General features: G+C 31.0%; 19 protein-coding genes across 23 annotated transcripts; 5 read left to right on the forward strand and 14 right to left on the reverse strand.

Annotated features, from left to right (window-relative positions):
- Positions 1 to 7,808: 7,808 nt before the first annotated feature.
- On the reverse strand, positions 7,809 to 15,851 carry LOC130675754 (protein artichoke-like). Its single transcript, XM_057481596.1, has 4 exons — positions 14,205 to 15,851; positions 12,040 to 12,889; positions 11,767 to 11,946; positions 7,809 to 9,484 (listed from the first exon to the last, which is right to left on the reverse strand). The coding sequence occupies exons 1-4, from the start codon at positions 15,679 to 15,681 to the stop codon at positions 7,933 to 7,935; spliced, it is 4,059 nt and encodes a 1,352-aa protein (XP_057337579.1). The 5' UTR covers positions 15,682 to 15,851; the 3' UTR covers positions 7,809 to 7,932.
- LOC130675814 (leucine-rich repeat-containing protein 15-like) lies at positions 11,321 to 13,208 on the reverse strand. The gene has a single exon (XM_057481680.1). It carries the CDS (start codon positions 13,122 to 13,124, stop codon positions 11,763 to 11,765), a length of 1,362 nt encoding a protein of 453 aa, XP_057337663.1. The 5' UTR covers positions 13,125 to 13,208; the 3' UTR covers positions 11,321 to 11,762.
- Positions 15,852 to 16,369: 518 nt separating the features above from the next.
- Positions 16,370 to 17,771, reverse strand: LOC130675755 (leucine-rich repeats and immunoglobulin-like domains protein 3). The gene has a single exon (XM_057481597.1). The coding sequence runs from the start codon at positions 17,708 to 17,710 to the stop codon at positions 16,370 to 16,372; it is 1,341 nt and encodes a 446-aa protein (XP_057337580.1). The 5' UTR covers positions 17,711 to 17,771.
- An 874-nt stretch (positions 17,772 to 18,645) lies between these two features.
- Positions 18,646 to 23,327, reverse strand: LOC130675756 (protein artichoke-like). Its single transcript, XM_057481598.1, has 3 exons — positions 23,177 to 23,327; positions 21,587 to 23,088; positions 18,646 to 20,310 (listed from the first exon to the last, which is right to left on the reverse strand). Exons 2-3 carry the CDS (start codon positions 23,072 to 23,074, stop codon positions 18,784 to 18,786), a joined length of 3,015 nt encoding a protein of 1,004 aa, XP_057337581.1. The 5' UTR covers positions 23,075 to 23,088; positions 23,177 to 23,327; the 3' UTR covers positions 18,646 to 18,783.
- A 412-nt stretch (positions 23,328 to 23,739) lies between these two features.
- On the reverse strand, positions 23,740 to 29,429 carry LOC130675818 (cAMP-dependent protein kinase catalytic subunit 3). The gene is made up of 5 exons (XM_057481686.1): positions 27,955 to 29,429; positions 25,522 to 25,684; positions 25,121 to 25,384; positions 24,364 to 24,694; positions 23,740 to 24,274 (listed from the first exon to the last, which is right to left on the reverse strand). The coding sequence occupies exons 1-5, from the start codon at positions 28,043 to 28,045 to the stop codon at positions 24,128 to 24,130; spliced, it is 996 nt and encodes a 331-aa protein (XP_057337669.1). The 5' UTR covers positions 28,046 to 29,429; the 3' UTR covers positions 23,740 to 24,127.
- Positions 29,430 to 46,001: 16,572 nt separating this feature from the next.
- Positions 46,002 to 50,760, forward strand: LOC130675819 (reticulocalbin-2). Of its 2 annotated transcripts, none has more exons than XM_057481688.1 (5): positions 46,002 to 46,133; positions 47,488 to 47,881; positions 47,944 to 48,091; positions 48,170 to 48,625; positions 50,003 to 50,760. In XM_057481688.1, exons 2-5 carry the CDS (start codon positions 47,674 to 47,676, stop codon positions 50,172 to 50,174), a joined length of 984 nt encoding a protein of 327 aa, XP_057337671.1. In that variant the 5' UTR covers positions 46,002 to 46,133; positions 47,488 to 47,673; the 3' UTR covers positions 50,175 to 50,760. The 2 variants fall into 2 exon arrangements, with proteins under 2 accessions (XP_057337671.1, XP_057337670.1); XM_057481687.1 differs by lacking the exon at positions 46,002 to 46,133 and adding an exon at positions 46,141 to 46,363.
- A 2,710-nt stretch (positions 50,761 to 53,470) lies between these two features.
- LOC130675816 (acyl-CoA Delta-9 desaturase-like) lies at positions 53,471 to 55,978 on the reverse strand. Its single transcript, XM_057481683.1, has 5 exons — positions 55,548 to 55,978; positions 55,307 to 55,437; positions 55,019 to 55,224; positions 54,741 to 54,926; positions 53,471 to 54,661 (listed from the first exon to the last, which is right to left on the reverse strand). The coding sequence occupies exons 1-5, from the start codon at positions 55,771 to 55,773 to the stop codon at positions 54,406 to 54,408; spliced, it is 1,005 nt and encodes a 334-aa protein (XP_057337666.1). The 5' UTR covers positions 55,774 to 55,978; the 3' UTR covers positions 53,471 to 54,405.
- A 4,875-nt stretch (positions 55,979 to 60,853) lies between these two features.
- On the reverse strand, positions 60,854 to 62,811 carry LOC130675817 (acyl-CoA Delta-9 desaturase-like). The gene is made up of 5 exons (XM_057481684.1): positions 62,271 to 62,811; positions 62,041 to 62,171; positions 61,751 to 61,956; positions 61,335 to 61,520; positions 60,854 to 61,257 (listed from the first exon to the last, which is right to left on the reverse strand). The coding sequence occupies exons 1-5, from the start codon at positions 62,500 to 62,502 to the stop codon at positions 61,008 to 61,010; spliced, it is 1,005 nt and encodes a 334-aa protein (XP_057337667.1). The 5' UTR covers positions 62,503 to 62,811; the 3' UTR covers positions 60,854 to 61,007.
- A 1,526-nt stretch (positions 62,812 to 64,337) lies between these two features.
- Positions 64,338 to 66,867, reverse strand: LOC130675820 (acyl-CoA Delta(11) desaturase-like). Its single transcript, XM_057481689.1, has 3 exons — positions 66,664 to 66,867; positions 65,832 to 66,017; positions 64,338 to 65,758 (listed from the first exon to the last, which is right to left on the reverse strand). The coding sequence occupies exons 1-3, from the start codon at positions 66,705 to 66,707 to the stop codon at positions 65,491 to 65,493; spliced, it is 498 nt and encodes a 165-aa protein (XP_057337672.1). The 5' UTR covers positions 66,708 to 66,867; the 3' UTR covers positions 64,338 to 65,490.
- Positions 66,868 to 66,954: 87 nt separating this feature from the next.
- Positions 66,955 to 71,251, reverse strand: LOC130675815 (acyl-CoA Delta-9 desaturase-like). Of its 2 annotated transcripts, none has more exons than XM_057481682.1 (6): positions 70,849 to 71,251; positions 70,640 to 70,770; positions 70,350 to 70,555; positions 68,782 to 68,967; positions 67,164 to 68,708; positions 66,955 to 67,059 (listed from the first exon to the last, which is right to left on the reverse strand). In XM_057481682.1, the coding sequence occupies exons 1-5, from the start codon at positions 71,081 to 71,083 to the stop codon at positions 68,453 to 68,455; spliced, it is 1,014 nt and encodes a 337-aa protein (XP_057337665.1). In that variant the 5' UTR covers positions 71,084 to 71,251; the 3' UTR covers positions 66,955 to 67,059; positions 67,164 to 68,452. The 2 variants fall into 2 exon arrangements, with proteins under 2 accessions (XP_057337665.1, XP_057337664.1); XM_057481681.1 differs by having other exon boundaries at positions 66,955 to 67,085.
- Positions 71,252 to 71,816: 565 nt separating this feature from the next.
- Positions 71,817 to 74,033, reverse strand: LOC130676156 (acyl-CoA Delta-9 desaturase-like). The gene is made up of 5 exons (XM_057482184.1): positions 73,752 to 74,033; positions 73,357 to 73,487; positions 73,083 to 73,288; positions 72,803 to 72,988; positions 71,817 to 72,726 (listed from the first exon to the last, which is right to left on the reverse strand). The coding sequence occupies exons 1-5, from the start codon at positions 73,921 to 73,923 to the stop codon at positions 72,459 to 72,461; spliced, it is 963 nt and encodes a 320-aa protein (XP_057338167.1). The 5' UTR covers positions 73,924 to 74,033; the 3' UTR covers positions 71,817 to 72,458.
- Positions 74,034 to 77,604: 3,571 nt separating this feature from the next.
- LOC130676080 (acyl-CoA Delta-9 desaturase-like) lies at positions 77,605 to 79,202 on the reverse strand. Its single transcript, XM_057482070.1, has 5 exons — positions 78,788 to 79,202; positions 78,585 to 78,715; positions 78,287 to 78,492; positions 78,027 to 78,212; positions 77,605 to 77,954 (listed from the first exon to the last, which is right to left on the reverse strand). The coding sequence occupies exons 1-5, from the start codon at positions 79,008 to 79,010 to the stop codon at positions 77,705 to 77,707; spliced, it is 996 nt and encodes a 331-aa protein (XP_057338053.1). The 5' UTR covers positions 79,011 to 79,202; the 3' UTR covers positions 77,605 to 77,704.
- A 2,922-nt stretch (positions 79,203 to 82,124) lies between these two features.
- LOC130675758 (glutamate receptor 1-like) lies at positions 82,125 to 87,832 on the forward strand. The gene is made up of 9 exons (XM_057481600.1): positions 82,125 to 82,301; positions 82,390 to 82,574; positions 82,640 to 82,871; positions 83,533 to 83,702; positions 84,062 to 84,229; positions 85,885 to 86,108; positions 86,177 to 86,379; positions 86,455 to 86,720; positions 87,334 to 87,832. The coding sequence occupies exons 1-9, from the start codon at positions 82,125 to 82,127 to the stop codon at positions 87,782 to 87,784; spliced, it is 2,076 nt and encodes a 691-aa protein (XP_057337583.1). The 3' UTR covers positions 87,785 to 87,832.
- On the reverse strand, positions 87,807 to 90,085 carry LOC130676081 (uncharacterized). Its single transcript, XM_057482071.1, has 4 exons — positions 89,039 to 90,085; positions 88,760 to 88,869; positions 88,573 to 88,671; positions 87,807 to 88,119 (listed from the first exon to the last, which is right to left on the reverse strand). Exons 1-4 carry the CDS (start codon positions 89,369 to 89,371, stop codon positions 87,870 to 87,872), a joined length of 792 nt encoding a protein of 263 aa, XP_057338054.1. The 5' UTR covers positions 89,372 to 90,085; the 3' UTR covers positions 87,807 to 87,869.
- An 800-nt stretch (positions 90,086 to 90,885) lies between these two features.
- LOC130676624 (cAMP-dependent protein kinase type I regulatory subunit) lies at positions 90,886 to 95,847 on the forward strand. 2 transcript variants are annotated; one of them, XM_057482970.1, is made up of 5 exons: positions 90,886 to 91,970; positions 93,735 to 94,044; positions 94,142 to 94,408; positions 95,175 to 95,378; positions 95,468 to 95,847. In XM_057482970.1, exons 1-5 carry the CDS (start codon positions 91,806 to 91,808, stop codon positions 95,638 to 95,640), a joined length of 1,119 nt encoding a protein of 372 aa, XP_057338953.1. In that variant the 5' UTR covers positions 90,886 to 91,805; the 3' UTR covers positions 95,641 to 95,847. The 2 variants fall into 2 exon arrangements, with proteins under 2 accessions (XP_057338953.1, XP_057338954.1); XM_057482971.1 differs by lacking the exon at positions 90,886 to 91,970 and adding an exon at positions 92,809 to 93,468.
- LOC130676623 (phosphorylated adapter RNA export protein) lies at positions 95,467 to 100,476 on the reverse strand. Its single transcript, XM_057482969.1, has 4 exons — positions 100,269 to 100,476; positions 99,557 to 100,163; positions 98,667 to 98,945; positions 95,467 to 97,736 (listed from the first exon to the last, which is right to left on the reverse strand). The coding sequence occupies exons 1-4, from the start codon at positions 100,317 to 100,319 to the stop codon at positions 97,471 to 97,473; spliced, it is 1,203 nt and encodes a 400-aa protein (XP_057338952.1). The 5' UTR covers positions 100,320 to 100,476; the 3' UTR covers positions 95,467 to 97,470.
- A 1,636-nt stretch (positions 100,477 to 102,112) lies between these two features.
- On the forward strand, positions 102,113 to 109,293 carry LOC130676622 (egl nine homolog 1). Its single transcript, XM_057482968.1, has 4 exons — positions 102,113 to 102,851; positions 102,975 to 103,672; positions 107,679 to 107,798; positions 108,509 to 109,293. Exons 1-4 carry the CDS (start codon positions 102,368 to 102,370, stop codon positions 108,743 to 108,745), a joined length of 1,539 nt encoding a protein of 512 aa, XP_057338951.1. The 5' UTR covers positions 102,113 to 102,367; the 3' UTR covers positions 108,746 to 109,293.
- A 697-nt stretch (positions 109,294 to 109,990) lies between these two features.
- LOC130676625 (DNA polymerase epsilon subunit 2) lies at positions 109,991 to 114,123 on the reverse strand. The gene is made up of 5 exons (XM_057482972.1): positions 113,968 to 114,123; positions 113,368 to 113,459; positions 112,739 to 113,290; positions 111,166 to 111,847; positions 109,991 to 110,760 (listed from the first exon to the last, which is right to left on the reverse strand). The coding sequence occupies exons 2-5, from the start codon at positions 113,433 to 113,435 to the stop codon at positions 110,488 to 110,490; spliced, it is 1,575 nt and encodes a 524-aa protein (XP_057338955.1). The 5' UTR covers positions 113,436 to 113,459; positions 113,968 to 114,123; the 3' UTR covers positions 109,991 to 110,487.
- A 2,523-nt stretch (positions 114,124 to 116,646) lies between these two features.
- Positions 116,647 to 120,863, forward strand: LOC130675590 (leukocyte receptor cluster member 8 homolog). 2 transcript variants are annotated; one of them, XM_057481362.1, is made up of 6 exons: positions 116,647 to 117,105; positions 117,187 to 117,572; positions 117,660 to 118,885; positions 118,978 to 119,311; positions 120,093 to 120,300; positions 120,679 to 120,863. In XM_057481362.1, the coding sequence occupies exons 1-6, from the start codon at positions 116,954 to 116,956 to the stop codon at positions 120,839 to 120,841; spliced, it is 2,469 nt and encodes an 822-aa protein (XP_057337345.1). In that variant the 5' UTR covers positions 116,647 to 116,953; the 3' UTR covers positions 120,842 to 120,863. The 2 variants fall into 2 exon arrangements, with proteins under 2 accessions (XP_057337345.1, XP_057337344.1); XM_057481361.1 differs by having other exon boundaries at positions 116,648 to 117,105; positions 117,184 to 117,572.
- Positions 120,864 to 124,365: the final 3,502 nt, after the last annotated feature.

Genomic DNA, 124,365 nt, shown 5'->3' on the forward strand with positions numbered 1-124,365 from the left:
TAATTTAGTAAAAAAATATATCATGCAGAAAGTCACTCACCACACCGAGAAACATCCAGAGCAGCAGACAATTCTTTCAATGTCTATAACAACAAAAAAAAAATTAATTAAAATTAATAATTTTTTAAAATAAAATAAGTATTTTAAATGACAGATAAAATTTACCTCGGCGGACGTATTTCTGCGCTTCCAGCATCCGGAACCAGCACAAGAGATTCATGATGATCGAAATCAATAAATTAATTTTACTCCAATTAATCTCTCACTGAAGTTTATTTTCTTTTCAAAGTATTTTGCACCAACTGAAAATTTCATGAAAAATAATTAATAAGCGACAAATAATTACTATATGCTTAAAACATTAAAGAAGAATAATTAAATGATTAATTTTTACCAAGACAAAATTGTCAACTTCTCAACCGCCTTCTGGCTTGCAGTGTCCTTTTAACGGTGACTTTCATAAGCTATGGCGTTGACGTCTAGTTTCAGAATTTGAATAATTTTCTCAGCGGCCATTTTTATTTCCGACAATCGAAGCTCAGTTACAAAAAATCTCTGTTTAGATTTTTAAAAAAAAATTTCTAAATAATTTCAGTACCAAAGACCTGAAAAATAATTATAATTTTACGGTTAATTTAACAAAATAATTATTTTTGAAAAATGACCGTGAAGTTAGCCGACACCCGCCATTTTAAAAATGAAAAAGCTTAAAACTTTAGAAAAAAAAAAAATTTTCAAATTTAAAAAAAATGCTCGTGTAGATTTTTCAATTTTCTAGACGAGTATTTTTATAAAAAGATCAAAAAATAAATACTCGAGGTACAATTTGAAATTAAATTTTAAGATTACTTATTTTGTATTCAAAAAGTTTTACAAACCTCATTACTTTTTGATTTTTATATATAATTTTTCGAAATCTAGACGAGTATTTTTTTTATTTTTCACTTTTCCAATTTTTTAATCTGGAAATTAACCGTTTTCGAATAAAATGTCTTGTAATTTAAAAGAAAACAAAAATTTTGAAATTTCGAACAAATACTCGTGTAGAGTTTTCAATTTTCTAAACGAATATTTTTTTTAAACGATCAAAAATACTCGAATTGTTATTTTAAATAAAAATAAATAAATAAAAATATCAATTATAATTTTTTTTTATATTATATTTTTCAAATTATTAAAATGATTATAACTCGGACTTTAGCGACTTGACTCGTAGGACTTTTTTCGAAGGGAATAAAATTTCCTATAAAATTTCTATCAACATTTTTGATATACTTTCATTGGTTTATTTTCTGCAAGCCAATAAAGGTCAATTTCATAGGAAAAATGAGTTCCGCAACGGACACAAGTGAAACAGCTGGAATTACAGCTAAGTAACTATGGGCACTTTTGAAGAACACCAAATGCCCTACAATTTGCGACCAAAACCGCCTTGATATCATGAAACGCAACTGAGTATTAGAAAGTTAAAAAAAAAGTAATTTAATTTACGTGTATTTTAAATGGGAAATCTTTGAAATCTAATGGCAAGTACTTAGCATTGGAATTAAGAGCTCATATTTGGTAAGAAATTTTTTTTTCGATGAAGATTGCTCAATCTAGGACTCTAATATTTTTTTTCCTCCGGTATTATCTGTTACTTTCGATTAAAAGAGTCTCAGAAATCGCCAGTTAAATTCTCTGGAAATCCCAGAGGCATCCCATAGAAATCCCATAGAAAATATAGACCTAGCACTCGGAGTTTTAAAAAAAATAGAATTATCGCAAGTTAAATTCTCTGGAAATCCCAGAGACATCCCATAGAAATCCCATAGAAAATATAGACATAGCACTCGGAGTTTTAAAAAAAATAGAATTATCGCAAGTTAAAATCTCTGGAAATCCCAGAGACATCCCATAGAAATCCCATAGAAAATATAGACCTAGCACTCAGAGTTTTAAAAGGAATAGAATTATCGCAAGTTAAATTCTCTGGTAATCCCAGAGACATCCCATAGAAATCCCATAGAAAATATAGACCTAGCACTCAGAGTTTTAAAAGGAATAGAATTATCGCAAGGTAAAATCTCTGGAAATCCCAGAGACATCCCATAGAAATCCCATAGAAAATATAGACCTAGCACTCGGAGTTTTAAAAAAAATAGAATTATCGCAAGTTAAAATCTCTGGAAATCCCAGAGACATCCCATAGAAATCCTATAGAAAATATAGACCTAGCACTCGGAGTTTTAAAAAAAATAGAATTATCGCAAGTTAAAATCTTTGGAAATCCCAGAGACATCCCATAGAAATCCCATAGAAAATATAGACCTAGCACTCAGAGTTTTAAAAGGAATAGAATTATCGCAAGTTAAATTCTCTGGAAATCCCAGAGACATCCCATAGAAATCCCATAGAAAATATAGACCTAGCACTCAGAGTTTTAAAAGGAATAGAATTATCGCAAGTTAAATTCTCTGGTAATCCCAGAGACATCCCATAGGAATCCCATAGAAAATATAGACCTAGCACTCGGAGTTTTAAAAAAAATAGAATTATCGCAAGTTAAAATCTCTGGAAATCCCAGAGACATCCCATAGAAATCCCATAGAAAATATAGACCTAGCACTCGGAGTTTTAAAAAAAATAGAATTATCGCAAGTTAAAATCTCTGGAAATCCCAGAGACATCCCATAGAAATCCCATAGAAAATATAGACCTAGCACTCGGAGTGTTAAAAAAAATAGAATTATCGCAAGTTAAAATCTCTGGAAATCCCAGAGACATCCCATAGAAATCCCATAGAAAATATAGACCTAGCACTCAGAGTTTTAAAAGGAATAGAATTATCGCAAGGTAAAATCTCTGGAAATCCCAGAGACATCCCATAGAAATCCCATAGAAAATATAGACCTAGCACTCGGAGTTTAAAAAAAAATAGAATTATCGCAAGTTAAATTCTCTGGAAATCCCAGAGAAATCCCATAGAAAATATAGACCTAGCACTCAGAGTTTTAAAAGGAATAGAATTATCGCAAGTTAAATTCTCTGGAAATCCCAGAGACATCCCATAGAAATCCTATAGAAAATATAGACCTAGCACTCGGAGTTTTAAAAAAAATAAAATTATCGCAAGTTAAATTCTCTGGAAATCCCAGAGACATCCCATAGAAATCCCATAGAAAATATAGACCTAGCACTCGGAGTTTTAAAAGGAATAGAATTATCGCAAGTTAAATTCTCTGGAAATCCCAGAGACATCCCATAGAAATCCTATAGAAAATATAGACCTAGCACTCGGAGTTTTAAAAAAAATAGAATTATCGCAAGTTAAATTCTCTGGAAATCCCAGAGACATCCTATAGAAATCCCATAGAAAATATAGACCTAGCACTCAGAGTTTTAAAAGGAATAGAATTATCGCAAGTTAAATTCTCTGGAAATCCCAGAGACATCCCATAGAAATCCCATAGAAAATATAGACCTAGCACTCAGAGTTTTAAAAGGAATAGAATTATCGCAAGTTAAATTCTCTGGAAATCCCAGAGACATCCCATAGAAATCCTATAGAAAATATAGACCTAGCACTCGGAGTTTTAAAAAAAATAAAATTATCGCAAGTTAAATTCTCTGGAAATCCCAGAGACATCCCATAGAAATCCCATAGAAAATATAGACCTAGCACTCGGAGTTTAAAAAAAAATAGAATTATCGCAAGTTAAATTCTCTGGAAATCCCAGAGAAATCCCATAGAAAATATAGACCTAGCACTCAGAGTTTTAAAAGGAATAGAATTATCGCAAGTTAAATTCTCTGGAAATCCCAGAGACATCCCATAGAAATCCTATAGAAAATATAGACCTAGCACTCGGAGTTTTAAAAAAAATAAAATTATCGCAAGTTAAATTCTCTGGAAATCCCAGAGACATCCCATAGAAATCCCATAGAAAATATAGACCTAGCACTCGGAGTTTAAAAAAAAATAGAATTATCGCAAGTTAAATTCTCTGGAAATCCCAGAGACATCCCATAGAAATCCCATAGAAAATATAGACCTAGCACTCAGAGTTTTAAAAGGAATAGAATTATCGCAAGTTAAATTCTTTGGAAATCCCAGAGACATCCCATAGAAATCCTATAGAAAATATAGACCTAGCACTCGGAGTTTTAAAAAAAATAGAATTATCGCAAGTTAAATTCTCTGGAAATCCCAGAGACATCCTATAGAAATCCCATAGAAAATATAGACCTAGCACTCAGAGTTTTAAAAGGAATAGAATTATCGCAAGTTAAATTCTCTGGAAATCCCAGAGACATCCCATAGAAATCCCATAGAAAATATAGACCTAGCACTCAGAGTTTTAAAAGGAATAGAATTATCGCAAGTTAAATTCTCTGGAAATCCCAGAGACATCCCATAAAAATCCTATAGAAAATATAGACCTAGCACTCGGAGTTTTAAAAAAAATAGAATTATCGCAAGTTAAATTCTCTGGAAATCCCAGAGACATCCCATAGAAATCCCATAGAAAATATAGACCTAGCACTCAGAGTTTTAAAAGGAATAGAATTATCGCAAGTTAAATTCTCTGGAAATCCCAGAGACATCCCATAGAAATCCTATAGAAAATATAGACCTAGCACTCGGAGTTTAGAAAAAAATAGAATTATCGCAAGTTAAATTCTCTGGAAATCCCAGAGACATCCCATAGAAATCCCATAGAAAATATAGACCTAGCACTCGGAGTTTTAAAAAAAATAGAATTATCGCAAGTTAAATTCTCTGGAAATCCCAGAGACATCCCATAGAAATCCTATAGAAAATATAGACCTAGCACTCGGAGTTTTAAAAAAAATAGAATTATCGCAAGTTAAATTCTCTGGAAATCCCAGAGACATCCCATAGAAATCCTATAGAAAATATAGACCTAGCACTCGGAGTTTTAAAAAAAATAGAATTATCGCAAGTTAAATTCTCTGGAAATCCCAGAGACATCCCATAGAAATCCTATAGAAAATATAGACCTAGCACTCGGAGTTTAGAAAAAAATAGAATTATCGCAAGTTAAATTCTCTGGAAATCCCAGAGACATCCCATAGAAATCCCATAGAAAATATAGACCTAGCACTCGGAGTTTAAAAAAAAATAGAATTATCGCAAGTTAAATTCTCTGGAAATCCCAGAGACATCCCATAGAAATCCCATAGAAAATATAGACCTAGCACTCAGAGTTTTAAAAGGAATAGAATTATCGCAAGTTAAATTCTCTGGAAATCCCAGAGACATCCCATAGAAATCCTATAGAAAATATAGACCTAGCACTCGGAGTTTTAAAAAAAATAAAATTATCGCAAGTTAAATTCTCTGGAAATCCTAGAGACATCCCATAGAAATCCCATAGAAAATATAGACCTAGCACTCGGAGTTTTAAAAAAAATAGAATCATCGCAAGTTAAATTCTCAGGAGATCCCATAGAAATCCCATAGAAAATATAGACCCAGAGATTAGAGATTCAGCTTGAGCACTTAGAAAAAAAAAACTTTTGCGGAAATGAATCACCCTAATATATATATATATACATAAAATATTATTTGAAATTTCAAAATTTGTAAACAGCGTCAAAGCTTTTTAATTCTGTCGTAAGTAAACTCTCGTAGTCATAAATACGGGTGCCTCCGACTATAAATTTTAAAAACAAATTAGCTTTTGATTAATTATAAATTTATTTATTTTTATTTAAAATAACAATTCGAGTATTTATGATCGTTTGAAAAAAATACTCGTTTAGAAAATTGAAAACTCTACACGTGTATTTTTTCGAAATTTCAAAATTTTTGTTTTTTTTTAAATTACAAGACATTTTATTCGAAAACGGTTAATTTTCAGATTAAAAAATTGGAAAAGTGAAAAATAAAAAAAATACTCGTCTAGATTTCGAAAAATTATATATAAAAATCAAAAAGTAATGAGGTTTGTAAAACTTTTTGAATACAAAATAAGTAATCTTAAAATTTAATTTCAAATTGTACCTCGAGTATTTATTTTTTGATCTTTTTATAAAAATACTCGTCTAGAAAATTGAAAAATCTACACGAGCATTTTTTTTAAATTTGAAAATTTTTTTTTTTCTAAAGTCATAAACTTTTTCATTTTAAAAATGGCGGGTGTCGGCTAACTTCACGGTCATTTTTAAAAATCCAAGATCGATATTCAGTAAATTAAATTTTTTAATTTAAACAAGAAAAAAATATTAAGTAAACAAGTTTATGATAAATAATAAAAATTATTGCTCAGATGACTATTGGAAACATTAATGATAATTAATTACTTTATTATTAATTAAGAAAATTAATTCATCGTTTTTAAAAAAAGTTAAAAAATTATTAAACGTCGGCCAACTTCAGTATCATTCATTTTTTAATTTAATATTTTATCAAAGACTAAATAAATATTTACTAGAAATTATTATCTCAGATTTATCTTTACGTTTGTAGGAAGTTATTAAAATATAATTGAGTTATAGATACCGCAAATAAATTAAATTAAATGAATAAATTAATGGAGCTTACGTGAGAGATGTTTGCTGAGCAGGGCCATGACAGTTTTAGAACACGACGGTGGCTTCTGGAACTACGACGCTGACATTCAAAATTTTAAAGTTTAAAATTATTGGCGCATTATCAAACTTAAGGCGCTGCGGTGGCGACGGTTGGAACGGACATGCGCAGAAGCCTTAAGCTCAGTCAATGTCCGGGATGATCGCTGTCATTGTTCGCGACTGAATCTCAGTGAAAAAATTAGTTTATCTATTATAATATTCAATTCTTATATCTTTAATTAGTTTATATAAATTATTCAGTGACCAAAACTTATTCTGAGACAATAAATGAAGTGTGTCAGTGAATGTGAGTTTTTAAATTAACTAAATTCAGTGTTGGCTTTTTTTCTTATCAGTGTGTGCCGGGTTCGTTGTTGAAATTTAAATGCAAGAATAACCGTAATTAAATGTCTAAAAATAATTAAAATTATTATTTTTAAGTGAAAGTTTGAGTTTTGTGATCAATCAGTTGCATAATTTTTTTATATTCATTGAATTTTTTAGTTAAATTTTATCAATTTGTGAAAGTGCTCGTCGCTGACAGGAGAGCAGTAAAATGGCGGCAAAGTGAGTAGTTTTTGAATTTTTTTAAAAAGTTGACAGACAATCTCTTGCTGCGCTCTGCTTTTTTTTCCAATCCATTTATTTTTATTCCGATAATCGTGAAATATTATGATGAGTGTAAATGTAGCAGATATAAGACAATTTTTAAATTACATATAAAAAAATTAAACAATTGAATAATAAAATAAAAAAAATGCACATACTGACTTTAGAATTTTCTTAGTCCATTTTTTAATTTTTTTGTTAAAAAAATTTTATTTTACTATTTAAAAATTTTAGAAATTGTCAGATGTCCGCCAACTTTACTGTCATAATATATTATGACCTTCATGAACGTATATTTGAAGGCGCTAATATATTTTGCGGGAAAATTTAAATTTTAAAGAATATTTATTTGTATTTATCAAAAGAAAATCATTTTACAAGTCATATTAATTTTTACGTACCGTTCATTATTTTTATTATCTTACCTTGTCAAGTTGTTGAATGTATCAGCAGTAAATATATAAAATCAATATTATGATTATTACTATTAATAAAATTAAAATAGAAGTAAACAAATTTTACCAAAAAGCAAATACAAAAAAAAATATTAATATTAATTTCACATGGACGCGATCAGAAATTGTAAAAAAATATTTTCATATATTTTATACAAAGGATAAAGGTGATATATATTTATTTTTTAATATTACAGTATTACATAAATTATTACAGTAAAAAAAAATTGAAATTAATATGACAGTAAATTTGAAAAAAAATTAGTGTTGATAATATCGACAGTATCTATTACAAGTAGTGACATAATAAGATAAATAGGTATGAATATACGAGCAAGAGTGACAATGACATTGAAAAATATGAAGAAGATCCTGTCGAAAACATATCTGAATGTCCACTGCTCATTTCGCCAATATCCACAGTCGTGTTTGCAGAGAAGCTCATCAATGTTTTCGTATTTATCAATTTAAATGGATTTCCGCCGATGTACAAAAATTCAAGATTCTTAATGCCAGTTAACGACAAACTTGCAATACTTGTAAACGAATTATTGTTCAAGTATAAATATTGTAAACTTAATTTCGATGAAAGCCAATCATCTGGCAAAACTTCAAGCCTATTTCCGGAAAGGTCTAACTCAGTAAGCGCAACTAAATTACTAAATGACTCAGCCTCAATTTCATTCAGTAAATTATTGCTAAGATTCAATTTCTTCAGATTCGAAAGACCACAAAAATTCGATTTTCCGATGGTTTTAATTTTATTGTGTGTTAAAGTGAGAGATTCTAAATTCTTGAGGCCACAAATATCAGGAACAGTCATCAGTTTGTTGTGATCAAGGTAGAGAGTCTTCAAATTTATCAAATAATTAAAAGTATGTTTTATAATTTTAATTATTTTATTATGAGACAAATTTAAGTCACGTAAATTTACCAAATCTATGAATGAATCCGATTCAATTTCTTCAAGTCCAGTATTTGATACTGATAGTATGCGCAAATTGACCGCACTTTTTAAAGTCATTCCTTCACAGTGTCCGTAACTACCACACATATTTTTAATTATATTTCCATCAATCGTTAAAAGTCTCAAATTATTTAAAGACCCGCTTTCAAATTTTGATATTTTGTTATTATTTAAATACAAATGAGTCAAAGAAAACGGAAGCGATTTTATAAAATCCACTGATGTAAGTCTGTTATCATCAAGATAAAGATGACTAATGCTGGGCATTACATCTCCCAATGACTTGATTTCATTTAAATAAATCGAGTCAATATTATTTTTGCGTAAATAAAGTTCCTTCAATGTTTTTAATTTGAAAGAATTTGTTAGTTCAATTATATTATCACTGTTTGAACTTTTTTCCCTGTAAGTATTAGCTTTAGAGCACTCATCATCAGAATAATAAAAATAATCATAATGATCTTGATTTCTTATTCCTTTGTCTAAAACCAGAGTCTCTATTTTTACCTGATTACCAAAATTTAATTGATCGAATTTAATTAAATTCCCGGTCAGATTCAAATAAATTAAATTTGGTAAACTATCAAAAGCACTTTTTTCAATATCCCAAATGTTATTGTCTGTCAAATAAATGTGTGTTAAAATAGAACTGTTCAAAAATGATTTTTTCAAACGCACAATTCCAGTCTTTGATAAATCTAAGACAGATTCTTCTCTATCTGCCTTCTTAACTTCCGGAGTTGTATTTTCACAACTCGAGATGTAAACTGTCTGTGGTTCACACGGGTTATATGGTCGTAGATACAGACCACATTGCACCAAATCAGCACATAGAGATATTAGGATCAGTACATTACTCACAAACATTTTGAATTATATATTATTATATAATTGACAGAAATCAGTTTTAAATATTTTTAGCGGCTGTCTCTCTACGACTGCCTCAGCAAACTGAATAGAAATAAGCATGGTGTGTTTTAAATGTTGATATGTATACAACTATACCATATACTATATAAGTATTTTCTGTACAATCACATCATTATAAAATACTCAGAATAAAGCAATTTGATAATATCCCCTCCCCCCCCCCCCGATATCCAGCATGGTTTGAAGTGTTTTAGTAAGCATAAACTTAATGTGAATCATGTTACATTTTAAAATAAAAATATCACATCTCATAGTATTGTAAATCGTATATTGCGTTACTAATTCCAAACGGATTTATATTTTTGTACGCCCTTTTGGCTTTAGAGAGTTTCCTAAAGGCGAAAGGGCATATCGCATTACAGATGCCATAAGGGCGTATAAAAAAGTTTATTTTTCGGGAATTGACGTAATTATGTTCTAAAAGTATAATACTAAAAAAAAAAATTTTTTTTCGAAATTTCATTCTTTTTCATGCTTAAAAAAAAATTTTTTTTTTTTAAATTAAAATTTTTTTTCAACTAACAAAAAAATTTTTCTCAAGTTCGAACGTTTTTCATCATTCTTATACTTTAAATTCACAATCACGTTGGTTCCGAAGACTAAATTTTTTCGTCTCTATTATACTTATAGAACATAATTAGGGGAGGGTGGGGCAGAGCGGCCCCCCTAAGCCAATTATTATTTTTTGTGGCTTTCAACCATAAGAACACTTTACTTTTGTCCTATTTCGAACAAATTTATGGACATTTTGCCAAAATTCTGAAAAAAATTTTTTTTTTTTTTTGGGGCAGAGCGGCCCTTCTTCAAAAAGTGATAAAAAAATTTTTTTTTGCGTTTTTTTTTTTTTTTAAATTGTTTTCATCATTAAGAATGTATTTCTTTCACTTGACAACTATTTTTGGTTTTATATTACTCGAAAAAAATTTTTTAAAGCGTAAAAAATCGTTCACTCTCGATTACCTTAATTACTAATTGTTATTTAATAAAAAAAAAAATCAATTCTATAATTTTACTTTATTTCAAAAATTTATCAACTAAAAAAAAAAATTAAATTTTTATAAATTTTTAGTGACCAAATTTGTCTCTTACATAGAGAAACGGCCGAAAAATATGAAAAAATAATTTTTTCGGAAGTTTCGGCTGGTCCATTTTGCCCCAGGTGTTATGCGTAGGGCTAGAAATGTGGAATTATAATAATTTTTTTTTAATTTGACGATAAAAATATGAAAAAATCACTTTTTCAAAATTTTGGGCTTGTCCATTTTGCCCCAAATGTCATGCGTAGGGGTAAAAATGCGCAAACATATCGGATTTATAGTAATTAGTCGAAAAAAAAAAAAATTTTTTTTTGGTCAAAATTTCAGGGGGGCCGCTCTGCCCCACCCTCCCCTACATCAATTTCCGAAAAAACAAAAAATTTTTATACGCCCTTATGGCATCTGTAACGCGATATAAATATATAAGTCCTTTTGTAATTAGTAACGGGATATAATTTATTATAATTAATAAGTAAGACAACTTTAATTTTCAAATCTTATAAAGTCTCTATAAAAAAAAAAAATTATCAAATTTTTTTTAACTTACCTTTACAAAGCTAGAGTTAAATTAGTGATTGCAGTAAATTAAAAAATGTATTTAAGATAATAAAAATTCAGAAATTAAGTTACAGATTTGATTATCATTAAACTTAATTTAATAAATAATGGACGAGACTTATCATTAAAAGTGACATTTTAATACTTTATATTTTTATCCAACTATACTACAATTATAATATTATAAAAAAAATACAATTATGTAACACATACTTTTCAAACCACACAAAAAATTATGATTAGTTATGAATTTAATTATTATTATATAAATTTTAAAACTTCAAAAACTTCTGAGAATAAAGAAGAAAAAAAATTTGTTTAAAAGTACTGATATTGTTTGTTGACGATTAAAGATATAGATTAATTATTTATTTAATATTCGATACATTTCGACTTATTCATATAAAAATTACAACAATTAATAAAAAAAAAGAATCATAAAATTATAACATATCAATTGTAGCGGGAATGGGGGGGGGGGGATAAAATGGGTCCCCTTACAAATCTAGGGCTTATATTCTCAGTGTTTCTCACTTGTTCAACTTCTTTCTAGTCCCTTACCATGTTTTTGGTCTCAATATTCTACTTCTATTGAAATTTCATTTACATTACATTACATTTTTAATCTTACCCATAATAATTCTGACAACGATACTGGTAGATAAAACAGTCTAAACTTCTGCTCTCAATGTCGACTGTTGTATTTTCTGGTAAAAATTTTAATGACTTGATATTTATCAATGTCAATGGATTCCCGCCGATGTTTAAGTATGTAAGATTTTTCGCTTCTGTCAACGATAAGTCTGCCAAACTGGTAAATAAATTATTATCCAAATATAAATATTGCAAATTTAAATTGTATGAAATCCAATCATCAGGCAAAGTAAAAAATTTATTTCCAGACAAATCTAATTCTTCTAATAATATTAAATCATCCAATGATCCAGAAACAAATTTACTCAAAGCATTATTGCTAAGATTTAATTTTTTAAGATTTGATAGACCGCTAAAAGTTGAACAGTCCATGGATCCTATTTTGTTATTTGCTATTGAAAAATGTTCCAAACTAACTATGACACTAATATCAGGAATGGTTTCAATTTGATTGTTGTTCAGTAGAAGTGTCTTCAAGTTCACCAAATAACGAAGTACTACTGGCATTTCACGTAAAATATTAAAAGATAAGTCCAAATGGCGTAAATTTGTTAAATCTCTGAATGAATTTGAATCTATTCCTTGTAGTTCTGAGTTTGAAATCGACAAAAATTCTAAATTTACCGCACTTGCCAACGAAATTCCGTTGCAATTTATGTAAATAGTACATAAATTTTTAATGTTATTCTTATTAATCGTTAAGACTCTTAAGTTGTTGAAATATTCTATTTCCAATTTTGATATCCGATTATTATCAAGATGTAAATGAGTTAAAGTCATGGGGAGATATTTTAAAGAACTTAATGATGTAAGAATGTTATCATTTAGATACAAATGAGCGATGTTTGGCATAATGTCACCCAACCGTACGCTGTCAAAAATTATGTTTTCTATATCGTTCTGGCGTAAATATAATTTCTTCAATTTTAGTAATTTTATAGAATCTGTTAGTGTTATTGTAACATAAGAATTCGAATAGACATTATCTAAAACTAATGTTTCAATAGCAGACTGATTGGTACAATTTATTAGTCCAAATGGAAAGTCACCACTTGATAAACTGTTTCGCGATAAATTTACGTAAACCAAATTCGGTAAGCCTTTAAATGCGCAATTTTCGATTTTGTTTATTGCATTATTCATTAAGTTGATGTGCGTAATAGCGGAACTGTTTATAAAATAATTTTTCAACCGCGTTATTCCTGAATATGAAAGATCTAAAGTATTTCCATTTTCACTTTCATTACTACACTCTTTTTCATTTGACAAATGTTCGATTTTACAGTGCATAGAAGTGCACCATAATACAGTTAAAAACAACACGATACGTAACATTTTTGAGTTTAAAAAATAATATTTATTAATGCTTGTAGGCAACTGATCCCTTACAGACCCTTTAGCGAACTGAGTAAATTCAGACTATCTTATACGTTTTGTAAATAAGTAGTGATATCACCAACGCAAAGATATTTCTTATCAGAGAATGGATTTATTATGCTGATTGATAAATGAAAAAAAAATATTGTAAAGTCTGTTGATAGCTTCACAGTAGGCCTTAAAAATAAATAACAAAAAATTCAGAGTTAATTATCAACGTGGCTGTGTGTGGAAGTTGAAGATAGACCTCTATCAAGTTCTCCGAATCATAAATTATATATTTATAAAATTTTTATGAGTCAAGTTAATAAAATGAAGTTGAAATGAAGATAGAAAGGTCAACAACTCAGTTCAAAGTATACAGATGTTTAAAAAATAACTAAACTACACCCCAATGTAGTCAAATACAAAATTTTTATAAAGCAATTTTTAATACTTCAATTAAATTTTAAAGAAAAATTATTTACTGATTCCACGGCAACGCATTGACGATCTGAAAGTAAATATTGTGATAAGATCTGATTATTCCCCATAAGTATATTGGGAAAAAATATTCTCAGATAAATATTAAAACCAGTGAGACTCTGATGTTCCAAATTAAATATATCGCAAACTATAAAATGTTATTCTGAGAAACAAAAAAAAAATATTTATCCTTTACACATATGTTTTAAATAATAGATTTTTTTAAAGTAGTTATTAAGAATATAAAATTGTACTTACGGTTTCTTATTTTGAATTTACCTTTTCAAAGCTGCGTATCTGTTGAAATCTTCGATTGCATTTAGCGTTAATTTGAAATAAAAAAAAAATATATGACAATAAAAAATTAATTTATGAGGATTTTTTTTAGTTACTGAGGATATTATATGAACAAGGTATATTTTTATTTATATTTTGATACTTCAATACATAAAAAGAATACATATGATATTATTGATACTGAAAATTTTGATAACTATCCATAGAGGTATAAATGTTATAATTAGTTAATCATAATCAATAGTCATCGAGACGAGGATACTCAGGTTCAATATATGAAAGGATAACAGTGACGCTTACAAGTTTCACAATTATGATGTAAAGATGATTCCGTAGTTGAGATAGCCGGTTGTACGTTGTTTATGAATCCAATATCTACTGTTGTATTTGCAGGAAAAGTCATAAGTGTTTTTATGCTTATCAATTTAAATGGATTTCCACCGATGTTTAAGAACTCAAGATTTTCATTTTCAGTTAACGATAAACTCGAAATACTTGTAAACAAATTATTATTCAAATATAAACTTCGCAAATTTAATTTTGATGATATCCAATCATCGGGCAAAACTACGAGTTTATTTCCCGAAAGATCCAAATCTTCTAGCGCAGTAAAACTATCTAATGCTTTGGAACTAATTTCGTCAAGAATATTCTTACTAAGATTCAATTTTTTTAATTTTGACAAACCACAAAAACTTGATGTGTCCATTATTTTTATTTTATTATTAACCAGAGACAAAAATTCTAAGTTTTTAAGCCCACAGACATCAGGAATCGTCACCAGTCTATTGTAATCTAGATCCAGAGTCGTCAAACTTGTCAAATTATCGAATGTATGTTTAGCAATTTTAACAATTTTATTATGAGAAATATTCAAATAGCGCAAATTTCCTAAATTTTCAAATGAATCTGATTCAATTTCTTCGAGTTCAACATTTGATACTGATAGCGTTTGCAAATTAACTGCACTGTTTAATTTCATTCCTTCGCATTGTCCGTAACTGCCACACAAATTTTTGATTCGATTTCCATTGATCGTTAAAAACTCTAAACTATTCATCGAAGCACTTTCAAATTTCGATATCTTGTTGTTGTCTAAATACAAATGAGTCATAGTCGCTGGTAAAATTTTAATGAAATCCACTGATGACATATGATTATCATCCAAATAAAGATGAGTAATATTTGGCATTATTTCTTTCAATAATCCAACATTTTTTAAGTTGATTGAATTAATATTATTTTGGCGCAAGTACAGTTTCTTCAATTTTTCCAGTTTTAACGAACTTGTAAATTGAACTATATTATCACGGCCTGAACTTGCATGTCTATAAATATTAACTCTAGAACACTCGTCGCTGAAAACAGAAGGATAAGCATCAGGATTTTGATTTCTGATTGCTCGGTCCAAAACTAGTGTTTCAATTTTCGACTGCTCACCAAAATTCAATTCTTCAAATTTAATCAAATTTCCACTCAAGTCCAAGTAATTCAAATTCGGTAAACTATCAAAAGCTCCATTGTCTATTTTCCAAATATTATTATCCGCCAAAAAGATTTCAGTTAAAACAGAACTTTTCAAAAATGGATTTTTCAAATGGAGTATCCCAGTATTTGAAAGATCTAAAACAGTTTCTTCTTTGACATTCTGATCTTCCGAACTTCCATTATCAAAATTCTGAGTCAATGCGAAATCACAGTGCACCAAAATAAAACAAAAAATTATCGGAAAAAGTCCATTACACAAAAACATTTTTGAGTATATATTTCTATAAAGTATAAAATTAAAAGCAATAAGTTTTGAATATTTTTATACGACTGACTCTTTTCAAGTGTATCAACACACTGAATAAATATGATGAGTTTTAAATGCTACTATACGTTCACTCATATTATGAGCTGAAGAGATCGTTTTCATACAATAACATTACTATCCACCGAAGAAATTTGATAACAAATAATGTCTCCTTCTGTACAACATGGAGAGGCTTTAGTAAGCATAAACTGTTCTCGGTTTAAGTTACTATCTAAAATAAACACGTCGTGACATGATTGTAAGCAAATATTAAAATATGTAGCTCTGCTTCAAGAAGTAAATTTGATAAAATTTGAAAATGATTAATTTTTTAATTAAGATAATAATTTAAATTGATAACCAAGACATGCATTTGATTATCAATACATTCATTACTAATTTAAATTACTTATCTACAGTAATTTCTATACACGAATTAAATTTGAATAAAAGAAATCATCAAAAATATACATGCATTTTTTTTGTTGTTGGATGAAAGATATTAATAAAATGGGTATTTATTTATATTCAAATTTCAAATATATGATTACATAATTGGTATTGAATAATATTATTATTAAAGCCTCGAAAAAAATTTTAAACCAATACTAAGTAACAATATATCGTATTATCAATAATATATCAACTATCCCTTAAAGACAACGCATTGCTCGTAGCCTCTTTCTTCAATATCTACTATCGTATTTTCTAAAAGATCCATCAAAATTTTGATATTTATCACTCTCAGTGGATTTTTCCTGACATTAAGAGATCTCAAAATTTTGGACTTTTTCAAAGACATATTTGCAAGAGTTGTAAAAGAGTTATTGTTCAAGTGCAAGTACTGCAAATTTGATTTGAGTGGAAACCAGTTGTCTGGCAAAATCGCAAGCTTATTTCCCGAAAGGTCTAGTTCTTCTAACTCAACAAAACTGCTAAATGCTTCAGAATTTATTTCGTCCACAATATTGTTGCTGAGATTCATGAATTTAGTTTTCGACAAACAAGAAATTGATTTGTCAATTATTTTTATTTTGTTATGTGAAATTGAAAATGATTCCAAATTTTTTGAACCGCAAATGTCAGGTAACCGAACTAATTCATTGTGATCCAATTTTAGTATCATTAATTTTGTCAAATTGTCAAATGTATGTTTAAGAATTTCATCAATTTTATTAAAAGACATATCCAGTACTAATAAATTTCCTAAATCTTCAAATGAATCTGATTCTATTTTTTTAAGTCCGACTTTTGAAATTGACAAAATTTCTAAATTTACAGCACTTTTTAATGTCATTCCATCACAATATCCATAGCTGCCACACAAATTTTTTATTTCGTTTTCATTCAATGACAAAATTTTTAAATTATTTAAAGATGCACTTTCAAATTGAGATATACGATTATTATGTAAAAATAAATCCGTCACAGTTGACGGTAAAAATTTAATAAAACTCACTGATGAAATACGATTCCGTCCCAAAATAAGATGAGTCAAATTTGGCATTATTTCCTTTAACGAAGCCATACTTTCTTCATTTATGGATTCAATATTATTGTTACGAAGATACATCTTTTTTAATTTCGGAAGTTTCATATTATTTTTAAGTTCGATCGTATTAGCCTTATCTGCACTTACTACTCTGAAATTATTTACTCCACTGCACTGATAATTCGATTTCCGAGGATTAGAAATTTTATAAGCTGGATTTCTTATCGCATTATCCAGAACCAGTGTTTCAATTTCCGACTGATCACCAAAATTTAATTGATCAAACGAAATCAAATTCCCGGTCAAATTTAAATAAACCAAATTCGGCAGGCTATCGAATGCACCTTCGTCAATTTCCCAAATATCATTGTCAGTTAAGTACACATGCGTTATAACAGAACTGTTCACAAAAGATTTTTTTAGACGCGTTAGTCCACTATTTGAAAGATCTAGGACCGATTGATGTTCTCTGTCACAAATACAGTCATGATTCATAAAAATCGGTTCGCTGATATTTAAATTGATGCAATGAACTGAAATGCACCAAAAAATAGTCAAAAATAAAACGCAATGCACAAACATTTTTTAATTACTAGAGAAATAATTAGTAAGTAAAATCTGTTATTTTTGACTGACTCTTTTCGAATGTCTTAGACAACTGGTTTATAATGAATCTTCAATCTTGAAGTAAAGGCTCTTTCTTAAAGAAATTTGAACGGAAGTAACACTTCAAAATTGTGTGAAAATTTTTTTAGCTTTTTTTAATGCCTGACCGATAATTAGAATTCATAATTTTTATTTATAATAGTATAACAAGCTAACAAATTAATAATTAGTACCAGAGTCATGAAATTTCTTAATTATTATTTCTGTAGGCGATCCGATAAAAAGATGTGGCAGAAACGCGCTTTTTTACATTTGACATACATTGGTATATTATCAGTCGGGTAGTTTCAAAGAATTTCTCATTAATTAATATAGATAATTATCACTATACAAAGTATACTTCGCTTAACTTACAATACATTCTAATATGCAAAATATATATTTATAAATTTAATTATTACTTTGATTAAAAACTACCAGTAGATTTATTTATTTATAATTTTTATATCGAAATTATCTTTCATAAATGGATAAAATGAATAGAATAAAAATATCATGACCATATAATTTTTTTTCGAGAATTCAAATTGATAAAAATATAATGATAATGTAATTTTATACGTACCGTTTATTTTTTTTTCTTTTTATTATCTTACTGTCTACTAGCTATCGAAAATATCAGCAGTACATGCACTCGATTATAATAATTATTTATAATTAATTATCTACAGTTATTTTTATACGAATTAAATTTAAAAAAAAAAAATCATCTGAAAAGTAACAAAAATTATGAAAAAATATTTACTTTTTTTTTGGATGAAGAATACATGAAGAGGATATTTATTTATTATTGAATTTCAAATACATGATTAAGTAATTGATATTGAAAATTAGAATTATAGTCAAAAACATTTTCTTCGGATATTTAAGAATAATACAAAATTTTTTTGGTATTATTCTTACTATTTATCATAGGGGTCGCAATTGTTACAAAAGAAGCCACAAGTTCGACAATGTGAAATAGATCCCCAGAGTGGTGGATCTTTACATTGCTTACATTGCTGACATATCTCGCATTGCTCACAACCTATTTTTTCGATGTCCACTGTCGTATTTTCTGGTAAAGCCTTCAATATTTTGATATTTATCACTTTCAATGGATTTTTCCCGATGTTGAGAGATCTCAAATTTTTGGCTTCGATTAGCGACATGCTTGCAAGACTTGCAAACAAATTATTGTTTAAGTGCAAGTACTGCAGATTTGATTTCAGTGGAATCCAATTGTCTGGTAAAATCACGAGCTTATTTCCCGAAAGGTCCAGTTCTTCTAACTCAATAAAACTGCTAAATGCTTCAGAATTTATTTCATCCAAAATATTGCTGCTGAGATTGAGTTCTTTAACTTTTGATAAACAAGAAATTGATTTGTCGATTATTTTTATTTTGTTATGTGAAATTGAAAATGATTCCAAATTTTTTAAACCGCAAATGTCAGGTAACCGAACTAATTCATTGTGATCCAATTTTAGTATCATTAGTTTTGTCAAATTGTCAAATGTATGTTTAACAATTTCATCAATTTTATTAATAGACATATCCAGTATTAATAAATTTCCTAAATCTTCAAATGAATCTGATTCTATTTTTTTAAGTCCGACTTTTGAAATTGACAAAATTTCTAAATTAACAGCACTTTTTAATGTCATTCCATCACAATTTCCATAGCTGCCACACAAATTTTTTATTTCGTTTTCATTTAATGACAAAATTTTTAAATTATTTAAAGACACACTTTCAAATTTAGATATGCGATTATTATGTAAATATAAATCCGTCACAGTTGACGGTAAAAATTTAATGAAACTCACTGATGAAATACGATTTTCTTCCAAATTAAGATGAGTAATACTCGGCATTAATTCTTTTAACGATGCAATATTTTCTTCATTTATGGATTCAATGTTATTATTACGAAGATACAATTTTTTTAATTGCGGAAGCTTCATATTATTTTTAAGTTCGATCGTGTTGACCTTTTCTGAACTTGCATCTCTGAAATTATTTACTCCACTGCACTGATGATTTGAACTCCGATCAGTAGAATTTTTATAAACCGGATTTCTTATCGCATTATCCAGAACCAATGTCTCAACTTTTGACTGATCACCAAAATTTAATTGATCAAACGAAATCAAATTTCCGGTCAAATTTAAATAAACCAAATTCGGCAGACTATCGAATGCACCTTCGTCAATTTCCCAAATATCATTGTCAGTCAAGTACACATGCGTTATAACAGAACTGTTCACAAAAGATTTCTTCAAACGCATCAATCCAGTATTTGAAAGATCTAAGACAGATTGATTTTCGCTGTCACAAATACAGTCATGATTTATAAAAATCGGTTCACTGATATTTAAATTGATGCAATGAACTGAAATGCACCAAGAAATGGTTAAAAATAAAACGCAATGTCCAAACATTTTTAATTACTAGATAAATTATTGACAGAAAAAATTTTTTATTCTTGACTGACTCTTCCAAAGTGTCTCAGCCAACTGAATTATGGTGAATTTCGGACGTTGCTATGCGTATGATCATAAACCAACGCAATTTTTTTCATACAATGATATCACTGTCCTCTGAAGAATTTTGATAACAACGTTCAACTCTCAACATGATAGAAACAGAGCACAGCTCTCGATATTTAATTTTTAATTACTCTGCTCCAAGAATTAAATTCGATAAGATTAAAAAAAAAATTATTTATTTTAAAACATACAAACTTTTGCTGTTTTACAATAAACTGATTTAAATCTAGCCATGGAAAAAAATAATTGATGATTATAATTACACAAAATATTTGAAAAAAAAAAAAAAAAAAAAAAGATAAAAAAATTTTATCATCATTTTTATTGAAAATCAAATAAAGATATGAATCATTTGCAATTTTTTTATTAAATCATAACATTTATGATGGAAGTGATTGATAAAAATTAATAATGGAAATTTAAAAATATTAATCGTCGAAATTATTAAAAATTTTTTGTGTCAATATTGACCAAACGTGCTAGAACATTTCGGTTGCACAAAATCAATTATTACGCTCTCTAACACAGCCGCCAGCGCAGTATTCAAACCTGTCAGTTTCATAGGATTAACTCCGATGATCAAATAGTTAAGACTCCTCTCGTTCAGTCATCAATCAAAAAAATTTCCAAAAAATTTATTAATCAGGTACAAGTATCATAAATTTATTTTCGAAATCAACTTCTTGAGTAAAGACGCAAGAATGTTTGCAAAAAAACTCAATATTCGAGAAGATAAGAAGTTACGTAAAAATATTCTCTATTTATAGACAAAGTAAACTTATTTCAAAAACTTTAGTTGATGAAAATAATTAATGGATCCAAGATTTGATTCATGTAACAGTAAAAGAATAAATAATTTTTTATTTTGTGGCTGGAAAACTGTCATTAAAAAAAACAATAATCATCGTAAGTAAGTAAGATTTAATATGAGCAGTTTAACAAGTTAAACTTGTACACTAACATGCTGGCAACTACACTCGCATTAAATAGATCTGTTCATGTCTAGTTTCCATCAGCACACAATTCGCCACCAATTTGTCTAACTCAACCCCATCACCCGCTTCAGCCTCTAGCCCCAACCCCTAACCCGAACCCGAACTCAACCCGCTTCCTACACTAAACTAATCTCCAGCGAGTGTAGCTCGTTAGTTACTCGAGAACTAAACTAGCTCTACCAAGTCCACTCATCACCAGAAGTTACCCGAGGTATAACGTACTCTCTATATGTTTGATCGCATCGCACATAGCACGGTTCTCTATGCACTGATGAGCCGTATTCCAAATAAACACTGACATTGTGAGCAAGTCGCCAGTAAGCGGGTGTATCAACTCGGGTCAGTGGATTGCCTTGGAGATAAAGATGAGTCAGACTTAGCGCGCAGTCTAGAGCGAGATCCTCGATCCTAGTGAACCGGTTTCCCCGGACGTCAAGGTGTCTTAGACGTGTGTTAGCATCGACCCAGCCGTAAGGAAGGTAAGTGAGCTCGTTGTTTGACAGATCAAGCTCCTCCAGCGACGGAAGGTTAACAAATGCATCCACGGCAACACTTCTGATGTGATTTTGACCCATTGACAGCCACTTGAGATGATAAAGATTGCAAAAGATTCCCGAGGGAATACGATCTATTAGATTGTGATCCAATGACAAGCTCGTTATCATCCTGAGGTTTCTAAAATCTGGCAAACTCACAAGTCGATTGTAGCTCAAAGACAAATCTCTTAGGTCTTGTAAAACATCAAAAGTCCCCTGGGCAATAGAATCAATTTTATTGTGGGCTAAATTTAAACTCTTGAGAAAACGAGTGTCATCGAAGCTGTCGCATTCAATATAGCCAATTTCATTTCGCGAGAGCGATAAAAACTGGAGTCGATTGGTATGGCGGAGACTCAGGTGAGAAGAACCGTCGGGACACTGCAAATGGCAAATAGACTGGATTCGATTGCCATCGAGGAAGAGCGAAGAAAGATTTATCAATCCTCGAGTATCTATTCGACGGATCCAATTACGTTCCAGGTGTAGATGGGTCAAGGTGAGTGGAAGCTCGAGGTAATCAAATGTCCTGCCTTTCAATCGATTGTCTGACAGATAGAGATGAGTCAATGATGGAAAATATCTCTGCAGCGGTGCTTTTATATCAGTGAGAAAGTTTTTACGTAGATAAAGATGTTCCACTCGCGGAAAACAGTCTGATAACGAGAGCACTAGATCTATTTGTTCACCCTGCGAGTTGTTTTCGTCGATGATCAGCGTCACCAGATTATTGTGCCCGCCAAAGTGCAAAACGTCGCAGAATTCAATGCGGTTTCGCGACAAATCCAGATACTGCAGATTCGGCATCCCGTCAAATGAACCAACGGCAATGCGGCCAATCAAACTGTCCGGAATGCTTAAGCAAGACACCCGGGAGCTGTCAATGAACCCGGGGTAGAGAGTCGCGGGCGCACATCCCGGCAAGTACAACGACAAATCGCGGTTCGTCAAATCCTGACATTTTCCAGTAGGCAGCAAAATATTTTCCGACACTGACGAAGGAATCGTTATCGAACGATCGACGTATCTCATCGGAAACGATATCCTCTGCCCTGTGTAAGCAATACTGGATTCGCTCAATAAATAGAGAATTAAAAAACTCAGCATCGTATTTTTTAACGACCCAGCCATTATTTCCGTCTTATCTAAAAAATAATAAAAAAGTTATTTAACGATCGCAGCAGTTAGACCGGCTTAAGAAATGGATATTAAATAAATATAAAGTAGACTTACTCGTAAAGCTTCCGGGTGTTAAATATGTGATGGGGATAAAATTAGCGGGCTTTTATAGATTCGTAATCGACCTCGTTCTTTGTTTCTTTCGACCCGGCTTTAAACGAAAACTTTTAAAATTAATAAAACTCATCATCGCCTAGATTATCGTTATTCAATGAACTTGCAATGCGAGTCAAGTGCATAGTTGCCGGAAGGTTAAATCGGTTTATCATGCGGCCTTCGGAGGCGTGAACGCTTGATAAAGATTATTAAATAATAATGATTAAGACGCTCCCTGAAAACAAATTTAATTTCCCAATCGACTTTTATTAAAAGACATGACATCTGGTCAATAATCGATTTAGAAAATTTTCTTCTCTTTAAATTATTTTTACTTCGTGTAAACTTGCGGGCAGCCGCCGCCATCTCTCGTCGAATGTGAGGACGTCTTTCCATTCTTCGCTTCTGATAACTCCATTGCGTTAAAAAAAATTTCTTTAATTAAAAAACTTTTCAAATTAAATTTTCTTAATGACTCCATTTCAGAGGAGTCGTAAAAATAGTGAGCGAACGGGTGAGTGAGTGAGTTAGTGAGTATAAAAAAATTTCTTACTGAATTACCTACAGCCGTTTTTAGTTCGAAGCTTCCGTGGATCGATAGCGTACAGAGAATTTGAATAATTATGAAATAAAAAGCGCAATTAATATTTTTTTAATTATTTAAACGGCACGATTTATTTTATTTACAAAGGCTTAACGACACCTGGAGCACCAGGATTGCTTAACAATAAATATAATCTCTCAACACCACGCAACATATCTATTTACAAAAAAATAAAAAATAAAGTAAACTCGTAATAAAAATCACTCGTCGAAGCAATTATATTAATATATTAATGATAACTTGCACCATCAAGAGTTAACTCATGGTTAAAAGAGTATTTATAATCTATGAACGTAAGTCGTTGGTCAAAAGTCTTGAAAAAGAGCCAACTGATCGGGTGGCAAGGGCGGCTGGGAGCGCCAGTCAGTTTCTGGGTAATCGTCGAAGCAGCTGGCGTCCTCAGGAGCTTTTACTCTCGGTCTTATTGGCGGCGTGAGGGCTCTCTGGGGTACCTGGGGACGGAGAAAATAAATGATACAGTGGTCAAGACAAACAGTGCCCTTGAGCCCAATCGAAACAAAAAAAATAAGAGGGTCCTTACGAGCTGCCAGTCGATGAGCTTGAACCACCGATGCCTCTTGACGTCTTCGGCACCCTGGCGCATGTTCCCGAGTCTTTTGGTCCTGTCGGCAACCAACAGCTTCTTGATCAGGTCCTTGGCAATCGGGTCCACGTGCTTTGGCCACTCGATTCTGCCTCCGAGAATTTTTTCGTAAATCCCGAATGGATTGTCGTCGAAGAACGGCGGGTAGCCCGCTAACATTTCGTAGATAAGCACTCCCAGCGCCCACCAGTCTACCGCTTTATTGTGTCCTTTGCTCTGAATTATTTCGGGCGCTAGATACTCTGGGGTTCCACACAACGTCCATGTTCTAAAAAAAAAAAAAATAAAAATAAGCCGATTAGTATAACACGATTGACAGAATAAAACTCGGGTTTTTTTTTTCTAAATATATTTTTAAATTTCTAAATATATTTTTTTTTCCAGGAACTTGTTTAACGACTCACTGTCTCATATCGTCACTTAACTTCCCTACAGCAGTACCGTTTTAACAAACACGTCCCAAAAATAAAATGCAATAAAGGCCAAGTTGTAAAGCTTGTTTATTCAAGCACATCTGGTTCGATCAACTTGCAACGAGCACAAAAAGCCTCTCAGATGCTGCCAAAATTTCTTTTAAATTTTACCTCACTTTACAATTTGACATTTTTACGCCAATAAATTTCCGCTATCAATGATTTGCTTGTTTTGTCTACGCGAATCAGAAAAAATTACTTTTCACAAGTACATGGCATACCTGTCAGTGAGTTTCTTTGAAAACCCAAAGTCCGTAATTTTTAGATGACCCTGGCTGTCCAACAGAAGATTTTCTGGCTTGAGGTCACGGTAGACGATGTGCTTCAAGTGCAAATAGTCCAACGCAGAGACTATTTCTGCAGCGTAGAAGCAACTGGTGGGTCCGGAAAACCTTCCAGCTGCCCGTAGGTACGAAAAGAGCTCGCCACCTGCCACGAACTCCAGGAGCATGTAAACGCGAGCTTCGTCTCTGCCGCTCCACAGCCTGGGCAATAAATATAATTAATTAGTGCCTCAAATAATAAATGTCTCGTGATGAATAAATTAGTGACCAGTCCAGTAATGAATAAATTACCGTCGACGATGATGTGAGTTGATTACACATTAATAAGCATCACTTACATGTTTACGATGAAGGGATGTTTGACCTCCTTTAGGACAGATATCTCATTCCGCACATGTTCCACCTGTTTAAGCCGTATTACGTCAACCATAGAGAGGACTTTAAGTGCCAGTGGTATTCCTTGATGTCTGCATAAAACGACTCGACCAAAGGTACCAGTTCCTGTAAGCAAATCGGAGCATCTTGGTCTGAATAATGTCATATAAATCATCTAAGGCAATAAATATTTATTTAAAACAATTATGTCCTCCATCTCGTCCAGTTTACTAAAGACCTATAGAGCTAGACAAGTCACCCACTCATTTATATCATGATCATGATCATCATCAACATCAACATCATCTGATATAAATATTATGAGCGAAATTGGCAAGTTAATAGTCTCGCTTATGACAGCTAACATCCACAGTCTGCTTGTTAACGACCAGAGACAGGTGTAATTGTGAAAAAGAGCTTCCGGTAAGTTGCAATTCGCAACAAGTTCGCTGGTTACCCTTTCTCTATACTCGCTGTTAGATTACCGCGACTAATTTATCGCCTATTTAGCTAAGCTTCTCCGCAAATGAAAAAAAAAATAAATAAACAAAAGAATTAAAATTTGTTTTAAAACGGTACATCACGAGCCCAGCTGTTTAATATGACAGAAAGATGGCAGATTAAATTTAATAGTATAAACATTTTTACAGTGTTTGTATATTTTTATAATTTTCCGCAACCGCAGCGTCTTACTACGCAACATTATACTTTAATGACTTTTACTATAACAGATATTGCTGTCATTATTGTTGTTAGTATGCTCAGCAAATCCCTTAATTATCTTTAAGCTCAATTATTACCTTACTCGTATTACAGTATTGCGAATAAACAGTGGAAATGGAAGATGGGTTTACTGCAAATCCGAAACTTGTTTGACGGTCTGCAGGGCAACATGCGTCATTTAAACTTACGGTCCTCAAGGGAGAGAAATAAAGAGAAAGTATCTTACTGACAGGTTAAAAATAAATATAAAAAAAAAAACGTTTCCCTTGTTAACATAAAGGCGGCCTGTTATAACGCATTGCTACACAGAAAAAAAATTCTCAGCTAAAAGAGAATATTCTACCCAAAAATTTTTTTGAAAGCCTCAATTTTCTCAGATAAAGTAGAAATTTCCTCTGACCAAAACGAGTTTTCTTGGCTCAAGAAAATTCTGAGTTAGTTTTCGAAAACGTTTGTCATCAAAAATATTTTCTTGACTCAAGATAACTTTTTTTTCTACTGCTCCAAGAAATATTTTTGAATTGAGAGTTGAAAACAAAAATTTTCTTACGGTAAGAAAAAATTTACTACGCCAATATTTTTTTTTCTACACTAAAAAAATAAAATAATATTGTCCAAACAAGAATTTCTGGGTTCAAAAAATTCGTACAAAATATTTATTTTATTATTATTAATTATCAATTTCTTGAGAAAAGAGCATCGAATTTATTGTTGTTATTATATGAATTTGATATTATATTATGAGTAAACAAAAAAATAACTTTACTTGAATTAAATAAAAATTATTTCCATCAATTCGACGAATTCTTGAGACAAAATTACATATTCTCGAAAATTATCACGAATATATGTTCTTGTATCGAGTAAATATTCTTAACAGGGGTTCGTACTTTTCTCTCTCTTACACTCAAGTCCACGAACGGTACTATCTTTGTTACACTTGTGCAGTAAATGGAAACTTTGGCCGAGTTTTTCTCTTAAACAAACGAATATTGTCAAACAATTTAAGCGCACCGCTAGATTAGACAGTAATGCATCAATGTGCGGTCTGTATTTTGTATTTAGAGATTTTGTTTCCGAAAAAAACTCAGCCGAAAATATCTGATAATCCCTGTTAATAAAAGTATTTTTTTTCTCATTGTAATCCTAAGAAAATTTTTGTTTTCATTTTAAAATGAAAAATATTTCTTGCGCCAAGAAATCCTTTTTTTCTGCGTACATAATTTTTCATATTTACATTTTCCGTCTGTTTGTTTGGCTGAATATTTATAAACACGATGTTAGTCTATAGTTTATTGGTACTAATAATAATAATTTTATAAAATTACTGGGAAGTCTTAAGAAATCGGGTGACAATTTTCTTAGCAATAGTTATAGACATAGAGCAAGACATAAACCAACTAAGAGGTGTTGAGTTAAATATACTTTGGCCTCTCACTCTCCAGCGGTGGCCCACTTGCTCGTTCCTCTCGTTGTTTGCGTGGATGTCTACTCAACTTTCTTCCTCGTCACGACTAGACGCGCGAGTAACTCGATCGCGTATTCTCGAATTACCCATATTTTATTTTCTTTATTTTTTAACAATATTTTAAAAACAAAAAATAAATTATAAATCACAATCCACAAACCGATACTCGATACATATTTATAAATATCTACCGTCAATAACTCACCTATAGTTTTTATTATTTCCATGTCATCGATATCGTATCTCCCAGAGTCCTCCTGCGATCCTTCTTCGTCTGAAGTTCCTTCACCCGACATATTTACAAGTCCAAATTTCGGAGCCGCGAAAAAAAAGTTTTATTCACCTGCCGTTTTTTTGCACTTTTATGTATAATGTATTTAAATAAAATAACAAACAAACTGGGCTAGGCACGTGGATAAGTTGAACGCACCAAAAGATATCAGAGTATATTATTAGAACACACCGTTTACTTGTATTACTGAATATTGAGCATACCGCGTAATATTTAGTGGATACAAGAGAGTAGAGAGTAGAGGCGTAAAACAATTCGCGGATGCGTACAAAGTCAAATTCAAACGACACGTGGTCAAGTAAATTTTAGGATCCTATGTAAGCATCACTAAACATTAGCATACATTGAAATTTCTTTATTAATTAGACACCAGCAGAGAGCAATCACAGGTACAGAACCCAGGTACGAAGTTACAGGTACAGATAGAGATTAGAGCAAAGAATAAAGAGCGACAACTGATTGCACGCACTAACAACTCTCTTCACCCTCAATTCCGACTGCGACTCTGACTCGAAATGACCGACTTCCGTGTAGTCTGAGCAAGTGTGTATTGGTATAGTAGACTTAGTGTCCCTACTCGTCATCCGAGTTGTTACGATCTAGCGACAGTAAACGACTGACCAGCTCCATCGACACAACCAAAGTTTATAGATGTAATGTGTATGTTCATACAATCCACCTCCGCAATCTACTGTTTATGTACATATATATATGTATATATGTGTGTATATGTGCAATAATAATAAGCGAGTGGCTGCTTCACTGGCTTCCGTTCGGGCAATTTAACGTGTCACTTATCAGCTCGTTTTTATCATTACTCTTAACAAAAAAAAACGTTGTAACAAATAAAATCGATCGTCTGCCGAGACGTGGAATAATTTAAGCTCGTGGCTCTAACGGAGAAAGTTTTTTCCGTGCCCTCAATTTGCATTAATAGCTCCTTCTACCACTTGTCCCTTTCGCTTGCAACTTTTGTATACGTGAGTTTAAATGCCAAACTTAATAACTAAACGGAGCCTTAGAATTACGTGGGCTATTTATTATTTATAAATTACTTTATCAGATATCAAGGTAAAAAAAAAAGTTAAAAAAATTTTCGATATTTTATTTCGATCGCGTCTCTGAAGCCGAGCATCGTAGAACTGTTACTGGCGACTGTCTAAACCATGATCTGTTGTCCCTCTTGGTCCCCACTCTCTTTTAGATCTTTCTTTCTCTCTCTCTCTTTTTTCTCCATCCCAACCAGCACAGCTGCTCTCAAACTTTTCATCTCACTTGGCATTATTTTTCCCTTTCTCTCACCGATGTACCAACAGCTTGCTCCTGCTCCGATCCACGATTTTCATCTCTATGTATTCTACCGTTTAAAATGCTACGATAAATAACAAACAGACACGTGGGAAAAACCGATGTGCTGAGTAGAGGGTTTGCTTTCTCGTATAAAATCAGTACCAATACCAGCACCAGACTCTCCCAACATACAAACACCAACACCAGTGACGCAACCAAAACTCAAGACAAAAAATACAAGTGTCCAGTGACGTACTTGGTTCTCGAAAAGTAACTCGGAGTTTTCGGCTTATTTTTGAATTGGCCCATGTCCAGACCCAAAGTGATCGCCACCGACGCCACTGGGCGCGATATTATCTCACAGGAATCGCTATGCCCGACTTACGTCTCTTTTATTCCTGAGACTTTAAATTTATTGTTCGGCTTCTTGCTCTGATAGAAATCAACTCCACTCTTCTACTCTTATTTATTATATCTCTTATCCACATACTGTAACCAGGAGAGAACTCTCAGTAAACTAACGCGTCTCTGATCTTTAATTTACTTATTTCCTTATTTTATTTAGCATTCAAATATACGCCTGGAATATCGATGATTAAGTGAAAATCTTGCCAGATCGTTATAAATGACGCCCGCCCCCGCATTATTGTACACTAGCTTATTATTATTATTATAATTATAAAGATCATTATTATGTTTATTATTGTTGTTGTTATTAAAAGGAACAGTTGCCAATAATAGCTGCCAATTCACCGTCGCCTACGTAATCTGGAAAAATTCCAAGTGAAAAAAAGCAGCCGATTCATTGACAAAATAAAAATCACAAACATTATCATCAATGTCCCACTTTTTTTAATCTGCTCTGGTCAGCTCTGCTTTTTTTTCACCGGTGATTCATTTTTATATTTACTATTGACTCTGGAACACGCGAGGACTTTGAATTTGAATGATCGATTAGCGATCCACCTGTTGGTAAATTCATAAAGCTTCCATTTATAGATCAATATCTAGATCCGCTCGATCGATAAATCTTGAAAAATTTATTTTTTTTAATAAATAAAAATACAAATAAAAATAAAGTGTATTGAGTCTTGTATTATATAATTATATGAGTGGATAAATTGTGGAATTTTTAGTGTTTCTTTGAAGGAATAAATAAAAATCTCAAGTATGCTGATTGAAATGCAGGAAATAATGAGGTGGTTGCGTGAGATTGTCATAAAAAATAAAAAAAAATAAATAGTCGCTAAAAAATTGGTAAAGAATTTAAACCGTGAATCCGCGCAAGAGTTTAATAACGTACTTTTAAAACAATTACTCACAGCAGTATCATTTGTTAGGCAAAATATGTGTTTGTGTGTCTTGAGTTTCAGTATAGAGGCCGAGGAAAAATGAAATAAAATTATAAAATAATTTGATGAGTGTGCAAAAGAGGGAGAGAAGTTAAATAACAACGTACGTTTTGCGGTGTGTGCACTGCAAGTACTGTCACATCTTAACCGCCCACAACTCGCGTTCTTAGTCTTGGATTTTTTTAAAAAACCCGACTCAGACCAACAGACTACCCGCAAGACAATAAAGTATTAATTTAAAAGGCTTAAACAGAGAGCATGCGGACAGTAATAACAAGTAATGGCTAGTAAATAATATTTAGTCGTGCAATTGGCAATAGGTAACGGCGGTTGCTGGCGATTGACGACAGGATCACGGGAAATATATCAGACTTGATTAATATTATTATTTAATATGCATGAAAAAATATTATCAATCGACTTGTCGCCGTTATATATTACATACATTAGATATTACATTAGTAATCAATTATTTTATCTGGCTATCTCGCGCGAGGTCAAGCCGCGAGTGATTGCGAGTTTTATAAGTTAACTCTATAACCGATGGCCTTCTCTTGTAGTACGCGGACGTCAGGCAATAATGGAGTAACGACACGATACAGCGACAGACCAATGGTATATATATATACATATATATCACAACGTTCGCATTTTATTCGCTCACGGTCTTTGCTCAGTTATAATAATTTTAATTGTCCACCGTTCGTGGAAGTCTATTGCGATTGTGTTGCACAATAACCTTCATTCAAGTCCATGCCGATATTTTCTCTTTCTTTTGTTAGCTTCCCAAGGGGCAGAGACAACTCGAGCAGTTCTAAAAAACATTTAACATTAAAACCGTGGATTATTTTAACGATTATTTATTTAAATATACAATGCATACTTATTTATATCGAACAATTACCAGGCATTAGACAACTCCTGCATGTGTGCATACTGACGGTATTTATTTTATGGCAAGTACTGGCTCTTACTCAGCAAAGTAATTACTCTTGTGGACTATGTTCGCAGGTACATGAACAATTTAAACTTGTATTCCCTTTAGACTCGCTGGTTTCCGGGTAGACCTTAACTCTGTTCCATTCTTTCGGGTTCTCTGAACATAACCGAGCCCGGTTAACACCCGCACAACTGTATGCGGGTCCCAAGTCCACACCGCGCAACAATAAAATCTATAAATAAAACACTTAGTCGTCAGTAATGATAAGAGCTGCTATGTTTGTGATTTCGATAAAGAATAAAGTGGGATAGAATAGAAGTAAAGAATAAAAAAAAGTAATAACTTTTGTTTTTAGTCAGCCGTAAAAAATAAAATAACATAAACCAAGGAGCGCATAACTACCTTGTAACGGGGCTGTAGCCCTTCTTAAAGTCTTGAGGTCTTTCTTACAACACATTCTTACACGGTGTCTGGATGTGTAGATGTAGATGTAAATGCATACACAATATATATATGTATGTACAAAGCAACACAAGTATTGTCGGAAGAAGTTAAGAAATTCCAGTTCCCAGGCGTCGTGGTCGTCGTCGTGATTCCGTCCCAGGCGTTGGTTTCATCCACCGCTCGCCATACCACCGGTACAGCAACCGAGTCAACTCCTATCCCACGGGTTGCCGTTCCAACTGGCCGAGCGTTTCCGCCGATCGCGTTTTTTAAGCCATCTGCCACACGGCAAATATATTCAAGTTACAAGTGTCTACAACATCGCTCATACCTACACATTAATATATAAATGTATGTATATGTGTGTGTATGGATGTTATATGTATGTATGTATGTATGTATATTTATATCTATGGGGGCGCCGCGTTCGTGCGTATCGGCAAAAGGGCCCCCAAGGGCCCCTATACAGCCACTTCCGCCCTGCTCTCTTGTCTTTCTCTTTGATTTCCGATTGTTGCAATACGTGACCACGACCAGTCTATCGCCCTCTCTCTTGTTTTACTTACGTTTTTTTTTGTTCCTCCAGGCGGTGAAATCAAAACTTTTTGAGCTAAAGAGAAATCTGTCTTTTTGCTCTATACCCGTTAAAAAACCGTGAATTTATTTCAATCACTGCGGCGTCCAAAGCGTCAAGTGATTAATTATCCTGACATTGACTTAAATAAAGTATTAAATAAATGAATACTAATAAAAATAAAATAATAATTAAGTAATGACGGCAAACGGGGGAATTTTAAAGTCGCAGGTGACTATCAAGTCGGTATGACGATTCACATCAGGAGCATGGGAGCGCGGCTCCGAAACCGGAAGCCCGGCTTTATGCATCGCTGCCCGCGAACAATAAGACCGTCAAGTTCACGGCACCAGCTCTTGTACTATTTCTATCTCCCTCTTACTGAAACACATCAATCCATAATATATTCCGCTGCCTCATGATTTTCTTTAACAACAAAATAACTCACTACCAAAGTACTATTACAAGTATATTTAATTTATACCGACTAATTTTTACTAACGTAGTTTACTGCCAGCATATTTTTTGTCTCGACTGTCTCGTAACAGCAATTACTTCACTGAATATTTAAAACTGCGTTAAAAATAAAATATTAAAATAATAAAAAAAAAAAAAAAACGTTTGCATTTTGATAAAAATTATTTTTTTAAAACTCTCAGGATCTCGAATATTATGCAAGAGTTTATTTTTACTTGCTAAGTTATTTATTTATTTATATAATTATGCATTAATATCTGCTTGGACAAAAATACCAGCAACAGGTGCATGGCAACAGGTAACACTTCTACGTGTATGATAGATATTAATAATAATTATTTTAAAATACTTCTGTGAATTAGCTGATTGTCTTCAATCGATCTGTTCTTTTTGTTCATAATAATAATAATAATTATTATTATTATTTATAACGCTTGTTGAACAACGGTGATATATTAAATGAGGAACAAGATTACAAGACAGCGGCAGTCTTACACCTGCAGTTTGTCCTCCTGGTAAGCCGACAGATGCTATATAAAACCACGACGAATTCATCAAAAGACTGTCATTTCGCAACATCAATTTGCCTCGACGCAAAATGCCTTGTGCGCACATAAAAGTTTACTTTCAATTTATTATTTCAAACAAAACATCTCAAAAAATTGATTTCATTCTTTTTCATATAAATATTTCACCGCGTAATAATCTCTACAATGTGAAATAAAAAACTTTAATAATAATGATGATATTTATATAATTTATCATAAAGTATGATTTGTTCCCGGCGTTGCTTTGTAGCCCTCTTTCTCACGTAATCGCGTGTGCGAGTTAAAAATTACCGGTGGCTTCTTATTCAGAATCAGAATCAGAATAACGTATATATATATGTACATATACATATACAAGTTAGATGGTTAACTATGCGCGAGAATAAGAACTAAACAAGAACGGTGGGTTTAGTAGTTGGTAGAGTATAAGAACGTTGAACTTTGATGTGATGTGATGTTGAGTTGGAAGACGCTCGAGCTGAGCTGAGTTTGATTTGGCGCAAATAAATGCGTCATGATTCATGAAACGCCAAAGTTCCTTTCTCTCTATTATATATATATAAATATATATACAGGTATACAAGAGTTGTACGGAGACTAACACAAGTACAATAGCAAGCCATTCGTGACGGTGTAACCTCTTGAACTTGTGTTGATTCCGTGCCTCCTTGTTGTAGAAAATCTGAGGCATTTGAATGCATTACAGTCCTCGGGTAGGAGCCCGAAAATTTTCCATCGGCTTTGTGCTGCCGGTTAGCAGCTCCAACTAAGCCGCTATAACTTAATGAATAATTCGCTGCAATAGAATTGAACGTGTAAAAAAATAATATACACCTTTGATTACATTACCTTTTATTTTATACCTGGAGCCAGTGTTAAGTCTCACGAATAGAAGGCTTTGAGCAGTTGGTAGTTAGTTTTTAGTAGCTGTAGCTAGCAGCTAGTTGCTAGTAACTAGTACTCGGTAGTTGCTGTAGTGAAATGAAAAGTTATCGATAACGCTGCAGCATTTTTATGTGCAATTAATGTCACGGAAATCGTGACCAGGTACTGATTACAAGTGTGGTTATTGTCGAATGGCCAGACGCTGTGTATGACACGGGAGCTCCACGGGTTCGTTGTTAAAATACCCCGTGAATTCTTCCAGTGCCATTGACAGTGTCTAAGGCTAATAATTATACATCGTACACACTCGGGTTTGATGACGACGAATTACACGTTACCTTGAAATAAATAATTAACAAAAAAGAAAAAAAAAGTTTAAAAGAAGGAGAAGAAGCGGAGAAAGGAGTACATTAAAAATTTAAAAAGTTCTCACAGTGATTGAGTAGATTTGTGTGGCCGGTTGATGGCGGAAATGGTCCTGGATAACATTTCTCACTTGTCCTTTGGGCTGGAGCCCGTTCCGTGACTTGAACATTCCCAGCAATCGATCAGAGCTCTACAAAAGTTGGGTCGTCCGAGCGAACCAACTGCTTAAATCTGTTTCTTGTTTGGAGAATTTAATGTACGCACTTTTAAGATATTTTTCAAAGGAGTCTAAATAAACGTATAAAGACTTTTAAGTACCAACATTGCAATAGAGAAAGAGTAATTGAAAAAAATACGTAGTTTTTAACTGCTAAAACAGGTTTTTGACGACCTCGCGACTTCTCTTCCTTCTTTTCTTATTCTTTCCGTTTTCATCATCCACCTCTTCAGCTCCGTTTTATTCTTCTTCTTATTCTACTTCTTCTCCTTCTTCTTTCTCCTTCTTATTATTCTTTATCTCCTTCTTGAGCACTTTTTACATCACAGTGCGCCCTTGAACCGTGGACACGGTTGTGGGAATACGTTATTCCGCTTCCGTTTTCACGGTACTCCGATACATTACGATGCTCTTGAACGCAAGTGTTATAATATTATAATACCATCGAAGAATTTATAACCCAGCCTGGTGTAACACAGAGTAATGAAGGAGTTGAAGGAGAGAGTGGTGATTTAACTTGGTGATGCAAGGACTACAATAAGGCCTCCACTGTTACCAGTGAGCTTGGAGCTGTTCACCGGAGCGACAGAGACGGAAAAATAAACCAGAGATATATATATAAATATAATAGATGTTCCTTCGGCACCTTGAGGAATGCCTTTGAGAGTTTCAGAGGCATTATGAAAGGCCCTTGACGAATATCTCAGTTGTTAAGAGAAATAAATAAAAAAAAATAAAATATACTAACTGAGGTGTTTCTCATCCAGTGATCTCGAAACTCCAGCACGTACCTTGCTTGCAAACATCATCTCTCACTGTGTTTGCTGGGTTCGTGTGTCGCCTTCCAAGCACTCCATCATCCGAGTACTACGTATTTTAGTGTCCCGTCCAATCCTTTCCCTCTATTCCCGCTTATCTTGTTAGCTCCTCGTAGCCCTCTCGTTCCTCCGGAACTCTGCGTCGGATTTAATCGGGCCTGGTTACGTCACGAGTACGATGACCCAATGAGGCCGCGGAGAGACCGAAACGTGCTGCCCATGCGAATTATTAAAGTAATAATAAACAAAACTCTCAAGTAACGCGTAATCTCACAGTTAAAATTAAAAAAATCTAAAGATAAGATATATAATACATTTATTTATATATCGGAGTATAAATATTAAATATATAATGAAATGTAGTTGAACGACTCGAGCAACTCACTAGACTCCTTATCCACGAGAGAGAAAGACCACGACTGATGGAGTACAAGGATTATGTACAGCAGGCAGCCTTTTCTCAAACGAGGGACTCGACAACGTCTGAGTATCAAGAGCCGAACAACCGGTTGCTCGAAGTGACGTGAGCGAACTAAAGCCGTGGGCTGGCAGGTAATGCCAGGTAAACTACGTTCGCAACCTGCGTGCCGGCCGGCTGAAGCAGAAGGGGAGGAAGAGGTACCCACCGGGCCGTGGCGTAGTGTAGCGAGAGATACTATGCCGCGGTTAGCTTAGCTGGCGAGTTGAGGAGTAGAGAGCAAGACCCAACCAACGCTTGGGTGTAGTAGTAGTAGTGCCATGCTGGTCTAAGCCAACCGCCCATCCGTGGATGTCAGCGAGACAGAGACAGAGCCACCAGCTGGTATTCTAGGAGTGATTGAGACAGAGGAATTTCTATCCTCGGGAGGAAGGGATGGTGATGCAGGTATAGAGTTGTAGAGTCATAGAGGACAGGGGATAGGGATAGGGACCTACTCCAAAGCTGTGCTATTGAGGATTCAGGATTCAGGATTGAGGATTGAGGATCGGGGAAGGAGAAGGGGAGGGGAGAGACAGAGACCTACGTTAGAGATGTTGAGTTTGTGTGCTATGTTGTGAGTCACCTCAGCGAATAACCATCGAATAGAGCAACGGCATGGCAAATGCCAACTTGCTGGCGTATACTATGTACTAGCCGGCCACATGGTGATTCGTGAGCATGGTTCTCTTTGTAACAAGAAATACAGTTAACTTTTAGAGATAAACGTTTTCTACAAGCTATATTACTGCTTTATACTCTACTCTGGCACTCTTAATCTCGGCGGCTGTATGGCTAGATAGAAAATTAAATTACTGCCGAAATATATCAAAAGACACATTGAAATATTCTCTTTACTATACTCCTTTTTTTACTTATTCTTAAACGATGACAGAGGACTAAGATTAATCGTTTATTACATTTTTATTTTACTCAAGAATACTAATGTGTGGATGTATAAGTTTATGAGTTTGTAGTTTGTAGTTTGTAGAGAGGGAGAAAAGAAGGGGGGAGAAGATGACGTGAACACCCGTTGCATTATAAGATCGTGTGGCTGTATGTGTGTACAGAGCCAGGTATCTTGTTGAGATGTGGGTATTTGTGTCTGTATAATGGCCAACGGAGCGTGACTTTTCACGTGGAATCGGTGGACGGTGCTGGTGGGAATACACGGCAGAAAGAAAAGTTGTTTTTCAGAGAAAGAAAATACGTGATTGTCGATCAAAGCCCGAGTCACTACAACTATTACTACCACTATTATTACTATTACTATGTCTACAACTACAACTACTGAAAAATAACCAAGCAGATCATCTTGTAAGATGATGTTATAATATCCTTGAACCTCTAAAACCCGGAGGACATCATTATCGAGTTCGTGAAAGGTCTCTTTCCGGTAATCTCAGCCTTTCTATTTGACTAAAAAAAAAAAAACGTTATTGTTTTTTTCAGATCGTAAATCAACCGCGACGATCGACAAAACAAAACCGTGTAGACAAAAAAGTATTAGAAAAAAAAAAAAATTAATAAATAAATAAAAAAAACAGAACAGAGCAGATGGAGAGACGAGACAATAAAGAGAAGAGATGCGGAAAAAGGCGATTTGGAGTAGTATTAAATTTTTTATGGTGAATATAGAGAGTCTAAGACAAAATAGTTAACTGCTGGCAGTCGGCGACGTTGATGACTCGGTGACTCGGTGAAAACTTTTCTAATCGCGTCATGGAACACTCAAAATCAATTAGCCATGCTGGAAGATTTGATGCTACCGTGATTTCGTAATCAATTTTGTGTGTACCGTTTTATGGCGTTATTTTTAAGGCTCGGGACCGGCTGCCGTGTGTTGTACAATACCCTGATGCATTTCATAACAAAAAATGGGTGTTTAAGAAGTCGGAAAGCCAGGCGAGTAGAGGAGCAAGAAAAAAAATAATAAACAACAAAGTAATAATAGTAAAGAGTAAAAATAAAATAAATAATAAAAAAGACATCAGTTGTATAGTTGTAAAGTACGATCGTCATTGCCGGTTCCCATCCATTACGTGTATACCACAATATTACTTGTACAAACTAGCATTTTTCCAGTTTCGCTACGCTGTACAACTCGGCGTTCATTCACCTCCCGCTTTGTGTGAGCCTGTGGGCCATATCAACGAATGAAAGAACGAACGAACGAACGGAATAAACGCGGTCTTTTCTAAGACTAAAAACTGAGCTGCCCGTTTAGCTTTAACCGTGTTCCAGAAACTCGCTAGAGTACACCCACCGCGACAAATAAACAACGCGTTCCTGTATATTGTTACGAAAGACAGCCCGCAATTGTTAAACTTTTGATGACACATAATACCATCGAAAGAAATGTGATGTTGCACGTCGTTGATTCTACTTCTATTCTAGAGGTCAGTGGACTTGCCGAAGGAGTTAGTGGAGCGCTCGACTCAGCCTACCGGCAACACCAAGAATCAGTCTATACACTCTAATAGCCAAGATGATGACTGCAGCATTACTTCCGTTAAATTTTCAAAATTATTAACAATAAGTATAAAAAGAAAAAAATATAACATAAAAGAAATTAGTCGGACGCCGGTGGTCTCCTTTCTTAAATTTAATATTTCTACAAGTCACTCAACTTTCCGGCTTATTCTCCGAGCCGCTACTGGTCCCACGCCGCCACAGTCCCTCGCGACCAATTTTCCTTTTCCTCAACTGAATAGAAACCTTTTCCGAATTACAATTAAATGTTAAAGTCAGCAGATCGAGCCCTTGGTGCGAGTGACCGGTGTGTTCACAGCCCACAGAGTATGCAGGTGCATTAACCGGGCATCTAGGCTCAGCACCGTAACGTCTTTACGTTTGTAGAGAGAAGAGATAGCTGTGTAGTTATGCAGCAGATACCTTAGGTGGCTTGGGTTGAGTTCTCAAGACCAAGACCAAGACCAAGACCAAGACCAAGAAGGTTTTCTTCCTCTCCTTACTTTGATGTATACCAGATGGCTTCTGTTGCCATGACTCCCCAATAATTCGCAGTCACGACTCCCGACTCAATGTCCTCATAAAACTCCTCCTTGAATTACACAAATAAAACATTTTATTTATCAGCACCATCATCAACATTTTTGTTAATATAAATATAATATGATCCTACATATATATTAATATATATCCAGATAAATTATTCGGCTTGATGATTTAGATATTGAGGTGTAAGCCGGTACTCTAGGTCTATTAAGAAATATTGGAGAAAAGCCAATTTAATATTACGCTAGACATCAAAAGCTTTGAAATAGACACTCTAGTTTCTCTTTGTGCAGATTAAGTGTGGAGACTTAACTTGGTTCGACGACAATCCGCGGGCTGGTACATCGATAATGCACTGAAAAAGTAACCGCGTATTTATTTGACTCTCGCTTGCGCTTACGTTTTATTTATTATTATTTAAAATGACCGTCTCAGTCCCCACGTAGTTGTAATGACGTTTTTTTACCGTGCAACTGGTTTCCGTTATCATCCATTTGGCGCACCAGGACGCGCGGACGTGGATCCACGCGTATATTCACTCCCAGGTCATCGGGTCAGTCTTATAAGATCTCAAGACTTTTTTTAACTTATACTTATATATGCATGAATACTAAACATATGAATGTATTTAATGTTATTACTGATCTCCAGCTCGATAATTACAAAATTATTTTTCTCAGTTTTCAAAGTCGCTAAACTTAATCGACGCTTTTAAAATATATTTTTAGCTCTGGAAATTCCGTTTCGTCACCGGGCGATGATTGACATGGCCACTGATAATTTAGTGAATTTTTTCACCGGATATTTTTATAAAGTTCCTAAAATACAGAATAAAAACACAATTAACCTTCGACATGAAAAAAAAAAAAAAAGAAACAAGTTCGAGAAATAATTTGAGGCATATCGCATGTCCATCTCTAAAAATCCGGACGACTCGAGACCTCGGACTCGTTACTTAACTTAAACTTGAATTTTTTTAAACAAAAATCTCTCTCCCTGGTAATTCTAGAGAAAAATTAATGAGAATGAGGAACAATTTAATGGACAGTAAATAAAATAAAAAGACAAATTGTAAAAGTAAAACACTTGTCTCTGAGTCTAGGTGTTACCTTGATTAAAGTAACGCGCCGATACGCAAGACAGACGTTAGTGGCGAGTAAAGTAACAGGTGCTGAACGAGCTCACCAGTTCGCAGGTGCCGAGGAAAACCCGTCGAATGATAGAGCCGAGTATTGCAGGTGCTTGTGCATAAGAGTCCTTACGAGGGCACGAGTCTTCTTCCCATTCAGGGGTAAATTAAAGACATATGCACACAACTCCAAGTTGCCCGGCATAAAGTGAAAATGCCAGCACACTAGCTGGTATTACATCGGAAAAGACACGTAGACATACTCGCCCGGAGACACGGCTGGCCGCTTAACGCTTCGCTCTGCCGCTTCGAAAAAATAAATTATAATTATCATTGTTATAGTTATTATTTTAAATATAAATTAGGGTGTACTTACCCCAGTTTACTTCAATCATCATCACATGCCACCACCAATATATTAAATACCTTCAATATTTATAATTATTGGAGCTAAAAATAAATAATTGATAATTAGCGTAGTTGTTTAATCTCTAGCATCCCTTTCGCCGAGGCTCGTTAATAAGTAAACGTGATAAAAAATAAAATTAAAATAAGAAGGGCAAGAGCAGTCTTGCAGAGTGCCGCTGGCGCATTGCACTATGACTAATAACCGAGCTACCGAGACGTACTCATTGTTGTGAATACCTCTTTCTTGGAATTCATTTTTATTTAGCATTGTAACTTTACCTGCCAAACTCATTTAATATCTCACTCCTAGGCACCTCTTGCCTTTCTCGAGATACAAACAAATTTTTTCATCACAATGTATAACAGACATTACACATATTACCCTAGAATGGATGTTAATAGTGGGTATGAATTTAAGTGTATTACGCGGAGTCCAGTGTCACGGTTAAAAAAGATAACTTGTATCGCTCGGCTTCACACTTTTAATTTAACGTTGAAATAATTAAATTAGTTGAACCATAAATTTTAGATTGCTTCCATTATGTGTACATATGATTTTTTTTTTTTTTTTTTTTATAATAAGAGCATGTATATATATGGATGTATAAAGCTGGATGATGATGATGATGCTGGTCGCACGCATCTGTACTCACTAATTAATTAAAAAAAAATTCGCTGCCTCTAATTATTTTCGTACGTGGCATGTGAGTTTTATGGGGAATTACAAGTGGATTTATTAAGAGTTAAAAATATAATTAAATAGTATGTTATTTACACTGAGAAAAAATTAATTTTTGACCATATCTGCACCGAAAGTTTGAATTCCTGTCCTATTTAGAGGGAAGAAAGTCGTCCTATGAGAAAACAAATTATAAAAAAATTAGCGCATGGGCCATTTTTCCCACAAATAGAGGCAGAAATTTAATCTTTCAGGTACAGATATGGTGAAAATTCGTATACACACCACAGAAGAAGGTAAGATGTCTCAATTCGCGTGTTTGCCACTCACGCCTTCGACTTGAAATTCCTACTTTCCTCCCATGGTGTGTAATGTACTATTTAGAAATATTGTATTTTTTCCCGACGAGAAATTATGCTACACGGAGAAAAATTTATGGTAACCGTGCCTAGTACGTTTATGGAAAATAATCCCATACCGTTATGGTAATGATTACTTGGAATTATGGGATATAGGTCCATACTTTCTGGGAAAAGTTCCCATAAGTTTGGGAACAATTTCCATCATTATGGTAACAGTTCCCATATCGCATGTGAGAGAATTATGGTAATGATTACCATTATACCATGGTAAACGTTACTATAATATTATGATAATGGTTACCATATATTATGGTAATCGTTACCACAATATTATAGTAATAATAACTATAATATATATGGGTGCCGTTTTTATAATCGACATTTCAAAAGAACCAGTTACCATGCATTATGGGAACCATTCCCATAATAAATTGTAATTTTTACCATACATTTCTCTCCGTGTATAGAAAATTTTCAAACTAATATATATTTGGTGCAAAAATTCTAAGATTTTATTAAAAATAATTTTCTTAATCGAAAAAACGTAAGTGTACTTCACAATATACTGATATTTTTTTTCAAAAAAGTCTAAGTGAATTCGATTTTCTTCTATCAAGAAAACGATTCTTCAAGTCAGGTATACAATAATTTTAATTGATTTACTATACGCAGATAATTTTTGAGTAAAAATTACCCATAAAGTTTGATACTATACGGACATCTAGTCAATAACTAAATTTTTACTGTATTGTTAGTAGAAATTTCGCTTCATTTACATACTATCGAGTAGTAGGGGAGGGTGGGGCAGAGCGCCCCCCCTGAAATTTTGACCAAAAAAATAATTTTTTTTTTTTCGACTAATTACTATAAATCCGATATGTTTGCGCATTTTTACCCCTACGCATGACATTTGGGGCAAAATGGACAAGCCCAAAATTTTGAAAAAGTGATTTTTTCATATTTTTATCGTCAAATTAAAAAAAAATTATCATAATTCCTCATTTCTAGCCCTACGCATAACACCTGGAGCAAAATGGACCAGCCGAAACTTCCGAAAAAATTATTTTTTCATATTTTTCGGCCGTTTCTCTATGTAAGAGGCAAATTTGGTCACTAAAAATTTATAAAAATTAAATTTTTTTTTTTAGTTGATAAATTTTTGAAATAAAGTAAAATTATAGAATTGATTTTTTTTTTTATTAAATAACCATTAGTAATTAAGGTAATCGAGAGTGAACGATTTTTTACGCTTTAAAAAATTTTTTTCGAGTAATATAAAACCAAAAATAGTTGTCAAGAGAAAGAAATACATTCTTAATGATGAAAACAATTTAAAAAAAAAAACGAAAAAAAAAATTTTTTTTATCACTTTTTGAAGGGGGGCCGCTCTGCCCCACAAAAAAAAAAAAAAATTTTCAGAATTTTGGCAAAATGTCCATAAATTTGTTCGAAATAGGACTAAAGTAAAGTGATCTTATGGTTGAAAGCCACAAAAAATAATAATTGGCTTAGGGGGGCCGCTCTGCCCCACCCTCCCCTATATTCCATAATGTGCATAGGAAAAAATTTAGATACTTACCACATGTCCTCACAGTGTCAAACTTTTTGAGTAATTTTTACTAAAAATTTCTCCGCGTATAGTTGAAAAAATATTGTTTGCACAAAAGTTATTTTTTTTCTAAATGCAGGACGAGAAGCCAATGAGTTGCGATAAAAAATGTTTGTTTTAAAATTATTGTAGCTGACACAAAATCTCACTCATTGTTTGGTCGGGATTTTTGATGAGGTATTATCTCGCTGGAGGAGGTCGCTTCTCGCTTGAAGAGTGCGACAAACACGGAAGACAGGAACATCCTGTGTCGTTTATATATCTCTATATGTATATTTATATTTATATTTATATGTGTACATATGTATTTACACATATATGGAGGAACGAAACCCCTCAATTCACGCACCGCTGATTTTACACCGTACGGTGATTTCAGAAGCTTCCTTTCTTTCCACGGCGTTGGCTCGTTTAAAAATCTCCTCGCGATATGTGCTCGAGATAAATCGAGCAATTGCCGTTGAAAGTTTAAAATAATAAAATGTAATATTGTAACATATATATTTGTTAAGTCTAGTGGATTTATAAGAGAGATCTTTATAAATTATTTAGTATTGTTGCAATTTACGCTGATAAAAGTAATTATATTTTTCTGTAATCAAAATTAATCAATCTTTAAAAATTTTTACAATTGAATCTCATGAGATTAGATTACATACATACATTTTTTTTAATTATCGCTGTACATAAATTTACTTTTGTATGACAAGACAACTACTATAATTCAAAAGATTAATTACTGAGTTATTAAATTAACAGATTTAATTAAAAAAATGAACGATAAATTTTTATTAGTTACAGTACATTCAATTTGTCATCAATATATTGGAGAAAAAAAATAAAAATATGTAGCAGTGGCGCTCTGATCTGTGAAATTTTTTCTAGTTTGTCTATAATTTTTTAACAATCAATTATTTTAGTATCGATAAAAAAATTTAAAAAAATATTCAAAGTTTTCATGAGTTTGAAAAATGATAAAAAAATATAAATCCGTGGCACTCAGAACTCGGCAGCGTTTTTCAGTTTTCCAACTCACATAACTCACCGGAAATTCAGATTTCACAATATTTCAGATTTTATTAATCAATTTATCAATTCAACTTTCAAAGCGACAAAAAATTTATTTCACACCGAAATAAAAACGGTGACCAAAAAACAATTTAATTTCATCTAAAAAATACTTTTAATCCATGAAATTATAATTAATAATTATCATGCTCATTTAAAAAACTGATATTAATTAAAAAAATTTCTCTCCTTTGTTATTAATTATAAAAAAAAATTAATTAATTATAAGTAAAATGTATAATTGTAATTAAATACATATATGGGTCATTTCATGCCAAATCACCTGATTTTTAAAATCGTATTTTTTGATCCGGTAAAATTTTTTGTTTTTGTACATTTAATAAGACACCTAATCCTAAATTTTGAGCCCTAAATTTTCAAAAACCTTGGAGATATGAATTTTTGAAAATCGCGGAAAAATAACGATTAAGTAATTTTCAGAAACTCATAACTCCTGATTAAATTATCGTAATTTCATTTCGGCAGTGGCTATTTTCTTCACGTTTAAATGTAGTTTTCGAAAAAAAAAAATTTTTTTCTTTTTCATCGTTTTTTCCTACATTTTAACTCAAATTTTAAAGTGATATTTTTAATTTTCTTGAAGAAAATATATGTTGTACTAAACCGTAAAACAAAATTTTTAACCCTTTGTCAAAGTGAGATTTAAATATCTACGATTTTTTAAGCAACTTTTTCATGATCCTGAAGTTAGCAGACAATTAAGAATTTTGGAATTTTTTTTTGTACAGATCAATTACAAAAAAAAAAAAAAAAAAAAAATGCACATGCAAAAAATTAAAAAAACTACAAGTCCAATTTTTTCAAATATTTTTTTTTCTATAATTTATCGTTTTTAAGAGGATCAAAAAATTATTAGACGTCGGCTAACTTCAGTATCATAACTTTTTCGCATTTTATAAATAAAAAATTCGAGTTTTTGGAAGATTTTTTTATTTTTCACCAAAATTTCAATGTAAATATAAACAAATAATATTTTTCTACTGTGCCAATTATTTAAATTGAAAATCTTTATTGACATGTTGCGACAAAAATTTATTCATTTTTTATTTTATACTTTCCGTCATTATTTTTAGTTTTACGGACTAGTATTCTATTGAAAAAATTCAACCGGATCAAAAAATATGATTTTTAAAATCAGGTGATTTGGCATAGAATGACCCATATATATGTAAGTTAATTTAAAAAATTTTTGTGAAAGCAAATAATATAAAATATGATTTGAATTTGGTTTAAAAAAATACCAAGACGACGACCCAAGTTAGAAAGAGTCCAAATTTATCTCAAATACTCTTAGACATGAAGCATTAAATCTATTCTTGCATCCCGTTGCCTTGAGAATTCGTGGGCATACATGCTCTCTAAGGATAAACGTCTCGTTAAAGTTTACGCTTAAAAGTACTCGCAACTATCAGAACCAGACACAGAAGCATGTAAGTACTAGGGAATAACTCTAAGCCAGTGACTCCCGCAACCCGATAAAGCTCATGGGCATTTTCTATTCCTCGTTCTCGATCACGCAATCTTCTTCATTACAAGTCTGCTCCAACTTGGCTCTTTTATTTTTAATTATCCATTAATTATAATTTTTCATTATTGTTATTATTATTAATCACTACCATTAGTGCGGTTTTTTTAATGCCACACTGGCTACCAGCTCCAGGTTTGTTCATATTGTTCATATTTAATAATACGTAGAAATTATTTCCGCCACTTCCTTCACAGAAATTAATTTCGCGCTAAAATATTATAAAAATTTGTAATTATTATCACTAACTAACGTTATCATGACTAAAAATACCAGACGTCAGAGAATATTTTAGTTTATTTAAATAAATTACACATTATTTTAAAATATGCGCGGCAAAAATAAACTTGATAAATTACTGTTTGAAATTTTAAATATTTTAATATTTTAAACAGCAGTTACAATTCTTCGTCATCACACTGAGGAAAAATTTTGTTTTTAATTGAATAATTAAATTTTTTTATGAGTGTGAGTGTAGCGGACATGAGAAGATTTATAAATTTTGAATAAATAAATAAATAAATTAAAATAATGAAATTTAGAAAAATGCGCGTACTGATTTTTTAATTATCTAAATACGCATTTTTTTATTTCTATTCCACTTACATTTTATTTATTTATTTAAAACTTTTAAAAATTCATAATCGTCAGGATGATATTGAAGTTAGCCGACGTTTAATAATTTTTTAAACAATAAATTATAAAAAAAAAATATTTAAAAAAATTGCACTTAGAGTTTTTTAAATTTTCTGCATGCGCATATTTTTAGTTTTTGTTTTTTTTTTTAATTTTAATTATTGAAAAAACAATCCAAAAATTACTAATTGTCTACTAACTTTAGGATCATATCATCAGGTACATTCATACTCATAATTTTTTTTATAATTATGGAGAATTTATAAATTTTTGTCTCAATTAATCGACATGTTACTAAAATTTTTTTTTAAATTCGAATTCAACATCCGTTGATTTGAATTTTTCAAAGAAATAACTAAAAATAATTTCTTTTTTTTCATGATTCTGAAGTTAGCCGACGTCTAATAATTTTTTGATTTTTTTTCAAAGCAATAAATTAAAAAAAAAAAAATATTTGAAAAAATTGTACCTATAGTTTTTTGAATTTCCTACATGTGCATATTTTTAGTTTTTTTTTTCGTAACTGATTAGAAAAAAAATCCAAAAATTCTTGATTGTCTGTCAATGTCAAGATCATTTTTTTTAAACTTCATAATAAAATAAAAAAAAATAATAACTTACAGAAATTGCGCGCGTCATATAGAGGGTTGATAAAAATTACCAGCACCCAGCACCCTCTTACGATTGTGGGTCCATTCCACGAACTGTCAACTAGTCGGAGACATTTGGAGGTTAGCAAACCCAACTGACAACTGACAGCTGAATAAATAAAATAAGTTACAAATAAAAATAATAAGTGGAAGTAAAAAATGAAAATGGTGCTGAGGGTATTTACACTACTCACAATTGTATGTATTATTCAATTATTATCGAGATGCGAGGCTGCTTCAGCGCACATCAGAAGTCATCAGCACAAAGGCAACGAGAGGCTGGAGGATGGAGCATTCAGTCCTAGAGACAGCGATCATTACGTTGATGGAGAGCATCACAATGAGTTTGATCATGAAGCTATTCTAGGTAATTTCAATTATTTTGCACAATTAAAACTCAAGCTAATGATGAATTAATTTAATTGCTAGGTAGTGTCAAGGAAGCTGAAGAGTTTGATAAATTACCAGTAGCCGAATCGAAAAAACGTCTGAGAATTTTATTAGAAAAAATGGATTTGAATGGAGATGAGTTTATTGAGAGACATGAACTGAAAGCCTGGATTTTAAGATCATTTAGGTAATTAGTTTAATTATTTTGTCTAAAATTCATGTACTCAGTTACTCATAATTTAGTTAAATTGATGTCATTAATTAGTTTGTTGACTGAAGAGGAATCTAAAGATAGACTAGAAGATGCAGATTCAAATGAAGATGGAAGAATAAGCTGGGAAGAAATTCTTCATGACACTTACGGGTCTGATCCAGAAGATTTGGCCATTGATGAGAAGCTAGTGAGCGATGACAAAGCAACCTTCGACATGGCTGATGAAAACAAAGATGGATTTTTAAGCGCTAAAGAATTTAAAGCCTATACGCATCCTGAAGAGACTCCAAGAATGTTTCCATTCCTGTTGGACCAGGCTCTCGATGAAAAAGACTTAGATAAAGACGGTTTTATCAGTTTTCAAGAGTTCATTGGAGTTAAAGCTAAGAATGAGAACAAAGAGTGGCTGCTGGTGGAGAAAGACAAGTTTGATCACGAGCATGATAAAAATGGGGATGGTAAATTGGACTCTAGTGAAATATTGGCGTGGCTGGTACCCAGTAATGAGTAAGTGATAATAATTAATAATTAATTTGACAGATAGAGGGTTCCATACCCAATAAACTTTGGGAATTTAAACTTTTACACTTTGAAATTTGATTAATTTGGTCTTTCTTACATCAAAAATCTTGTTATCGCATATTGTAAAGCGTAAAGTGTTATGCTAAATTAATAACGACCATCATATCAGAAAGATAAATCCAAATATTTATATTCGGTATAACTCAATGTATATAATCACTAATTATCACCGGATATTTCAGTTCAAAATTACTCTTTTGGCCTCACTTTTGAGCTTTCCCATGGACATTCTACTCATAACATCTCTACTCAAAGGAAGTAGCTACAACTCTACTCACAGCTTTTTTTACTCAGGTTTAACTCTACTCAGTTACATCTTTACTTAGCGTAAACTAGACTCAGCGACAACTTTACTCAGCTACACGGAAAAAAAAAAATAGTAGTGGGTACTCTCTGGGATAGTACTGAGTACTTTCTGTAAAAAAAAAATTTTAGACAGTACTGTATGCTATCTAGACTGTATCCACTACTATCTAGACTATATCCACTACTGTCTGGGATAGTATTCAGTACTATCCAGAGAGGAGTGGATATAGTCTAGATAGCATACAGTGCTGCCTGAAATTTTTTTTTACAGAAATTACTCAGTACTATCCCAGAGAGTAGCCACTACTATTTTTTTTTTTTCCGTGTACAACTACTCACAAAGAATTGCTATTTTATCGATAGGCTAAAATACGTGAGTAGAGTTGTTGCTGAGTAAAGATATAATTGAGTAGAGTTAAACCTGAGTAAAAAAAACTGTGAGTAGAGTTGAAGCTACTTCTCTTGAGTAGAGATGTTGTGAGTAACTCTCCCGGACACCCCAAAGAGATCAACCTCTGCAGCAAATTTGTTAATAATTTTGGATATTCTGAATATCGGGACACATGTGGAGTATCGCGATCTTACCTTATTTTGTTAAATAAATTACAACACATAATTATTAAAACTAACTCATCAATTTGTTGTTATAAGTAGAAGTATGTATCAGTATTTCTACTGTCGTAACATATATTACGATTATTATAACTATTTTAAACCAATTACCGCTAGTATAGATGAATAATAATATTTATATTTAACTCGACACTAAGCAAATATTATCTTGGCAATCAAAAATATAAATAAAAGTGTAAATTTATTAAAGTTTAAATTTACCAAAGTTCGTATTGCCAAAGTTCAAATTTAAAAAGTACGAATTGTCGATTTAAATTTAAAAACCACAAATAGTAAAGTTTAAATTATAAAATTTAAATTTCCAAAGCTCATTAGGTCGGTCACCGGATATAATTATTAATTACTAAACATTATAATTTTCAGGGAATTGGCAACCGATGAAGTTGATCATTTGTTCGCAGCATCAGACGATGACCACGACAACAGACTGTCTTTTGATGAAGTACTCGAGCACCATGACGCATTTGTTGGCAGTGAAGTGACTGACTACGGCGATTATCTCCATGACATTGAACGTTTCGCTGACGAGCTCTGAAACTTTATTGTTAATTGGTTTAAACATAAACTATTTAGGCGTAAAATTAGTCAGAAACGTAAATGTCTGAAAGCATTTATAATATTTTTTGATGGGTGTCTTTTATCATTGATATACAACTTGATCATTTTCTTGTATATTTGCCAGTAATTACATTATTTGTAATTTATTGTGCCATAAAACGTTGTGTGTCTAAGGAGTGTGTGTATTTGTTATTATGTAGAGAAGAATGTTAATTTATGTGAAGCAACGCACTGATCATTGTTGTCTTCCACTAATTACTCTTCGCCTACCAGCTACCATATGAACTATTAATTATTACTTTTATTAACTTTTACATCACTAATATTTTATTTATAATTACCTCAATTAATCTTAATTAGTTACATTTTTTAATATTAATTATTAATAGTGTAATTCTATTGAGATTTAATTGCAACTGTTTTTTATTAATCTAATAAAAAATAATTGAGTTGTGTTCGTTCCTATTGCTAGAATAAAATTTGTATTTATTAAGCAATTACTAACTGTATAATTAATAAAAAAATAATTTATTTACAAAACACATAATTAGATGGTTTAAAATATATACAAGTCATTAGTTATCATAAATATAGAGAAGATTTTTAAATCATACTTGAATCAGCGGGTAAAGAATTTTATTTTATCCGAAAATACTCAATTTGATGGAAAAGAAAAATTTCAATATGTTATTAGGCGGAGATCCAAATTACCCTGACAGGGCTAAAGTTACTCGAGGTGTTCCTGCCCAAATAGCACGGGCGCAACTTTGAGAGGGTCGGCCACTACCAACCTGTGACGTCACAGTTTAATTAAATTAAGCATTGTAATTATGATTTCAATTTATTAGCATTAAATTTGAATATTTCGCTAAATATATCATTGCTCTCGATAGAAAAAAAGCGGAGCAATTTAATGACAGCGATAAATATTAAAAATAAAATTTATTTATTGAGTTATACACAAAATTAGTTTTGTATTTTTAATTGATGATAATTAATTAAATATTAATTTTATGACTGGAGCAATTGTGGATTCTGAAAGAGCATTTAGAGAGCAATTTTTTGGTATATCATTCATTAAAAACATCAAATTTCCGCGCCAACTTAGTAGTGGTGGATTCAATTCGTTTTCCGTAAGTGACAAGGAGGATTCAATTACTTTTCCATAGATGGCGATGCGGATTCGAATCGTTGTCCATAAGTGACCAAGAGGATAAAATTTTTTTCCAGAAATGACGAGGAGGATTCAATTCGTTTTCCATAGATGGCGATGCGGATTTTGTCTTTTCGGTTCCATGACGACTCGTGAAGTGGCGCTTATCCGAATTCCGAAAGCAACGGTATTCGTAGAGACAACTTCAAGATGTCGTAAAGATAGCGGCTTAAAGCTGGATCCGAATTTTTGAATTTTGCTCCTCTTTTAATTTAATAATTATTTGCTATTACAGAAATTTTTATAGTTTCTGAAAGAATGTAGAAGTCAAACTTTTTTTGAAGATTTTCATCATTCGAATGATGTAATTATTCAAAATTTAATTAGAAAAGTAAGATTCGAAAATTCGGTTAGTACTTTCTACCCTTGAAAGGCCAAGACAAATTTTTTTTTGTCTCCAAGTTAAATTTTTTTATGTAAATAAGACGTACAGGTGTTAGTTCTAGGAGCCACAGAAAAATTGTGTTAATTTTTATATTCTAAAAAGACATTTAACATTAATTAACAAGTCATTTAGAAAACTTATTTGATGATTATTTGTAATTTACTTTTTGTCGTCACTTGTGTCAATTCTTTTAAGCAGATACTTTTTTGGTTGTCAAATTTCTGATTATTTTATCAACATTTTGGTGCCTTATTGATATGTCAAAAAACAGTCCAAAAACTGAAGGTCTCCCCTAATCTCACGGGAATACGTAATGATTAATGATAATCATAATAGTTTTCACTGATTGCTCTAGAAGCAATTACTAAATTTTCTTCTGTCCTTATGTTTTTAGCCACCGAATAAATAGATAATGAGTTTAATTATTTAAAATATAGTTGATATGAAATAAAAAATATTCATAACCAACTGATCGTAATTATGATACCCGATATATATGAGAGCGAAGCTATTAACTGTACACATGCTATTAGATATAAAAGCATGTCTTGAGTTATCACTTTGAATATCACTGTCATTTTCACGACTTGATTAAAAGATAAACAAGTATTTTAGTATAATGAGACAGAGTAATATTTTATAGTATATTACACATCAAGGAAAAAAAATAGGTAATTGTCTACCTTAGCCAAAGGTTTGAATTTAGTATGCTTAGGCCCAAATTTTATGGACTCGGGCGAGGGGTGGTCGTAAAAGTAGGTGCTCGTGTAGCGAGTGAGAGCTCGAAATGTGCTGTGGGCTTACATATAGATGATTATTTTCTTCAACTGAATTTTATTTCATATTTTCAGACCATCAAAATTTATTTCTTAAAGATTACAATAAAATTTGTTCGAATATTGTCTATATTGCATTTTTAAACACAAATTATTACATACAACACAGTTTGAATAAATTTAGTATGCAAGCAATTGCTTGTTTTATTTAATAATATTTATTACTCAACAATGCAAAATTGCATTGTGTAATTTCAGTTTGCGTTAATAATGTTTTGAAATGATAAATAATATGGTATAGTTTATTAATTTATATGTTTATCAATTAATTTAGAAACATATTTTTTAAGTATGTTTAATTACACTTGATTGCAAATTTCCATGACTATTAGTCATTAACTATATTTAATAATTGTGTTGTTCAGTGGGGTCTGGACTTTTTTCTCTGTCACACTCAAGTCGACGAACGCTACTATCCTTATTGCACTTACGCACTAAATGGAAACTTAGTCCACGTTTTTTTCAAAAGCAAATGAATACTTTTGAAATTTGAAATAAAATCGTAGATTGCTAGATTATCAAGTAATGCATCGAGCCTCGTTTTTAATTTTGCGTTTCGAGACATTGCTTAAGAGAAAAACGGACAGAAATTATTATAGGCCCTCCTTGTGAAATTTATTTTTCAGAACTTTTATTTGTAGATATACTTAAAAATATTTTTTACGGGCATAAATTACATTAATCAGGTATTCCTCTGATGGGCACACAGTTGAATAGTAATCAATTGGACATCATAAAATATTTTTTTAGTAGGCAATAGAACAGTCTGCAAAAACTTTTGTATGCAATGAGAATATATATTTTTTATTTTTGTAGGCAATAGAACTGTAGGCAATAAAAATTGGCAGGCAACTGAGCAGTAAGAAACTGAGCAGTATGCATTTATTATGTACGAAAAAATATTGTAGGCATTTGATGCCTTCCCAAATCGTTAAAGGCATTAGTCATTAACAAGAAGTGACTTTAATTCGTTCGATTTATACATACAAATTGTAATAATCAACAAGTTCAGCGACGATCATTCTAGAAAATCATAGAACACGGAAGTGGAGTGATACCTGTCATGTCAAACTGCTGATTGTTGTATTATATTCATTCAAATATATTCAATCATTTACTCGATTTTAAATCTTGCGTGATTCATTCGCCACTTGTGAAATCCGTAACTTTATTATGTATTATGTATATCGCATATAATAGACGCACTTTTTTGATTTGAATTTACGTTTGTAAACTGATAATATTTATGAGAATTAAGTGACATCACTTATAACTAAAATAAAATAAATATTTTAAAAGTTTAAATTATTAATCGACTGATGACAATAAATAAATTACTACGAATCATTTCATTAATACACTTATTTATTATCATAGTTTAACGAAACAATTTTATAAGTATTTATACACGTATAATTATTTTAAAATAGTTAAGAAATATTTTTGCTATAAAATATAATACAGTAAAAAATGATTATTATTTAAGTAAATTATAAATAATGATTTTTTAATGACTAATATCACTCGGGGCCTATGATCAAAAGTATTTCAAATTTGTTAATTTTTTAACAAAATCAAAATATTATAATACACTCATCTTATTCAAATATATGTTGAATATTTTATATCAGACATGATATTAAAACAATTTGATTGATTAAATTATTAAGCGCCAGAACTATTCAAAAAGTGCTGATGCATCATTATATTCATATTTTAAATTTTACTACTTTAATTTTGAAAACCAACATATTTATAAAGAAAGTATTTGTTTTTAACTCAAGTAAGGATGATGCGAGCCATCACCTGTTCTGGCAATAACTTTTTTTATGTGATCAGGAGTCGCCTGTCTTAAATCGTAAGCCCATCCAATTTGAGCGAACATATCAATCCACGAAGTAGTAACGTTGAGCATAAAGTTACGGAATTCCGCCGCTTTGTAGTCCCAGGGGAAAACGTGGTGATAATTATGCCAGCCTTCACCTCCAGCCGCCCAGCCGACCAATAGATTTTCAGCAGGTAGGATATTTCTTTAAAGAAAAATTTAAAAAAATATTACTCACTGAGCTATAAAATAACATGATCAAATTTAATCAAATTAATAATTACTTGTCGTAGCTGTGATATCCAAACATATGAGCGAAACTATTCACCGACCAAGTGATGTTTAGAACCCATGGATAACGCATGAATACTTGAGATATGAATGCCCATTTAAGGCTTTGATTGAAGACATAAACAGGTATCAAGACTGGGATCACGAAAGTCAGTAGTGTGTTGAGTACAACAAAGTTTCTGTATCGAGCGTGTAAAAATATATATTATTTTTTAAAAGTTAAAACAATGAGTTTATATAAATAATAAACAAGATCTTTTGATCAAAATACCTGTCGAAAAACTGAACAACCGGATCATTGAGAATGTCACTCATGTCAATTCCTTTTCCACGTTGACGCACTTCAGGACGTTTTTTTAACATTAACCAGCCAACGTGACTGAACCAAAAACCTCGATTAGTATCATGAGGGTCTGCAAGTGTGTCTGTGTATTTATGATGAACTCTGTGGTCTCTGACCCAGCTGTAAATTTTGTTCTGTAACCCGATTCAAAAATTTATTAGCAAAAATTATTCATTTTTTTTCTTAAAAACTATTTTGATTAACTGGTAAACTTACTTGTCCAGCTGAGTTATATAAAATAGCGAGAATAATTCTAAGAGGTGTTTTGGCTTTATATGCACGGTGAGTCCATAGACGATGTACACCAGCTGTAACTCCTATTCCCGTTAGATGAAGCATAATAAACGCTAAAGAAGTAACAAATTATTTGGATTATTAATAGTAATTGTTATTACTATTGTGATCATATGAGCGATATAATAGAATATTTATTAAAATAAATGAAATAAATAGTTACCCCATACTGACAAAAATTTCTGTTCTAAATAAGGAAAAGTGATCGTGTAATATAAACATATCAAATGAAGTCCGATCATAAATATTGAGTTCTTCCAAATCACTTCTGTTTCAAATTCATACCACTTTTTTGGTCTACCGTTTATTTTTAAATTTGTCGTCGTTACATCGTTTTCTAAATCATGTCCATCAGAAAACGTCAGATCATTGCCTGTATTTGGCGGCATTTTTATTAATCAATCCGATTTTAAAGTTAAGATACGTTTATTTTCAGCACTTGCTTAATCAAATATTTTTATTGTTATACTTTTAAATATATAAACACTTTTGTTTTTATTCACTAATAAATTTACACGGTTGTGTAAAACTTTTAATGTTACACTTAATGATATTACTTATTGGAGCTTCAAGTTTTTAATGACTCAAATGTCAATACATGAGCAACTTTTATACCTTCTTCCCTCGTTGACTCGATCGCAAAAGAATTACTAATTTTTAGCTTTTAATAAGACTGTATTTACGTAAAAGAATTGTTAGCAGAGCATTTGTAATACAAATCATAATAATATAGTAAAATTTATGAATATTCAACAGCCCATGAACTCCCAGCACCTATTATTCATACTAAAATTCAAATTCATTACGTTTGAAAACTAGTGCACATCTACGCAATGCAGATAATAGATTAATTCACCCATGTGTAGGAACTTTTTTTTTTCCTTTCTTTTTAGTCAGACTTTTTTTTATTTACGAGTAAATAATAGGAGTAAAAAAATTTCATAAATAGGCAGATAAATTTGGAAATCAAATTATTTTTCAATGTGAGCCAACCTCACCCTAGTCAGAAATCGTCTTGTTTCATCCCTTGTAACACAATATAGGGGAGGGGGGGGGGCAAAATGGGCCCCTAAAATTTTTAACATGAAAAGTTTTTGGGGTGGGGGGGGGGAGGTAAATGGGCTGCCTAGACTTTGAAAACCTACGAATATTTTTTATCCAAACGGGTTCCTAAAATTTTTTTAACAGAGATGATTAAAAAATTATGATAAAGGGCAAACTAGGTCACGAGTTCAACAACATTACTAACTATAATTTTTTTCAAAAACAATTTATTTTATATAAACTTTGAATTAAGTTATTTTAAGGTCCGAATCTTCACTATCAACTTTTTTTTATACTAAATACATAGCAAAAAGTTTCAAAACATAAAACAAGTGAGAAACATTGAGTTTTGTTGGGGGCCTGTTTTACCCAACTTTTTAGGATTTTTTAAATTTGATAGACACAGTAAATTAACACCAAAAACTCAGCAGAAGGAGAAAAAAAAGTGAAACAAACTGAAAAACTTACATTATAAAAATTTTTCTGAAAGGGCCCATTTTGCCCCTCTCCCTTCCCCTACTATATTAGATATTTGATTTAAAAAAATATTTTATTACACTGTAAAAAAAGATTCCTGACGTCAAACCAGATTCGTTTGGCTCAAGTACTCCGTGCGTTTGGATACAGCCAAGCGCGTCAAGCGATTGAGTCTACCGCCCTCTACGTTTGACAGTATATTTTGCTTCAACTGAGAGTTTCTTGAGGGAAGGTACCAAGTCGTTTGAACTAACTCTATAGTATTTGATATAACTCAATAACTTTTTTCATTTAAAAAAAAAATAGAAATTAGTTCAAGTCATTGAAACTGTTGATACAATAATGATTTTTGTTTTATATAAAATAATTAAAAATTTCACTCAAAGTAAATTGTAAGGTGATTGAAAGTATGAATTTTCAGTTAAGTCAAAATTTTATTAAAGCAAATGAATTTTAGTGTTGAAAGTAATATTTTTGTAGGCCCGTTGAAACTGTCCTTGCAATTGATTCAATAAAAAATCGAATTGTTTCAAGTTGCTGTATTGCATTGATCCAAAAAAACAGTAATCTGCATCAAGTGAATATTGCCTTTAATTATTTCATCAATAATTAATTTAAAAAAAATTTTTTTTCTTACGTATTTTTTTATTTTATTTTTATTATTATTATTATTCTTATTATTATTATTTTTTTTTTTTATTAAGTATTGGGACAATTACATTATATTATTATATTTATTACACTCTACGAATAATTCTGACATACTCAGTTTTTAGTGAAAAATTAAATAATCGTAGAATTGGTATCCGGAGGAATCGAACCCAGCACCTTAGGCGCGAGAGTCAGACGCTTTACCGCTACGCTACGGGACCAGTAGGAAAGCTTGAGTTTAGTTGTGTTTCTAGTACTTTGTTCTCGTATTGAATGGATATATACAGTCAATTGCTTATACATTGATCTAAACGTGATAAATATGTGACTCTTTTTATAAATAAATTTTTTTATTCAACCGATAATATAAAGACTTTCATTCAAATATAGTTCGATATTTTGTAACGAATACATTTATATTCTTGTCGAATATTTTTCAGTTTTAATGTGAGTGCGTCAAATTATTCCTACAACCTCGTTGGATTCTCTCTCCAAGAAACTTGTCGGTTGACACGATACGTTCGGTATTATAGGAAACTACTTTTGTTTCATTGAAACATGTGAAGTTGTCAAATTCAACGTTTCAAGAGTTTCAGTTAAATTTCTAAAAATTGAAAAGTTTGCTTCAACAATTTTTTATTTTTTAATTAAGTACATCCAAACTTTAATTAAAATATATTTTACTATTCGTTCAAATGTTAATTTAATTACGGTCAAACTTAAAAACTTTAATATTAACGCTTAATCAATTTCTAATAATCGAGTAGAGATTTTCATTCAATAAAAATGATTTTCTTGAGACAAACTAGTTTTCGTTAGTTCAAACGAATTTGGTTTCACTGAAGAGGAAATTTGTCAAACTCTTAGGGAGTTTGATGTCAGTACCTTATTTTTTACAGTGTATACCAAAACACAGTTGACGGAAAACCGAAAACTTCAAGAAGTACAGTTTCACATAGCAACGTAATATTTCGAGACCGAAACTTAAAAAATTACATTGTTTTTGTGGTTCAAAATAAAATACAGTTTACGTAATAGATTTTTGACTAAAATTAGAGTACAAGTATCGTTTTTTGCCACTGTAATTTTCTTAAGTTTTTTTTTTGTGTTGTTAATTATTTTGACGAATTAAAATAAATAACGGAATGATGACTTTCATGTAAAATTTTATCCTGGTAGTTTTTTAAGGTATTTATTTCCCGGAAATCCACAGACCTATAGTTGATTTAAAGTTATAAAACTGTATAATTTATTGAGTTTATATTTTATACACGACATTATAATATGTAAATCCACAATTAAAGTACTTTTAAAGTCTACAAATTAAGTGACAATTTTGTCGACAATATGGTAATAATGAAAAAAATTTATTCATGTATAGTATACATTCATTAGATGAATATTTAATAAAATCCATGTGAACTAGTTTCTATCGAATTTTATTAATAATTCTGCTATTATCATCGACTGAAGTTTTAATGATAAATTTAAAAAAAAACTATCAAAAACAATATATTCATAATTTCAATTGATCACTAATTTGTGATATTTTACTTTGTAAAAATAATCCATTGTATTATTGTTATTTTAACGCATTAACATTAAGCAGCATATTTACTGATATTAAAATTTTTTTAATACATGTACGAAGTTGTAATTAATGCATAATCGATATATATATTGTAATAACGAGTAACTTATAATTAATTAATTAATTAATTAATCATTTATATTAAAATAAGATAAGAAAAGGGCGTATACCTCCTCCTCAGAAATTATGAACGCAGTATGGTCGTGTCGAATTGTTCCTCTAGTTCATCCAGATACTATTCGTGAACGCAGGAGTTGCATCTTTCTCTTCCAGAGTGAATTTCTGATTTAGGCCCTTCAATATTTAGAAAACAATAGTATATAACATACCTAGGCCAGTAAAATAAGAAAAGTCTCAGATCACATGAAATTGTTGGCCGAAGCGAAGCCAAGTTGCCACTTTCCAGCCGGAGGGCAACTCGGTGATCGGTGGGGTCAGTTGTTGGTGGGATCAACTGTCTGAGGGATCACGTGTCGGGGATCTGTATCTGGGAACCCATAGGAAGCTATTCCGACTTTTTTTATAACGATGTCCGAGTGTCTGTATGTATGTGTGTGCGTGGTTTTTGAGCTCGAATCAGGAGGAAGTTTTGAATCTGGCACGCAGGGTCAACCGTTTTCCAGATTTTTAGTAGATTTCATATTTCATAGAAATCTAATTTTTGTATTTGTTCTCATGGTGGATTTTTCAGAAAATTTCGAAATTTTCAAACATCCACTACTTGTAAACTTAGAGACCGAATATGCTCGTTTTCGAACTCGATCAAGGTAATCGCCTAAAAAATAAGTATGCCAAATTGGATCGCGATTCGTTAAAAATTGTGACTAGCATCTGCACTGAGAAAAATAATCGCTAGCTGCTAGCGATTTTTTTCTTTAGCAGCTAGCGATTTTTAATCGTTAGCTGCAAGCGATTTTTTCTTTGGCAGGAAGCGATTAAAAATACTGTTTTTATCATTGAAATAAATTTATAAATATACATATTCATGTATATTTATACATATATATAAATATATATTTATATATTCACATATATATATATATATATTCATATATATATACATATATATATATATATATATGTATATATATATATATATATATATATATATATATATATATATATACATATATACATATATATTTATATATGTGAATATATAAATATATATTTATATATATGTATAAATATATATGAATATGTATATTTATAAATTTATTTCAATGATAAAAACAGTATTTTTAATCGCTCCCTGCCAAAGAAAAAATCGCTTCCAGCAAGCGATTTTTAATCGCTAGCTGCTAAAGAAAAAATCGCTTCCAGCTAGCAAAATAATCGCTTCCAGCAAGCGATTTTTAATCGCTAGCTGCTAAAAAAAAAATCGCTAGCAGCTAGCGAAATAATCGCTTGCAGCTAACGATTAAAAATCGCTAGCTGCTAAAGAAAAAATCGCTAGCAGCTAGCGAAATAATCGCTTGCAGCTAACGATTAAAAATCGCTAGCTGCTAAAGAAAAAAATCGCTAGCAGCTAGCGATTATTTTTTTCAGTGTGAGTGACAAGGAGCGTTATATCCTATATCTATATATCTGCTGTGTTTGAAAAATGAATGAAATCATAAAAATAAAGGGAACTTTTGGAAATGATAAAAATTTCAGTTGTTTTCAAAAAATTTAATTTCATAAAATATACAGGAAACATAAATAAATATGTGTAACTTTAGTGCTATTTATTCAGATGAGATATATTTTAAATAAAACGAGTCAATTATGAAAGTTGTACATAACATAAGATGAATGAGTTATAAAATAAATATAATATTCTACATTTAAATAACTTTATCTAGGGTTTTTGATGAGAGATTAGTAAACGGAGTGCGTTCCATCACCTCTTCTTTCGACAACCCGCTGGATGTGCTCAGGAGATGCAGATCGCATATCATATGCCCATCCTATTTTGGCAAACATATCAATCCAGCAAGTTGTGATATTGAAAAGTGAACTTTTAAACTCCGCGGCTTTGTAGTCCCACGGAAAGACATGATGGTAATTGTGCCAGCCTTCACCTCCAGAGAAATAACTTACCAAAATGTTTTCTGCCGGTCCTATATTTCTTTAAAAAAATATATATATATAATTATTAAGCTAAACATTTATTAACTAGAAAAATTTGTATTGAATATTAATTACTTGTCGTAGCTATGGTATCCAAACATGTGTGCAAAACTATTGACAGACCATGTAATATTTAAGCTCCATGGGTAACGCATAAATACTTGAGTAATAAATGTCCATTTGAAGCTTTGATCGAAGAAGTAAACTGGTATAAAAACTGGGATTATCAAGGTAAATAGTACTTTCAAAGTGACATGGTTTCTGTAATCAAAAAATAGAATCGATTAGTGGAACAACTTAATGCGTAAGTTCCCGAAATTTCCCGTATCATGATAGTCCAAAATAATTTGTATAATTACGTAGCCCATTTTTGTTTAAAAACCGATTTTCAATTGAATTATCGAAACAAGATTTTCAAAATATTGATAACTCATTCAAGATTCAATTTAAAAATTTTAATAATAAAGATTCCAATTAATAAAAACAAGAACCTGTCGAAAAATTGAACAACTGGATCATTGAGAATGTCACTCATGTCAATTTCTTTTCCGCGTTGAATCACTTCCGGTCGTTTTTTTAACATCAACCAGCCAACGTGACTGAACCAAAAACCTCGATTATTATCATGTGGATCTGCTAGTGTGTCTGTGTACTTGTGATGAACTCTGTGGTCCCTAACCCAGGCGTAAATGCTGTTCTATAAATTCAACCATAAAATACATTCAATAAACTCATTAATCTTTTTTTTTTTTTTTTTAACATAACTGATGATAAACTTTACCTGCCCAGCAGTGTAGAAAAGGACAGCAAGAATAATTCTAAGCGGTGTCTTTGCTTTGTATGCACGATGAGTCCACAGTCGATGTGCACCACCCGTCACCCCTATTCCCGACATTGTCCCCACGACAATCCCTTTTGTATAAATATGTTCATTAATTATTTTTTCTACTATAAATATTACAAAAAAAAAAAGATTCAATTAATATCTGCATATAGTTTATTAATAATTACCCCAAGCTGTCAAAGATTTATGTTCCCAATACGAATAAGTGAAGGAATAATACAAAGTCATAATATGCAAAAACGTTATAAGTATCAGATTGTTCCAAACCACTTCTGTCTCAAATTCGTACCAATGTTTTCGCTTTACTCCTTTTTCATTTTTCACAAATACTGTTTCATCTTGTTCTATACTTTTTTTATTTTCCGGGTGTGAATGCAAAGTCATATAATTAGGTGGCATCTTCGATTACGAACTCAAATTCACTCTATTATTAAATTTTCACTGTCTATATGATAATAGATTTTCTTTAATTTGTTAAATCTTTAAAGTTATGTTTAAACACACTGTTAAAAAATCATTTCAATAAGAATTTTTAAATTAAACTTGAAATAATTTATTTTTCGGCACTTATTTCAATGTAGAAAATTTATTCGAAATGTTACAAACACTTATTGTAAAAAACAATCTTTCGAATATTGGAACCTAACACCAGACACTGTGAGTTTATGTCGTTTCGCTAAGCGTTAATGAAAATATTTTTTATAATGAATAGACTAAGTCATCAAATCGAACATATATATAGCTTAAGTGGCGAACTGGTTAATATGTAGCAGTAAGTGAAATTTGAACCTCTACATATTATATTAATCATTGCCATTGTTTATTGTTACTTTCAATTTAAATTCATTATTTAAATAAGTGATACATTGAAGCACGTGTGATTTTTTTTAAATAATTTATTTATAATCGTCATATTTATAAATGTCAATAGTAAGGTTCATTGAATTACTTTGTATCATTAATTAAAACAACCCGGTAATACACGGAAAGAAAATTATGGAAACGGTTCCCATAATTCTATAAAATTTTTTCCTATACCAACATAGGAACTATGACCATAAATTATAGGAGCAATTCCTGTAATTATAGAAATAATTCCCATAATTATGGAATGGTTCCCATAATGGTATAGGAACTATGCCAATAGCATTATGGGAACCATTCCTATAATATTATGGAAATGGTTCCCATACTATCATGAAAAAATTAATTTTAAGAAAAGTGTGGAAATCACTTCTACACTACACAGAAATATTATTGAATATAAAAACAAAAATTCAAACATTGAAAAAAAAATTCGAATTTGGCAAAAACATTAAAATTTTTAACAAAAATTTTTTATCAGCACAGAACATTCAAAAAAATTCGAATTTTGGAAATAAATTTGAATCTCTACATATCATGAAAAAATTTCTACACTATTTTGCAAAAAAAATTGTTGTAATATTAAGGGAATCATCCCTATAATAGTATGGGTACAATTCCTATACCATTATGGAAACTATTCCCATAATGCATAGCAAAAGTTCCCATAATTTTCTTTCTTGTAATTGTGGCTGATAGAATTTTCTGTCGTAAATGAAAAATCAGTTATTTGAAAAATAAAACAAAAAGTTTTTTTTTTATAATATCCAGTAAGCCATTTGTGTAATTGATCTCTCAAATTTCATCTGATTTAATTTTTATAAATTTTATCGATGAAGTAAGATTGACGTCCTCTAAAAAGTAGTGAAAATTAATTTGACAATAAAAAAAATTTTCAAAGATCTAAGTAAATCAAAAAGTCCGTGAAATAATGATTTACGTGTTGATGTATCGACTTTTTAGATTTATGCACAGTAAAAAATTGGGAGTGAATTTGGGTGATTGCGGGTTTTAATCAAACCACTTAAATCATTTAAACAAATCACTCTGCATAAGGAGTTTATTTTTTCAGCGGATTAATATAATTAATTAATATAATAATATTCAATATTAAATTAAACTTCCATTCGGAGTGAATTTCACTCCGGGGGGATTAAATAAATAGTCATCCGCTCCGCATTCGCTCCGGACTTACTATGCGTTCACTTCGTAAATTTTTTACAGTGTATAGATCTAAAAAGTTGAAATACCTAGATCTACGAGGATCTTATTTACATTTACGTTGAACTTGAAAATGAAATAAATTAAAACTACGTAAAGCAAAATTTTTTTTTTATGGATAAATAAATTCTTTGGGAATTTTAATTTTTATTAGTGCAAGTAAATACAGAAGTAAAGACAAAAGTTAAAAATAAGAGTAAATAAAAAAAATTTATTCAATAAACAATTAATAATAACGATTATCCAACTCTTGAGAAATTTACAGTTTTCAAAATGATGTCGCTAATAAGTACATAAAGTTGACTCTTCATGGAAAAAATTTTTTGTAACCAGAACATAAGATAACTTACGGTAACAATTTTTTGCCTTAATATACGGATAACAAAACATTCCTTATGATTACGATGTTATTGTAACTCGAGCGAATTGTTTGTTGCACCTAGCAATGGTTTGTAACTGCGGAAAAACTGTTGTGTTACAGTAAAAAAAGTGATTTGTTAAAATAACAGAGTAAATTTATAGCACTGACAAAATTTTTGTACTCATAACGACGTTCTAATTAGCAAATTGTCTAACTCCATTTCAGAAAATCCTCCTTTTATGTGAAAAAATAAGTAATTGAAAATTTTTTTTTATTTAAAAATTAATTCCATATCTAGTATATGTATAATATTTTTGTCTGGGTTACTCGAATAATTTTTTCGGACTTTTACTATCTAGAAAGTGCACAGAATCACCTCTACTAAAAAATATTAAGTTAGACAATTTGCTAATTAAAACATCGATAAGCTAAAGTTACTTAGGGTAACAAATTAGCACGTCTCCATTGTCGGCGGCAACAGCTATTTTGACAGAGAATCTATCGCTTTCCATACTTGCTAATATAATTTTTCTAGTGGAGGGGGTTTTATTTAACTCATCTGAGAAGTTGTTACCCTGTAATTTCTTTTTAATATATTTTTCCTACGACTGAGCGATCGGAATTACCATTCACGCCCATTTCCGAGACATTTTTAAAATCATAGCAATTTTATGATTTTTGTCCTGTAAAATTTCACTTACTTATTCATAATTTTCATAGTTATCACTTAATTTTTCACTTATTTATTCATAATTTAGATAGTTATCAATCGGAAAAAGTAGTATACTTCTATCAGGAGTACAATTCTAATTGTGTATGTTCTTAACAATGGAAATTTACAAATTAATTAACAAGAACATCTATCATCTATTTATATCGACGGATTTTATTGATAAAATTTCATCAGTAAACAGCGTTTCGAAAAAATTTAGAAGATCTTCTTAGTTGATTGATTTCCCGACATAATTTGGATGCGTTCCATCACCTCTTCTTTTAGCAGTGAGTTTTATTTGTTCAGAACTTGCTTGTCTTAAGTCATAAGCCCAACCAATTTTCGCAAACATATCAATCCAGTCGGTTGTATTATTAAAGAAGAAACTTTTAAGTTCAGCTGTTTTGTAATCCCAAGGAAAGGCGTGGTGATAATTATGCCAGCCTTCACCTGCAGCAACAAAACTTACGAATATGTTATCTGCTGGCCTTATGTTTCTGTAAGAGAAAATTCAATTGGTCCAGTAATAGTATAATTAAGTAAAATAAATATATATTTGATAATAATTACTTGTCGTAGCTGTGATATCCAAACATATGAGCGAAACTATTAACCGACCAGGTAACATTCAAACTCCAGGGGTAATGCACAAATATTTGAGCTATTATTGTCCATTTCCAGCTGTGGCCAAATATGTAAACGGGAATAACAATCGGAAGTACGGCGGTAAATAGTATCGTAAAAATGACACTGTGTCTGCACTTAGCAAATAAGATATTGGTTATCATTTTGTAAAAGTTAAAATTATAAACTGAGCAAAGTGAGACATGATAATTTTCCTATTGAGTTAAATTTTTTCAGCAAATTAATTTAAATAGTCTCGTGTAAAAAAATTATTGTTCATAATGAATTTAGATATAAATTTTATCTCGAAACTCAGATCGTGACACAAATATGACATTCATCATTAATTTGTATCAAGAACATTAATCACGTCAAAATTTTGACTCGGTAAAATTTCAATCCTCGTGATCCGAAGTTCATTCACTAAATTAATTTTACAATCGGAACTGATTTACGTAACTCAAGTACTTGATAGAAGAAGTTTATTGGTAATTTCTGAATCGATAAATTTGACAAAAGGTTTAATTTAGTAAAAACTCAGGCAAGTTTCTTTCGAAGTCATCCCAAGTCCAATTCAAAGACGTAATAAATTCATTTTATAATTGATACTGATTTACTAGACGAAAAGTTGGAGTAAATTCATGATAAAAGTCATATTTGTGTCACGATCTGAGTTTTGTCATGAAATTCAGATCTAATTTCATTATGAACGTGAATTTTTTTTTTTTTTCTAACGGCTTAGTATAATATTCAAATAATAATAAAACATAAGAAGTACCTATCGAAAAACTGAACCACTGGATCGTTCAAAATGTCACTCATGTCAATTTGTTTTCCGCGTTAAAATACTTCTGGTCGTCTTTTCATCACCAACCAGCCCACGTGACTGAATCAAAAACCACGAGTGTTATCATGAGGATCTGCTGGCGTGTCTGTGTATTTGTGGTGAACTCTGTGATCTCTCACCCAGTAATGATTACTGTTCTGTAAGCGTAATCAATAATTTAATTTTATGAATTTATCGATCTATTCATTTTTTAAAATATTTATTATTAGGAACCAAACTTGCCTGTCCGGCCATGTAGAAAAAAACAGCAAGAATAATTCTAAGCGGAGTTTTCGCCTTGTATGCACGATGTGTCCACAGCCGATGAGCCCCAGCGGTTACTCCGAACTTCGCAAATAAAGAAATAATAAATGCTGTATACAATCAAATATAATCATCTTAATAATTAAGCGCTACTTTTAATTATAAGTGTACGACTTTTAAATAATTACCAAATATAAATACTCCGAGTTGTTGCCGATACGGAAAAGTAAAAAAGTAATATAAAGACACAAGATGCAAAACTGACATTAAAATCACGTTTGTCCAAACCAGTTTTGTTTGAAATTCATACCACATTTTTTTTTTTAATCTACTTTTGTCTTCCAATAACTCCGTCATGTTTAGTTCAAATTTTTGGTCGTAGTTGTAACTGGGAACTAAATTATAAGCTTATTTTAATGTAAAAAATAAAAAAATTTTCCACTCAAAGTACTTCTTTTTTTATTTTTAGTGTTTGTATCGTGATCAAATTTATAAAATAATTACATACAATTAAATACTTTCAATAACTATCGGCAAATTAATGTTATGGCGTGTACGATTATAATAATAAACTTCCGTATCGTTCGATTACTTAAAATTCACTGATTATATGACCAACTGAAGTTGGTCAAACAATTTTATATCTAGTAGACGGCAACATTGGCGATGAATTTAATATTCTAATTCTTTTTAATATTGATGTATCGTGTCATACAATGTATATTCATATATAATCTATTTTATAAAACATTTACAATGTAAATTTAATTCCTATTAAAAATATTGAATGACAACATGATACTTTGTTGCAAATTTAAAATACGTTTTCTCTTCTGACCGGCGTTAATTTAGATTTTTTGAATTAGATGATTGCATTTCGATAATAATTAAAGTCTTGTTAAAAAAAATCTTTTATCATAGATTTATTTTTAAATAGTATATTACTACCCTAGGCCAGAAAGTTGGATTTTCTGGCGCATGGAATATAGATGCCGAGATTACCTTAATTACTAATTGTTATTTAATAAAAAAAAAAATCAATTCTATAGTTTTACTTTATTTCAAAAATTTATCAACTAAAAAAAAAAATTTAATTTTTATAAATTTTTAGCGACCAAATTTGCCTCTTACATAGAGAAACGGCCGAAAAATATGAAAAAATAATTTTTTCGGAAGTTTCGGCTGGTCCATTTTGCCCCAGGTGTTATGCGTAGGGCTAGAAATGTGGAATTATAATAATTTTTTTTTAATTTGACGATAAAAATATGAAATCACTTTTTCAAAATTTTGGGCTTGTCCATTTTGCCCCAAATGTCATGCGTAGGGCTAAAAATGCGCAAACATATCGGATTTATAGTAATTAGTCGAAAAAAAAAAAATTTTTTTTTTGATCAAAATTTCAGGGGGGCCGCTCTGCCCCACCCTCCCCTATTGGCTATTAAGTAATGAATGATTGATTATTACTATTATAACACGTTTATAATAGTTTAATTGCACGAGTTCCATCACCATTTTTCTCGACATGTTTTTTAACTTGTTCAGGAGTTGCTTGTTTCAAATCGTAAGCCCAGCCAATTTTAGCGAACATATCGATAATACTAGTTGTATAATTAAAAAATACACTTTTATGTTCGGCAGCTTTGTAATCCCATGGGAAAGCATGGTGGAAGTTATGCCATCCTTCACCTCCAGCTACATAACTTACCATAATATTTTCTGCCGGTCCAATATTTCTTTAAAAAAAAAATATATTCATCAAAATAAGCCTTTATTAAGCAGGAAAAATTTATATTGAATATCAATTACTTGTCGTAAGGTCGGTATCCATACATGTGAGCAAAACTATTGACCGACCATGTAAAATTTAAAGTCCACCCATATCGTACAATAAATTGAGCTATTAGAGTCCACTTCCAGCTGTGCCCAAAGAAGTAAATGGGAATAAAAGTTGGAATTACAAAAGCTAACAGTAACTTGAACATGGCATGGTGTCTGTAATTGATTAATAAGATTTTTTGACATTATTGTTATTATCCTGTATACACTAACTTTGAAAAAGTGGTTAGTTCGACAAACTTTTACGGAAAAAGGAAAACCATAAAAATTACAGTTCCACATATAGTAACGCTGCGCTTTGAACGGAAAACTGAAAAAACTATACTTTCAAAAAAATGTTTTCAGGATTTTACTACCCTGCTTAAAAAAAAAGTAGATTTTCATAATTGTATATATAAAGCTTATACTGAAGACTACAGCACTTTTTAAAAGAACTCATGCATTCTCATAAAAACTCTATGAGAATTCAAGAGAATCTGTTGGATTCTGTGAGATTTTTCAATAGGGTAAAATAGTGTACGAAAGCGAATTTTATCTAATAAAATTATTATTTGAAAGTGTAATTCGTAAAGAATTCTGTTAAATGATTCAAGTTGTCTATTTGAAGTGCCGTGCACGCGTTAGTGCATAACATGTTAGTACATGAAACTGTAATTTCACTCGTTTTTAAACTTCCCGCTAAGAAAATCGACGATTTTCGAAAAAATTGGGAAGTTATTGTTTTTACCCCGATTTGCGAAAATCGAAATTTCATCGGATGTCGAGGTTTTGAGGTCCTAGAAAGCTATTTTGACTATTTTCAGAATGATGTCCGAATGTCTGTATGTATGTATGTGTGTGACCGGTCTATAACTTTTTAACTAATGAACCGATTTGGATAGCTAAGGCGGCAATCGAAAGAGCTTGTAGGCCATCAACTCTTCTGAGAATTTCAGATCATTTGATGAAGTAGACTCAAAAATATTGGCGAATTACGGAAAAAAAAATTTTTTTTTTTTTAGTTTTTTATTGATTTCTCAGAAACAACTCAAACGATCGACTTCAAAATCTAATCAGCTCTAGAACTCAATAAAACACGTCGATTGCCGCCTCAACCATCAAAATCGGTTCATTCGTTCGTGAGATATCGTGGGAGAAAGAAATGCTAAAAACGGTTTTTTTCGAAATCAATGGGATAAAAAAGTATTTTCGAGCTCGAAGAGCTCGAAAATGTATTGACAACAAAGTTTTCGAGCTCAAGGAGCTTGATTGGGCTCATCTTCGAACTCAGTCAAGATAATTGTCCAATAAAAAAGTGTATAAAATTTCATGAAGATCCATCAAGGATTGCGGACGCTATTGTGATGATAAAGCGCGCTATATCGTATCGATATACACACATATACATAAACTTTTTAGTGGATGGTATTTTTTGTCTCTATTCGGTAAAATAAGGCATATGGCGGCAAAATTCTTTGATAATTCCATCACGAGATCCATTGCAATAATCCGATATCCAAAGAAAACTCCCAAAAGAAGAAAAAAAACTTTAAAAGTACCCATCAAAGAATTGGACAACTGGATCGTTCAAAATGTCACTCATGTCAATTCCTTTACCGCGTTGAATAACTTCTGGTCGTTTTTTTAACATCAACCAGCCCATGTGACTGAACCAAAAACCACGATTGCTATCATGAGGATCTGCTGGCGTCTCAGAATACTTGTGATGAACTCTGTGGTCTCTCACCCAGTTAAAAATACTATTCTGTTAATCCAATCAATAATATAAATCATTTAATTTATCGATCTATTCATTTTTTAAATATTTATAATTAGGAACTGAACTTGCCTGCCCGGCCATGTAGAAGAAAACAGCAAGAATAATTCTAAGAGGCGTCTTTGCTTTGTATGCACGATGTGTCCACATCCGATGAGCCCCAGCGGTTACTCCGATTGTTATTGGGATTGCCAGACATAATCCTGTATACAATCAAACATAATTATCTTAAACATTAAGCATAATTTCTTATTTTAAATGGATAATAACCAACTAATTACCCCAAAAGAACACTTTGAATTGTTGCCAATACGGAAAACTCAAAGTCCAATAAACAGCTAAAGTTTCAAAAATTACTAAAAATATCGCATTGTGCCAAATGATTTTTGTTTCAAACTCATACCACGGTTTTTTTCTTAGTCTTTTTGTATTTTCTACTGATTCAATCATGTTTTCACTTTCTATCGAGACTTTACTTTCAGTTTGTACCTGAGAACTCGCAAAATTGGACAGCATTCTCAGTTAAGAAACGGAAACGTCTATAAATTTACTTCTTCACTGTTTATAATTGAAAAAACTTATCAAGCTATTAAGTTTATAAATTATATTTCAAATAGTTATTGAGATATACATATTATAATGCTTAGTATATTATAACAAAACTTCAGTATCTTTCTTACAAAGTATTTGTCTCGTTACATAAAATTAACTGAAGGAAAATATTCGACGGTCTATCGAATTTATATTTAGGATACGGGATGTTGACGTATGATTCGATACAATGTGTTTTCATAAATAAATATGTAAATATCATTTCTATGACTGCAAATTAACTACAATGAAGAACAATGTTGCAATGTTATTGACGTTTTTTTATTATTTCATTTCATTTGTCAGTACACCAAGAAATAACTATGGTAATTTTAGTAGCTAAACAGAGGGAAGTTTTGGGGCTGACCCGTAGGATCAACTATTTTCCAGGTAGTCATTTTCGAGAAATTTTAAGAAAATTAAAAAACAAAGTTTTCTTTTATTCGTATTTTTCACTTCCAAGTTATAGAGAGCTTACACACATGCATACACGCGGACATCATCTTGAAAAAAGTCAGAATAGCTTCCTAGGACCTCAAAATGTCGTCATCTTACGAAAATGAGATGTTTAAATTCGGGGTAAAAACACTAACTTCTCGAATTTTTCGGAAACGTCAGTTTTCATAGCAGGAAGTTGAGAAAAAAATTTTTTTTAAAAGTTATTTTGGTAGATTATCATCCTCCTTTTATTAAATTTGATAAATGCTTACAATAATTTAATAGTATATTGTGTGACAAGGGATGAAACAAGACGATTTCAGACTAGGGTGAGGTTGGCTTCTCGAGCCACAGGCGAGGACTGACATCACCCGCAGCCCGAAATCGTGTTTTATCCTGAGTCACACACTATATTTTTCATGATTATCTGCATCGGAACTTCAAGATTTAGTGTCAGCAGCCAGTAAGAAACAAGTTAATTTCAAGCGGATGATACGGAAAACTGTTAGAGAATGAGATATCTGTGATTTACAGTCACTTTTTAAATAGTAAATAATACAAAAATATTATTTTCACTCATTTTTTATCAATTCTATTTGGTTAATTGAAACTGTCACTTAAAAAATGAAATGAGTAAGCTGAAGTGACAAGTTAACAAATGAGAGTAATAAAGCTGCAAATGAACATTAAATATAACTGACACCGGGAAGAAACACGCATGTTTCTGCCCGCTGTATGAAGGTATTTTTGAATTACAAATTCGCTAGCAGTTGTTTGCAGCATCGGCTTGAAATTAGCTTGTTTCGACGGACTGTAGAGACACTGAAACTTCAAGTTTCGATACTGGTATCATGAAAATAATTTATTGGTGAACTTTGAATTGATAAACTCGATGAGTTCCATCTCCTCTTCTTTCAACGGTTCGCTTTATATGCTCAGTAGATACTTGACGTAAATCATACGCCCAGCCAATTTTGGCGAACATGTCGATCCAATCTGTCGTAGTATTGAAGACCATACTTTTTGATTCCGCGGCTTTGTAGTCCCACGGAAAGACATGGTGATAATTATGCCAGCCTTCACCTCCAGCAAAATAACTTACCCAGACATTCTCCGCCGGTGCCATATTTCTTAAATAAACAATTTCATTATTTCAATGATTTTTAGCTTTATATCAGTAAAATTAAAACTTAAAATATCAACTACTTGTCATAGCTATGGTATCCGAACATATGAGCAAAACTATTGACAGACCACGTGAAATTTAAAACCAACGGGTAGCGAATGAACACTTGGGATATGAATGACCATTTCAAGCTTTGATTGAAGAAATAAACAGGTATGAAGACTGGGATCACGAAAGTCAGTAGTGTGTTGAGTACAATAAAGTTTCTGTATCAAATAAATGAAAATATTTATTATTCTTTCGAGACTATAATCACCGAGCTTGTAAAAATATCAATTAAGAATCGTTTGATCATAATACCCGTCAAAAAATTGAACAACTGGATCATTGAGAATGTCACTCATATCGATTTCTTTACCATATTTACGGACTTCCGGTCGTTTTTTTAACATCAACCACCCGACATGACTGAACCAAAAACCGCGATTAGTATCATGAGGATCTGCAAGCGTCTCTGTGTATTTGTGATGAAGCCTGTGATCCCTTACCCAGTTATAAATCCTGTTCTACCATCATAATTAACAATTAATTTATTTATACGTATTTATATTACTACGAATGATATTATACGCACTTGTCCAGCAGTATAATACATGGCAGCTAAAATAATTTTAAGTGGTGTCTTGGCTTTGTACGCCCGATGAGTCCAAAGTCGATGAACACCACCTGTTATTCCCAGTCCTGACCATGTTCCTACAACGAATCCTATAAATAATTGTTACATAAACATCTTGAATAAAAATATAAAATAAAAAACACACAGAAAAAAAAATTTCTAGGCGTAAAAAATATTTTGCATTATGAATTGAAGATTAAAATTTTTTCTCGCTCCGAGAATATTTTAGTTTTTAGTTTATGATGCAAACAAATTCTTGAGCCATGTGAAAATTTCCTTGGGGTGAGTAAAAATTTTTAGCGCCTATATATCCTTTTTTTCTGTGCAATAATATATTTGCTAAGTAGTTTTACCCCATACAAATAAAATTTTTCGGTCTAAATACGGAAAGGTAAAAGTACAGTACAATGATATTGCGTGTAGGCCTATTATAAAAATAGCATTTTTCCAAAGTATTTCTGTTTCAAACTCATACCACTTTTTCTTTCTCAATTCTTCGTGAGAACTCAATACTTCAGACTGCATCGCAAATTCAAATTTAATTTATTTTAAACTTTGGTTTGAAATTGCAACAGAATCTTTACTCATCTTTTGATAACTTTAAACTTGCCGCAATTTAATTGATACCGCTTTTAAAATTTAACTAATAATAAATTTTCAAGTACTCACAGGCGAGGTTATATAGCTCGAATGCTATAAAATTGACGGATAATAATTAATTTCTACTATGATTTATAATACAAATAAATAAAATTTGAACTTTCAGGTAATAATTCAAACTTATATTGTCTTTCGTGAGACATTAATTATTTTTTTTTAGATTATAGAAATGATTAATTGTTTTTTAATGTATACGATAATTATTTCATAAAAATAGTATAAATATACATGAAACTTTCAATTGAAATGATATAAAATACAGTTTTTCCTGCTGTATAATTTATCATTCTCATAAATTATTTATTGTTATGTGCATTGTTTTTTTTAATTTTAAAATTAAATTGGCAATTATAACAGTTTAGTCAAACAAGTAAAAAAATCATCAGTTGAATTGATATTTTTTTAATTCTCCCCTGGAAAATAAAAAGTTTTCAAAATATAAAGAACTCATTTTTTTCAGTCTGATTTTCGAAAATCGAGTTTTCCACATTACTGGACGTATTAAGGGCATTCTCAAACAGCCCCCCTCCCCCAAAATTTTTTAAATATCCAATAATTTTCAACTGTCATAACTGGACTAAAATTTTACTAATTAATTAAAATAAATTGAAGCATTAGTTGAAAAAGTACAACATAGTGGCAATTTTACCAAGATATAGAATTTAAAAAAAAAATCGGTCTGTCAGTTGACCCTGCGGGCCAGCCCCAAAACTTCCTGCTGTTTTCGAGCTCGTTGAGCTCGAAAACATTATTGTGAATACATTTTCGAGCTCGAAAATACTTTTGTATGCCATTGTTTTCTAAAAAAACATTTTTTAGCATTTCTTTATCCCACGATATCTCGTGGAAGAATTAACCGATTTTGATGGTTGAGGCGGCAATCGACGCGTTTTATTAAGTTCTAGAGCTGATTAGATTTAAAAATCAAATGATTCAATTTTTCTGTAGATATCTGAAAAAAAACGTTTTTCACTATTTTTTAAATCAACGATATCTCGTAAACGAATTGACCGATTAAGACGACTGAGGTGGCAATCGACGTGTTTTATTGAGCTCTAGAGCTGATAAAATTTTAGAAATGATTGGTTTAGTCGTTTCGACGATATTTGCAAAAAACTGTTTTTTACTGTTTCTTTCGTCGACGATATCTTTTGAACGGATAATCTGATTGAGACGTTCTTGGTGGCAATCGAAAGCTTTTATCGAGTTCTAGAGCTGATTAGATTTTGGAATTGATCGATTCGACAGTTTTCAAAATATCAAAAAAAAATTTTTTTTTTTTCGTATTTCTTAAATATCTCAGAGTTCATTTGACTAAATGGTCTAAAATTTTTTTGAAAATCTAAGTTCAAAAGATATCTTTCGAATGCCACAAAAACCATCTAAATCGGTTCATTCATCAAAAAGATATGAGAGGCTTACATCCACACACACACACACACACACACACACACACACACACACACACACACACACACACACACACACACACACACACACACACACACACACACACACATCCATACACACACATACATACATACATACAGACATCGCTCTGAAAATGTCAGAATAGCATCCTAGCACCTTCAAATGTCGACATATGATGAAAACCCGGTTTTCGAAAATCGGAGTGAAACCAATAACTTCCCGAATTTTGTGAAAATCGTCGATTTTCTCAGTGGGAAGTTAAAAATTACTTACAGTTGTTATCGATTAGAAGTTAAAAAAAATTTAATAAATAAATTTTAGCATACAAAATTTGAAAGTTAGAATTCCGAATTGACTCCCAATTTTTTACAGTACTGACCTAGCAGACCTGATTTACCGTTAAATAAATTTACAGTAAAATACGGTAAATCTACCGTAAAAATTCGGGTGAATTTACCGTAATTTGCGGTAGATGGGTAAATTACGGTGGGTTTCCCGTAAATCACGATGGGTGTACCGTAAACTACGGTGGTTTTAAAAGTGAGGGTACAATACGATAATTTCACAAAGATATGATTGAAAAATCCATCGTAAAATATTAACAATGAATCACAGAACGCCAAATCTTTTGTAGAATGCGGTAAATCTGCCGTAAATTACGATAAGTCGGTATTTTTACGGTGGATTACCAAATTACCGTATCTTACGGCGAATTACCGTATTTTACAGTGGATCAACGTAAATTACGGTAAACCCACCGTAATTTACGGTAAATCGGTATTTACGGCGGATTACCGTAATTTACCGTAATTTGACTCCGTTAGGGGTGTAGGGGAGGGTGGGGCAGAGCGGCCCCCCTAAGCCAATTATTATTTTTTGTAGCTTTAACCATAAGATCACTTTGCTTTTGTCCTTTTCGAACAAATTTATGGACATTTTGGCAAAATTCTGGAAAAAAAAATTTTTTTTGCGGGGCAGAGCGGCCCCCCTCCAAAAAAATGATAAAAAAATTTTTTTTTTCGTTTTTTTTTTTTTAAATTGTTTTCATCATTAAGAATGTATTTCTTTCTCTTGACAACTATTTTTGGTTTTATACTACTCGAAAAAAATTTTTTAAAGTGTAATAAATCGTTCACTCTCGATTACCTTAATGACTAATTGTTATTTAATAAAAAAAAAATCAATTCTATAGTTTTACTTTATTTCAAAAATTTATCAACTAAAAAAAAATTTAATTTTTCTAAATTTTTAGCGCCCAAATTTGCCTCTTACATAGAGAAACGGACGAAAAATATGAAAAAATAATTTTTTCGGAAGTTTCTGCTGGTCCATTTTGCCCCAGGTGTTATGCGTAGGGCTAGAAATGTGTAATTATAATAATTTTATTTTAATTTGACGATAAAAATATGAAAAAATCACTCTTTCAAAATTTTGGGCTTGTCCATTTTGCCCCAAATGTCACGCATATGGGTAAAAATGCGCAAAAATATCGGATTTATAGTAATTAGTCGAAAAAAAAAAATTTTTTTTTTTGATCAAAATTTCAGGGGGGCCGCACTGCCCCACCCTCCCCTATTGTCCTTTTTTCAATCAATACTTTAATTTTTTTTTTAATTAATTGATCAAATTTTCATACGGTACGATAGTTCAAGTTCATTGAGAATTTTAAAAGAGTGGGGGGTATTATCTGAAAATTCCCTTAAGTAAATTTATTTATATCTATTAGGTTATTAACATTTGAAAACTTTTTAAATTCGTAGAATTGTAAAATTAAACAATTATCGCATTGTATTACACTGAATAAACTTGATATTTCAAGTAACAATACATTTGATTTAATTTTTTCTTTGTCCATAGTATTTAAATTCAATATTTATGAAAAATTTTGTCTAAGGAATTATAGATGTTTTATTTATTTAGTTAATAGCTGAATAAATTAATTTCTTTCCACTGCGTTATCATAAATTAATATTTAGTTATCACGTGTACTATGATTCAATTATCATGCAAATGTAGCTTAATAATACACTTAAAAATAATAATAACAAACAAATTTTCAACAAATATATATTATATGTATAATAATTTATTATAATAAATAATTAAGTAATAATAATGCAACGCAATGAGTTCTATATACATTTGATACTTGCAAGAGTTTACTGATATACGAAAATTATAAACAGCAATTTATTATTTAAATTTTTTTTTTTTATCAGTACACAGGGTGCGTTCCGTCGCCTGCTCTCGCGACGACTTTTTGTATGTGCTCAGGAGTTGCTCGTTTCAAATCGTAGGCCCATCCAATTTTAGCAAACAATTCAATCCATTCGGTCGTGGCATTGAAAAATACACTTTTGAATTCGGCTGCTTTGTAATCCCACGGGAATACATGATGGTAATTGTGCCAGCCTTCGCCCCCAGCAACCCAACTGACTAGTAAATTCTCAGCTGGTTCAATATTTCTAAAATAAACAATTTAACTTTTACAGAGACTGAAAAATTTATTAAAAAATATTATTCAAAACAATAATTACTTATCGTAAGTGTGATATCCAAACATGTGGGCAAAACTATTGACTGACCAGGTGAAGTTTAAAGTCGACGTATAACGTATGAATACTTGGGATATGATTGAATATTTCCAGTCTTGGTGGAGTAGGTAAACGGGAATCAACACAGGAATCACAAAAGCGAACAATGCATTGAGTATAGAATAATTTCTGCGTCAAAACATTTGAATTTTAAATTTATTTAGTTTAATAATAATAGGTTTTTAAAACAACTAACGAAATACCTGTCGAAAAACTGAACAACCGGATCATTGAGAATATCACTCATATCAATTCCTTTTCCACGTTGAGTCACTTCCGGTCGTTTTTTTAACATCAACCAGCCAACGTGACTGAACCAAAAACCTCGATTATTATCATGTGGATCTGATAGTGTGTCTGTGTACTTGTGATGAACTCTGTGGTCTCTTACCCAATCATAAATTCTATTCTGTAAATCCAATAATTGAATTCAAATTCATTAATTTTATTCAACGTATTTTTAAAATGATTGATATTCTATAAAATTGATTATCAACACACTTGTCCAGCAGAGTAGTACAGGACAGCAAGAATAATCCTAAGTGGTATCTTAGCTTTGTATGCACGATGAGTCCAAAGTCGATGTACTCCACCCGTCACCCCCAATCCCGACATTATTATCATTACAACGACTACAAATAAATGATACCATTAATTATTAATATTATACAATTGATTAAATCTCACAGTCATTAGATAATTACCCCATACACACAATATTTTACGCTCTAAATACGGGAATGTAATAGTGTAATATAAGCACAATATATGAAGACCTATAATAAAAAACGCATTACTCCAAACTATAGGCGTTTCGAATTCATACCAACGTTTTTTATTTATTTTTATATTTTCCGCTGGTATTATATCATGTTTTACATGGGGGTTTTCAGAATGTGAAGATAAACTAGTAACATTCGGTGGCATTTTTATAAAATTATTTTTTTTCGTCACACTTTATTTATTTTAACGACAATAATTTTCTACTTTTTTCTATGAATTTTTTTTAACAGATACTCTTTAGCACTTGTGTAAACAAAAAAGTCATATATATAGATTTTTATGAACTAATTAATGATATTAATTTACAGAACCTGTCTTCACTCTTTTGAGAGACGCTTTTTACTAAATGAATTTTGACTTTTCTACACAGTTTTATAAGCTTGTGTAAAACTAAAATATATTCATTTTTGAACTTTAACATGGAAAAAACCTACATTTCTAGTTTGTATTGTTATTTATGTCTCATGTTATTTAAAGTACGGCATTGTTCATTCATTTATTCGGAATTTCATTGTTGGTTTTATAAAGTTGTGAAATTTTAAGCATAATTCAATTTAAACTCCATTGATTGTATAAAAACTTTTCGCTTTTAATTTGCGTCATCGCAGCTACTCGATGAACTATTGAAAAAGATAATGAGGCCACTCACATTTTTATGAGTTTGTTTTTATTATCCACATCGATTTTACTATCTTGTAAATTAATCATCTAATGTCCATCGTATTAATTCCATGTTCACAAAAAAAACCATCCAATTTATTACAAGACATATAACATTTCACGTTAAGCTGAATTTCGTTTTGGCATTTATCAAACTGCACGCGAGTATTCAGTTCATTTTTATCTCTGTTTCTTTTCCTGAACTAAAAACGTCTTATGTGTACCATCATATTTTTATAAATATTAATTAGTATTACTGAACAATATTCAAAGTTTACAATGAATAAAATTATGATATTATTATTATTTTTTTCAAAACTAACTTCTGCATATGAACTTCCGTCACCCTTGACACTGGAACTGATTCTTGAGTTCTCCAAATGGCGTTCATGGAATCAAATCGTAGTTTTTGATGATCTATCCTCTGGAAATAGTAAGTATGTACACGGAAATAATTTTATGGTAACAATTACAATATATGGAATGGTTCCCACATCGTATAGTAACAGGTTTTTTTGAAATATCAATTATAGAAACGGCGTCCATAGAAATTATGGTAACTAATCTTATATCTTTATGGGTATCATTCCTATACAATATCGGAATAGTTCTTATAAAAGTATGCCCTCGCAGATTTGAATCACGGTGGAAACACCGTGGAAGTGTAAACACCGTGGATCCACTGTGGTTACACGGTGGGTTTGTTCCATTTCACCACCGGGTATACACAGTGTATCCACCGTGATTCCATGATGGCTTGACCACTATGTATACACGGTGTTTCCACTGTGATTACGCGGTGTATCTACCGTGATTCCACGGTGGCTTTGTGCTATTTCACCACCGTGGTTCCACGCTGTATCCACCGCGTGATCACAGTGAAAACACCGTGTATACACGGTGGTAAAGCCACCGTGGAATCATGGTGGATACACCACGTAATCACAGTGGTAAAATGGAACAAACCCACCGTATTTCCACCGTGATTCAAATCTGCGAGGGTGGTAATTGTTCCCAAACTACTATGGTTATTGTTACCACATACTTTGGTAAACGTTACGATATATTATGGTAATGATTACAATAACATTTAGAAATTCCTCATACTATGGGATCCCATTAACGTCACATTAACATCACATTTACGTTCATTATGTTACGTAAATGAGTGTGAATTTTGCGTCACATGTGACTTACGTTTACGTAACCTAATATTTATGGTTCTATAAATGTGACGTCTCCGTTATATTGCCGTGTTCACTGGGCGAATCATTGCAATAATATAAGAGTAACCATTGCCATATTGATTTATGGTTCTCGATTTAGTAAAAATAATTCGATGTAAAAATTATACTATACATTTTTTCAAGTAATAATCAAACTTCGCGTTTGAGGCGGGCAAAAGTTCACACCACTCCTTATGTTAACTAAAAGATGTGCAAATAATTCAAATTTACAAATTATCCACTTCAAATGTAATATTACTATTTGAATCTAATAATGTAGGGAACGGGACGGGGTAGGGCGTGCAAAGTCTATTCATACCAAGATGATCATGTAAAGACCATGAAAACCGTTTTCAAACCGAAAATTTTAAAAAACTGTTTTCTGACTGAGAGTGTAAAGTGATCCTTATTTAATCATAAATTTTCACGTTACACTGCCGTCAATTTGGTTCAGCCCCAAAAAAATCCTCCAATCAACGAACTCAATCGAAGTAGATTTTCAGCTTTTCAAACTTAACAGTCATTATTTTATGGCCTAAGTTTTTTTCACGTTGAAGATTATAATTCAAACTTTTCGTTCACAATATTTCCCAGACTGAATCACCAGCTACTATTTTTTTTACATTTAAAATTTTTTTAGCCAACGTGTTATTAATTACATAATTATTATATTTCATTGTTTTCACTAAAATTACTGAATTAACAAAAAATTTTAATAAGTCTACGTAAGTTCGCATGATAATAAAAAACTATTACTCGAATATTCCAACCCAGTGTGAGTAGATAGGAATGGTTTGAAAATGTTCATGTCAACCCTGATTAAACATTTGAATTCGATCGAATTAAACAGAATTAAATTTTTAATTCTATTTAATTCAGATAAATTCTGTTAATTCGGTACTTAACTTAAAAATTAATTCCGTCTAATTCGGCAGGAAAACCAGAATTTGTCCGAATTAAAACGAATTTAAATAATTCTATTCGGTTTAATTCTAATTAATTCGAAAATAATTCTCCAACTTCTGGTTCCGAATCCGAATTAAACTGAATTAAAACGAATTTGAAATTTTTAAATCGGTTTCATTCTGTTTAATTCAAATTTAAATTTTTAATTCAGTTTCATTCTGTTTTGCAGAATTCGACAGAATATAACAGAATTCAAATTTTTAATTCGATCGAATTCAGTTGTTTAATCAGGGAAGATTAATAAACTGGCCGATTTGAAATGGGAATAAATTTGTTGTCTATGTGAAAAAAATTTATTTTCTATTGTTACAGGGTCAATATAAGCTGTTTTTGATACCGTAAATTATTGAGGAAAATGATTTACTGACGCACGTGATAATTGTTATTTTTAATTCTAGACGGCGTTATGACGTACATACGACCTTTGATACAATGCTTGAGTCAACAAGGAATAAGTGTTTCATTTCAGTCATCAAACAATCCAAAATTACCTGAAGCATTGCAAATAAATATACATCGTGTTGGTGCTATTGTTTTACTCGATAGCATTAATAATACTTCACCTGACAATGTATTAAAAGCTGTATGACTCAAAAAAATTAATTATTCATTGCTTTATATTTATAATCTAATATTTAAATTTTTTTAATTGATTACATTATTTATCAAAGGCTTCCGCAAAACGATTATTCGATTATTATGTATCGTGGTTATTAATAGCATCGAGACCTGATGATATATCAATAGATACACGTCTCCGTAATCTGACAATCGGTATCAATACAGAAGTTATAGTTGCGACGTCTTACTATTCAAATTATAATCAAAGTGACCCAACAAAATTTTATATAAATAAGTACATAAGTCTGTCATATATTTACTCAAAAGCAATTAACTGTGACTACATTAAATTAATTACAGAACATGTCATTCACTGCATAATTATGTTAAAAAATACAAATACAATGATGTTGAAATTAATGAAGATATTAATGAAAATGTAACAAAAAATCTCCATTATTCTCAACGCGAAAATACGAGTGTGTGTTTTTACATTGTTCATATTTACAAAATTAGAATAACAGACAATTCTAGTCTTATTGTAGATCCTCTGGGGTCATGGAATCCTGGTGAATTAATGCTTAAGCTTCCGGTAAGTATTGTTAAATATTTTTTAAAATTAATACTATTATTATTACACTGTAAAAAGAGCGGTGTTAAAAATGGACTCATTTTAACTCCGCCCGGTGTTAAAATACAACTACACTGGTGTTAAAAATACCGGTGTTAAATCGGAGTAACCGGTGTAAAAGCGGAGTAAAATCGGTGTAAAGGCGGGGTAACCGGTGTAAAAGCGGAGTAAAATCGGTGTAAAGGCGGGGTAACCGGTGTAAAAACGGAGTAACATCGGTGTAAAAGCAGAGTAAACTGCGTCCGCTTGAAGTATTAACTTTAAAGATTATAAAACACAAAAAATGTCAGTTCTTTATGAAAATTAATAAAGAATATCATTTATTAACAAGTATAGTGATCGAGTAAGTAAAAATATTCACAAAGTAAAATATTTTAACACCGGTAAAGAATATCTACACTGGCGGCGGCGTTATTTTAACACCGATCTAGAATATTTACACCGGTGGCGGCGTTATTTTAACACCGGTACAGAATATTTACACCGGTGACGGCGTTATTTTCACACCGCTTTCAGGGGTAAATTTAACACCGATAATTTTAACACCTACACCGTTTGGACTTACCCCGGTGATTTTTTACAGTGTATTATTTTTTTTTTTTATTAATATTATTATTATCAGGTGGATGTCGTGTTACGAAATAATTTCAACCGGTTGCCACTTATAGTTGGCATACTAAATGGTACAAATGAAGACCAGGATGAAGAGAATTCGTCATATGATGAGCAGACGACTGAAGATCGTCCGTTAAATGATTTCATAAATTTTTTAACCAGCAATTTAAATGCTAGGTACGTGCACGGCAACATGCGTAAGTTATATGTAAATATATACATAAACTTTGATATTGTGGCTTAGTAGAAAACGGTAAGAAGTAAAATAAGTAATAATAAATTTTATGACACTTGCGCACAATGGACTCTACTCACGTGGTGGGAAGTTGAGTTTTTAATATAGGGTCAAACTGAGTCATCGAAAGTTCATATCAAGCCACGTGTGACCGATAAGTGCCGTTTAACTTTTCCTCCATCAATTGAATTGCAAAAATAGTTTATAATTAAATCAACAATGGTTTTTAAATGCATACCACATACCACGTATATTTATTTTTGACTTTATCTTTTATTGTTATGTCTATTTTTTAATTAAGTTTAGAGACAGTACTGCACGAAAAAGTCGGAACGATTACAAACAAAGTTTGGAGTAATCTTCTTGGCGATGTTTACAACGGTTATGTTGATATTGGTCTTGGATACATCACTGTCAATGATGAACGGCGACGGGATATGTGTTTTTCACACCCTTTAATACGATATACGTGCGTACCATAAATAATATAACAATCATTATGATTATTAGCCTACTGGAGATGATTGTCTTCAAAAATTTTTAACTGGACTACTGTGAAAATATAATTATTGCCCGGGTCAAAATATCTAGACTCAATCTCGCCTCATCGAACCCAAGTAAGTCTCAATCCAGCCTCACTGAGTAAAGAAAGCATTTTGAGCCTCAAATGATTCTCAAAAATCCTCAAGAAGCCTCGATGAGACTTAAATGAACCTACTAGACCATGTAATTTAAATTTGATTAGTATTATTTGAGGCTCTTTGAGCATTATTTGAGGCCCATCATTGATGCTTTTTGAACATTATTTGAGGCTCAAAATGCTTTTTTTACTCAATGAAGCTGGATTAAGGCTAGATATTTTGACCCGGGTGATGACTAAATTTTTCAAATATAAAATCTATTTAAGCCTCTAGAAAAAAAATTTGAAAAACGCTTGACCCTGGTCAAGAAATACATTTCGCTGAAAAAAAGTCATTTTTGCCCTACGATATCTTTAAAACAAATCGACCAATTTGAATATGCTTCGCGGCAACCCTTAGAGGAAACGGTGATTGGTCCAAGCTTGGTAAACGACTGGCGCAACTCTACATAACTTTGGGACAAGAGTTAAATTGAAGCTTGGCCCAAGCCAGTCTAAGTCTCGAAATGATAACCTCCTCCCAAGCTTGGCTGCCAGACTTGTGCCACGACTGTTGCTAAATAAGCACCTATGCTTATTAAAAATAAATTGAAAAAAAAAAAAAAAAATATTAGTAGACATGTGCGGGATGGTAACATATGGAAATAAATTTGTACACAGAGAAATCAGGTGGATCGATGAAACTAATTTTTTTTTTGCATTTGCTGGGTCTCGAACCTGGTCCTTCATGACTGCTAGGCAAGCGTCTTATCCACTAGGCTGTTACGCTGTTCACAGAAGCCAGGAGTTTTTAGGTACCATTTGTTATTTAGACTGGTAAACTAAGGCTTGTCACTTGTATGATGGCTGAACCTTGTCCCAAGACTGGCAAACCAAGGCTTGTCACTTGAGTATTGGCTGAACATTGGCCCAAGACTGGCAAACCAAGACTCGTCACTTGAACGTTGGTCGGATCTCGGACCAACCTTGGGAGGCCGAGCCTCGGTAGCCCAGTATTGTGCCAAGACTGGCCCCGTTGTCAATATTTTTTTTCCTACAAGGGAAATAGAAAGGCTTTTGAGACGTAGATTTGATCAAATTTTTAGCCAAATCGATCGAGCGATTTACAAGCTAAGCAACACAAACCTAAAAATAGATTTTTCTAAATTTTTATTTTTCGAATGACTCGAACTTCTCGGCCGGACAACTCTAAATTGCTTTCGTCTTCATAAACCCTTTCGATTGCCGCAAAGTATACGCGGACGTCCATCCGAAATTAGTCAGCACAGTTTCCCAAGACCTCAAAATGTTGACATCTGATGAAAACTCGAACTTCAAAAGTCAGAACGAAACCAATAACTTCCCTTTTATTCAAAATTTTTAATTTTCATAGCAAGGAGTTAAAAATACTTATAGATAAAAACCACCAGTGTCTCGAGTGGGTTAATACAAAATTTTACATTCATAATTATTTTAAAAAACTGATTAATCAAATGACTAAACAGAAGAAATATTTACATCCGTCCACCGGAATCCGGATTCATGCGCGATATTTTTCTTCAGCCTTTTAACAACCGGCTTTTGCTCTGTGTTGCATTCGTTCATATTGTAATAATTCTTACTATCAGTCTAATAAATTACATTACGCGAAATGTTTTTCGTTACTCCGGAAGAAAAACAACTTTTGGTGAAGCTACACTTTGGTGCACTGGGATTATGTGTATGCAAGGTATTAGTGATTTCGAAAGATTTAGATATATTTTATATATTTGTTTAATTAATTCATTATTTCTTAAGGTACACCATGGAGACCGAAAACTCTATCAGGCAAAATGGCACTATTAGCTAGTCTAACTTTTGCATTAGTTATGTACAATGCGTACGCTGGATTCATAACTTCAATATTATCTGTCCAAGCGACTGGTATTAAAACACTTGAAGATTTGCTGCAAAATAATTTCAAAGTTGGATACAGTGATCTCGATGACGAATTTATGAGAGTAATTTTCTATTTTTTATGGTCATATTGTAATAAATAATTTAAAACCATAAACAAATTAAAAATATCTTAATAGAATACCAACGACAGTAATTTAAGGCTGTTGTATATAAAAGCGTTCAATGGCCGTGAATCACGTATTGATACAACTCAAGGTCTCCAGAAAGCCGTGAAAGGTGGCTATGGATTTTTTGCAAGTGCAACACTGGCTAGAAGAACTCTCAGGACATCATTAATACAGGAACGATGTTCATTAAAAGAAATTGAAGTTGGACAAACATTTACTATTGTCGCTTTACCCATGGAAAAATTTAGTCCTTATGAAAAAATAATTAATCTTAGGTACATAATAAATAAAAACATAAAATGCACACCTCAAATAGTCATGTCATATTTTTTTTTTATTATCAATTTAAATTTTCATTAACTTATGATACGACTTATTAATTTTTTTGACGTTTATTTACATATGACTGGAAAAATTTTAACTACTTCGAGCCTCGGAGTTGCTTACATTTGACAGATAATGACAGTAGCTAACTAAGTATATTGTATAACTTTTAATTTATTCATTAGTTGTAAGTAAAAAAAAAATTTTTAATCGAGTTCTACATTACGGTAAATCAAAGCCGATGAAAAAAAAAAAGTTATACATATTTCGGATGTAAGCATAGACAGAAAAAAAGATTTCTTGGCGCAAAAAAAATTTTTCAATGTAAAATGAAAACAAAAATTTTCTTAGAACTAGAAAAATTTTATTGACGCAAGAAAATTTCCGTTTTCAATTCATATGCAAAAAATCTCTTAGCGCAAGTAAAAATTTTTTGCGCCAAGAAATCCTTTTTTTTCTGTGTACATAAACAAACGAACGAACAAAGTTTTGCGTTGAAGGTGTGCAGAATATTGAATATTAAACGTATTTTAAAAGTTATTTATTAATAAATTATATGCTTAGCATTTTAAGAATGCGGGAACGTGGTGTTATTGACAGAATTGGTGATCGCATGTTACCTAACATGCCTAAATGTCGCGACCCAACAACATTCCACAGCGCAAGAATAGCTGATGTTTACTCGGCTTTCATAATACTTGCTATTGGTATCGTAACCGCCGTTTGTATTGGACTCGCCGAACGTATGTGGAGCAAAAGAAAAAAGTTCAAAAATAAATTAATTATGATCATTGACATTTACTTGAAAAAAAAAGACACAAAAATTAAAAACAGTAAAGATAAATCGAACGATAATGTGCTTAGTGATTATTTAAATAATGATTATTATAGTTTTCATTTCGGAGCTTATAAACACCGCTTAGGCTATTCACCGAAATTATTGAGGGAAAGGAAAGTAAATGATGACGACAAACAGTTGCAGAAAAAACAAATTATTTTTCCTTTTAATAATTAAATATATTAGTTAATTATAAAGTATACATTTGGAAAAAAATGTCCATAGAAATCTCAAATATTAAAATAAAAGTATATAAAAAAAATTAATCATAAGTACATTCGAGTTTAGCATTTATTTGTATACCATACTCAGGCTCTTGTTCTTCTTCTTGTTTAGATGATGATAAATCACGTACATCTTTGAAACTGCGACATTCCCGTAAAATTCCCACATCACCACGACACAAAATATTCCTAAATTTTATATCAAAACCAGCGTACCAGTCTTTCCAATAATTATACAAATTTTCAGCATCAATATCTTCAATTAATTCATTACATTTTTTTCTCAAGCTCAATAAATTTTTATATACATTATTTTAATATCACATTTTTAAAAAATTATTTTCGTAAGGAAAAAGTATATAGTCGGGCAAATCTGAATATATACCGCATATATGAGACATATATTCAATTTTGCCCGTATATATCCCGGATATATACTTTTTCCGTACAGGTTTGTCACTTACACTATAAAAAATCGGGAGAATTTGGAGTAATTACGGATTTTATTCAAATCCGAATTCACTCCGTCACTCGGAGTTTCGGAGTTTAAAAAAAAATCACTCCGCATACGGAGTAAATAGGGAGTTTGTCTATTTAAATAAACTCCCTTTAGGAGTTAATTTCACTCCGAGGACATTCAATAAATAAACAGTCACCCGCTTTGCATTCACTCCGGATTTAACCTGCGTTCACTCCGCAAATTTTTTACAGTGTAAAAATAATAAATAAATAAAGACTTACTTTTTTTCCCATAAGTAATTGGCCGTAGATCCAATGAGAATAGAGCCCGGATAACTTTCGCCTATATAACGTTCCCCATTAATTTCACGTAAACGATATCTAGATAAATAAATTTAAAAACAAGTAGACTAAATAGAAGGAATAGATTAAAAACTTAATTTAGATGTTAATATATCAGCTGATTTACCGTACGAATGACTCATTGCATATAATTCCAAAAAGAATATGGACTTCGGTATTATTGAGCCATCGATCGGGTGACAGATCATCATGTACATCAATTAAAGTTTTATTAATCTGTATAATAATTTTAAAAACCGCACACGTAGTTGGTGAATCATTCATAGACAGCATATATTAAGAGCCAAATACATAAAAGAAATAAAAAAACTGTATGTTAATTACAAAACTATATAATGGGTTGAATATGTACATGCGTATGAATAATATTAAATAAAACAGTGACCTTATCGGCTATTGCGAGGCAAAGGCCACATCTAACGCACGCCGATGAAAATAACACGTCCTCAGCATCGTTAGTGTTACTATAAATTATTTTTTGTACTATTCCGAACCTCATCAGTCCACAATTTTCGCAACAGCTATCGTGGTTTTCCTCATTTTTTTTATTCACTTTTTCTCCAATATCCGTTGATTTTTTAAGTACATCATCTTCGAGAGGTTTTGCTGCCCGTTTAAAGTATTTACATGCTGCTGGTTTATCAGCTAAATTATTGTTTGTATCAAATGACTCTACTTGTATACAAAATGTAAATAAAAAAAATATAAAAATATACATTTTTGTAAATAATTATTAAATGTAAATAAAAAAATTTGACAATCAACTAATTGCTTTGTGTATAGTAATTACCAAACTTCCCACTGTCTGTAAATTCTTCGAATTTCGAAATACTTTTTTAGTAAAATAAAAATTATTGTTATATTCTGTGTAATAATTTATGATTCGAAAGAACTGTAGTATCGATTGATTTCAAATTTGTATTTGTCCCAATTGCATAGAAACATCTTTTCTGAAGGGGTCTAAAATTTTTCTTTAATAAATTAATAAATTTTACGGTGCATTACTCATTCTTGAGTACCGAGAGAAAAATAGTTTAGTTTTACGAAGACCGAAATCATGCATACAGATTTTCATTACTTGTCTAGATTAATGAAGGCCTGGGTAAAGAAAGGGACGAAAAAATTTTGTTTGCTTTAAAAATTTAAATAAAATAATTTGTAAAAGACGCAGTAACATAATTAATTTTAAAAATGTGTGCAGACACTCTTATCACACTATTGCAATGGAAATTTTATTTTATACTTTTTCATTAATTAAAATAAAGTATTAAATGTCTAAAAATGAAGCAGTGGCCACAAATGGTACTTCTACCCTAAGTCAACTATAAACAATTCTTTAATTTAAATTACTTGTTTAAAACAGAAAGAACACAAATTTCCTAGGACCAAAATCTGTGTGTCTTATTTAGGGTAAGAGCACCAGTACCCAGCCCCAAACCAATAGCCAGCCACCTCATGTTAAATTATATCTATATATATTTTGAGCCAACGTTAAAGTATAGGACCGGCTGACACTGGATAGGGGCTGGGTACTAGTGCTTTTACCCTCTATAAAAAATCTTGGCTTTAAGACAAAAAAAATTTGTCTTGTCCTTTCAAAAGACATCTTAAGGGGATACGCTATCGGACCTCTTTCTCACACTCAGAAAAATAAACGGGACTGTCTTTGTTGCACTCGTAGAGTAAATAAGAATTTTAAAACAATTTTCCTCGGAGACGAATTAGAATTTTTGAAAATATGAAATTTCTAGCTCTTTGTTAAGGTTTTAAAAAACGCTAAAGACTCTCTATTTTAAGTTTCCAGTGTTTGTCCGTGAATTAAATTGAATTGAAAATTGGTTACCGTTACCCCTTAAGGGTCGGCAGTATTAAACAAGTTTTCGAATTTTACTTTTCTAATTACATTTTTAATAATTACGTCACTCGAATGATGAAAACCTTTCGAAAAAGTTTGTCTTTCACATTTTTTCAGAAGCTATAAAAATTTATGTGATAACAATTGATTAATAAATTAAAAGAAAAGTAAAATTCAAAAATTCGTTTAGTACGGCCCGGCCTTAATGACATTTCAAAGTTGTCTCCGCTGGGCTCGTTTTTCCCGCGTAAAGCTGCCAATAAAACAGAATCCAACATAACCATACACAGATAATCCAAATCTAGGAACATTCAACTGTCAAAATAAAATATCATTAAATTTTACACAGTTGGCCAAACTTAGTATTATTGATCTCACATTTTCTCTCACATCATACTCCACATCTTTACTCCGAAAATGTTAATGACAAATATATATGTAATTTAAATAACGTGCGACATAATACAATAAACAAATGAAATAAAATTTCATACGTGAAAAAAAAAAGAAATATCATTTATTGGCATCGGTAAGTTTGCCTTGTCAACGACGATAAGCCCACAGAAAGGTCTCATTAATACGTAATTATTATTTACAAACTCATTAAACCTTCTGTCGTATTGACGCACACATTTGCGTTACACGTAAACGTAAATATACCTGCCAGTGTATACATACATATATATACATACATACTTCTACTTCTGTACAAGTAAACATTGCACATTTGTTATATACGTGAATTTTTTTTTTTCTATGACAAGTGCGTTTAGTTATGAACTAAATACAAGTACACATGCACTTATAGTTATTTAACAAGTGTGCCTAACATGGATTTTTAAATAACACGTTTTTAAAACAAGCTATATATGTACATATATATAATCAATTAATAATAAATAATGAATTGAACTGAATAAACTTATGATGCCTATACGTAGGCATGATTCAATAACACTTTGCAAATTTAAACTGCAATTAATAATTTTAGTGTAAACTGAGTGTGGAGTGGATTTAAATATTTATTTTAAATTTAAATTGCACTATTATAATTTAAATGAATAATTACCCGGGACATTTTAAAATTTGAATAAATATTTTAATTTTATTTATAAAAGAGTTTTATTAATATTGAGAGTTTGAGAGTTTAATTAATAAATTATTGGAGCGAATATTAATTGAACTTTAGATAAAATAATTAAATGTGGTAACAGGTGTGATCAAGTGTCATCAGGTGTGTTATCGTAGTGATAATAGTTGTATTGACAAGTAGATTGTTGCTGTTGGTGACTAAAATATGGCTGCCAATCTTGAAGAGGAGCAGAGTTTACGTGAATGTGAAGAATATGTCCAACGACACAACATCCAACAGGTTCTCAAAGATTGCATTGTTCAGTTATGTGTCGGCAGACCACAAAATCCGATTCCATTTTTACGTGAATACTTTCAGAAACTCGAACGGGTGAGACTTTTTTATTTTTTCTCAGCAATACTTATGATACAGAAGTTAGCTGACGTCTAGTAATTTTAAGATTTTTTTAAAAACAACAAAAAAAAATATTTTAAAAAATTGCACCTATAGTTTTTTAAATTTTCTACATGTGCATATTTTCATTTTTTTTTATTTTATAATTCAATCGTTCAAACAAAAAATCCAAAAATTGCTGATTGTCTGTCAACTTCAGAATCATTTAATACTTTGATGTTTAAATTTAAATGAGTGTGAATGTAGCAGACGTCAGGTAAATTTAAAATTATAAATAAATATCGTAAACAATTTAAAAAATATTATTTATAAAAAATGCACTTGTTAATTTCAAAATTTTTTATATTTTATTTTATTAATTATTTACTCTACTAATAATTTAAAATTTGCCTAATGTCTGCTACATTTACACTCATTTAAATTTATGATACTGAAGTTAACCGATGTCCAATAATTTAAAAAAAAATTTTTAAAATTGCACTCACAGCTTTTTTAATTTTCTACATGCGCATATTTTATTTTTCAATTTATTTGTTAAAAAAAAAAATCCGCAAACTTTTAATTGTCTGCAAACTTCAGGTTCATTTAAATTAAAATAAAATAGTCGTAGAGTAATTGAGATTAATTAAATTAAAACAACGGAGAGATAAATGTTTTATCATAAATTAATAATATCGACGTTAGTAGTAAAAGGTAAAACGAAATGCACGTGCGCGTGTCTCATACTCATACTAGTACTCTCATCGCTGTCATCATCATCGTCACCATCGAGTATTACTTTACTTCCTATATGATATTATTATAATAATAATAATAGTAATAGTATATACATATGTTGTAAAGTTTTAAAATACACATATAGATGTATGTTATATGTCATGCAAATATGTGTTGTGATTATGATGATGATACTCGAGGACTATGTGTACTGTGTATAAGAGCAGCAAGAGGGTTTTACGGTTGTTGTGTATAGAACTTGTAGGGGATTGAAGGTCTAATCTTAGAATATGCTCGAAATATAACGAGTGACATGTTATATTAGCCAACAGCTATAATATCACACAAATAGAGAAGAGGGAGAAGAAGTGGTCGTCTGGTTTTATCGTAATAACATGAAAATATGGAAACGCGATTTTATATTTTTCCCTCCTTAGTGTCTTACTGCGTACAAGAGATAGTTTTATAAATATATAATAATAACAATTCAATAATAAGTTTATTTTATTTGTTAGAGTAATTTTCGTCGTATCAATTAGTACTGAATATACACAACACACATACACACACACACACAAAACGATACTTACTCAATTAAACTTTGTTCCAGTTAATTCAATTTCTCCTTAGTGTACACTACTTTATTTAATTAGTGAATCGTGTTACTGATATACTTGTGCTTCAGTGAAATTTTAAAAACTTATAATTTATATATTTTATTTATTGTTTAATAGTTTAATTGCTAATAATGAATGAGGTATAAATTATGATCCTGAAGTTAGCAGACAATTAGCAATTTTCGGATTTTTTTTTCAACAAGTCAATTAAAAAAAAAAAAAAAAAAATAAAAAAATGCACAGGTGCAATTTTTTCAAATATTTTTTTTTTTATAATTTACTGTTTCAAGAGAAATCAAAAAATTATTAGACGTCGGCTAACTTCAGTATCATTATAAATTAATTTTAATTATTATAAATATTTATTTATATGAAAATGAATGTTATCTACTGTGGATCAATATAGGAACAAGCGCACGATGCTAAACAACAGATTGCGACGAGCCCCGAGGACATTGAGGATCTTCCAGCGGGTCAACAAGGACCTCAAGTACCGCGGCGCCGAGGTGGAATATCTGCCGAGCCAGTGTCTGAAGAAGATGCTACGAGTTACGTCAAAAAAGTCGTGCCCAAAGATTACAAAACGATGGCTGCATTGAGCAAGGCCATTGCCAAAAATGTTTTATTCGCACATCTTGATGAAAACGAAAGATCAGATATTTTTGACGCAATGTTTCCGGTAACTTTTTTGCCTGGAGAATCAATCATTCGCCAAGGTAACTATATATTTTACAAGTATATTTTTATGAGAGCTGACCTTTCGACTTTATAGTAAAAGATGCACGTAATTTAATTTTATCTTAATGTGCACAGGCGACGAAGGAGATAATTTCTATGTAATTGATCAAGGAGAAGTGGATATATTTGTTAATGGTGAACTGGTTACGACAATTGGTGAGGGTGGCAGCTTTGGTGAATTGGCTTTGATCTATGGGACTCCACGTGCTGCAACAGTACGAGCTAAGACCGACGTTAAACTCTGGGGAATTGATCGCGACTCTTATCGACGTATTCTCATGGGCTCTACAATCAGAAAAAGAAAAATGTATGAAGAATTTCTATCTAGAGTATCTATTCTTGGTGAGTTACAATTAGTTTATATAAATTATCTTATTTTGCGTTACTAATTATAAAAGGACTTATATTTTTATGTCCTTTTGGCTTTACAAGGAGAGTTTAATTTAATATTGAAACTCCGAATTGTAGTGGATAGATTTAAATAAAATCCAGATCATTCCAAAATCACTCAGCTGAAAAAACAAACTCCCTCTTTACTTCATATGCAAAGTGATTTTTTTTTAAACTCCGGAACTTCAAGTGACGGAGTGAATTCAGATTAAATAAAATCCGTAATTACTCCGATTTCACTCCCAATTTTTCACGGTGTAGTACACGGAAAGATTTGAACTCGACTGGTTACTGTTCTGCACCTGACTCAGTATGGTGCTGGAAAAAAATTCTCGATTATGGTGCATATCACTCAGTCAGGCTCCGCACAGTAATCAGTGTGGTGCTGCACCATAATCGAGAATTTTTTTCCAGCACCATACTAAGTCGGGTGCAGAACAGTAACCAGTCGGGTTCAAATCTTTCCGTGTAAACTCTAAAATCAAACGGGCGTATAATTTTCTTTCATTGCCAATCGTTTTATCACCAAAATTTTTTTCCTAATTTTCAGCTATAGAATAATTCTACAATTCGATTAGCAATAAAAAAAATGATGCGTTCTTTTGACTTGAAACTTGTGACTAAAGCCAAAAAGGCGTATAAAAGTATAAGACCTTTTGGAATTAGTTTAGTGTGGAATTTGTTTACATGGTAATTAATAATTATCGTTTTATTGTAGAATCGCTTGATAAGTGGGAGCGATTAACGGTGGCAGATGCCCTCGAGCCGGTTGTTTTTGAAGATGGTGAAACGATTGTGAGACAAGGAGAGCCTGGAGAAGATTTTTATATCATTGTTGAAGGAACGGCTGTTGTTCTTCAGCAGCGTAGCGAAGGAGAGGAACCAACAGAAGTTGGAAGACTTGGTCCTTCTGATTACTTCGGTAGTATAGATTAGTTGCAATTAAATTTATTGCGTGTGGAAAAAGTAAATGGATAATAGTAAAGTAATTTTTTTACGACTTTTCTGCAGGTGAGATCGCATTGTTGCTGGACAGGCCACGTGCAGCAACGGTGGTAGCTCGCGGTCCATTGAAATGCGTGAAACTGGACAGAGCACGCTTCGAGCGGGTCTTGGGGCTGTGCGCAGACATTCTCAAACGGAACATCACCCAGTATAATAGCTTTGTTTCACTATCTGTGTGAATTATGCATGAAACTTGAATGTTATATATACACTATTACGATAAATAAATATATAAATCTTAATTATTAAAATTAAAAAATTCATTTATTATAGTTGTTATAATTTCTTATTTTATTAATATTTTCATTATTAATCTACATTGTGCATTGGTACCAAACTATATTGTCATGTTCGATGTCTGTAATAAAATATATAAATTAAATTAATTATTTTCTTTTTACTCTTTACTTTGTGTTTAAGTGTTAATTTTATAGCAAATGGTTATTAATTATTACTATAAGGCCCAGTTTTTCAAACCGAATTTATTTTTAATCCGGGTTTAAATTATTATTGCTGGTATATCTATATATTATTAATCCTCCTCGATCCTGACGCCCCATATAGGGGACAATTTTGCCAGGCTTGGCAACTAGCAGCTGTTGGCTGAACCATAAAAATAATTATTGCTACAGTTTTAAAATAGATTGCCTTAAAAACTATAAATTAGAAAAAAAAATAAAATTTGTATGTTTGCGTTTTAAAAAGTCTACGAGTATACTTATAAATAATTATTCAAATAGCAAACAAAATGATGCCTCGGTACTGAGGAGGATATAGATATACTAGCAATATTAATTTGAACCCAGTTTTAAAAACTGGCCCTAATTGTTTAAATATTTTTTTAAAATCAGTGTCAATTTATGCCACAAGTATTTTTTAAATTTTGTTTATTAATTAATATTTAATTATGTAATGGGTAAAATAAATTTGTCAAGTTAAATTAATTAACAGTAAGGATCTAATTAGAAAATTTCAGTGGACTACGAGACATAGAGTTCGAAATTGATTATAGGGTAGAGGTTCCGTTTTTGGCGACTTAATCATAATCAATTTTTTAAATATGTTTTAAAATATTTATATCCCACTATTAAAGTGAAAATTTTATTTTAGACTTTTTCATTAATTAAAATAAAGGATAAAATGTCCAAAAATGGAGCAGTGGCCACAAACGGTACCTGTACCCTATCCATAAAATTATTAACAAATAGGTTGATCTACAATAGCCATAATAAATGGAACAAAAAATAGTTACATAAAATTGGCTACAAAAAAAATTTCAAGTAAAAGCTTTGGAAAAATTAAAATTAAATTTTTTCTTTATTTTATTAAATAATTATAAATATTGAAAAAACATTTTTTATTACATGTAATAACAATTAATTTACTAACTGCAATAAATTTAGTGTCGGCTTATTAAAATTTATTCAACTGAGATGTTAGACAAAATTTTATTTTAATTTCGTATTATTAATTAATGACCTTTGCTAGTTCTGATTGATGAAGCACTACTTTAATTACAAGATTTGCATTACAAGATTTTTTTTTTCCTTAAAAATAATATTTAATTTTTTACGTAATTATTACAATTGATTTGAAGTAAGAACGTAATTTTTTTAAAACAATTTGCCATTGCGTCCACATTCTAGCTACTTAATAATTACACCAGTATTATTTTTGTTCTTATTTGTTATTTAATTGTTCTTTATATTTTACTATTAACACAAAAGCATAATTGCTACCAGATAGTATTTAAAAAAATATATTAAATATAATAAAAAATTATTGAACCTAAATAATACTGGCTTTAAGTTATTATTCAATAATTTTTACATTTTATTTATTATAATAATATAATATATTATTATAATTACAAGAGTGAGAATGTGAGCCATAAAAAATATAAACTCCGATTTTTTAATTTAATAATGAAAATTTCGCAGTAATTGTCGCGAGAATTATTATTATACAAACAGATGTTATATGCTGATATTAAGTGTGCGTATATAATTCTAAAACATCTCCATAACATCAACGTCTACTCCAATATCAAGGAAGTCGTCGCTGTAGTCTTGAATTCTTCGTTGGATAGTAACATTGTCAGAATGATCAGGATCATCAGTAACAGGACTCGGTGGTGGATTTGACACCGTGCGATCAGAATCTATAGGAAGTCTATCCATGCCTTCACCACGCCTAAGTCTCGCTTCTTCAGCAATTTGTTGGGTCGACAATTCAGCTCTCGTTAATAATGCTGGTAAATCATTTTCTGAACCATCTTAATTAGAAATATAATAAATGATTAGTTTATTTTTAATTTAAAAATTTTAATATAGATTTATTATAATTAATATATAAGGCCATTCGCAGACAGTTTTTAAAACCCCTCACTTTTTAAAAATTTTTAATCAACTATCAGAAGCGTATAAGAATTTTATCAATTAAGAAGGGTCTGAACTTTTTTCTCCATTACACTCAAGTCAACAAACGAAAATATCTTTGTTGCACTTGCACAGTAAATGGAAACTTTGTCCACGTTTTTTTCTTAAACAAATTAATATTTTTAAAAAATCAGAACGTAGACTGCTAGTTTATAAAGTAATGCATCGAGCCTCGTTCTTAGTTTTGCGTTTAGAGGTTTAGTTTGAGAGAAAAGCTTGGGCAAAAATTACTATAGAGCCTCCTTAATGAAAAAAAAAATTGAAGCATTAATTGAAAAAAGAACTTCGTAGTTGCAATTTCATTGAGATATAGAATTTTAAAAAACGTTACTTAGTTGACATCTATTTGGAGTTAAACGAAATTTGTTTAATAAATTTCAATAAAATCTTTATGTGAATTTAATAATTCAAATTTTCAAATTTCGTAAGCCAAAATTTATTTAACAAATTTCGTTTAACTCCTGATTGAAAACAACTTTAAGTTATTTTTTAAAAATTCTATATCTCGGCAAAACTGCAACTACGTTGTCCCTCTTTCAATGAATGCTTCAATTTCTTTTAATTAATTAATTAATAAAATTTAAATACAGTTATGACAGTCTAAAGTTATTGCATACTTTAAAAACGATGTGTGTAAACGTATAAAATTCATGCTCCGATTATCGGATGAATAAAATAAATTCCTACGATCAACGGACGACTAGCAATAGCCTATTAAAAAGGTGGAGACACTATCTGAGAATGCCCTTAACTAATGAATTACTAACTTTCAAAACTTTTCATAAGTTTATTTGATTTTTCCCGTAATTTAGCAGCACTATGTTTCTTCTTAGAATTATTAGCCTCTTTTCTATCCAGAGAAAATATTTCACGTATCTGTTCCTGTGGTATATGTTCATCATTTTTTACAAGGTAAAAATAAACACCTCCAGGTGTTCGTCTTCTTGATCCATTCATTATCAACAAACCACCATCTTCTTCTATTTCTTTTGTTTTTTTGTAAAATTCAATTGATTTTTCCTTACCAATAATATCGACTATTCGTTCTGTCAAAAAATAAATTTTATATTTATATCAACACTTACAATTTATTACTAATCAACAGGGTATGGAAGTTTGTGCTCAACAATAAGAATAAAAGAAAAAAATTCGCGCAAATTTCTCTATATCAATACGACGATCGCGAGCAAAGTCACGTAAATTAAATTAAAAGATATATTCAAATGTCGAGTGTCATTCAAGCCGTCGAAATTAAGGTTGTGAAAAAAATATGTCAATAAGACAATTAGCAAAACCACCAACAAGACAATTAGCAAGACCATCAGCAAGACAATTGTCTTGCTCGTTGTCTTACTGGCGGTCTTGCTAATTGTCTTGCTTCTTGTCTTGATGGTGGTCTTGCTCATTGTCTTGCTGGTGGTCTTGCTAATTATCTCACTGATTGTCTTATTGATATATTTTTTTCACACCCTCAATTTCAACATTATTTTATGGCATTCGATATTTGAATATATCTTTTAATTTAATTTACATGAACTTGCTCGCGATCTCAATTTTGATACAGAGAAATTTGAGCGGATTCTTTTCTTTTATTCTTCTTGTCAAGCACAAACTTCTGTACCCTGCTAATCAATTATAAATGATAAAACCAACTTACTAATAAGAGAATCTTTCTTCTCGTTTAGCTTCTCGGCTATATCATTGGCGACTTCAATATCCGTTGATTCAATACTCGTCTGCAACTCTAAAATAGTTCTTACAGAACCTCTTTGATTATCAACATCCATTGAATTAGAACGTTTACCGAGTCGAAGTTTTACATTACGTCTGTCAGTGTGTGATCTTTTATTACTTGTTCTATAAGCCTCATCTTTATCCTCATCAGAACTTAAATTATTCGAATGCTTGTCGTAACCATTCAAACGAAAATGACTCGGTATGTCATAATTTTCAACACTTCTGCCTTGGTGTAGTTTCCTTGTGACCCCACACGAAACCAAATCCTCAGTCAGTGCTTCCTCTTGAACTTGCGTGCACCATATTTTATATTTGTTTAGCTTTTGTGACGATTCTACTTTACGTCTGCGGGCTTTTATTTTTGGCCTTTTTATTTTAGCAACCCGAGAATCCGAATCACTTCCAGAGTCTGGAGACGCTGATGTATCTTCACTGTCATCACTGTAATTTGGTTCAATTATAGTTTTTGGATTGCTCGTTGTCTGAGGTCTCTGGAGAACTGTGTAAGTTTCGAAGGCATCAATTGGCTGGAAATTTATTATTTTAATGACAACAATTAAATAATAACCATCTTAATTTTTTTTTTGAGGTTACTTCATTTATTTATTCAAAAGTACTATCAATTATTTTACCTCATCATCAACAACCTCACCATCCTCTAAATCCAAAGGCTCAGCTTCCATTTTCCAGACTCTTAATTCAAATTATTTAAATTTATACTTTGACTTTTTTTTTATTTTTTGAAGTTTTAAAACTGTACGTAAATTTAAAACCGCTTTGGCAGGTGAAATGGTTTATGTTGTATGAACTAATATCCAATGACACCATACATAAATACACATATCTATATACATATATATATTTTTTAATTTTTCATTGATAATATAGATTGTAATGGCAAATTTTTTTTATGAAAAACTATTTTAACAGTACCCGATAATAAACCTATTTACTAACGGTACTAAAGTTCCCTAGTTCATTAAAAAAAAAAAATTTTTTCTGTTGAAAAAACGATTTTATTATCATTTATTTTTGTTTTTAAATACATGAGTCATAATCTGATAATTAAATAATAAATTAATTTTTATTCATCTAAGAGGAGTGAACTTTTTTATGAGTGTGAATGTAGCAGACATCAGATAAATTTAAAATTATAAATAAATATGGTAAATAATTTAAAAAATAATATTTAAAAAAAAATGCACATTAATTTTTAAATTTTTGAAATGCGCATTTTTTTAAATTTTATTTTATTAACTATTTAATCTATTTATTAATAATTTTAAATTTGTCTGATGTCTGCTATATTCACACTCATACTTTTTTCATGTGTGAATGCAGCTGACAGGTGTCAATTTTAAAAATTTTGAAATAAGTGGATTAAATATAAATCTAATAAAATTTAAAAAATGCGCATTAATAGAATTTGAAAATCAGATGCATTTTTATTTTTCAATTTGTAATTTAAAATTTGTCTCACATCTGCTACATTCACACTCATACTTTTTTCTCTGTCACACTCAAGTCGACGAACGATACTATTCTTGTTGCACTTGCGCAGTAAATCGAAATTTTGTCCACGTTTTTCTCTTAAACATATGAACATTTTTGAAAAATGAAAACGTAGGTTTCTAGATTATAGAGCAATGCATCGCACCTCTTTCATATCTTTGCGTTTAGAAGTTTTGTTTGAGAGCAAAGCTTCGACCAAAATTACTATAGACCCAAAAAAGAAAAAAAAAATCCCAAATATTCAGTTGAGCTCAAAGTAAAATTAAAGCAAATATTTCACGTATACGTAAGATCAAAAATTGACCGATGAAACTCTCTAGATGATTAACATTTTAACCCAAATATTGATATGAAACACTTAACATCTCGATGACGTCAGTACACAAAAAATTTCATTCAAATTTTAGCTCTCTCCCACGTAAAAAAATACAAACTTTATTTAAAATAGTAGCTCTAATTTTCGGTCAAATTTTCATGTTATTTTACGTATATGAGCTAAAAAACCGAACAAATTTTTCTATATACTGTACGTCATTGAGATGTCAAAAGTTTCATTTCAATTTTTGAGCTGAAACTCTGGTTTCTCATGATAGTAAAGCTAGCGGACATCTGACAATTTTAAAAACTTTCAAATAATAAATTTAAATGTTTCCAAAATATAAATAAAAAACCCATGTTTAGAAAATTCAAAATTGAGTACCTGCATTTTTTTAAATTTTATTCAAATTATTTAATTTTTTCATGTGTAATTAAAAATTGTATGTCTGCTACATTTACACTCGTTGGTTTCTTGAGTATAAAAATCATGTGAAAATATATAGTAATCATCAGTTGTAAAGATAGTAAACTAAAATATATAAATATATATATATAGATATACATCTATATCATGTACTTATGTACTTATACTATATATCCATGAAAGCTTATAAATAATTCGTGCTGCGTGCTGGTACTTCTGGTTCATTCTTACTTTGATGGTCTACTAACACAGTCGTATATAAAATATATCAGTATCATCTGTATATAGAAAGCCATAAGCGATCACAAAGTTAGCCGTCTAGTTCCATAGCTATAGTTCCATTAAGCTACGAGTCGCGAGTTGTCTGACCGTCTGAGTAATATCGCGGGTCGCGGCTGGCTGGCGTATGTGACTGCGGTTATTGTAAAAATGTCGTCGTCGTTGATAATTGTGTAGACGTAAATAAAAACTCGTAATATGTCTGATCGGGTCGGCAGTCGCGTGGGAGCATCACCAGAGAACGCTGGTAATTTTATTTTATCATCCTCACCTGAATGTCTGAAGCCGTCTTGTGCCATTTGCAACAAATCAGATAAATTGCAACGGTGCTCTAGGTGTAAAAATATTTTTTATTGTTCAAAAGATCATCAGAAATCCGACTGGCGAAAGCACAAAGTTGATTGTGTTAATGGTTCATCCTCGTCGTCTACATCATCCTCGCGTTTGTCACCTACACAGTCCCTGGTTACAGATGATGCTGTAGTTGGCTTTTGTGAAAGAGATAATCGTAGTAAAGTTGAACCTTCATTGAGCCACGGATCATTTAATCCTCTGACAAGCACTGGAGCATTGGCTAACCTAAATAGCAATAACGAGGTTTTGTCACGGTTACAACGACGTCAAGAACCAGAGGAAACGTCAGCAGTTTATGTGGAAGAAAAAAATGATAAATGTACTCGTGGTATGTATTTATAGACAATAGTATTAATAATAATGATAGTAAATTTTTTTTTTTAATGATACTTGACTTATTAAGTATCAAATGTCTGCTATTGGTTTAATAATTAGTTGTTATTATTCACAGAGTTAGATAATTTAAAAGGAGGTAACGTTGGATCGGAACAACAACGCAGTGAAAATATTTCCCCAGTAAAAAGAAAATTAAAATCTAATGGAAGTTCACCGGAAGAAAAAGATCGTAAGGATGTTAAAAGTTTACCGGGAAATTTAGATGAACATATATTGAGTGCTACTGCTAAATTAATGAATCGTATTCCATCGGTTAAAATTTCAAATCCAAGTGAAAAAATAGACGGTGTTGTTTCTGATACGTCATTGCAGCACGACGCAATGAAGAACTTTCCGGAAGTTGTGTTGAGAAGAGATCTAGATTTTATTTCACCTTTTGTGTGCAGGGATCGCAGTAATGGCGACAGTACTCTCGAAGGAATCTGTAAAAATGTTATTAGGGACATGAATTTATATGGAGTTTGTGTTGTCGACGGGTTTCTCGGTCGTGAAAAGGGACTTTTGGTATTGTCGGAAGTATTGAGCATGTACGATTCTGGTATGTTTCAAGCCGGGCAACTGGTGTCTAACAAAGCTAGTCTTAGAAATTCACAGTCAATTAGAGGTGATAAGATACTATGGATTGATGGGAAGGAAAAGGAGTGTAAAAATATTGGCATGCTTATTTCACAAGTCGATGCTATTATTGTAAAAGCGAATAAAATGCATTCAAATGGTGTTTTGTCAAACTACACCATCAATGGTAGAACTAAGGTAACTATTATTTTATTTATTTCTTGTTATGAGTCATACCGTAATTATTATCTCCACTTATATTAATTTATTTAGGAAATTTTCATAGCTTAAGACTTAATAATACGAAAAATTTTAAATTATTTTGTTTTAAGGATTACATTTATAAAAAAAAAGATAAACTCGATAATGACTAATACTAATTTTAGTTAATCCTGTTTATTAAGCTTTGGAATTTAAGTAAACGAGTGATACTTAAATGTAAAATATTAATTTTATTCTATTGGTATTAAATATCAAACGCATTTTTAAAGGTTGAATAAAATATATAGTTTTGAAATAATCGTAAAGCAAACGGCTACAAAATTACGGAATGACAAAGCAAAGTCAGACTGCGGTCATTATCCGTATGACCAAGGAAGACCTAGAGTTATGAATAACTTTTCTGAGACTTGGTTTTAAGTTATCGCTAGCCATTACACCGCATCGCAGTTTATTACACCAAGCAGTCTGCTGGATGATTAATTTGAATAATTAAATTTTAGTATATCGAGTGCGATAAGTTTGTCGGCGATAATAAAAATGTCTTTTTGAACGATTCAACGTTGCAAATATGTGGTTCACTTTCAAAGATAATTATATATAACAGTGGAATTGGTCACGTACGCCACAACCCCCTTCTCTCGTTCTTTCTTTTCTATCTTAGAAGCCACCCGCGTGCACCTACGTTCTAATATACATCATCTACTAAATATTTCGAATTAATATATCCTCAATATTATGGAATTTATCATATCATTGACTTCAGATCTTTTGTTTTTATTATTATTATTCTTTCAGTCGTAACCTTTTGCAAGGTGAAATTTAAATGAGATTTTAAAAACCGGACAGTATGAAAAATTAAAAAATCTTTTGCAAACTCCACTGATCTTTTCCTGTCATTAATTATAATTACTTTTAAAAGTACTGTGCATTATTGAATAAAAAAAAAATGATAACTATTTATCTCTACATTTTAAATTTATACCGGAAATTTTTTACTCTGACACGTCACTGCTATAATTGAAATGACCTCGAGAAAATTTTTGAAAATTTATATTCGCAAGATTGTTATTTTGTTAATGCAATAAAAACAAATATCGGCATTCTGCCAGTAAATTATTTTATTATTTTTTATTGTCTGATAAATTTATATTGACGTGCGTCGACAATAACTTACTAACTAATTGATTAATTAATTAATTTATTTATTATTATTATTAGATACCTAAACAAGTTGCTGAAAGTTTAATGACTAATTCAATAATAATTTAATGCTTAATAAGTAATTTGTCGTAAGTGACCTACAAATGTCCTCTGGTCACTGCTGTTGGTTCAAGAGCAGCCGACATTGAATAAATATTCTTAATTTTTTTGGTTTTATCACTTTGGAATATTTTATATTTATTATTATTTTTTTTTTGACAATTATTGAGATTATTACGAGCACTCTTTACTCTTATCTTATGACTACATTCATACTTATATTTTTCATAGCTATCGACTTACTTTTTAAATATTCTTAGTAATAATATTTTGAATAATTACAATTTATCTTGTACGAAATTCTTCATCAGTTTTTAATATGAGAATTAAAATTTTAAATGTTACATGCTTCAGTATATAATACGGACTTGGCGGTGGCCAATTTATCATATATAATATATATACTAACATGTGTTTACATTGATAGTGTTATCCTCTTGTAGACTTGTAGTGTCTTTTTATTAATTTTTTTTTCTCAGTTGAAAATAACTATTTATTTATTTAAATATTTTGGCGCGAAGGTTTTAAATTTAAAATATAATTTTTCTAAAATAAAATAAAATAAAAAATATTATTCGAGGTATATTTAAAATCAAGTACTTGTTTGCATGAAGTTGTATTCTATCAAGGTCTGAGTAAAAATTGGGCTAAGGTTACTGAAACGTTAATAAAACCTTGAATTAAAATATTTAACCGAACATTCGTGTATTTTAATTTTTAATAAAATATTCGAAATTAGAAAAAGAAATATTGTAAGAAATAGAAGTAGTTAATTTAACTAACGCAGTATGAAGCAGCATTGAAAATTATACTTTTGAAATGACGTGTTTATTATAGTATTGATCGAGAAAAAATTCTGGTTCACGCATATATATTTAAATATTGTCGACTTTATAGTAATGCCACGCGATATATATTCTATTTGCTGTACTAGTTAGCAGGTATTCGTGTTTGTTGATGGATTTTTTTCCTCTGCTGGGGTGATGGTTTGGTTGTAAATGCATACGACAGGCGAAAGGTATCACAGAAATGGTCTACGTGACCTAAGCAACGTTTTGGAAAACGTCCTCAGTATAATACGTGTATTTGTCTTCGTTTTAGTTGACGATAAAGTTGACTAATGAACTTTATTAATTATTAATTTTTTTATATTTAATTGACGTCGCAATAGATATTTATTATTAAATATGATATTTTGTTTTTCCTCATAGTTTCCTGGTAATCAATATTACGTGGATTATTATTTTAATAACGTCATAATAATAATATTTGATGTCCTATGAAGTCTTTACGGATGTAAACATTTTAAAGTTGTTGATAAAAATCCGATTACAATTCTATGAATCGTTTTGTGTTTTCCTTGTTCTAATTATCTATCAGGATTAAATATCATTTAGTATTTTCAATTTAAATAAGAATTTTTATTATTAGTTTTTAAAATTACCCAGTCCTCAGCTGTCTTAAAATATTTATTTGAAGATCGTAACGTTTTTCGCGCATTAAACAAAAATTGGAAAGTAAAAAATCTACTGGATGACTAGATTTCTGAAATGTTTCGCCTATAGATGCTGGTATGTCAGCCGAAAATTTTAGGTCACCTTCAACTTCCGGAACTACCCCTTAGGCAGTCAAATTACGTAAATTTTTTGTGAGTGTGAATGTCACTAACAATTGAGAATTTAAAAAATTTTTGAATAAATAAATAAAATGTAAGTAGAAAAAAAAAAGAAAAAATACGTATTCAGATAATTGAAAAATCAGCGCGCGCATTTTTTTAAATTTAATTATTTTAATTAATTGATTCGTTTCTTTAGAATTTATAAATTGTTTCATGTCTGCTACATTCACACTCATAATTTTTTTCATTTTCGCGCGAAAAACGTTCTGATCTCCAGACACATCTTAAAATTTAAAACCTACCCTCTGAAAAATGATTTTTTATAAATTTATACGAACGTCATAAATACGATATAATTTTTTGAAATGCATTTTATAATAATTAAACTTAATTATTATCATTATATTTATTAATAAATAAATTTGAGACAAACCAGTAATCTGTCCCCCGTGACTTAACGTTTGAATATTAATATAATAGCGTAAAAAATCACGACCCTGAAGTCAGCGGACAATTAAAAATTTTTTGATTTTTTTTTTGAACAATTAAATTTGAAGAAAAAAAAACTAAAAATATGCACATGTAGAAAATTTAAAAGACTACAAGTGAAAATTTTTTTTTCATAATTTATCGTTTTTTAAAAAATCCAAAAATTATTAGACGTCGGCTAATTTCAGTATCATAAAAAATCGATTGATTAATAAACCCATTAATTAGTAAAAAAATAATTAATAATCTTGACGTTCTAATTAGCAAATTGCCTAACTTAACATTTTTTAGTAGGTGATTCTGTGCAATTTTCATATAGTAATAGTAAGAAAAAATATTATTTGAGTAACCTAGACAAAAATATTATACATATACTAGATATGGAATTGATTTTTCGATGAAAAAAAAAAGATTAATTATTTTTCTTTCGCATAAATGGAGGATTTTCTGAAACGGAGTTAGACGATTCGCTAATTAGAACGTCGATCTGTTTTTTACTTATAGTAATTTTAATGAAATATAAAACGACTCGATACTGGAAGGGGCTGGCGGTCGGATTGACTCAACTCTAATTAAATATTTTATTGATTTAATAATTGTGATTTGTTTTTTCAGGCAATGTTGGCATGTTATCCTGGCGATGGTTCTCATTATGTTAAACATGTAGATAATCCAAATAGTGATGGCAGATGTATTACCGCTATTTATTACCTCAACGTTAATTGGAATACTATTGTAAGTTAATTTTCCTTACAAATATTAATTACCATTAATCTATTTACTGTCCCGTGAATTTTTCACCTGAAAATACCGAGAAAAGAAATATCATTAATTGAATTATTTATCGGAGACCATTTAGACGAGAGATATTTTAGCCAAGGACATATTCATTTACCGGTTAATAAAATAATATAATTGGCTACTGATATCAACAAATAAAAAAATACCCAAAGATTCAGATAACGATCGAGTAACACGTAGATGTTTTTTTTCTTTTCTTTAGATAAGTAATTTATTCTATCCCTCTATCTCTGAAATTATAATCGTCTATTTAATTATTTATTATTGTAAATATTATTCAGAAATAATAATTACGTTAAGCTAGACAGTTAACTTGTTTTATTTAATGAGCTATAAAGTCGGAATTGCACAGTGATGAATAATAAAGATGATAACGATAATTAGTTTAGTAGCAATTGTGTCAACAATATACTTTTATCGTACCGTTAAAGATACAATAGAGTACAGAAATAGTTAAATTGAAATTTTATAATACAATTCCCTGAAGAACTTTATGTCTTTAATAATAAATATACTTCTTGATATAGATTATAGATAATATTTATATTCTTATTAATAGCTAGTGTGATCATTGAGACATCAACACAATTTATTATTTTTATTGAGATTTATAATCATTATTTAATAATTGTTTATTTTTTTAGGAAAATGGAGGATTGTTGAGAATATTTCCTGAAGGTTGGAAAGATCAAGTGGCAAACATCGAACCGCTTTTCGACAGAATTATTTTCTTCTGGTCGGACAGAAGAAATCCACATGAGGTACAGCCTGCATATAAAACTAGATACGCTATAACTCTATGGTATTTCGATGCCGCGGAACGATCCCGAGCTTGTCAGAAATATGAAAAAGAAAAGGATAAACGGAACCCCTTAAGTTAATTTTTAAAAATATAAATATGTGATGCCGTTTGTAATTAATTACTTTACAATACTATAATAATTATTTTGTTGTGATTAAGGTAAAATATCTACAGTCGAACTCCATTAACTCGGATTCCATTATCTCGGAACTTCCCCTGAATCTTGACCCCCATCACGAGCTACGCTCTCCCACCCAATGCTATGTCTGTGTATATTTTTATATGCATCCTACATGTGATGTAAGAGCACATGCGTTGTAGTTTCTTTTTTAAGGGAGAAGGGGCATTCGATAACTCGGAAATTCAAAGAAATTTCCGCTCCTCCGTAGACTAACTATCCGAGTTAATGGAGTTCGACTTTATTACCCGATCAGAGAGCTAGTACCCGATCACTTCATATATTTGTATATCTATAGTTAGTAAAATTTGGTAAATATTGATATAGAAATACATGGTGATCGGGTACTAGTTCCCTGATCGGGTACTGGGTCTCTTACCTTTTTTAATACTAATAGGAAATTACTCTTCCACTCAAATAATCGAAAAAAAAAAAATTAAATTGAATAATAGAAATAAATAAATAAATAAAAAAGGTGTAAATAATTCTATACACTAAAAAACACGTGATTAAACACATCACAAGTATTATTGAATAAAAAAAAAATATATTGTCGTTTAATAAATGTGCAGGAATTAAGTGATGTTTCGCAGCATGTTAACGTTTAATTCAGTATAATATACGTTCAATTTAAAAAAGTGCAATGAACCCTAATGGTAATTTTTTGTTTCTCTATTCTAGTATTCAACATTACGTAAATTGAAATTTTATCTATTTATGTTACGTGTATTCCTACTTATTTTATTTGTTGACTTTGAATTTATATATTTTTTTTTTGTTCAACTCAGTACTTCGCCTTTCATCACTATTTAAACTGATCCTGCTGATAATAATTAGATAGAATAAATAAATTAAATTTGTATTAACTTTATTAGTCCAGTCTTATAAATAATATTTTAAATACTCGCCATTAGTTTTATTAATGGCCAGTAATTAAAATTATTTAAACTCTCCAGTTAGTTAATTAATTAATTAATTATTTAAATTAATTTAGCTGTTTTAGATTTGTAATATTATTCTGTACATTGAGATTGTGAGAATATATAAAAAAAAATGCAACATAAGTAAGATAGTGTAAAGATAAAATTTTAAATAAAAATAAATTGCGATATTTTTTTCAAAATTTATGTATTTTTCCTACGATTGTATGATAGATTCATTTATTATAATAATTATACGATAAATTTTTAGTTTTAATTATAGTTTGTAATCAGGATTGTTTTTTTTTTTGCTTGCATTGTATTATCTACACATTTACCTGAGGATATTAATTTTTTAAAATCATTTCTATGTAAAGATACAATCGATTACCTCAGTATCAATTGTCATTAATTATTGTAATTATAAATAATATTAATTTTACTATTATATTTAATGTTTATAAGATTTAAATTACTCAGTATCTTATAACTATTTAACTTATTTTTTAATTTTGTTCTTAATTTAATTAAAAAAAAAAAAAAAAAATATTACTAAGTTAAGCTTATTATTGTTATTGATAAAAAAAACGAACAATGTCTCCCAAAGTATTGTAAAATTGAAAGAAAAAAATAGACTTTATTACACAAAAAAGTAAATAAATTTAAAAGAGACTAAAAAATTATTTTTTATTAACAATAAAAAATTAATTTATTATTATTAATTTATACATCATCGTCTGCTGGTACTTCACACTCTTCAATTTCGTCGGTACCAGGCTTGTAAACTTTGAATGAAAAATTGTTACGTAAAAACGTACCGGGATTAATAACTTTACAGTCAGTGTAGCTGGTGGAATAGGCTTGGAATTGATCAGCTGCAACAATAAGATCTGGAGATGGATATAATTGTAACGCATGGTCATATTTCCAGTAAACTGGTACCACTGGCAAACTCATCGGGGCCAAGTGTGATTGACAAATAATTGATCTCGCATACTAAAATTAAATATATTAATATAATTAACTTATATTTTTAAACAGGGGAATTTAATTTGATTTGAATTTAATTTTATTGATAAAGTTTAAATTAATTTTTGAATTTAATTGATCGAATTAATTTATAAATTAAATTTAAGGGGATACGCCACCGGACCTCTTTCTCACAGAAAAATAAACGGGATTATCTTCGTTGCATTCGTAGAGTAAATGATAATTTTTTTCGGAGACGAATTAGAATTTTTGAAAATACGAAAGTTTTAGCCCTCTGTTTCAGAAGACTATTTTAGGTTTCCAGTGAGAGTCTGTGAATTGAATTGAATTGAAAATCGGTTGACGTTACCCCTTAATAAAATATCGAACGTTTAATTGATTGAAAAGAGTCAATTAAAAATCAATACTTACATGATCCCATATGTGACCATTCTCTGGATAACGAAATGTATGCCGGCAGAATTTAGTTAAAATATCTTCACGCAGTACAACTATTTCTTTAGTACAGTACTGTATTCTGCATGGATTACTGGCTAAAATAGTATTAGGCACAGCTTTGACGAAATCCGCGAGCAAGGTTTTAGGTAACGGGCCACGTGGCAAAATTTTCGGAGCTCCCAAATCCAGTGGTCCCGGTACTAAGACAAATTTTGAGAATCTATGAATATCTGGATATTCTTTTATCATCACAGACAAATTTCTAAAGCCTTCTTTCAATTTTTGCGCGCTGGAGTAACTCGGTGGGGATGACAAAAAGTGTCCGCAGAATACGAATGCCACAGGTGGATCTTCTGAGTAACCGTCCATTATTACTCGCAATTTATCGAGTACGTCGGAATTGTCTAGCCAAACATCCGATAAAAATACAATCATGTTCATGCTGTGGGATTGTTCGTAAATTTTTAATTTTTCAGATAGTTTCAATAAAGTTTTGTGTGCACCACCGAATGTATTTTCAGCACCGAATGATACTCGGGACTCTGCTGATGATTCTGCTGGTGGTAAACCCATCTCTCGGACATGTAAAAAACCATCCTCATATATTCCTCGTGCTATTACTACACATCCTTCTGCAATTAATCCTGGTGCAAAAGTTTATTTAATTGTTAAGAAAAAATTATTTATTATATTATTAAATATCATTGATATCAACTGGTTATAAAAGTATATATATTAGGGTGGTCGTTAAAAATTAAATTTTCTCAGGCGCCCCATAAAAAGTTTCTTTTTGGTGAAAAAATAAGTGGGGAATTTGGTTTTTCTTTTTAAGTAAAAAGAACACGTGCCTTAGGACGATCAAAGTTCATTTTTCGATACAATCGCGGTTTTTTAAAAATATCTCATGAAATATGCAGATTAAAGGAAAAAATCACAGGAACAATTTTGTAGGAAATTAAATTCTTGACAAAAAAGGTTGTATTCATTTTTTTTATAAAATGTGTATTTATGAAAATATTTTTAAAAAACTGTTTTTAGATCTTATCAATTGAGCGTTTAAGGATTACAAATTTTGAAAATAACATTTTTCTAAGTGTATAGAAACTATAACCAGCTTCAATGATTGATATGTTACGAGTTACGAAGTTGTCTATATTTAAGAAAAAACGTTATTTTTAACATTCGTAATCCTTAAAATGCTCAATTGATAAGATCTAAAAAAGTTTTTTCAAAATATCTTCATAAATACACATTTTATGAAAAAAATGAATACCACTTTTTTTGTCGAGAATTCAATTTCCTACAAAATTGTTCCTATGATTTTTTCCTTTAATCTGCATATTTCATGAGATATTTAAAAAAAACCGCGATTGTATCAAAAAATGAACTTTGATCGTTCTGCGGCACGTGCTCTTTTTACTTAAAAAGAAAGAACCAGATTCCCCACGTATGTTTTCACTAAAAAGAAGCTTTTTATGGGGTGCCTGAGAAAATTTAATTTTTAACCACCCTAATAAATATAGATAATTTGTATTAATAAAAGGATATTGTTTTTTTAAGATTAAGTTTAACAGAACCATCACTATCTTCCAAGTAATATTGCCCTTCAGTAAGTTGTGATAAAATTCCCATAACGTAGACTTCACCAGGTTTACTGCAATTACTTAATAAATATTCAATTGGAACCAACTCATACTTCTCAGCATGAACTTCACCTAATTTTCGTGGAGCAAATGGTTCTTGCTTCAGCGTTACCTGTCTCAGTAATTCCAAACGATCGCGAAAAATACTAGATTTATGAACAGCATCGGCAAACAATTCTGACGTTACTTTTTCTATCACAAATTTTTTTTTTTCAATATCATACAGAACTTTGGGAATGTCTCTGGCATTTATTACATTTAATGTTGTTTCAGACTCTTGAAGAGAATCTTCAGGTCGCAAACATTCTTTTATCGCTTCTTTCACATGATTCAATGTGATATGTGGAGTTTCTAAATTTAAATTTGACAATTGATCTGTTATTTTTATCAGCCACTCTTCTCGTTCATCAGCTTCTATACTTTTTAATTGTCTTGCTACATAAGTACTTACATCTCTACAAAAATAAATAAAATATATAAATTAATTAGGGAATTCAATTTAATATTAATATTATTATTATTATTTACGTACCTCGTGATAATAAAACCATACATTGAAAATGTACTTTGTATATTTTTAATTAATTTAGCATCAGACATTATTTATTAAATTAATTTTATAACCTATCAAACACAAAATATTTTAAATTTAATAAAATTTTACTTAAATTTTTAATTTTGTATTTTAAAAAGTTACTAATTGTACTTGTATATTTATATTACAGTATTAAAAAATTAACTGATAGCTTAATGACAAGAAAATAATATAATTATATTTTATAACAAGTAAACAAACGTTTTCACTTTGACAGATGTTTCCCGCCAATTTTTCTGTACCTATTGAGTCATATTTTTGTGAGTGTCAATGTAACTGACAAGTGGCAATTTTTAGTCAATAAATAAAATAGTAAGTAGAATAAAAATTAAAAAATGAGTATTTAAATATTTGAAAAATCAGTACGCGCATTTTTTTAAACTTCATTATTTGAATTAATTAATTTAATTATTTAAAATTTATAAATTTTCTGATGTCTGCTATATTGACACTCATGTCATTTTTATATTTTTGTTACTTCAGGCAAAAACTAGCGGTAGTGATATTAATTTATATAAACTTTTTATTTATATTTACCATAGTAATAAACTTTTTAAATTTTTTGCCTAAGCAATAACTGGTCAGTATATTTTTTTTAAAAGTGGATCTTCCCACTTGGAGTACTATCGCCGACATTAATGTCAGTCCTTTTTTGAAAACACTGTGAAATAAACATCCATATTTTTAAACATCTACTGAGACACAAGTCCTTAAGAAATAATCGAAAAAAAAAAAAAATCTGTAATTGAAAAAGTAAATAATAAATTAATTATATAAAAAAGGAATGTATAAATAAAAATATTTATTATAAAATATGTCTATAAAAAAATAATCTTAAAAAAAAAATTCCCTATATTAATATATAACTACAGATAAATTGTAGGTATTTTTAAGATTTAAAGAAAAAAAATTTCTTATATTAAATTTTTGTATTTAATAAATTATCCAAAAAAAATATTAAAATTAATAAAATCAAAAGAAAATAAAAAATATGGCTCATATAAAAAGCGGTATAAAAGTTAATGCCCTAAAATAAAATACTATATATATATATAAATATATGAAAATAAATAAACGCATTTCTATATAAGTATACCAAATAAATTTTAGTATAGTTAAATAACCGAATAATAACATATACAAAAAATTCAAAATATAAACTAAAAAATAGAACGTTTAAAAAATAATTGAACAAATAAATATATCTATAAATATAAAACTCATAAATAAATTAACAAAAAACAAAGAAATAGTAACAATAAACATCCATATAAAAAATAGAGCAAAATAAACTTACACATAATAAACATAACCAGAAAAAAAAATCAATGAAAATAAATATCCATATGAAAAACATAACCATATAAAAAAGAAGCATGAAAATAAATTTATAATAAATATATCGATTTTTTTTTTTTTTTTTTTTTTTTTTTTTTTTTTTTTTTTTTTTTTTTTTTTAGAGCGGCTGAGGCAGCCGTTCGGCACGTGCGTGGCTCGGGCGATCACCGAAGTTAAGTAGCATTGAGCATGGCCACTACTTGGATGGGTGACCGTTTAGCCACGCGTCGGGTTCAAAAAAAGGTCTCTGACCGTTAGGCGCGAGATGAAGATCCAGTGATCGGTAAAATGGGAATATTATCGATCACTGGAGCTTCACCCAAACCGAAACTGTACTGGCTAGGTTTTCTATGTGGTTTCCCTACGCCACTACACCTCCATTGCACGAGGGAGGTCGTAGGGCATCACCGTAATGATGCAGTACAGTATAAGCACAAGTCGGCCCACAGCCGCACAATGAAGGCAGAAAGAGAAGTAAAGCAGTTCCGATATAAAGGCAAAAAGTGTAAAAGGCCGTTACTACGGCTATATACTAGAAAAACAATTAAAAAAAATTTTTTATTTAAAAATCGATTCGGTTTGGGTGAAGCTCCAGTGATCGATAAAATTCCCATTTTACCGATCACTGGATCTTCATCCCGCGCCTAACGGTCAGAGACCTTTTTTTGAACCCAACGCGTGGCTAAACGGTCACCCATCCAAGTAGTGGCCATGCTCAATGCTACTTAACTTCGGTGATCGCCCGAGCCACGCACGTGCCGAACGGCTGCCTCAGCCGCTCTAAAAAAAAAAAAAAAAAAATCGATATATTTATTATAAATTTATTTTCATGCTTCTTTTTTATATGGTTATGTTTTTCATATGGATATTTATTTTCATTGATTTTTTTTTCTGGTTATGTTTATTATGTGTAAGTTTATTTTGCTCTATTTTTTATATGGATGTTTATTGTTACTATTTCTTTGTTTTTTGTTAATTTATTTATGAGTTTTATATTTATAGATATATTTATTTGTTCAATTATTTTTTAAACGTTCTATTTTTTAGTTTATATTTTGAATTTTTTGTATATGTTATTATTCGGTTATTTAACTATACTAAAATTTATTTGGTATACTTATATAGAAATGCGTTTATTTATTTTCATATATTTATATATATATATAGTATTTTATTTTAGGGCATTAATTTTTATACCGCTTTTTATATGAGCCATATTTTTTATTTTCTTTTGATTTTATTAATTTTAATATTTTTTTTGGATAAATTATTAAGTACAAAAATTTAATATAAGAAATTTTTTTTCTTTAAATCTTAAAAATACCTATAATTTATCTGTAGTTATATATTAATATAGGGAGTTTTTTTTTTAAGATTATTTTTTTATAGACATATTTTATAATAAATATTTTTATTTATACATTCCTTTTTTATATGATTAATTTATTATTTACTTTTTCAATTACAGATTTTTTTTTTTTTTCGATTATTTCTTAAGGACTTGTGTCTCAGTAGATGTTTAAAAATATGGATGTTTATTTCACAGTGTTTTCAAAAAAGGACTGACATTAATGTCGGCGATAGTACGTCGTCGACCATGCATTTAATTTTATTAGAGCAGGTTCTAAGCTGAAAAATAAAGATGAAAATTTGTAATAATAAATAATAAATGTCTATCAAGTTGTGATTTAAATGCGCGCGATAACTTTTGACATTTGAATGAGTAATAAAATAAATTTTTATTTTTAAGTTTTTGAATTTCGCGCCAACCTGCAGTTGCCGTTTTCGCACTTCTGGTACGTTTTTGACAGCAGCACTCGATAATTCTAGTCACCAATAGCGTTGAGGATGAAGAGAGACAGGAAATGTCATAAAGGTTGATTCAGTGAAAGGAATAAAATAGGAGCGTAAAGTAACATTATTTTACGCAGCCATATTTGTGTGTTCATTGTATGGTTAATTGATCGTTGTTTTATTAAACTGTGTCGTTACGTGTTAATGGTTAAATTATTTTAATTGTAAAAATAATAATACATATTATTTATTTAATAATAAATATTAAATCAATAATTAATTAAGAAGATAGAATAAGAATATAATTGTAGGAAAAAAAATTCACCCACATTTGATTACAACCAGTAGGTCGACGAGTGGGTTTCAGTTTGTCTGAATATTTGATTCAGGCATGTCGGAAAGTGAAGCCGTTGCATCCCAACAAAAGCAGCAGCAGTCACAGCAACAGCATTTTAATCAACAGTTTAATCCCAACCCGATGGCAAACATGGTTTGGCAGTATCCTCAACCAGCTAACATGCATCAATATCAAGGTTTTCCAAAGTAAGTTTACTTACACTCAGTTAAATAATTTTTTTATTCCAGCAAACTTTTAATTATTTATTTATTTTATTCACTCAGCAGCCAAATGTATCCCCAAGGGTACAATCCTCAAGGACAAATGTATTACTATCCTCCAGGAATGATGACAGCATACGGACAACATTTTAATGCTCAACAGATTCCAACTCAGCAGCAGCAGCAGCAGAATATTCAGAACAATCAGGGTAACAAACCACAGGGACTTCAGCAGCAGCCGCAGCAACAACAGCAGCCGCAACAGCCAATCCAACCGATGGTTTTAGATGATGATGCCGATCTTCCCCCCTTGCCTCCAGGACCGCCACCTCCTACTCAACAACCATCTCAACATAATAATCAAACTCAACCTCCATTACAGAATCAGCCTCAGATGTTTATGTACTATCCTTCAAATTACGGTGGATGGGCCGATCAAAATGACATGTCACGTAAGTTACATCACTATCATTAATATTTATCAATAAATTCAAATGTATAACGGTATGATTATTTTTTTGCTTGCTGTTTTTTAACAGAGTTCAACAATGGACAGCAACAGCAAGTGAGATTCAACCCTCCAAACAAGAAAGCTGGCGTTGGTTCCGTGCCATCCGGTAACAGCGGAGCAGCTAAGAAGAAGAGACGGAAGAATAAATTCGTGACGGTTTCTCAAGGAAATAACAACTCATTTCAGGCAAATAATGTAGTCACAACTTTTACCCCGGGTACAGATATAAAACCCGACAGCTTACCTCCGTTGCCTCCCACCGAGGATATCGCGGCACTTCCAAAATCAGTCCCACCAGCAATTAAAATCCCCGACGTTCCGATAGTTCCGGCACCAACTAGTAACACGACTCAACCCACAAGCGTCCATCTGTCTCAAGTTAACTCAAAAAAATCCACGGTAGGTAGCATCAACTCCTCCACGAACAGCAACACTTCTACTACTGGTGCTCCGGTAACGGGGACGAACTCCAATCCTGTGGGTGACTGGCCCGATAGTTTAAAGAATTACGTAAATCGCTGTTACGAAAAATGTCAGACGGCTGTTGACAAGGATCAGGTTGAGATTATTTTAAAGGGTAAAATAACACGCGCGGCTAATGACGGCTCGCTCTGGATCAAGGACTGGGACAAAGAACCTCTGCCAAGTATTCACAGCGAGCGTATGACTATGACGATAAAAGCTAAAAACCCAATCGTCAAAGCCACTAACAATTCATTGACAATCACAATGAGCAATAATTTACGTAGGCCAGGCGGCCTCTCGACGTCACTTGGTGCACGTCTAGGGGCGCGTCTATCAGCAGCAGGGCACCCAAGATCCAAGTCACGCACGCGATCTAAATCAAAATCAAGGTCGCGTTCGCGGAGTATTAGCCCACCGTCACGTAAATACCGACGTAGCAGTTCCTCATCCTCTAATACGAGTGATCGTGGTGGTAGTCATGATTACAAATCGTCGTCGTCAAAATCCTCTAAAAAATCTAATAATCGAAGCAAGGATAGTCATAGCGCGAAAAAATCTAAGAAGAATAAACAACCTAAGTCACATTTCTATTCTGAATTTGGTTTAGCTTCAGGCAATGCTGAGGAATTAGGCTCGAAAGAAAAACTACAACAGCGGGCAGCTCGTTTTAATGATTCAATTACCAGGACAGTTGTTGTTAAAGATGATACAGCAGACTTTGATTTCACAGGATTACATATCATCGGTACATGCAAAGACCTTGAGAAACCTTATCTCCGTCTTACCTCTGTGAGTTTTACATATTTATTTTAGTGATAAAACTTTATTTTCTCTTCACTGTTTATTTACTTTACATTCTTTTATATTTTTTACTGCTTCAGGCTCCAGCTGCATCGGCAGTACGACCGGTAAGTGTTCTTCAGTCTTCTCTGGCTCACGTGAAAAAGCGCTGGGTGTCGGAGCAAGACTACAGATACGCGTGCGATCAGCTTAAGTCAATACGTCAAGACTTAACAGTACAAGGCATCAGAGACTCGTTTACGGTACATGTTTATGAGACTCATGCTCGTGTTGCACTTGAGCGTGGAGATCACGAGGAATTTAATCAATGTCAGACGCAGTTACGGATGCTTTACCAAGATGTCGGTGGCGATAACCGTTGCGAATTCGTAGCTTATCGAATCCTCTACTACATCTTTACTAAAAATACGCAGGGTAATATTTTTACTCCATTATTATTTTTTATTCTCACATCTTGATATAAAATTGTAAGCGATCTCTCCAATGACGGCCTTAAGTTTTTTTTTTAGAATGATCCTGACTATATTTAGTCGTAACAAATTATCTTGAACAATTTTTTCTCTATTTATAGGGTAGAAGTACCGTTTTTGGCCACTTTAGGGCCAGTTTTGGCCACTTAGAAATTTTGAATAAAATAATTTGTAAAATACGCAACAACATAATTTATTTTTTTAAACGTGTTTGAAGATATTTTTATGACACTGTTGCAATTAAATTTTTTTTTCAATACGGTTTCATTATTTAAAATGAAGTATTAAATGTCCAAAAATGGAGCAGTGGCCACAAATGCTACTTCTACCCTATCTTGTCTATTTCCTCATGTAAGGATTAATAAAAAAAAAAAAAACATCAGACTCTCAAGTCTCCTCAGAAAATAGATATAAAAAAAATTATTTCGGAGCATATCAAATAAAGTAAATTTTTTTTATCAATTTTCAGATATTGAACTTACAATTTTATTAAAAAAAAAACTCTATGTAACTTTTCGGCTGCACAATCTTAAAACACGTAAGGGAAAAATTTTTTTAAATCGATTTCTTTGTATTTTTAGTTCTAGTGAATCTTGTGGACATGATTTAATACATATTTCGAAAATTTTATTTTCGTCAGTTACTGCGTTTTGAAATTGGGCAGCCGAATTTATTGACGGTCGTAATTTAAAAAAAATTAATGTATATATTTTTTTTGTGTTAAGATCTCACTACGATAATGGCTGCTCTGACAAAGGATGACAAAAAAGATGAGTGCATAAAACACGCACTTAAAGTACGATCTGCATGGTGGCTGGGTAATTTTCACGTTTTCTTCAAACTATATAAAATCGCACCGCGTATGGCGGCATTTCTAATGGATTGGTTCATTGCTCGTGAGCGGAAAAACGCTCTGAAGACCATGATTAAGTCGTATGTATATTATTTTATTTGTCCATTTCTTTAAATTATTTTTTATATATCAAAAATATCGGTTTGATAATTTGATTTTTATTATTTATTTTACTTTACTTTTAACTAGTTACGTATTTTCTTTTTATTTTCATTTCATTTATAGATTATCGATCGATAAAAGGATCGAACACCAATTAAATCATCCCGAATCTCCCCATTTATATGTCTAACAAATCCAAGATTTCTGTTTCAGGCCGTCGTTATCAACGAGTTTTTAAAAACTTATTATGAATAATTAATATAATTATTCATAAACATTTATTATTATTCTTTTTCTAATTACTAAACAGGTTATATTTAAATTGTAACTAATGGATATATTTTTCTGCTGTTTAGCTATCGGCAAAATTTGGCTGTTGATTTCATCATTACGGAATTGGCGTTTCAATCTTTGGACAAGTTTTATGAATTTGTCAGTGATTTTGGTCTTATTTATGCCGATTCCGAGCGACGGCTCCTTGATTGCAAGGCGAGCAGTAGTTGTTTAGGTGGTTGGTAAAAAAAAAAAAAAACCAACAAAATTCGTTATCCCTCTCGTTAAAGAAAAAAAATTTATTTAAAAAGAAAAAAAAAAAAAGAAAATGAGCCACTTGTTCGTAATAGGAGACAACCTCGTGCTTTATCGCGAACATGTACATATGTACATTTACTTAATTATGTATATTTTTAATAATGTTATATATATATATTATATATATAAGTAACACACACTATATATAATGTATATATTTATATAAATGTATGTATATAACTTTTTATACATATGTGGCCTTTTACGGTCAAGCATTTCGATCAAATTTTCATCTTGACGTGAGCCAAGGCCTCGGGGACTGTCTTCCCGAGATACTTGGTCTCGCTTTTATCAATATATACTTATACACAAGACGTTACGTGATACGTAAAAGCTCTTCGAGTGAGTCGAATAAAATTTTATACAAATTAAAATATATATCAAGATGCTTCAAGAAGAGTATATATATAATTCAGTAAGAATTACGATAAAACGTTCAAAAAAATTTTTTTTTATAACTACCGCTTCGTTTCAATCATATAATTAATTACGTATATATATACATATATATTTATATAAATATAATAATTGTGAATAATTAATTGCGGACTCGACCGACACGACGACGCTCTTCATCATATTCAAGATGAACACATCAATATCAATATCATATATATGTACCTATAAATATATTTCTAATAGTATTTGCACCAGCATTCATCGAGCAAATGGATCATAATCAATTTTCACAGTATCCTTGCTACGTTTCCCTGGCAAAGTATTTAAACAATCGGACACAATCTGGCAGCGACGAAGGAGGACATCAGCCTGGAATCGGAATGGAAGTGAAGTTTTGAGTTGACGACCAGTACATCAATCATTGTTTAATTGACGAAAAGCGCGAGGGATATTGTTTCCAACCAGCAGCAGCAGCAGCAGCGGACGCGGAGAAGACGAGGAAGTGATTTTTTTTTTTAGTGATAAATTTGTTTTATATATACATATATTTAACGTCGGTTTATGGATTATCGTTACGTGAGATTCAAAACATGAAATATGAAATTTAAACTAGAAATTTTTTTTATTTATTTTTTTTTCATTATTAATAGCAAATGTTTTCAATCAGAATCATTCGTACACACATACACACACACATACAATCAATTAATTTGATCTCACTTGTATCGATTTGTAGGATCTTACATGTGAATAATAAATTATTTTTTTTTTAACAATACAATCAATTATTAATTTATGTATAATATATTGATGATTATTATCGATTGATTTTTTACGATAATTATTTTGATGACGTAGTTTAATTAATACGTATTATTTTTAATTATTAATTGCTACGGCTTCAACACGTTCGTTAATTAATACGCGAAAATATATTAATTACAGGCGTCTTAACATGGCAGTATAATTTAATAAATATTGATGCATGGTACAATGTAGAATAATTATCATAGTATTAAAATAAAAAATCATAATTCAAATAAATCATTTTTGTTTACAAGATTTTTTTATAATAATTTATTTATTTTATCTTCACGTTTCCATTTAAAGGAACTTTTTTTCATCGTGTGATTGAGATATTTCTAGACTTATCTTGTATCACAATTTTTTCATCATAATTTCTTATCATTATAATCTTGTTTACAATTATGTCTCCCTGTTTAGAAAATCTCCTAGAATCCAATAGATTTTCTTAAATTCCTGTCGAGATTTTATAAGAATGAACGAATTCTATATTAAGATGTCTTATACATACAGATACAAGAACCTATTGGATTTTTTAAGCAGAGCTGTTCCTTAATTGTTACAGCAACACCAAATGATATTCAATCTATTGTTAATTTTGCTGGAAGGTTATTTTGGTTCATACATAATTTACTTAATATTCATTAAATACAATTCAATCAACATCTTATTAAGGGTAAATAATAATTTACTCTTCTCAACATATGGAGCTGATGAAAAGGTATCGGTTCTCTGAAACTGGTAATAAAATTGTAACAACCAACTCTTCTTTGATGTTTTTTGATAAAAATTATGATACTAAAGTTACCCGACATCTAATCCTTTTTTTTATTTCTTTCAAAACGATAAATTATAACAAAAAAATATTTTTAAAAATTACACCTATATTTTTTTTTATTTTCCACATGTGCATATTTTATTTTTTTATTTTTAAGGATTATTAAAAATTTTCATTATCTTCCATCTTTGATGGTGGCTTCAATAATTCAAATATTAATATATTTAAATATAAGGAGAGTTTAAATGCTAAGGGCTTCTTTCGAAAAATTGGCATGATGAAGTTAATTGTCAGTAAGTTATAATTATTTATTTAATGACAGACATCAGTGTAAGTAATCAAGGGGGAAACAATTAATATCTTGGTACCAATGAGATGGTCTTGAATCTTCCAGAAATTTTCATCTCCAGCTTTTCGAGGGTCCAAGCGATTGGTGATGATCGGAAATTATTCAGAAAACCAAAGAGATGTAGAATAAATAATCAGAGTTTTTAAATTTTATATGTATTTTGTTTATGATTTAAATTCAATAATAAATTCTGCTTACATTTTGCTTAAAATCTAAAAAAACTTTTAAAATTTTGAAATGTCAATTATTTTTGTCTTTAAAAAACTAATTTTCATTGTTGGAATGTGTGTTAATTATTTCAGCGCATTTATAAATTTGAAATCAGGGGGAACAGTCAATTTTGCGCGCGCATCTACAGTAACCAATCAGCGACTAGTATTCTCCCTCGCTTAACTCACTGCACATCCAGTCGCGCTGCGACGCCATTTGCATTTAGTTCGACTCAAACTAGACCTCAAGTCTAAGCAGTCTGTAATAATTCATTCTTTTTTATCATTTTTATCAGTTTATAATATATAAATTAATAAAATAAACACTCTGGGAACATAGTGAAATAATAATTTATAATAATTATCGCGTAACAATGATTATAATCATTGATAAATCTTTTGGGGTTTGCTATGATGTCTACTGATGATCGATATTACAATCGTTAAATTCGTAGACAATTAAAAATATTCGGGTTTTTTTCCACCAAGTCAATTACAAAATTAAAAAATTTATTGGTGGATTTTTTAAAAATATTTTTTTTTATAACTTATCGTTTTGAAATCAATTATTAAACGTCGGCTAACTTCAGTATCATTCGATATCGATATAATCGTTTTTTGAATAGTAGCAAATAAATAGATAAATTATTATTTCAATATATTCTTGCATTAAATGTAGTGGTTAAAAAGTGTCGTAAATTCGGGTTCTTTCTTTGGCGCTTAAAATTCATAAATTTTAAAAAACGACTAAATTAAATAAGTAATTAATTAAGTTCAGTTTTTTTTATTCAAAAGTTTTATTAAAGTGATAGTTATAAAATTCTGTTGAGTCTCATAAGTCAAGTTATAGTGAAGTGTGTGCGTGTAGTGAATAGTATTCGGGTCAAAGGTGTTTGTGATCGTAGTTGATTCC

Source organism: Microplitis mediator, chromosome 10 (assembly GCF_029852145.1).
Source record: "Microplitis mediator isolate UGA2020A chromosome 10, iyMicMedi2.1, whole genome shotgun sequence".
Lineage (NCBI taxonomy): Eukaryota > Metazoa > Arthropoda > Insecta > Hymenoptera > Braconidae > Microplitis > Microplitis mediator.

Coding starts and splice junctions, on each gene's coding strand:
- LOC130675814 (XM_057481680.1), bottom strand. CDS start 13,124: ATGTTACGTATCGTGTTGTTTTTAACTGTATTATGGTGCACTTCTATG.
- LOC130675754 (XM_057481596.1), bottom strand. CDS start 15,681: ATGTTTTTGTGTAATGGACTTTTTCCGATAATTTTTTGTTTTATTTTG. Junction 11,947..12,039: donor TTATTAGAAGAATTAGATTT/GTCTGGAAATAA, acceptor TTTATTTACCAG/TTTGGCAGACTTATCGTTGA. Junction 9,485..11,766: donor CGTTGTCAGAATTATTATGG/GTAAGATTAAAA, acceptor TAATAATATATA/ATTCAAAATGTTTGTGAGTA.
- LOC130675755 (XM_057481597.1), bottom strand. CDS start 17,710: ATGAATCATGACTGTATTTGTGACAGAGAACATCAATCGGTCCTAGAT.
- LOC130675756 (XM_057481598.1), bottom strand. CDS start 23,074: ATGGCTGGGTCGTTAAAAAATACGATGCTGAGTTTTTTAATTCTCTAT. Junction 20,311..21,586: donor CTGGTGATGAGTGGACTTGG/TAGAGCTAGTTT, acceptor TTTATCTAGTAA/TTAAAAATGTTTGGACATTG.
- LOC130675818 (XM_057481686.1), bottom strand. CDS start 28,045: ATGTCGGGTGAAGGAACTTCAGACGAAGAAGGATCGCAGGAGGACTCT. Junction 25,685..27,954: donor GGAAATAATAAAAACTATAG/GTGAGTTATTGA, acceptor ATTTGCTTACAG/GAACTGGTACCTTTGGTCGA. Junction 24,695..25,120: donor TCAAAGAAACTCACTGACAG/GTATGCCATGTA, acceptor TTTTTTTTTTAG/AACATGGACGTTGTGTGGAA.
- LOC130675819 (XM_057481688.1), top strand. CDS start 47,674: ATGAAAATGGTGCTGAGGGTATTTACACTACTCACAATTGTATGTATT. Junction 48,092..48,169: donor TGGATTTTAAGATCATTTAG/GTAATTAGTTTA, acceptor GTCATTAATTAG/TTTGTTGACTGAAGAGGAAT. Junction 48,626..50,002: donor TGGCTGGTACCCAGTAATGA/GTAAGTGATAAT, acceptor TATAATTTTCAG/GGAATTGGCAACCGATGAAG.
- LOC130675816 (XM_057481683.1), bottom strand. CDS start 55,773: ATGCCGCCAAATACAGGCAATGATCTGACGTTTTCTGATGGACATGAT. Junction 54,927..55,018: donor GTTGTTCAGTTTTTCGACAG/GTATTTTGATCA, acceptor CGCTCGATACAG/AAACTTTGTTGTACTCAACA. Junction 54,662..54,740: donor GGATATCACAGCTACGACAA/GTAATTATTAAT, acceptor TTTTCTTTAAAG/AAATATCCTACCTGCTGAAA.
- LOC130675817 (XM_057481684.1), bottom strand. CDS start 62,502: ATGCCACCTAATTATATGACTTTGCATTCACACCCGGAAAATAAAAAA. Junction 62,172..62,270: donor TAAATCTTTGACAGCTTGGG/GTAATTATTAAT, acceptor TTTATACAAAAG/GGATTGTCGTGGGGACAATG. Junction 61,521..61,750: donor GTTGTTCAATTTTTCGACAG/GTTCTTGTTTTT, acceptor TTTTGATTACAG/AAACCATGTCACTTTGAAAG.
- LOC130675820 (XM_057481689.1), bottom strand. CDS start 66,707: ATGAGTGACATTTTGAACGATCCAGTGGTTCAGTTTTTCGATAG. Junction 66,018..66,663: donor GTGGTTCAGTTTTTCGATAG/GTACTTCTTATG, acceptor TGCTAAGTGCAG/ACACAGTGTCATTTTTACGA. Junction 65,759..65,831: donor GGATATCACAGCTACGACAA/GTAATTATTATC, acceptor TTTCTCTTACAG/AAACATAAGGCCAGCAGATA.
- LOC130675815 (XM_057481682.1), bottom strand. CDS start 71,083: ATGCTGTCCAATTTTGCGAGTTCTCAGGTACAAACTGAAAGTAAAGTC. Junction 70,771..70,848: donor ATTCAAAGTGTTCTTTTGGG/GTAATTAGTTGG, acceptor GATTGTATACAG/GATTATGTCTGGCAATCCCA. Junction 68,709..68,781: donor GGATACCGACCTTACGACAA/GTAATTGATATT, acceptor TTTTTTTTAAAG/AAATATTGGACCGGCAGAAA.
- LOC130676156 (XM_057482184.1), bottom strand. CDS start 73,923: ATGCAGTCTGAAGTATTGAGTTCTCACGAAGAATTGAGAAAGAAAAAG. Junction 72,989..73,082: donor GTTGTTCAATTTTTTGACGG/GTATTATGATCA, acceptor TATTTGATACAG/AAACTTTATTGTACTCAACA. Junction 72,727..72,802: donor GGATACCATAGCTATGACAA/GTAGTTGATATT, acceptor TGTTTATTTAAG/AAATATGGCACCGGCGGAGA.
- LOC130676080 (XM_057482070.1), bottom strand. CDS start 79,010: ATGCCACCGAATGTTACTAGTTTATCTTCACATTCTGAAAACCCCCAT. Junction 78,716..78,787: donor TAAAATATTGTGTGTATGGG/GTAATTATCTAA, acceptor ATTTATTTGTAG/TCGTTGTAATGATAATAATG. Junction 78,493..78,584: donor TGTACTACTCTGCTGGACAA/GTGTGTTGATAA, acceptor TTGGATTTACAG/AATAGAATTTATGATTGGGT.
- LOC130675758 (XM_057481600.1), top strand. CDS start 82,125: ATGACGTACATACGACCTTTGATACAATGCTTGAGTCAACAAGGAATA. Junction 82,872..83,532: donor AATTAATGCTTAAGCTTCCG/GTAAGTATTGTT, acceptor TATTATTATCAG/GTGGATGTCGTGTTACGAAA. Junction 83,703..84,061: donor ACCAGCAATTTAAATGCTAG/GTACGTGCACGG, acceptor TTTTTAATTAAG/TTTAGAGACAGTACTGCACG.
- LOC130676081 (XM_057482071.1), bottom strand. CDS start 89,371: ATGTATATTTTTATATTTTTTTTATTTACATTTTGTATACAAGTAGAG. Junction 88,672..88,759: donor TGCAATGAGTCATTCGTACG/GTAAATCAGCTG, acceptor TTATTTATCTAG/ATATCGTTTACGTGAAATTA. Junction 88,120..88,572: donor AATTACTTATGGGAAAAAAA/GTAAGTCTTTAT, acceptor AAATTTATTGAG/CTTGAGAAAAAAATGTAATG.
- LOC130676624 (XM_057482970.1), top strand. CDS start 91,806: ATGGCTGCCAATCTTGAAGAGGAGCAGAGTTTACGTGAATGTGAAGAA. Junction 94,045..94,141: donor AGAATCAATCATTCGCCAAG/GTAACTATATAT, acceptor TAATGTGCACAG/GCGACGAAGGAGATAATTTC. Junction 95,379..95,467: donor TGGTCCTTCTGATTACTTCG/GTAGTATAGATT, acceptor ACTTTTCTGCAG/GTGAGATCGCATTGTTGCTG.
- LOC130676623 (XM_057482969.1), bottom strand. CDS start 100,319: ATGGAAGCTGAGCCTTTGGATTTAGAGGATGGTGAGGTTGTTGATGAT. Junction 100,164..100,268: donor GTGAGGTTGTTGATGATGAG/GTAAAATAATTG, acceptor ATAAATTTCCAG/CCAATTGATGCCTTCGAAAC. Junction 98,946..99,556: donor GAAGAAAGATTCTCTTATTA/GTAAGTTGGTTT, acceptor ATTTTTTGACAG/AACGAATAGTCGATATTATT.
- LOC130676622 (XM_057482968.1), top strand. CDS start 102,368: ATGTCTGATCGGGTCGGCAGTCGCGTGGGAGCATCACCAGAGAACGCT. Junction 102,852..102,974: donor AAATGATAAATGTACTCGTG/GTATGTATTTAT, acceptor TATTATTCACAG/AGTTAGATAATTTAAAAGGA. Junction 107,799..108,508: donor ACGTTAATTGGAATACTATT/GTAAGTTAATTT, acceptor TTATTTTTTTAG/GAAAATGGAGGATTGTTGAG.
- LOC130676625 (XM_057482972.1), bottom strand. CDS start 113,435: ATGTCTGATGCTAAATTAATTAAAAATATACAAAGTACATTTTCAATG. Junction 113,291..113,367: donor TATGGTTTTATTATCACGAG/GTACGTAAATAA, acceptor TTATTTTTGTAG/AGATGTAAGTACTTATGTAG. Junction 111,848..112,738: donor CTTAATCTTAAAAAAACAAT/ATCCTTTTATTA, acceptor AATTAAATAAAC/TTTTGCACCAGGATTAATTG.
- LOC130675590 (XM_057481361.1), top strand. CDS start 116,954: ATGTCGGAAAGTGAAGCCGTTGCATCCCAACAAAAGCAGCAGCAGTCA. Junction 117,106..117,183: donor CAATATCAAGGTTTTCCAAA/GTAAGTTTACTT, acceptor TTATTCACTCAG/CAGCCAAATGTATCCCCAAG. Junction 119,312..120,092: donor CTTTACTAAAAATACGCAGG/GTAATATTTTTA, acceptor TTTTGTGTTAAG/ATCTCACTACGATAATGGCT.